The sequence below is a fragment of the Thunnus albacares genome, chromosome 11 (genome assembly GCF_914725855.1).
Source record: "Thunnus albacares chromosome 11, fThuAlb1.1, whole genome shotgun sequence".
Classification (NCBI taxonomy): domain Eukaryota; kingdom Metazoa; phylum Chordata; class Actinopteri; order Scombriformes; family Scombridae; genus Thunnus; species Thunnus albacares.
In genome coordinates, this window is record NC_058116.1 from 30,182,502 (window position 1) to 30,304,397 (window position 121,896).

General features: G+C 37.7%; 6 protein-coding genes and 1 long non-coding RNA gene across 18 annotated transcripts in view; 3 read left to right on the plus strand and 4 right to left on the minus strand.

The window, feature by feature from the left end:
* LOC122992161 (CD276 antigen homolog) overlaps positions 1-1,078 on the minus strand; it is a 7,893-nt gene extending 6,815 nt beyond the window's left edge. Inside the window, exons 1-2 of the mRNA XM_044365815.1 lie at positions 659-1,078; positions 67-432 (exon numbers count right to left, since the gene is read on the minus strand). Coding sequence (XP_044221750.1) covers positions 67-432; positions 659-731 — 439 coding nt within the window. The 5' untranslated portion in view covers positions 732-1,078. The remainder of the gene's footprint in view (positions 1-66; positions 433-658) is intronic.
* Positions 1,079-3,471: 2,393 nt separating this feature from the next.
* Positions 3,472-9,044, plus strand: LOC122992160 (butyrophilin subfamily 3 member A2-like). Of its 4 annotated transcripts, none has more exons than XM_044365813.1 (6): positions 3,472-3,545; positions 3,871-3,914; positions 5,210-5,560; positions 5,665-5,955; positions 6,460-6,549; positions 7,595-8,013. In XM_044365813.1, the coding sequence occupies exons 2-6, from the start codon at positions 3,878-3,880 to the stop codon at positions 7,651-7,653; spliced, it is 828 nt and encodes a 275-aa protein (XP_044221748.1). In that variant the 5' UTR covers positions 3,472-3,545; positions 3,871-3,877; the 3' UTR covers positions 7,654-8,013. The 4 variants fall into 4 exon arrangements, 3 of the variants coding, with proteins under 3 accessions (XP_044221748.1, XP_044221749.1, XP_044221747.1); XM_044365814.1 differs by having other exon boundaries at positions 3,507-3,545; positions 3,876-3,914; XR_006405992.1 differs by lacking the exons at positions 3,472-3,545; positions 3,871-3,914 and adding an exon at positions 8,989-9,044 and having other exon boundaries at positions 4,947-5,560; positions 7,595-7,808.
* Positions 9,045-24,964: 15,920 nt separating this feature from the next.
* On the plus strand, positions 24,965-31,147 carry LOC122992162 (butyrophilin-like protein 2). 3 transcript variants are annotated; one of them, XM_044365816.1, is made up of 6 exons: positions 24,965-24,999; positions 27,234-27,295; positions 27,590-27,633; positions 29,558-29,908; positions 30,013-30,303; positions 30,815-31,147. In XM_044365816.1, exons 3-6 carry the CDS (start codon positions 27,597-27,599, stop codon positions 30,907-30,909), a joined length of 774 nt encoding a protein of 257 aa, XP_044221751.1. In that variant the 5' UTR covers positions 24,965-24,999; positions 27,234-27,295; positions 27,590-27,596; the 3' UTR covers positions 30,910-31,147. The 3 variants fall into 3 exon arrangements, with proteins under 3 accessions (XP_044221751.1, XP_044221752.1, XP_044221753.1); XM_044365817.1 differs by lacking the exon at positions 27,234-27,295 and having other exon boundaries at positions 24,983-24,999; positions 27,595-27,633; XM_044365818.1 differs by lacking the exon at positions 27,234-27,295 and having other exon boundaries at positions 24,996-24,999.
* Positions 31,148-56,435: 25,288 nt separating this feature from the next.
* LOC122992157 (T-lymphocyte activation antigen CD80-like) lies at positions 56,436-93,762 on the minus strand. 3 transcript variants are annotated; one of them, XM_044365804.1, is made up of 8 exons: positions 92,759-93,762; positions 91,493-91,592; positions 85,324-85,368; positions 75,518-75,561; positions 70,685-71,035; positions 70,290-70,580; positions 69,657-69,761; positions 68,212-68,630 (listed from the first exon to the last, which is right to left on the minus strand). In XM_044365804.1, exons 2-8 carry the CDS (start codon positions 91,537-91,539, stop codon positions 68,572-68,574), a joined length of 942 nt encoding a protein of 313 aa, XP_044221739.1. In that variant the 5' UTR covers positions 91,540-91,592; positions 92,759-93,762; the 3' UTR covers positions 68,212-68,571. The 3 variants fall into 3 exon arrangements, with proteins under 3 accessions (XP_044221738.1, XP_044221736.1, XP_044221739.1); XM_044365803.1 differs by lacking the exons at positions 68,212-68,630; positions 69,657-69,761; positions 70,290-70,580; positions 92,759-93,762 and adding exons at positions 56,436-56,767; positions 57,280-57,570; positions 87,685-87,928 and having other exon boundaries at positions 91,493-92,247; XM_044365801.1 differs by lacking the exons at positions 68,212-68,630; positions 69,657-69,761; positions 92,759-93,762 and adding exons at positions 56,436-56,767; positions 87,685-87,928 and having other exon boundaries at positions 91,493-92,247.
* Positions 92,319-96,356, plus strand: LOC122992166. Its single transcript, XR_006405994.1, has 2 exons — positions 92,319-92,426; positions 95,369-96,356. It is a non-coding gene; the product is annotated as an uncharacterized LOC122992166 (long non-coding RNA).
* Positions 95,528-100,952, minus strand: LOC122992159 (CD276 antigen homolog). Of its 2 annotated transcripts, XM_044365810.1 has the most exons (5): positions 100,569-100,952; positions 97,923-98,309; positions 97,276-97,575; positions 97,015-97,104; positions 95,528-95,614 (listed from the first exon to the last, which is right to left on the minus strand). In XM_044365810.1, the coding sequence occupies exons 1-5, from the start codon at positions 100,624-100,626 to the stop codon at positions 95,589-95,591; spliced, it is 861 nt and encodes a 286-aa protein (XP_044221745.1). In that variant the 5' UTR covers positions 100,627-100,952; the 3' UTR covers positions 95,528-95,588. The 2 variants fall into 2 exon arrangements, with proteins under 2 accessions (XP_044221745.1, XP_044221744.1); XM_044365809.1 differs by lacking the exon at positions 95,528-95,614 and having other exon boundaries at positions 96,583-97,104.
* A 12,535-nt stretch (positions 100,953-113,487) lies between these two features.
* LOC122992158 (protein IWS1 homolog) lies at positions 113,488-120,590 on the minus strand. Of its 4 annotated transcripts, XM_044365805.1 has the most exons (6): positions 120,196-120,590; positions 119,574-119,675; positions 118,414-118,524; positions 117,727-117,810; positions 116,323-116,433; positions 113,488-114,988 (listed from the first exon to the last, which is right to left on the minus strand). In XM_044365805.1, exons 1-6 carry the CDS (start codon positions 120,506-120,508, stop codon positions 114,669-114,671), a joined length of 1,041 nt encoding a protein of 346 aa, XP_044221740.1. In that variant the 5' UTR covers positions 120,509-120,590; the 3' UTR covers positions 113,488-114,668. The 4 variants fall into 4 exon arrangements, with proteins under 4 accessions (XP_044221740.1, XP_044221743.1, XP_044221741.1 ...); XM_044365808.1 differs by lacking the exon at positions 118,414-118,524; XM_044365806.1 differs by lacking the exon at positions 117,727-117,810.
* Positions 120,591-121,896: the final 1,306 nt, after the last annotated feature.

The window sequence follows — 121,896 nt, forward strand, 5'->3', positions numbered from 1 at the left end:
GAGTGCTATTGACCTTCCCATCTGTCTGACTATACATTTAAAGAAAAGGTAAATCTCCATCCTTACCTGCAACATTTAAAGTGATCGGGCAGATATTTAGAGAGTGTTCCCATTTCCCTGCGCTATTTAAAACTGAAGCAAAAGCTCTGATAGTTCTTTTCCCATCTTCCAGTGTTAGGTTTTTAACTGTGACTGAAATATTCCCTCTTGTCATGTCCTCGGGGAAGGCTGTGACCCTGTCTCGATAAAGTTCCGTTACATACTCTGACATCTCCTTCCCTTTGTTAAAAGAGTACAAAACATCATTTCTGTCATCCTGCCAGTGAAAGCGCAGATCCTTTAAGTCAATGGAGGTGCTCATCAGGGTACATGGAAGGACAGTTGACTCGCCAGCAGTAGTGTTGACATTTAGCACCACTGTTGCATCACACACTTCATAAAAACACAGAAAATACAAATGTTAGAAGGACTCTCAAACAGTTCCTGTCTCAATCACACTCTGACACAACACTGGACACCATAACCGGTGCAAAATTAGTGTTTACTTTCACATTCTATGCTCATTTAATAAGAAATATTTCAGCTCAAAACCCAATTTCAAAATCTCTCAGAGATAAACAAGTACAAATGAAGAAATTCAAGAGTACAGAAAACTTACCAAACAGGTGACAGTATGCCACCAGTGTTATGAACATCCGTGAGAGGATGAGCTTATGTGCCTCACGCATCATAGAGGAGAACAGTTTGACTAATTTTAGAATCTAAACATCCAGCCTGATTCTTATCACATCTACTAACGATTTCAAAGTTGGATGTCTGTTTAAAATAGTCCATGCGCACAATCAGAGTGCTATTTCCTCTTCTGACAGAAACAACTGAGCAGCTCCAACCTTGTTGTTGTGGCATTCGTCTTGTAAAATCATTCATGTGACCCAAAGAGGAGAAGCAAGCGTGGCTCCAGCGTTCCTCACCGAAGTATAACAAGCAGTCAGATAGTAGTTGCCTTTTGGACCAGAGGCGCAGGGACAATGAAGAGCGATAGAAATCCTACATGTAAAATGATGAGCTTCAACTGTGCTGCTGAGGGTAGTTTGACGAGGAAGAAAAAAAGCACGTGGTCAACACACTGCAATGACGTCATGGTTTTTTTTTTCCGTTTTTTTTTAATTGTATCACTTCTCATTTGCAGAGGAGGCTGAAGGTTTCTGGGAACCCTCTGATGATACACTTGATTCCAGGAAGTGTTTGTTATGAATGCATGCGTGATACCAAAAATAGGCACAATGGTCACAAAGCCTAAAGAAGATGTCTGTGGTTACCTTTACAGGCAACTTCTCTGATCAATGTACTCTTAATAATCTAAATATTTCTTGTAATTTTCTGAAACGGCTGCAGTTTCAGAGAATCCTCCTTCTTCTTCATATTAGTCTGTGGGAGTTTTTAGGGTTTTTTTGTCTGATTTGTTTATTTGTTACATTGACATTGTGTTTGTCTTCTTGCCCAGCAATGTTCACAATCCAGTTTTGATTCATACAGCTGACTCATATCTGTAGTAGTGTGTATCGTAGTAGTAGTTTTTCATTTTGGTTGTAATAACAATGTCTTATCATGTTTCTTTCATGGCATAATTCATGTAATTCACTGCAACTGTCTGTTAATGTTAAATCATTTACTGAACCGAGCTAAAAGGACGACTGTGCAATAAATAACAATGATTAGAATAAAAATAGAAATGAAAATTAGAAAATTAAATATAAAGGATACAAATTTTCACCATAAAGTTTTCTGCTGGTTCAATCCTGCAACTGAAATTACAGTTATGACATCATATAAAAAGATTGGAAAGTAAACAAAATAGAAATAATAGAATCAATTGACAAGTGTGTCAATGTTTACAATGTGTTGATATAATGGAGTTTCACCACCATCTTGTGGTGATATCTCATATTTCCTCTTTTTAAGATTTAAGCAGTGGTGGAAGAAGTACTCAGATCCTTTACTTAAGTAAAAGTACTAATACAGCAATGTAAGAGTACTCCATTACAAGTATATGTCCTGCATGGTAAATCCTGCTTAAGTAAAAGTACATAAGTATTATGAGCTTGATGTAGTTAAAGTATTGCAGTAAAAGTACATAAGTATTATGAGCTTGATGTAGTTAAAGTATTGCAGTAAAAGTACATAAGTATTATGAGCTTGATGTAGTTAAAGTATTGCAGTAAAAGTAGTGGTTTGGTCCCTCTGACTGATATATTATTATATATGATATCATTAGATTATTAATAGTGAAGCATCAGTGTTAGAGCAGCATGTTACTGTTGTAGCTGCTGGAGGTGGAGCTAGTTTACACTACTTTATATACAGTTAGCTAGTTTAGTCCAGTGGTTCCCAACCTAGGGGTCGGGCCCCTCCAAAGGGTCAGTAGATAAATCTGAGGGGTCGTGAGATGATTAATGGGAGAGGAAAGAAGAAAAAACAAAGTTCTGACACACAAATCTGTTTTCAGTTTTTGGACTTTTTCTCTAATCTTTGATTTTTGTTGAAATATTGGATCAATTGAACATTTATTGAAATGAAAGCATGTGAGAAGTTTAGAGGGAAAAATCACTATTTGGTGGAGCTGTTAACAACTCATAGACATGTGAAATGCGACCCCGACTACACACTGCTTTTTGTAAGACGTCAAAAGACAAAAAGGTTGGAAACCACTGGTTTCATCTTTAACAATGTGTTGTATTTTAAAAGCTTGTTATATTATCCATTGTGTCAAATCTTCATCTGAAAAGTAACTAAAGCTGTCAAATAAATGTAGTGGAGTAGAAAGTACAATATTTCCCTCTGAAATGTAGAAAGTAGCATCACATGGAAAAACTCAAGTAAAAGTACCTCAAACTGTACTTAAGTACAGTACTTGAGTAAATGTATTAAGTTACTTTCCTCCATTGAAAATGACATAAGAAAAGTCACAAAAAACTGAGGAGGATCATGTTACTGAATCTAAATATTCATTACTTCTTTAATAACAATGGCAGATTACAGAGATTTATGAAAGTTATGTTTGTATGGTTATGACAGTTGGTTCAAGTATTTTACATGTGGGTATTTTACACATGCTTTCTAGAAGAGCAGTTTAACCCATTTAGACAAACAAGCCTAACTCAGTGAACTGACATTTGAATTCTGTGTGACAACCTGCAAGTGATTGGGAAAAATGTTATGAATGTAAAAGCAATGTTGCCAGACAGCGATAATTCATATCACATAGTATGATCTTCCTGTCTTGCCGCTGCTCCCTTTGTACATTTAGCTGAGGGAGACTTATCAGTCTCAACTGAGACAACTCTCTCTAGTCTGCTGCAGCACCTTCGGCCTTTATTTACCTTCAGAGTGAGTTTACTGCCTGTATCCCAGACTGGATCCTGCTGCCTGCTATACCTCACGTCACTGAGACAATAAAATTGACCTTGATCTCTCACTTTTTTTTAACAGCAGAGGTGAACTTGCCAAGTGGAGGAACAGCTGCTCGTGTGTGTGAAGTATTTCTAGTAAGTGTCGTCTCATTTCTTAACAGTTGCACTTACATAATGAACTTGATTGAATTGGGATTAATAAGTGACAACACTGAAGGAAACAGCTGGAATGAAGTATCTTAAATTCTTCACCCAGAAGAATTTTCATGTTTTGAAATAAGTATGATCTTGTCTCTTTTTGCATATTATGTGTCAAAAAACTTTTAGTCTGACTGATAATAAAACTTAATGAACATATGAAGTAATGAAACTGGTAATGTGTTTTTGTGACAATATAACATAACTATAATAAAGTATTCATCACAGATCACCAAAAGATCTTTTATCTTTGTTTTCCCAGTACAGACATGTCTTCTTCAAGCCTCTTGATTTTACTTCTGTGTGGTAAGTTCACTGAATCATTTGAAAGCACAGCATAAAAGAGAAGTAGTAGTTTTACCACTACTTATCTTATCAAATGATGTGTCAAAACAGTGATCATTTGTATAGAGCCAGAGGTCAGTGTCATGGAGACTCAGACAACACAGGTCATCCACAACAAGAATTCCTTCAATCAATTTAATTGCTTTTTCTTTAAATTCAGCATTTTTGAAACTCAAACCGGTGCCTGTAGGGAGAGAGGACAAAGAGCTGCAGCAGCAAGGCAGCTGAGAGTCTAAGAGAGACTACAGCCGTGGCTTAAGGAACAGCAGTGTATCGGGCCCAGGTGCATTGAGTGAAGGTAATTAGTCACCTGTAGGGGAGAGACACTGATCAGAGACCATATAAACTCCCAGATGACAACAGGGGTCATCACAGTGTATTTTCGGAGCAGTGGGCTTTTGTTTTCGGGATAACCGGCTGTCGGACTATGAGCTTTCAGTCCAATGGGACATTTTTAACTATTGGAGTTTCGAAATAGTGGGCTGTCGGACCAGTGGTATGACACCTTGCTGTAGGAATTTGTGCACACAAATAGTTTTATGATTTAATGGGGGAATTATGAATTATCATTGCATGCTTCAAATATGAAATTATTCGTCCAGCAACATACCTCACATAAGAGTAGGTATAATAATAGGGAAATAGTCCTTCTTGTTGGCCACACAAGAGATGTCAATTAGAATGATGGATGTTATTGATCTTAATTATGATTTTGCAAGGGTATAGGTCGTTTAAGGTTAAGTGACTGAGATGCAAACACAAGAAAAGACCAACAAGTTCATTTTTAGTTACATACTTTGTATTATTAATTATTCATTTGTCTTATTTATTGGGACCATGTAGAGTGTTAAACATAAATGTTACCATTTGACGTACTGTACCAGAGTTAGTTTATAGCTAATTTTCATCTGCAGTCCCTTCCGCAGGTCACAATTAACATATAACAGCACAATAACAACCTGGCACTAACATACTAAGAGAAAAATACAGAGAACTTTTTTTTCTTTCCAAATTAACACAGAAAACATCAAATCTAAAAAATTAAGGAGCTAAATGCCTGCACAAGTTTAATTAGCAGGACACCCTTCCTGTACAGTATGACATCTGAAGAAAGGATTCTCTTGAAATTCAGCCTCTTATGTGCATGTTTCAGTATATTTTTAGCTTTTAGTTTCTCACTGTTTTGATGAGTCAGGATGACATCATTTCTCCTCTTACTAACAACTCTTACTATATCTCAATCTTTTCTTTTCTAGCACCCATCATGGGTCAGATATCTGTCCCTCTCAATGCCACTGTTGGAGGGTCCATCCTGATTCCATGTTCACTACCAGTGAATTCAACAAGCATCAAATGGTTTTACTGGCAGGAGCATGGGTCTGAAAAACTTTTGTTCCACTGGCATATCAGTGAGAAAACACAACCAGTAGCTGATGAATACAGGAACAGGTGTCAAGTTTTCAATACTGAGTTTAGTTCTGGAAATATTTCTATTAGACTTAACAATGTTAGTGTTGGAGATGACCAGAAAACATTCTTGGCCTTTGTTGGTTTTGATTCTACTAAACGGCTTATACATCAGTGCAAATCCTCTTTGCAGGTCTCAGGTATGGAATAGTAGCTTCTTGCTTTCAAACCAAAATCTATACACATTAAAATACTATAAATATCTCTAGTGTGTAAACCATCATGCTTTCTGACACATCCACAGCTGCCTACCAAGATCTTAACCTGACCATTAACAACACATTAAACAGTGCAACCTGTACGGCACATGGAGGATACCCTAAACCTGAAGTGAAATGGACTGGTCAAAACAAATTCAGCGGTGAACAACTGAAACTGAAGGATGCTCAGACGTCGCATCAGCAGCATCCAACCAAGAAAACCTTCTCTGTCACAAGCACCGTCAGTGTCAAAGAGCTGCAGTCTGTAACCTGCCTCGTGTATAACCCTCACTCCAAACAGCAGATTGAGGACACTGCAGTGATTGATGCTCCTGGTGAGTGATACAGATACAGATAAATAAAGATAATAAGATGCTTCCCTGATGGTATTGCATTATGGATAAGAATCTAAACATCTAAAGTGCCTAAAACTTTTGCACAGTACTGTAATGCTAGTAAACACAATTCACCATTAATAAACTATAATGAAACTTACTTTAAATAAACTATAAGCAGTTTCAGTTTCTAGATTTCTATATTACATAAGTAACTGAAGATTTGGGCAGCTTGTGGAATATTCAGTTGTGGTAATACATAGCAAGCAATTAGTACATCGATCTATCTATCTATCTATCTAATTAACATCAACATGATGTAAATGAGTCAGATTTAGCCAAAAGGCAAATTTTCAGCTGCAGTCCCTGGACAGGTTGATGTTAAACATTAAAAGAAACAAACAATACAAACAAAAAGCAGATATTGACGTGTTCAAAGATGTGTTTATATTATTGCAACATGTTAAAATAATTTGTTACTCTGTTATCTCTCCTAATTTACAGGTGAGGAGCTGCTGAGTATAATATGTGTAGCAATTGGAGTCGTTGCTGCCATATTATTTCTATTTCTTGTGTATTTTGTCTACAGAAAATGTGAGTAACTTCAATTTATTCTCTATTGTGATTGTTATTTGCTATCTTTTTGTTGCTGGATATAAAGATATCATCAACTTGTGAAAAAGCATGAACTCAAATACCACACAGACACCTTGTGTACAAAACAGTTTATGTGCAGATGTACCCACCTTCTGATTCTATCCACAAGAATATCCTATATTCATACTGTCAGTGGTATTGAGCAAAAACATACAACAGTTCGATATAACAAAACAATCAAAGCTGAGTGGTCCACTAAATAGCTTCTTCTGAGCTTTCAACCGCATCTCACATCAGCTAACTGAGTTTGCTCAGGTGTCCTTCAGTGATTGGTCATCACATGTCAATCTTCGGTCATGTGACTATCTCCTAGAAATGACGTTTCTACACTACTAAACTTTTTCCAGTAATGCTGCCATGCTGAACATAATCTCTGCCTGGATTATGTTCACAGAACATCTGAAGATTGAAGTTACATTTAAATACTGCACAACAGGTGTAAACGTTCACATCCTGACTGCTGCGTGTGCTTCAGTTTAGGCAACAAAATCACTTTGTTTAAGATTAAGGAAAGATTTTAGTTTTGGTTAAATGTTATCTGGGGCATATTCTGCTTTTTGTGATTTGCTGACATTTATATTCTGTTATGATGTTGGATGTTGGTCAAAGTTCCAAAACTTGAGGTGAACATATGTAAAAGTGCTCCCTGTGAGACAAAACCCAGGTTTCAGCTGCCCTGGACGCTTCGTTTGCAAAGTTTTTTTTAACTTTCCAGGTGAGATGATGTCAGCTTATATGGTAGTGTACAAATAATGACCTAAATAGTGTAGGTAGCATCCATACGGTACACAAAAAAAGAAGTCTCTCTTCCTGTGAGTGGTTCACATTAACCTGATGGCAAATTCAAAACATACTCATCTCCTACATGAACTGTGACAAACCTTTACATCATGTGATATCATTTAGAGAGGTGTAAAACATCAATAGACCCACAGCTATTTTGTTGTGCCCTCATGACTGAAACATTTACCTTTAATTCCAGGTCAAGATTCAAACCAGAGGCTTCAGCCAGTAGAGAATGAAGAAGACTCAAGACTCTGACAGAAATGCTCCTGTTTCTGAGGACGTTTTACTAGACAATGTGAGGCGGGATCCTGCTTCAGGCAGTGCTTCCAATGAGGACACCACTGCTGCTGCTGTTACTGCTGATAGAGAAGAGAAAACAAACCTATTAAGCGACAGCAAAGAAGATTCAAGTGAGACAAAATCCACAGAAAGTGACAAAGACAAATGAATCAGATCTGGGATCAGAGCTGGTGCAGACAGGGAGGCAACAACAGAAGTTAAAGGGTTATGGCAGGAAACTGCTAACACCTACAGTATGTGCAAAGATTTTCCTTCATACATCAGAGTGGAGAGAAGTTTAAACAGATGTGTGTTGTGTTTGTGTCCCACTCTATGTCCCAAATTACAAAAAGAGTGAAACACATGAACTATCCCTCCCTGCTTAATAGACGGGTTTATGAGGAATGTCACGAGTGTTAAAGGGGGCATATTCTGCTTTTTGTGATTTTCTAACATTCATGTACTGTTATGATGTTGGATGTTAAAAATAGTTAAAGTTCCAAAACTTGAGGTGAACATATGTAAAAATGCTCCCTGTGAGACAAAACCCAGGTTTCAGCTGCCCTGGACGCTTCGTTTGCAAAGTTTTTTTTAACTTTCCAGGTGAGATAATGTCAGCTTGTTGAGCATGTCCATAAACAGCCGTCCGTTCTGTAATCTTTGTTGTTGAGGTCGTTGGTGTTGTTGAAAGTCATATTCTGGATCAGATTCAGGCTTGAATATGATGTTGATGTTGTCTGTCTCTATTATCATGTGACTGAAGTTCCACTCTTAGGACAGATGGTGAGATGCAGTTAAAAGCTCTAAATAGTCAGTGGACCTTTTGAGCTGAGATTATTTGTTACACATACTGTTCCTAAAGGTCAAGAATGAACTTGAATGCTCAAATTTAACAGGTCTGCTTACAATGGTAAGAATGTGTTTATTACTACTGTAGCTCTAAGAACATACCATCATGTTGAAGGCTTGACCACAAAAGGAAATTTAATGTCATCACTTCTCTGCTGTTGGTGTGACACCCCCCACACTGCAGTCATAACCAGAATCAGATTTACAGCTCTTATAAGAAACTATCTCATCCCTGTAAATGACATTATTCATAAAAGTATCAAAGTGGCTTAAAAATAAATTAAAACAGAAGTTAAATATGTATCGTATATGGTAGTGTAAAAAGAATGGACTAAATCCATACTGCACAAAAAAACATGTCTCATTGATCTCATGACATCATCTAGAGAGATGTAAAACATCAATAGACCCACAGCTATTTTGTTGTGCCCTCATGACTGAAATATTTACCTTTAATTCCAGGTCAAGATTCAAACCAGAGGCCTCAGCCAGAAGAGAACGATGAAGACTCAGCTGACGGCAATGCTCCTTACGAGGAGCGTCACATGTGAGATGTGTGCAGGCGGGGGGCAGAAAGTTAACCAGAATGACTGAGAGCTTATGAGAAGATCAACGTTTGATGTTGATTTTGTTCCTTAAACTGCACAAATCAGAGAAGTAATGGATGGAAAATGTTCATTATCTCAAGAAGGGAAAACCTCCCAGTTAGCTCACAGTTCAGGATTAGCTGTTAGCTTCAGAGATCAGGTCAGAGTCCAGGATTTTATGAAGGAGGTGGATGATTTTACACTGAAACTGCAGGAAGAAACATTAAGTTTAAGGTCAGACAGCTCACTCTGTTACTGAGTGTTTATGGATGTTTAGTGTAGTTTCAGTGTGTTTATGTATAAACTGATGGCTTTGGGTGGAAAATGCGTCCTGTTCTTATGTAAAAAATTTTCAGAGAGAAAAATCTGTGAAGAAAGTTGAACATGCTTTCTGGTCATAATCCTGTGTGCCTGATCAATAATACTGATTAAATCCTGTATTACCTGTATACACTGCAGGTCAGTGTTGAGTATAGTATGAGGAAACAGCAGGATTTTTGTTAATGTTATGACTGTGATCAGAATCAGTGCATGCTAATGGTACTGTAATGTCTGTAGATGTCTATCTTACAGACATAAATAATAAACTGAGCCGACAGGATCTTCTGGTCCTAACTTTCATTCATTACAGTTACTTTACTGACATTACTTTGTTTTTCATGCTAACGTTTATTATTTGTTTATGCTAACGTTACTTATCTTCTTGCTGATGTGACTTTCTTGTTTTTATGCTAGTATGACCTTATTGTTTCTATGCTAACATTACTTTTGTGAAGGCAGCTTCTGTGCTTTTAACCCATGTTGATGATTTTGGACACATTCAATGTATTTTGTCTGTGTAGTCTGTGTTAGTGTTATCACTGCTACTAGCTGCCATTTTTTTCCCCTTAGGTACAACATTTTCACTGTAAATAACAAATATTACATCAAAGACATTACATCAGTTGTTCAAGGTGCTGTTTCTAACTCGAGTGTGTGTCATATTTTAGCTAGCCGAAGCTGACAAAGGTCTATGGTATGATGAAAAAATGTCCAAGCTAGTGTTAAAGGTCTCACTTAGAATGCCCGAGACACACTTCACCCAAACCTACCTCTGAAATAATTTTCTGTAAAAACTCAATGAAAATGGACAATTAACTAAAAAAACATGATTGAAAATACTGTAAGTTCAACTGTTACTAAACTTTTGTGCAAGTTAACACTCCTTCTTAGATCAGCAGGAAGCCAGTGGCCTGCAAAGCAAGCTGTGGTTTCTTGACAGACAAATACATACATCTCTGATCTGTGTCTGTGAAGTTTGGGAAATAACTATATGTTCTGTACAGTGTAAACAAAAATAGTTTGCTGATGTTCTGGTTGGTTACCATATATGGAGTTTAAGATGTAGATGCTTGAAAACAAATGATATAAAAGTGGAGGCCAGAGAGGTCTCAGGGCTTTTTATGCCCTTTTTGCTTTTTGACTTCTTTAAATCCTAGAGAGAGTTTTCTTCTTTTTAACTTTTATATTCAAGTTTTTGTATTTTACTTTTTACATTTTGTAATACTAGTTTTTGTAAAGCACTAATGAAACTGGTTTGTATTTTCATACACTCCAACCAAAGTTCCTGGCTTGTGCTCATCTCTGAGGTCTTCTGGTTAGCCCTTTAAGGTAAGCAAGATGCCCCCTGAGATACGGCTGACATTAGATCTAAATTTATTTATAGTGAAAAATTATAATGGAAATTGTTAAGGATAAACATGTAATGTTTATTAATTAACAGTTTTGGACAAATTGAAATTGACCTGCTGCACCTGTAATAGAAGTATAATTTCAGTATAGAACCTGTAATAAGCATATCTGATTGAAAGGTGTATGTGTTGTCGGGGCACTGAAGCTGCACTATAAAACTGGACGAGTGCCCTCAGCCGACAGAGTGGACCTCCTCTAGAGATAGCCTGTTAAAGGGTCATCTTGGACTACTTTCAAACCTCCAACACCTGTTTACACCCTCATATTTTCATTGTAATCCAGCTGTCAGGCTTTCCTGACTAAATATGAAATAAGTCATTTAAAAAATGTTCTCTGCTGAATTTAACTAATATGCTTCCTTTTATAAATTTGTACAGAGGAATGAAAATATGGAACGATTTGTCATCAGACATTAACAAGTAAAACTTTTTAAAACAGAATATGTGACTATATGATCGTTAAGGGGGGATTTCTTTGTCATCTTATTCTTAGTCACTGCTGTTTTCAGTGGTGAAACTACCGTTTCTGAGCTGTATCAAATGTTTTTTACTGACTATGTAGATATAGTGTGGGTAGTGATGTTATTGCTGCAAGGAGGTGACCCTCTCGCTCTGCAGGGAGAACTCCAACATGACAGCGTTTAGCTGGGGTCTCGTGAGTAACTAACCCTAACCCTGCTCTTAAAAGAGAGTGTCTTTTACACCCTGGCTCTATACCAGAAATTAGATGACGTTCAGCTGATGACATTCATAAACTTGAGGCTTGTCTGATGTAGTTGTGTGATAAAAATAAGTGAGGTGCATGCCAACTGTCTGAACATTAAAAACAGGTCTGTATTAATCAGATGCTGTCTGAGTTTTATGACATAATATCTTCATTTTGATTTAACTCCCTTTTGAGTTTCACTTGAGGTAATAGCTCACTTCCACACATGTAAAATTAATACACAAACTCATAATGAATGTCAGACTTCACTGATGGGACTTGAGATTTCCCTCTTTGCTGACCCATGAGAATGTCTCCTGGAGCACCCAACAATGTCTTCTCAAACACAAACACACAAGCAGGTGAATGTAAAACAATCGGTCTGCAATGCCTCATCTGAAATGAAATGAGGGAGATCTGGCCATGACCTCTATCATGACATTGTTCTCTCCTGACTAAATCCCTAACGACAGGACAACAAACATGAGCAGCCAGACAAATTAGCCAGATTATCTAAACCACTTCATTTGATGTTAAAACTGAAAGCAAATACACCTGTAATGTTGCAAATAATTCCTAAATGCACAGGAAAAGTGTGAGTGTGAATGAGAGTTCTGGATTTCTCAATAAAACTAACAAAAACCTCTTAAATCGGATACGTATAAATAATGAAACTATCACCTCTACTTATTTCCCAAGCTTTCAACCGTCATTTCTCATCTATTCTGTGGTTCCCAACACTTTAATTCTTCTGATATGGCTGGCTCTTTAAACTGCACTACCTCTAACGGTTCTTTTTTCTTTAGAAAAATTCTTCCTATTGATGTCTTTTATGTTATGAATGAGTAAAAAGAGAGTAGTGCTGGTCCAGATGGTTTTAAAGCTAAATTTGTTAAACTTGCAGCTCATGTTCTAATGTATCCCCTTGCTGATTTATTTAATACGTCTTTATCTACTTGTTCAATTCCCCCCATATGGAAATGTGCTAGAGTTACCCCTCTTTTCAAAGGAGGAGATCCACTAGATGTGAATAACTACAGACCAATCTCTATTATCTGTACCATTGCCAAATTTTTTGAGAAACTTATCTTTAATCAATTATATCAGTACATCAATCTGTACAATTCTATCTCCAACCCAATCTGGCTTTAGACCTAATTTCTCCACCACAACAGCCCTGCTAAAATTCACCAATGATGTGTTCTCCTCCTTTGATAAAGGCCTACTTACAGGACCAATTTTTATTGATCTTTCCAAAGCTTTTGATTTGGTTGATCACTACCTCCTCCTTGATAAGCTCTATTCTATTGGTCTATCTTAAAATGCTCTCCTCTGGTTTAATGCCTATCTTGCAAAATTTAATGTCTCATTTAAGACAAAGTAAATAAACTGCTGTAAGTACAAGTCATGGGCAGACAGCATGTCGCTAACAGGGATTTTGAAGGGTAACAATCAAACCAGCATCTAACGAGTCCGAAGTTCCTGTATCACATCATAAGCTTTGTCGTACTTTATATATTTCTGTATACTTAGAAAATACATAGGAAACACGTGTAAATCATGTGATATCTTGTCTGTTTTTGATGAGAACATAAATCTGTTGTCACAATAGAACAATACTATAAATTTGAATTTCAATTTGTTGGTAAAATCACACATCTGAACCAGTCCATGGCATATGGGTATCAGCATCACAGAGAACCTGTCACAGACATCACACATCTCCACCCTAGTAAAAAATGTTCAAAACGACTATATTTCTTAAGGAAACTTAAGAAGGCAAAATTCCCATCTCAAGTTCTTGAAAGAATCCTGACTGGAAACATCACAAATTGGCATGAGATGTGCACGGCCCAAGACAGGAAGGTTCTGCAGCGGGTGATTAAAACCGCCCAGAACATCATCGGTACCCTTCTCCCATCTACCAAGCATCAGTGATATCGGTGAGGTGAGGCTCCTGCACAGAGCCCAAAGGATACTAAAAGACAATACCTAGCCAACCACAGCCTGTTCAACCTGCTGCTGTCTGACAAGAGATACAGAAGTATCCGCTCAATTCATCCTCTGCACTACAATATAACAAATAGTTTATTTATGACTTATTATTTATCAATCCATTTCTTTAATTTCTGTTTTTTGAGTGACTACAAACTACATTTCACTATACAACCTTGTGTTGTAAAATGATAATAAATTAATTTTGAATTTGGTGATAAAACTGAAAGCAAATACACCTGTAATGTTGCAAATAATTCCTAAATGCACAGGAAAACCGTGAGTGTGAATGAAAGTTCTGGATAGTAGAACCAGGATATCTGGAAAACAGTCAGCTTCATTTTCTGCTGCAAGTCAGTTCGGCAAAGGTGTCGTTCTTCAGAAACATGTTTTTTGGTTGTTTGTTTGTTTGGGGTTTTTTTCTCGGTCCTGTTTATTTTTTCAAAAACTTTTATTCATAATCAAGTTAACAGTACAATATAAGATGTCACATGGAGCAGACAGAAGAACATATATAGAAAGCAAAGGATACAAGATTAGTTAAATAAATAAACGTAATAAGAGCAACATTAAGTAAATTGAGTGAATGATGAGTAAATAAATAACCTAAAACAAACACAGAAATATAGTAAAATTACGAATTACACAAACAAATTGTATCTGTTGATTAGTCTGAAGGTTTTACAGCCTTTTTGTTGACAGAAGAGTGAGAAACCTGGTTCAACTATTACTCCAACACAACATGACATCATCTGACAGCGCTGGCCATCACATACATGCAAATGTGCGTTCCTGGCTTTGTAATGTGAACACCGTATTCAACTATTAACTTCATGATCGTAGCAACGTAAGAGAAAACATTTGTGATAATTTGAGTTGTAAAATCCTGTCCTGTCTCTCACCACACAGTGGTTTTAAATACTCATTTAAAACCACTGTGTGGTGTTTTGGCATCTGATAAGCCTTTAAATGCATAAATCTGTAACTCCAACTGGACTTCCTGGATTGATTTCATCACATCTCCACCAACACAGTCACTTGTGCTGTTTTAACATGGAGCAGTTTTCGGACTTATGCAGCCTAACATGGGGGTTTGTTTACAACCCATCTGATTGTCTGACTGCTCTCACATTGGTGAGTACAATGTTATCATAACTTAATTTCAGAGTGACCAAAAATGCAAAAGTCAATCTCACATAATATAACAGAGTGTCTAAAAACAAATGAACCCAGAAAGTCATCAGAATCAGTTTTATTAGCAAAGTTTGCAGCATACAAAGACTGTCTTGGCTTTTGTTTGCACAAGTGTAACAGAAGAATGAAAATAGAACAATAAGTAAGGTAATAATAATAAAAGCAAAGTAATATTAAAATTGAATTAAACATTTTAAACCTGGGGGTGAGACAGTAGAGAGGGGGAAGTACAACATTGATTGTAGTTACAGGAAGAAAGAGACCGACGAAATCATTGACGTCAAATCACTGACATCTGTAGTCAAAAAGGAAGTAAGGTCATATTTAAATTAGGCCAGCCCTCATCCTGTCTGCACTGCCAAGTGTCAAGTCAGGATGTCATTTGCAAGCAATGCTAGAATGATGAAGGTTTTGTCATCTGTCTACCTTCAAGGTAAGATATTATCACCTTGAAATTTGACTTTTAATTCATTTATGCAGATCATCAGAAACATCAATATGAGATTTTATATGTAGCATCATCAGTTAGTCTCACTGAGATCAAGGTGTCTTCAGGTCTTAAATAGAAATGGAACAGATACATAATACACATTTAAATACAGTTAAAAAGAGAGAAAAAAAGATAAAATTGAATAAAACAGCAGAATAAATGTTACAGTGCAGCATGAGATATGAATCAAACTCCAAATTTGAGTGAATAAAAGGCAGCAGCAAACAGAGAAGTGTCATGGATGAGGACAGGACAGACAAGTGGAGGACCAAAATGCAGACACTCAAGCCAGGCAGGTGAAACGAGAAGAAAATTTAATACAAAAAAGCAAAAAACACAGGTAGCAACGAGAGGCGGTCCACAACAGGTAACCAGGGGGGCAAAGCAGGCAGGAAATAAATAGGCAAACAGGATCAGGATGGCTGAACCATGAGAGTTTATAGAAGCAACATTGATAACAAAAGAAATGGACCAATATAAGTACAGAGGAGCTGATGAGGGAATGAGAAGCAGGGAATGAATTACTGAGTGGAAACAGGTGCATAAATGTGAAGAAGAGGGAGGGCATCTGGTGGACAAGTTGAGAACGGCAGGTCTGGGAAGTTGAAAGAGAGAACATGGCCAGGGAGAAGAAATGCAGAGAACTGGGGATGAGAGACTGGCTGCAGAGAGGGACTGAGGAGCAGACCGTGACAGAAAGTCTTTATCCTTGATTTAAAAGAACTGAGAGATGCAGCAGACCTGCAGTTTTCTGGGAGTTTGATCCACATATGTTGTGCACAGAAACTGAAAGCTGCTTCTCAATGTTTAGTTTTGACTCTGTGGACAGAAAGTGAGAAGAGAAAGAGCCTTAAATTAAAAGTTTAAATTAATCTATCGGGATGAGACTTTCATGTTTTAAAGTGATTTTGTAATTCCTTCCATTTATATGGTGCAAAGAACTGGAAGGCTAAATTATTGGTCGGGTATCAAGAACTAGCCGGTCCTCAGATCTTCTCTGATGAACACTTTAAAGCAAGCCTTTATGGGGCCCTAAGCAGAATTTGATTTGGGGGCCCCCCACTGCCTTGGTGCCGCCAATACTATTGACTATTGTCAATACTTGATCATTCTCACACCTACTGTAAATCTAACACACCCATTGTCAGTTCTATTAGTTGTAACTGTGTTGTTTACATCATACCATTGCCAGCCTGGCATGTTTTTACCCTGCTATGGTTTTTAATCGTAACAGGTAGCAAACTCACAAGAGTGGCCTGGTGTTAATTTGTACTTTAATATTCAAAGTGATACAGTACGAAGTGGTATACTTAACATGGTGTTCTGAAAATTAACACAATGAACCAGCAGAAAATGCATTTACTGTAAACAAGTTGACCACTTTAATTGCTTTTGGTTAAAAAAAAAAAAAAATCAACAACAACAACAATCAACTTTACAATTAAAATCAAATAACTTATATAAAAAGTACCTCACTCAGTAAAACTTCCTTCTTATATAAAAAAATAAATGCAAATGTGAAAAACAGACAATATGAAATAAATATTCAAATAATGACATAAAATGAAGAGAGGAACCTGTAACAAGATAACAATAATGGTTCAAGAATGAAATATAAAGCTGAATAATAGTTCAAGTTGCTTTAATTCAGTTTACTCTTCTTATTTCTTCCTCAGTATTCCACTTTCTCCTTAGAATCTGTGTTTTCTGACATTTAATACATCAAAAAACAAAGAAACAAAAACATTTCCAGCTCTCTTGTGGGACATTTTAAGCACTCTTGGGGGCCCTCTGGTGGCGATGGGGGCCCTAAGCAGGCACTTAGTTTGTTTATGCATCTGGTCGCCCTGGATGCAGCTCTACAGTGATGAGTTTGACATTTATCTCCTGTAATGTAACACAAGGCACCTCGGAAAATTGCATTATGTTTTTTTTTAAGGTGGAATGAGCTCAAGACGTGAATGTGCACCTGCTTGTTCATACGCATGAGAGCCTGACTGCAAAAAGTTGACTTTATTGATTATGTACTTGCTGATATAAATAGTTTGCAGGTTCACAGATATCAATCCTTGATTCACTACTTATGGGTCAGTATTAGAACATGAAAATAGAGGTGTAAAACATCAAAACTTCAAAAGAGAGTGTTTTTTACTCCCTGGCTCTGAATATTATTCAGCTTGTTTGTATTTTGGAATAATAAATAAACTTGAGACTTGTGTGATGTAGTTGTGTGATAAAAAAATAGGTACATGCCAACTGTCTGTGTTAATCAGCTGCTGTCTGAGTTTTATGACATCATGTCTTTAACTACCTTTGAGTTTCGCGAATATAAGAGAGTTGCGAAAAACAAATTAACCCAGAAAATCTTCAGAATCACATCTACTATTATTTAAATAGAATAATAGTTGTGAAATGGGATATTAAAACCTGAAATGAAATATTGACTGTACAAAGGAACTATGGACCGTGCTTTGCACAAAGAAATGAAGTGTATGAAATATATGATGGTGACAAGAAAAAAAATGTGATGTGCAATAAATAAATGAAGTAACAGTGGAAGCTGAATGAAAAATGCATTTACATTTACATTGTGCATTCTAAAAAAATTATATATATTTACACTGCACAATGTAGTCCGAAGTCAAAAGATTGTGACATGTAGCACAACAAGCTTTAACCACAGTCTCACATTTGTTTTTGTGCGGTTTAAAAAAAATGCACGTGATTGTTGTGCAGACAGCGGAAGTGCTTTGTGACACATTAAGTACAATATGTACGTCACTGCCTTTGCTCAGTAAAACAGGAGATTTACAGTAAAAAGCTTTGAGGGTAATTTCACAGTTGTAGAAAACAGATGAGAACAACTGAGATGCAACCTTTTAAATATAAAAGCAACAATAAATGCATTCTCAGGCATCTGTGCTTATTTGACTCAGTGTTTTTTCTATTTTCTGTGGTCAGCTGTGACACTGTTTAGCTGAAACAAGCAGCCTTTACAACAACTACAACAGAAACAAGGAAGAGATTAAATAAAGCCATTTTTACTTTTACCTTTCTTGTTTGTTTAGATGTTATTTGAGAACTGAAAGTTTATTCCACTAACTCAGAAATGAAATTGAAAGTGTTATGAGAGGAAACACGTCTGCGCTGCGGTTGAATCAGGATGTAGCAAGTCAATAGTGGTTTAAAACATGACTTTGTTCTTTCCTGACCTGCATATTTCACCCTGTTGTACTGATATAGACAGTAGAATATAACAATAGAAGTAAGATTTTAACTTTTAAATCATTTGATGAAAAAATATTAGACAGTTTATCTTAAAGTGCTTGTTGGTGCATTATTTTGTTGAGGTTCGAGTATTAAGTAAATGTGATGGATAAAAGATTTACACCGTAGTCACCTCAGATCACAGTGAAAGGGGATGTATCATGCACATTTCCAGGTCTGTATTTATTCATGTTTATGGGGCTCTACTGGAATATCTTTGCATGATTTCCAGTTAAAAGCTCCTTATTTATCTTCTACTGGCCCTTTATGCAGCCCCTCAGTTCAGCCTCTGTCTGAAACAGGCCGTTTTAGCTCCTGTCTCTTTAAGGCTCCCTTAACGGCTGACTTCTGGCCACCTGAGAGGCTGTTTCAATGATATAAAACAAACTATGATAGTGGGATTTCACCACCTTTTCTCATTCTTGACTCAATATGTCAAATTCTGAAATATAATCACACATGTTTGAGCCAAAATCTGATCCAAAATATGAGAGAGTGGACAATGTGAACAACACATGGAAAAACCTTAACAACCAAGGCTATGGAACAGGCAGCTGCTTATGGGTATGTGCAACAAGCATCAGCTTGCAGCGTACACACTGGAAGCGTGTCTGCTGCGGCGCTTCTGCCACAGACAGGGAACACGAGAAAGATAGGGCTGCCAGTGGCTGCAAGCGTGAGAGACGCAGCAGTTAAGCAACACACACGCACACGCACTGCTGAGGTTCACGCATCCAGTGTGTCCCAGGCGTAACTGGTGCTTTTACAGCAACGTTTATTAATATGCACAGTCCTTGTTAAAGGATAAGGCTGCGATTTTCTATATTTTTCTTATTGTCAATAAATCCCATGTGCAGATTCAAACCAACAACGAACTAATCTACTAACATGTATTGTGTGTGTATCAAAGCCTGATATCTTATCCCTCTGTGTTGTAGACCTCCGTTATTGTCCGACAGCTATTAAAAATATGTCAATGACCCACATGGTGTTCCTTCACCACAAAGATTACGGTCACCTTAGTTTGTTGTGCTACATATCACAACCCCCTGACTTTAAAATTATTTACATTGCACAATGTAGAACGAAGTCAAGAGGTTGTGATATGTAGCACAACAAGCTAGCAAAGCTCTGTAAACAGAACTACATTCCTGCACATGCTCAAACAAACTAACGTGACCAAACTCTTCATAATGAATGAACATGTCACTCAGTGCAGCGGTGTGACTCACTGATGTGTTTTTAATAGTTTTTGGAACAACAACGGAGGTCTACAGCACAGAGGAATAAGATATATCAGGCCTTGATACACACACAATACTTGTTAGTAGATGAATTTATTGTTGGTTTGGTTCTGCACATTAGATTTGTTAATAATAACAAAAATATAGAAAATTGCAGCCTTATCCTGGACAAAGGTTTCCTTTGTCCATTATTTCCTTGTTTCCTTCTACCTCCCAAGAGATGTTTGCATAGATGGCGGCATGTCGGTATCGGTATAATTATCTCGTCACGGTGTGTCTGTCACTCAGTATTTTTACTTTCATTTTAAAGTTTCTATCTGTGTGACGACATATTGTAAAAATATCTGAATGGAGTTAAACATGTTCTTACAAGCTTGAGTGAGACATGTGATAAACTGCAGGCTTGATGCAAAGTAGTGACGTCTCTGTGTGCAACAGGTAACACAACAAGATGATCTTTGTTTGCATGAATAGCACAACAGTTTTAATACCAAAGAGCAAACAGTGTTTCTGGTTAAGTTTTGCATCTTCACCAAATGAAACGTACAAAACAAAACATCCATGTCTGAGTCAAGAGTATAAACATGAGCTGAAATACAAAAATGTCTTCAAATTTACACCCTATTACACCACTGTTTTCAGGAATAAAAGGTTCACACATACAGTATTATATAGAGTACAGTGTGTATTGGTATGTACCACAGCTGCAACAACCCGTTTATTGATTAATTACCAGAAAATTAATCTGCAAAAGTTTTAAATGGATTAATCGTTTAAGCCATTTTTAATAAAAAATGCAGAATCTTCTCTTGTTCCATCTTCTCTAATGTGAGCATGTAGCTGCATGTGAGCGGCTTTACTGTCTTTTACATGGTAGTAAACAGAAAATCTTTGCTTTCTGAGCTGTTGGTCGAACAAAAACAGATATTTGAAGACGTCGTCTTGGACTCAAGGAAATTTTTTGTATTTTCTGACATTTTATAGACAAAGTGATTTATCGACTAATCAACAAATTTATATGCAGATTAACTGATGATGAAAATAATCATTAGTTGCAGCCCTAGTATGTACAACCCCGACTAGATGCTACATGTTCGTAGCAGGGAAAACTGGGGCCCATGCAGGGAAACAGCCAATATATGTGATAGACCCTTCATCTGGATAAGGGAAAAACTCCCCAAAAAACCCTTTAATGGGGGAAAAAACTGAAGAAACCTCAGGAAGAGCAACAGAGGAAGATCCCTCTTCCATGACAGACAGACATGCAAAAAGATGATGTGTGTACTTGATGTTGTATGACTTTTTGCCTTGGATTTTGCCTCTCAGGCCACATGCTCCATGCATCCTGACAGGAAGAGAGCTGAAGACTGTTTTGAGGGATTAAAAATTGCTCCTCTGCCCTGAAGTGGGTTGGACTGCCTGGGTGCAGGACTGGAAAATGGATGTAATAAAAGGAACTATTTTCATGTTATTTTCGTTGTAAAATGAGTTGAGCAAGACATGTAAAAGAGAACAGAGACTACATAGGCAACACCGATTCTGCCCTCTTGTCCTGACTGCACAACAAACACTTCCACATTTGTGTCGGTAATCTCCCAGCAAGGACGTCTGGCAGTTTATGTCCTATAGTTTCTTTTTCAAGGCCGCGCTCTGTGAAGAGCCCTGGTCTTCATGAGAGAGGGTGTATAAGTGTCATGGAGGCTTGTTTTGCTCCCAACACAACAACCAACCTGAAAATCCTCTCACACACCCAGTGTGACTATTTGTCTTTAACCTTTATTTGATTCTGGTGAAGATACAGTAGGCATGATAAACACTGGTCCAGTAGGTTTGTGTTTGTGTTTTTCATCCTCCATGAAAAACCAGTCAGTCAGAACAAAGTGGTGCCTTTATTTTGGTTTTCCTGTTCACTTGTAACACTCTCTTTTACATTTTGCTTGAGGCACTAGATTTTGATCATATCTACACATGCTGAATGAACATGTTATGCCAGCTGATGCTTTTGATAAGGTAATATTCACTCTGGGTGTGTGTGTGTGTGTGTGTGATTTGTGTGAGTTTGCATCCTGCTTACCATGAAGAACCTCTAAATTTGATGATGTTATGAGCTTAATCCCTAAATGGTCCAAGCTGGAAAAATCCAATGGAAATTATATGGTTGTTTTGCCTTTTTTTTTTTATTTTTATTTTTACACATAATCAGTCTTTTATTTAAGTATGCACTGACTGATTTTTTTTGTCAACTTGTTTGCAGCAGAAACAAGAAGTGAACAAACCACTGACACATTGTCAGCTTTTAATTTCATATGTTGAAATGGTTCATTTCCACATCCAGCAGTTACAGAGCAACATTATCATTCATGTGGAGTCGTGTTTCTGTCCACCTGGTGAATGTTAGTCCAATATTTACTCTCTTCTAGCTCTGTTTTTGCTCTCTACCAACTCCTGAGGGAAATATCTGGCTCTTTAGCTGCTAAATGCTCCACTATGTTCACCAGCTAGTCTACAGCTAACTGTGTCTGTTTGCTGTTTGGTGCTGAGCAGGTAGTGTACAGTGGCTTTTTAAAACTTTTTCTCCTGCATCATTTTTTTCGGCTATGTTTAAAAATGGGCATTTCCACATACATAAAGACCTGTCACATCTGCCAATTGACAGAAAAACCAAATCATGCTTTTACACCCGCGCTGTTGCAACCCATTCCAGCAGTAAATCAGCCATTTGAACACGTCATAATTGACTGTGTTGGTCCGCTGCCTCGTTCAAAGTCTGGCTGTAGCTACTTCCTGACGGTAATGTGTCACTCGACTAGATATCCAGCTGCATATCCTCTGTGTGCAATGTCTGCCAGATCAGCAGTAAGGCTCTCAGTCAGTTAATCTCTGTGTTTGGGGTCTTTAACAGCTCCAGATCAAACATAAGTCTTCAATTTATCATCCTCAGAGTCATGGTGCACTAGAGTCATTTCACCAGCATTTGAAATTTTTGATTTGCACTTATTGTACTGAGCTAAAAGCTGAGTGGGAGGAGGGGCTGCCTTGGCTTTTATTGTCAGCTAGAGAGGTTTTACAAGAAAGCACCAGGTTCAGACCCAATGATCTTGTGTTTGAGTACACAGTGCATAGCTTTTGGCCATTGTACAGGATTAAAAATCTGTCAAAATCTGTCATAGAGTTACTGAAACCATATCATGTTTAAGTTTCTCGCACGACTGAAGCATCATTAACAGTAACAACAGAATAATATGACTTCCTGTAAATAGGGAAGTAAAACTACTGCAAATTCCCTTCCAATGAGGACACAGTGTCTTTTGGACTTTTTCTCTAATCTTTGATTTTTGCTGAAATACTGGATCATTTGAACATTTATTGAAATGAAAGCATGTGAGAAGTTTAGAGGGAAAAATCACTATTTGGTGGAGCTGTTAACAACTCATAGACATGTGAAATGTGACCCCGACTACACACTGCTTTTTGTAAGACGTCAAAAGACAAAAAGGTTGGAAAACACTGGTTTCATCTTTAACAATGTGTTGTATTTTAAAAGCTTGTTATATTATCCATTGTGTCAAATCTTCATCTGAAAAGTAACTAAAGCTGTCAAATAAATGTAGTGGAGTAGAAAGTACAATATTTCCCTCTGAAATGTAGAAAGTAGCATCACATGGAAATACTCAAGTAAAAGTACTTCAAACTGTACTTAAGTACAGTACTTGAGTAAATGTACTAAGGTACTTTCCTCCATTGAAAATGACATGAGAAAAGTCACAAAAAACTGAGGAGGAACATGTTACTGAATCTAAATATTCATCAGTTCTTTAATAACAATGGCAGATTACAGAGATTTATGAAAGTTATGTTTGTATGGTTGTGACAGTTGGTTCAAGTATTTTACATGTGGGTATTTTAAACATGCTTTCTAGAAGAGCAGTTTAACCCATTTAGACAAACAAGCCTAACTCAGTGAACTGACATTTGAATTCTGTGTGACAACCTGCAAGTGATTGGGAAAAATGTTATGAATGTAAAAGCAATGTTGCCAGACAGCGATAATTCATATCACATAGTATGATCTTCCTGTCTTGCCGCTGCTCCCTTTGTACATTTAGCTGAGGGAGACTTATCAGTCTCAACTGAGACAACTCCCTCTAGTCTGCTGCAGCACCTTCGGCCTTTATTTACCTTCAGAATGAGTTTACTGCCTGTATCCCAGACTGGATCCTGCTGCCTGCTATACCTCACGTCACTGAGACAATAAAAGTGACCTTGACCTCGTGATACCTCGTCAACAAACACAAACCGAGAGAACAGATCAGTGTTTTGTTAAATTCACTATGAGAGAGCCAGAGGCAGCCGGCCACCTGGAGCAGCAGATGTGCATGTTTGTATGAATGACAGACAAAATCTTAGAGGATACATGACATCTCCTGTATCATCACTTTCAGCTCCTGCCTTCCACATACCATACATCAGTTAATGAACGGACATGACAATATTGCTTTGAATCTCATGTACCTGGTGCTTCTTAAATTGGTCTTGAGTTAATTTAAATTATATATATATATATATATATATATATATATATATATATATATATATATATATATATATATATATTTAATATTTCAAATCATTTTACACAGTTCAGAGTGTAAAATGTCTTTTACTAACATATGATTTGTATGATGTGATGTATCTGATGTTGACTGTCATGCAAGCTGAAGACAAAAACAACAAAAGTGGATAATAAAGTTGTTTTGATTTTGATTTTTGTACTGTAACTATTAATATCAGTTTACAGGACTGTCATGACTCAGAATGGCTGATATAGCAGCATTCAACTTCTTGTGCATGTTGTAATAACTCACAATTTTTACACATTGTGCAAGAACAAAAATTCTGATAAATTAATTCATTATATCGCCCAGATCTAGTACCCTATTGTAAAGTGTTACTATGTTTTAAAGTCACATTACATGACAGAATTGATCTGATAATGAAAGCTCTTATTCAGAGTAAATTGCAGAAAGCATTCAAGTGTGTGTGTGTGTGTGTGTGTGTGTGTGTGTGTGTGTGTGTGTGTGTGTGCGTGTGCCTCTGCATGACCTGATTTGTGAGTTACACCCAATCGGATGGCAAAAAGGAAGGAGGAGCCACTGGGCTGCTGCAAGTAGTTTCACTATCTCTCACTTTTTTTTAACAGTAGAGGTGAACTTGCCAAGTGGAGGAACAGCTGCTTGCTCGAGTGTGTGAAGTATTTCTGGTAAGTGTCGTCTCATTTCTTAAAAGTTGCACTTTCATAATGATGATGTTATGAGCTTAATCCCTAAATGGTCCAAGCTGGAAAAATCTAATGGAAATTATATGGTTGTTTTGCCTTTTTTTTTTTTTTTTTTTTTACACATAATCAGTCTTTTATTTAAGTATGCACTGACTGATTTTTTTTGTCAACTTGTTTGCAGCAGAAACAAGAAGTGAACAAACCACTGACACATTGTCAGCTTTTAATTTCATATGTTGAAATGGTTCATTTCCACATCCAGCAGTTACAGAGCAACATTATCATTCATGTGGAGTCGTGTTTCTGTCCACCTGGTGAATGTTAGTCCAATATTTACTCTCTTTTAGCTCTGTTTTTACTCTCTACCAACTCCTGAGGGAAATATCTGGCTCTTTAGCTGCTAAATGCTCCACTATGTTCACCAGCTAGTCTACAGCTAACTGTGTCTGTTTGCTGTTTGGTGCTGAGCAGGTAGTGTACAGTGGCTTTTTAAAACTTTTTCTCCTGCATCATTTTTTTCGGCTACGTTTAAAAATGGGCATTTCCACATACATAAAGACCTGTCACATCTGCCAATTGACAGAAAAACCAAATCATGCTTTTACACCCGCGCTGTTGCAACCCATTCCAGCAGTAAATCAGCCATTTGAACACGTCATAATTGACTGTGTTGGTCCGCTGCCTCGTTCAAAGTCTGGCTGTAGCTACTTCCTAACGGTAACGTGTCACTCGACTAGATATCCAGCTGCATATCCTCTGTGTGCAATGTCTGCCAGATCAGCAGTAAGGCTCTCAGTCAGTTAATCTCTGTGTTTGGGGTCTTTAACAGCTCCAGATCAAACATAAGTCTTCAATTTATCATCCTCAGAGTCATGGTGCACTAGAGTCATTTCACCAGCATTTGAAATTTTTGATTTGCACTTATTGTACTGAGCTAAAAGCTGAGTGGGAGGAGGGGCTGCCTTGGCTTTTATTGTCAGCTAGAGAGGTTTTACAAGAAAGCACCAGGTTCAGACCCAATGATCTTGTGTTTGAGTACACAGTGCATAGCTTTTGGCCATTGTACAGGATCAAAAATCTGTCAAAATCTGTCATAGAGTTACTGAAACCACATCATGTTCAAGTTTCTCACACGACTGAAGCATCATTAACAATAACAACAGAATAATATGACTTCCTGTAAATAGGGAAGTAAAACTACTGTAAATTCCCTTCAGGCCAATGAGGACACAGTGTCTTTTGGACTTTTTCTCTAATCTTTGATTTTTGCTGAAATATTGGATCATTTGAACATTTATTGAAATGAAAGCATGTGAGAAGTTTAGAGGGAAAAATCACTATTTGGTGGAGCTGTTAACAACTCATAGACATGTGAAATGTGACCCCGACTACACACTGCTTTTTGTAAGACGTCAAAAGCCAAAAAGGTTGGAAACCACTGGTTTCATCTTTAACAATGTGTTGTATTTTAAAAGCTTGTTATATTATCCATTGTGTCAAATCTTCATCTGAAAAGTAACTAAAGCTGTCAAATAAATGTAGTGGAGTAGAAAGTACAATATTTCCCGCTTCTTAAATTGGTCTTGAGTTAATTTAAATTATATATATATATATATATATATATATATATATATATATATATATATATATATATATATTTAATATTTCAAATCATTTTACACAGTTCAGAGTGTAAAATGTCTTTTACTAACATATGATTTGTATGATGTGATGTATCTGATGTTGACTGTCATGCAAGCTGAAGACAAAAACAACAAAAGTGGACAATAAAGTTGTTTTGATTTTGATTTTTGTACTGTAACTATTAATATCAATTTACAGGACTGTCAGGACTCAGAATGGCTGATATAGCAGTGTTCAACTTCTTGTGCATGTTGTAATAACTCACAATTTTTACACATTGTGCAAGAACAAAAATTCTGATAAATTAATTCATTATATCGCCCAGATCTAGTGCCCTATTGTAAAGTGTTACTATGTTTTAAAGTAACATTACATGACAGAATTGATCTGATAATGAAAGCTCTTATTCACAGTAAATTGCAGAAAGCATTCAAGTGTGTGTGTGTGTGTGTATGTATGTGTGCCTCTGCATGACCTGATTTGTGAGTTACACCCAATTGGTTGGCAAAAAGGAAGGAGGGGCCACTGGGCTGCTGCAAGTAGTTTCACTATCTCTCACTTTTTTTTAACAGCAGAGGTGAACTTGACAAGTGGAGGAACAGCTGCTCGTGTGTGCGTGTGTGAAGTATTTCTAGTAAGTGTCGTCTCATTTCTTGAAAGTTGCACTTTCATAATGAACTTGATTGAATTGGGATTAATAAGTGACAACACTGAAGGAAACAGCTGGAATGAAGTATCTTAAATTCTTCACTCAGAAGAATTTTCATGTTTTGAAATAAGTATGATCTTGTCTCTTTTTGCATATTATGTGTCAAAAAACATTTAGTCTGACTGATAATAAAACTTAATGAATATATGAAGTAATGAAACTGGTAATGTGTTTTTGTCACAATATGACACCAAAAGATCTTTTATCTTTGTTTTCCAGTACAGACATGTCTTCTTCAAGCCTCGTGATTTTACTTCTGTGTGGTAAGTTCACTGAATCATTTGAAAGCACAGCATAAAAGGGAAGTGGTAGTTTTACCACTACTTAACTTACCAAATGATGTGTCAAAACAGTGATCATTTGTATAGAGGCAGAGGTCAGTGTCATGGAGACTCAGACAACACAGGTCATCCACAACAAGAATTCCTTCAATCAATTCAATTGCTTTTTCTTTAAATTCAGCATTTTTGAAACTCTCAGCCTTCTCTTACTAAACGAACAATTTCTGGCGCTAGGGGTCTCTCAATCAAAACAATAACAAAAGACGGCGTTTGATGATGTCATTAAGTAGTACGGGATCATGGGAATTGTTGTCTTCACCATTGCTGTCATTGCAATCAGCTTCTCCTGGTTTGGATTCCTTCAGTGTGTACCGTTCAGGATGTAACATGTAACAGTCTCTATGGGAAAAATGATTAGGAGGGGAACCCAAAATAGCTCCTCCCACTTCGCAACTCTATAACAGCGATCATGTTTTTAGTCTCCAGAGAGTAGTTCAGTGTAAGGCAGACACCACTGAGCATGTGCAGGAACACAGTTCCATTTACAGAGATTCGCTAGCTTGCTGTGCTACATATTACAACCTCTTGACTTTACACTGAAGCTCTTTGAGAAATTAAAGTGTCTGGGTCTGATTGATATGACGAGTATGAATATATGTCTGACACAAAAAATGACGAGATGTGATGGATTCATAGAAGTACATTTGTATTCAGAAGAGGAAATACAACAGAGACGTTCTGAGAGCAGAGACTGAAGGCAACAGCCCACACTAACGTTAGCTTGGTCTTAATTGTAAGCACTGATGTAACTTTGAGCTTAAAACTTGGATTCTTTGCTGCCTCCAGTCATCAACAGCAGTACACAGGATCCAAAGGAAAAAAAGTGGAATTTCTGTTGCGTATGAAATCATGTGGTCTGGATATGTCCACAACCAAGTACAGAGGACTTTTTTTTCTAACACTAACTTACTAACATACAAGTTATAAAGACATGGAAAAGTATTAGTTGTTTACAATACGAACCACACATGCTCAGTCGCGTCTGCCTTACACAGAACTACTCTCCAGGACTGAAAACGTGATCAATTATCAGTCTTAGGAGCCATTTCTAAATGCTGTCTAGTGAAAACATTATTTATCCACATTTGGTGATTTTACATTTTTCAGATAAACATGATGGTCAAAGGATAGATTCACATTTTTTCAAGTATGTCTAAAAACAATAGTCAGGTGCTGTTATGCTCAGCTCAGCTGGAGACCGAAACATGTAAAAAGACACTGAGACCTCTGAGTTACCAAGAAAACAACAAGCTTTATTTTGAAAATAATAAACTGTACTCAAAAGTGCAAAATAAAGCAAACAAATGGGACGGAGATCCCAGACAAAAGGAACAAAAGATGGGGAAGCTACTGAGCTAGCCATGCCATGGGCCGTGGCACCCAGCGCATCCCCCTAAACCATCAAAAGGAAAATATCATCTAAACTTAACCAAAACAAAACTCGATAACTGGACTACTGATGATCTCCAACCCAAAGTAAAATAACAAAACTCAACTGCCAATGATAATACATAGAGCTCCAGCTGGTAGGAACCAAGTGTCCTGTCCAGAGGGAGGGGGGTGGGGTGGGGCTGTTTACCTGGCAGTAAAATACTAAGAGAGAAATACAGAGAATTTTTTTTTGTTTCCAAATTAACACAAAAAGCATCAAATCTAAAACAAATTTAAAAAATAAGGGATGCAAGTTTAATTATCAGGACACCCTTGCTGTACAGTATGACTTCTGGAGAAAGAATTCTCTTGAAATTTAGTCTCTTATGTGCATGTTTCCGTATGTTTTTAGCTCTCAGATTTTCATTGTTTTGATGAATCAGGATGACATCATTTCTCTTGTTTTCTTTTCTAGCACCCATCATGGGTCAGATACTTGTCCCTCTCAATGCCACTGTCGGAGGGTCCGTCCTGATTCCTTGTTCACTACCACTGAATTCAACAAGCATCAAATGGTTTTACTGGCAGCAGGAGCAATCTAACAACATTTTGTTCCACTGGCACATCAGTGAGAAAACACAGACAACAGCCTCTGAATACAGGAAGAGGTGTCAAGGCTTCAATACTGAGTTTAGTTCTGGAAATATTTCTATTAGACTAAACAATGTTAGTGTTGGAGATGACCAGAAAACATTCACGGCCTGTGTTGGTTTTGATTCTACTAAAGGGCTTAAACATCAGTGCAAATCCTCTTTGCAGGTCTCAGGTATGGAATAGTAGCTTCTTGCTTTCAAACCAAAATCTATACACATTAAAATACTATAAATATCTCTAGTGTGTAAACCATCATGCTTTCTGACACACCCACAGCTGCCTACCAAGATCTTGTCCTGACCATTAACAACACATTAAACAGTGCAACCTGTACGGCACATGGAGGATACCCTGAACCTGAAGTGAAATGGACTGGTCAAAACAAATTCAGCGGTGAACAACTGAAACTGAAGGATGCTCAGATGTCCCATCAGCAGCATCCAACCAAGAAAACCTTCTCTGTCACAAGCACCGTCAGTGTCAAAGAGCTGAAGTCTGTAACCTGCCTCGTGTATAACCCTCACTCCAAACAGCAGATTGAGAGCACCGCAGTGATTGATGCTCCTGGTGAGTGATACAGATACAGATAAATAAAGATAATAAGATGCTTCCCTGATGGTATTGCATTATGGATAAGAATCTAAACATCTAAAGTGCCTACAACTTTTGCACAGTACTAGTAAACTACTAGTAAATACAATTCACCATTAATAAACTATAATGAAACTTACTTTAAATAAACTATAAGCAGTTTCAGTTGTTTGATTTCTGTATTACATAAGTAACTGAAGATTTGGGCAGCTTGTGGAATATTCAGTTGTGGTAATACATAGCAAGCAATTAGTACATCCATCTATCCATCTATCTATCTATCTAATTAACATCAACATGATGTAAATGAGTCAGATTTAGCCAAAAGGCAAATTTTCAGCTGCAGTCCCTGGACAGGTTGATGTTAAACATTAAAAGAAACAAACAAGACAAACAAAAGCCAGATATTGACGTGTTCAAAGATGTGTTTATATTATTGCAACATGTTAAAATAATTTGTTACTCTGTTATGTCTCCTAATTTACAGGTGAGGAGCTGCTGAGTATAATAGGTGCAATAATTGGAGTCATTGCTGCTGTATCATTATTATTATTATTTGTGTTTTCTCTACAGAAGACGTGAGTAACTGTTTTTATTTATTCTCTATTATGATTGTTATTTGCTATCTTTTTGTTGCTGGATATAAAGATATCATCAACTTGTGAAAAACCATGAACTCAAATACCACACAGACACCTTGTGTACAAAACAGTTTATGTGCAGATGTACCCACCTTCTGATTCTATCCACAAGAATATCCTGTATTCATACTGTCAGTGGTATTGAGCAAAAACATACAACAGTTCGATATAACAAAACAATCAAAGCTGAGTGGTCCACTAAATAGCTTCTTCTGAGCTTTCAACCACATCTCACATCAGCTAACTGAGTTTGCTCAGGTGTCTTTAAGTGACTGGTCATACATGTGTACAGCCGAGGTGTTTTCTATCTGTGCAGCCGAGGGGCCACCGATGGACTTTTTCTCACTGACAGTCCCGGTGCTTCCTCTGCAGGCTCCACTTCACTCAAGCTGCCCGTCAGACCAGCTGCTTCTTCCCACTTTAACCTGAATAACAAACCGGGGCTCAGTGCTCCGGTTGGATCCACATGGAGAACTGGGGCTAGTGTTAGCTGGGAGGAGTGGAGCGTTAGCCGCAGCATGGCCGGAGGGAAGCACAGCCAGCTAGCCTCTGCTAGCCTCCCAGCTAACGTTAGCCTTGGCTCTCTATGTGGATCGAACCGGAGCACTGAGACCCAGTTTGTCATTCACGTTAAAGTGGGAGGAAGCACCGGGACCGTCAGGGTAAAACAGTCTGTGGAGGGAAGCACCATCAGGGGCGGAGGAGAAGGCAACAAATCCGCCTCTCATAATCGGCAGAAATGGCTGCTGCCAATATTTCATTTTAGAGTTTTTATCGGCCGATACCAATGATGTGCCGATAATATCGTGCATCCCTATTCATAAAAGTATCAAAGTGGTTTAAAAATCAATTAAAACAGAAATTAAATCTGTATCTTATGTGGTAGTGTACAAGGAATAGAATAAATAGTGTAGGTAACATCCATACGACACACACACACACACACACACAAAACGAAACAAGTCTCTCTTCCTGTGTGAGTGGTTCACATTAACATTGACATCATTTAGAGAGCTGTAAAACATCAATAGACCCTCAACTATTTTGTTGTGCCCTCATGACTGAAACATTTACCTTTAATTCCAGGTAAAACAATTGAACTGGAGGCCTTACCAAGTAGTAAACAAAGAAGACTCAGCAGCCGAGGAAGAGAGAATTGCTCCTGTTTCTTCTTCCAACTCATCAGAAGGTGATTTTTCTGAGGGCAACGTTTATTAGACAATCAAGCTTTGTCTTGCCATTTCTCTCTGAGGCGGGATGCTGCTGTAGACGATGCTTCCAATGAGGACACCACCACTGCTGCTGTTACTGCTGATACAGAAGAGAAAACAAACGTATTAAGTGACAGCAACGAAGATTCAGATGAAACAAAATCCACAGAAAGACAAATGGATCAGATCTGGGATCAGAGCTGGTGCAGACAGGGAGGCAACAACAGAAGTTAAAGGACTATGGCAGGAAACTGCTAACACCTACAGTATGTGCAAAGATTTTCCTTCATACATCAGAGTGGAGAGAAGTTTAAACAGAGGTGTGTTGTGCTTTTGTCACACTCCATGTAACACATGAACTATCCCTCCCTGCATAAAGTGGACCTATTATGCATTTCCTTATTTTCAGATATATATATATATGTATGATGTCACAGTGTTGGGTGTTGGATGTTGTTGATGTTCAAATAATGAGGTAAAAGTATGTATAAATTATCCCTGTGAGCAAAAAGCACTGACTGTAGACTGCTCTGAACGCTTATCTTAAATTTTTCTACTTTCAAGAAATGTTGATTTTAATTTAATTTCAAAGAGTATAGATGCACAAGAGACGAAACCATCACATTCATTCAAATTCATCACATCTTATGCCCCCAAAATCGATGAATTTCACATCCAAATCAGAAGTGCAGTAAAAAAAGAATTAAATATAAGTCATCAGTAAAATTACAGTTACAGTATACGAGTGATAACATCATAGTAGAATTACCACTGAAGTTCCACCACTTACAATACCTGATTTAATACCATGGTAAAACCAGGAGTCCCATTCAGGACACACTCCTTTATTTAAAAACTTTTCATAAACATGAACAATTGAACAGAAACTTTGTGTATTTCTTTATGTAAGTATACAGGCTGCATTAGAATAAAAGTTATAAATTAAATACTGGCCTGTGGCCTTCAACTAGAAAGCAAAACAGCCTAATAAACATTTCAAATCAGAGGAACTGTATGAAATGTGATGCTCTAACAACAAATACAGCTGTGTGATTATGTGCTCTCGTTTTGGTTTGCAATCTTGTAGGTATGACTGAAACTTTAAGTGTTTCAGCATTTAAACAGACACACTCTGGCTATATTAGAATAATAACTGAGTTATAGAATGGGATGTTGATACTACTGATAACTAAAAATGCTGGTATTGATTTGGTATCTATTTATCTCTGAGATCTATGTATTGATTTTTGTGACATCCCTAATTTTATCTACCTTGTAATATGGTTATCAAGTTCTTTAGAAGAATGGTTCCCAAACTGGGATCCAAAGACCACTAGAGTTCCTTGAGAGGGCTGCAGGGGTTCCCAGCAAAAGCACAAATAGATTAATTTCACCTTTATTACACTAACTTCCAGGTAATATGTCTTCTTAGTCCTGTAAGGCCTACAGTTGCAAAATTACAACAATCAATTCTAGCAAACCTAAAAAAAAATCTGTAAATGTTTTTTTTTTAAGACCACATTTACATAGTTAATGGGTCCTATTGTTTATCCTTGCAATGCTATTGGATAGTAAATGTGTTTATAGGTCCAATGTTACAATATCACATTTCCCTAAAAACTTACTAAAACGTAAAAAAAAAGAAAGAAAACCCTTTAATTTCTGGATCAGAGGCCTCCTACAACAACATCCAGAGGGTGAAAACACGGTTAGATGGGATTCTTTTGGACAAAATGCTCTCAAACACTGGTTGGTGGTCTATTGTGCATCTATTTTGGAGTCCTTGACATGAACAAGTTTGAGATTGCCTGGTTTCTCAAAATCTCAAGAATGCTGGATTTTTCTAGCTTCCATTTGTGTCCATTGCTCAGTTTTTGCTTCTCTGGGAAGTGGGGCAAAAAGTTATGTTATGTTATGTTATGTTATGTTATGTTATGTTATGTTATGTTATGTTATGTTATGTTTTTTATGTCTTTCTATTTAGGACACTCAGAATTTGTAAATCTGAACCCATGATTTGAAAGTTTTTGTTGTTAATAACTGAAATTCTGAATGAATGTTATATAAATCATTGCTTTGATTTTTTAATAAATAAATATTAGTATCCATATTTATAATATTTTTTCTTTTTTCAACACAGGCCATTTCAGCAGAGGCATTAAATATATGACCATAGAATAGAAAGAATTTTGTTTTACTTTTGTACGGCACATTGTAGGTGGGACGTTTTACTGACATAATGAATGAAGGTCTTGATAATAAGGTAGTCGCCTTTGGTCCAAAATGGCGGAGATGTAGCTTTCACTTCTCATCAATCAAGATTTCCCTCTTTGCCGACCCATGAGAATGTCTCCCAGAGCAACCAACAATGTCTTCTCAAACACAAACACACAAGCAAGTGCACATGAAGTGTAGTGAAGGAGATCTGGCCATGACCTCTATCATGAGTCCTAGTTTTTTGAAATTACTTTCTTCTAGTTTTCCTATTTTTGTATTTTGAAAAAAAAAATTGTTAAATTGAAATCAAGTTGTAAATAAATTACAATTTTTTTGCTTTATACACCTGGTGTTCTCGAGTCTCACTGCTTGGTCCCTGACAACATCACTGAAGAGGAAGACCAGTATGCAACCACATGTGCACATGTGTCCTTCACAATCCATTTGTTCCTGCTCACATCCTTATCCTTGCAGCAGTGTCATCTGTATGTACTTATTTATTTTCAGTGTATCTATATATCTACACTTTGTGAAATATCCTTATTTTGAATTTGTGTTGTATGACCAGTGATTGGCAAACAAAGCCTTGTGTAACTTTAAAGGTTTTTTCCCTCCTGTGGTGTGCAGAGAGAAAGATTTTAAGTTTCAGGGCATTTTAGTGCAAACAGTGACATCTGGTGTTTTGCTGAATGTACATCAACAACCTATACATGTATATACACTCCAGTCTGAGGTCAAAGTTTATATTTTCAATTCCATGTGTTCAGTTTTAGTCTGAAGGCTGCATATTGCTCATCTTGATCTATAGATGTTGTATAGATGTAAATGTATACATTATTGAGTCAATATGCGACAATAAAATAATGCATAATTTGTTGAAGGTCAAATTAAAATTCATTGAAGATCCCTTCCAGGCATGTTTTCACATATATATGGAATCTCAGTTTTATGTAACAATTCTGCTGTTTTTGTATTACCAGGGAGATCAACTGCATCAAAACAAACGCACCTAATGTCTCCCTGAGCTGTATCAGCTTTCCCAGCTTGCAATCATAAGTACTGATGATTAAGCCAACAGTTTAATTATTCTAAAACCAATATTTCTCCCACGCTAATATTCATCATAACATTATTTTATCATATAACCTTTGTTTCCTATTTGGAGTTTTGTTAATAAATTTGCATTTAAATGAGAATTGTTTCATTGCATGAAATTTTGTACAGATATCAAAGATGTCCAGAGACTTTGTTAATAATTTGACTTTCCTCCAGCGTAGAGGCGTCATGCCCCGCAAATATTTGAGATTGGATGACTTGAAAATTGTTAAATATCATTTTCACAATAAAGATTTCAAGGTTTTTATTGTCATTCCAACACATTGTTCATGTAAAGGAACAAAATTAACATTACTCGGATTCCAGTGCTATAAACAATACAGATAAAATCATACAAAGTAAGCAAATGAATGTGCAGAGTAAGCAAATATGTTTTTTTTATGTATATTAACTAAAGTTTCTTTCCTGTGTGTTTTTATTCGTATCGGAGCTCGTAGAGCCGCTCAGCTGTGGCTGGAAGTCATGTAGAATCATTACAGTAGTGTGAGGTTTGAATAACCAATCTCAGTTTACGACATAAAACTTGAATGAACTGGTAAATTACTTCAGAATTTCCCTATTTAAAATGACTTTAGCATCAGTTAATGTAATTAACATCAGTGTTAGCTTGTTGTCCTTTCCTATTAGCAGCTAAATTTGTCAAAACAAATCCGCAGCACTGAAATGTGCCCAACAAAACAGGAGATTTTTTACAAAGAGTCAAGAGCTGTATAGTTGTCAGTAAAAACAGCAGCTACATGTTTGTGAGCTTTCTTTATGTAACGTTAAAGTCCCTTTCACTCAAAAATGTGTTTCTTCTTCATCCTACAGCTGGACGTTTGAGCTTCACTGTGCAGAATGATGTATGTGCAGAGTTTGACACTAAAAGACTGTTTTCAGTCTTCTGGGCTCATTGAAAATCTACTTTTAAGGGGTGGGTCTATGGGCATGATATGTGACATCACAACTAGTTTGGAGCAAACATCAACATTGGCACAGAAAGAAGTAGAACAAGAAAAACATAGAAAACATTCAAGAATACATACAAACAGAGAAAGCATACAGCAACCACCCAGAGCACACACTTGAAGTTATCGAATGTTATGGAAAAAACATTCTAAAAAAGTGGGTTTTTAAATTTTGTTTAAAACAGTCAACAGACTCAGCTGGTCTAATGGGAGAAGGGAGATGATTCCAGTTTGGGTGCCAGGGCAGCAAAAGCACAGTCGCCTTTGGTTTTTAGTTTGGCATGTGATATGGTCAACAGTTTTTGGTTGGCTGACCTAAGTGACCACTCGGTAGAGTGGAAGGGCTTAGTAGCTCAGAAGTGTAGACCAGCGCTAAAACGTGTAGGGCCTTTATAAGTGATTAAAAGAATCTTAAAATGGACCCTGAACTTCACTGGCAGCCAATGCAGTGAAGCTGAAAGGACGGCCAGTCCTAGTTAATAGCTTAGCTGCTGCATTTAGTACGAGCTGAAGACGTGCCAGAACAACAGTCTCCAGTCTTTAGCCATGTCTGTCAGAATCAGAAAGTCCAATGGGATGTGATCAGATCACTCAGGATAAAGGTAAAAGACCTAGCATTGAATAGAGCAGATCAAGCTGGAGTGATGAATTGCACAGACTGTTTATGATTGTAGGTAATATGGATCAAGTTACTACCGTTGGCTGTAGTGAGCAGGGAGGCATTTCTTGGGCCTAAAGTTTGTGATGAGAGGAATCAGTGAGACCGGGGTAATAGATGGGCTACTGTCAGGAGTCTGAACCGCAGGCAAGTATTTAACATTCCTCCTTGGTATAGCTTTAAGATTTACACAGTATGTGGCATTTACAATGACGGGAATATCACCAGTCCAGTTTGGGTAAAGACCATCAAAAGCGTATTTCACTACTATGCTTTTCAGCGTAGTAGTGAAATTGTCAACGATAGGGATTCCCAGTGATCTGCAGTAGCCTTTTACCCAGATGTGAAGATTGAGTACACAGCTGAACTTTACGTCTCCCCAGCAAGGAGAAGACATAGCACCGGAGATGACACATTGAGCCCTTGAGTCCAAGAGAGTGTCGATGAAGCTCATAAAGTCCTTTTTCAGTTTTTCTGACTGTTGTGTTTTGATGTCTTTGGAGCCAACATGAAGAATGACAGTTGAGGCTGAAGGGTATTGTTCTAAAAGTGAAGGGAGCTTCACTTTAATGTCCAGATGTTGTAGATAGTTATACCATATAGTTGGGTTGTTAGATCATAAACATATTATAATAATGTAAAAAACAATGTCTAAGTGAAAATGTCTCAAATGTCTCAACAACTATGGGATGGATTAGCACCTTATTATATCATCTTGGTCCAGTTGTTTAATCTGTACTTGATTTCCACTGACAGCCGAAACAAACTGAACCAGTGAAATGTACCAAAGTTTGTTTGAACTGCACTAAACAGGTTAAAGTACAAAAAATCTGCTCCGTTCATACTGCTTATTTGTCTTTGTCACTTTCTGTGGTTTTTGTTTCATCTGCCTCTTTCTTGTGGTCGTCTGTTTCCTCAGAAGCACAAGAGTCTTCATTGGTCACATTTGCTGTGGCACCATCCCTCCTCACTGACGGACGGTAAAGTGCAGACTGATGCCCTGGTAGCAAACCGACCGTCTCAGGTTCACTTTCATCAGGACTTTCAACACTTCTACTCTGCATGTTGGAAGCATTTCCTCCAGCTGAGCCTCTACTTGCTGATGAGCCGGGTGGTTTTGCTGTTGGAAAATAGTTTGATGTTCTTCCTGGAATTAAAGGCAACTATTTTAGTCATGACAATACAAAAAAGGGTGACAGGGCAGTGGTGGTGCTGGACATTTTGTCTTATATTTAGCCATGTTAGGAGCATGGCTTTACGAAGCATAATGTCTGTCAGTGGGTTGGTGTGTCGGTTCACCACTTTCATCCTGACTGAAATATATCAAAAACTATTTTGTACAGACATCAACGGTGTCCAGAGGATGAATCCTTCTGACTTTGGTAATACTTTAACTTTCCCTCTAGTGCCACCATAAAGTTGACATTTGTGGTTTTAAGTAAAATATCTCAACAAATGTTGGAAGGACTGCCATGACATTTGGTACAGACATTAATGTTCTGCTCTGGTTGAATTGTAATAACTTCCTGTGACTTTCAGGGCAAAGTATTCATTTGTCTCATACTTTTGTTTATGATCAAATATCTGCAAAACTAATGACATTCGCATCTCAGCTGTTTTTTCTATTTAGTGCATGTATGTATAATAAGAACTGGATATGGTGCCGCCACTCAGGATTGCTGGCATTTTTGCCCAGTGGCCACTCACAGTACTGTAGCAAAAAAAAAACCCTTGGGGCCCAAAAAGCATTTTCTCCATAGACCGCCATTATAAAAGAGACATCAGTAAAACTATTGACAGGACACGTCGAACTGTAAAGAAGGTCAATTATGACTCTTTCTATTATAAATTTTTGATCCATGAAGGTTTTATATTTGTAAAACTTTCCTCGAACCTAAAAGAGAAACTCGCTTAAAAAAAAAAAAAAACTTTAACCGGGAAAAAATGGAAGAAACCACCAACGTTTTAAACAAATGGCATCCTGTCACATCTCAAGTGCAACAGAGCACATCCTCAAAAATAACTGAGATGAATCAACACTGAAAGCTCAGAGTAAGATAGTGGACCTCTGAGCTCCAATTGTTATATAGGACTGGTATAATTTGTTATATATAATTTTCCTCAATTCCACTGCCCGCATTTGCCACTATGGATAAAGGATATCCTTCTATAGGCTCAGAAAGTGGGTATAACTACTTTATGCTGGTAGCTTGCTCAATTCCTGTCTTGATAGGTAACAGGAAAAGAATGGTGAATCTGCCAAGAAACAGGAAGCACTCAACCAGTTTTGCAAAAATATCAAATTTAGCATCCTTTTCTCATCAGCTACAACTTGTCCCAAAAAACTGGTTAGATAATATTTTTAACACATCAAATTTAGCTTTATTAAATGTTAGGTGTTTGTCAGGAAAAATATTTTTAATCAATGATTTTATCATCGAGCAAAACCTTGACTTTATGTTTTTAACTGAAACTTGGTTAGACCAAGATAACACTGCAGCTGTTCTTATAGAGTCAACCTCTCCCAACTTCAGTTTTACGAGTGAAGCTAGAGTGCATAAGAAAGGAGGTGGAGTTGCCATTTTGTTTAATGATTCCCTCCAATGCAAACAGATGTCTTATGGAAACTTTGATTCTTTTGAATATGTGGCTCTTCAGCTGAATTCCTCTTCTTGAGCTGTATTTCTAAATATCTACAGGCCACCTAAATACTGTGCTACCTTTTTTGATGACTTTGCTGAACTGCTGTCTATAATCTCTATTGACTCTGTGTAGTTATTGTTGGTGATTTTAACATCCATGTTGACAACCCCCAGAACAGCAGCACTAAACAACCGTGTTATGTTCTTGATAACCATGAAGTGACTCAGCATGTGACGGAGCCCAGGCACAACAAGGGCCACACTCTGAACTTAACCATCTCTAAGGGTCTGAACATTTCTAAGGTTATCGTGACTGACGTTGCTCTCTCTGATCATTCCTGTGTTTTTTTTTTGAGAGTGCTATCTCTCAAATGTTCAAACAGAGGTAATAAAAAAAAACAGTATATCACTGAAAACATTCATTCAGGCCTTCTCTTCCGCACCTGCCCTCTCTTGGGTCTCAGTCAACGAGCTTGTCGATAATTTCAGTTCTAAAATTACAAATGGTATTGATGCCATTGCACCCACTTAGGTGAGGGTTGTCTCTGGTAAGCAAAGATCTCTATGGAGAAATGGCACACTGGTCAGAGTGGAAAAAAGAGTGTCAAAAAGCTGAATGCAGGTGGAAAAGCTGAATCTCCAGGTTCATTATGACATCTATAAAGAAAGACTTCACATTTATAATTTGGAACTGAGAAATGCAAGGCGGTCCCTCTTCTCTGACATCATTGCCAAAAACAATAATAATGCACGTGCCTTATTTGCTGCTGTCGACGGGCTAATAAACCCACCTGTGTCAGTAGCCCCTGAACTTCTATCCACCAGGGCTTGCAGTGAATTTGCCCCCTTCTTCACTGACAAAATTCAGAAAATTAGACAAGCAGTCAGTGCCTCCATATCAGGTGCAGGATAAGTGTTGTCCCTGTGTCCACTTAAAATCAATTTGAGTAGTATGACACAGTTCCATCCGATCAACCACAAAAACCTGGAGGACATTATACAACATCTGAAATCCTCCTCTTGCTGCCTTGATATTCTGCCTACAGGCTTTTTCCAAACTGTTTCAAACTGCATGGCCTCAGATCTTCTACAGATTATCAACACATCTCTTCTCTCAGGTGTCTTCCCACAGGCCCTGAAAACTGCCGTCATCAAGCCCCTCTTAAGAAAGAATAATCTAGACACATCACTAATGAGCAACTATGGGCCCATATCAAACCTCCCATATTCAAGTACAATCATTGAAAAAGCTGTTTTTCAACAGCTGAACAACTTCGTGGCACTAAACAATGCCACGTCTTCCAGTCAGGATTTTAACCACAACACAGCACTAAGACTGCTCTTATTAAGGTCTTCAGTGACATACAAAACTGGGTGGGACTTTCTGGCACAGAACTGAACTGGTTTGAATCCTACTTAAAGGACAGGGAGTACTTTGTGTCTCTAGGTAATTACACATCTGAGCAGACAAAAATGACATGCGGAGTTCCCCAAGGCTCCATTCTGGGGCCTCTTCTGTTCAACATCTACTTGCTCTCACTAGCTCAGATTATGGAAAGCAACAAAATATGTTAACACAGTTATGCAGACGACACACAAATGCACAAAACCATATCACCAGGGGACTATGGTCCAATACAAGCACTGAGTAAGTGCATTGAACAAATCAATGATTGGATGTGCCAGTATTCTCTTCAATTAAACAAAGACAAAACTGAAGTAATTGTTTTTGGAGCCTGGGAAGAACAATTAAAACTCAGCGCTCAGCTTCGATCGATAATGTTAAAAACTACAAACCAAGCCAGAAATCTCAGTGTAGTCATGGACTCAGACCCGAATTTCAACAGCCAAATTAAGACAATTACAAAGTCAGCCTACTATCACCTAAAGAATATATCAAGAATTAAAGGACTTATGTCTCAGCAGGATTTGGGAAAACTGGTCCATGTATTTATCTTCAGCAGACTTGACTACTGTAGTGCTGTCTTCACAGGTCTCCCTAAAAAAAAATCGATCAGACAGCCGCAGCTGATTCAGACGCTGCTGCTTGAGTCCTCACTAAGACCAAGAAAGAGGATCATATAACTCCAGTTCTCAGATCTTTACACTGGCTTCCTGTCTGTCAAAGAATTGATTTTAAAATACTGCAGTTGGTTTATAAAGTACTGAATGGTTTAGGGCCAAAATACATTTCTAATCTGCTGCTACATTATGGACCATCCAGACCTCTCAGGTCGTCTGGGACAGGTCTGCTTTCTGTCCCCACAGTAACAACTAAACATAGAGAAGCAGTGTTCAGTTTTTATACTCCACATATCTGGAACAAACTCCCAGAAAACTGCAGGCCTGATGCAACTCTCGTTTAAATAGTTGAATACTTTTCTGTTTGCCTTTTATTAAACCAAATTTGAGGGTTAATTTCGTACACTGCACTGTAACTTTTATTCTCTTGTTTTATCTGTCTTATTCTTTTTTAGCGTCTTTTTATTTCCAAATGTAACACTTTTTAATTGTGTTTAAATGTCTTTTTACTTGTGTTGCTTTTATATTCTGTCTTGATGCCTTTTATGTTCTATGTAAAGCACTTTGAATTGTCTTGTTGTTGAAATATGCTATACAAATAAACTTGCCTTGCCTTATGGTTTCAGCCTAATTGTGTCTTTCCATATAAGGTCACAAGGTGTGTGATATTTGAGTTCATGCATTTTCACTAGTTGATGATATCTGTCCAGCAACAAAAAATTAGCAAATAACAATCGCAATAGAGAATAAATAAAAACAGTTACTCACGTCTTCTGTAGAGAAAAAAACACACAAATAATAATAATAATAATATGGCAGCACCGACTCCAATTGGTACACCTTTTTTAGAACAATTCATCAGCAGCTCCTCACCTGTAAATTAGGAGACAAAACAGAGTAAGAAATTATTTTAGCATGTTGCAATAATATAAACACATCTTTGAACACGTCAATATCTGCTTTTTGTTTGTCTTCCTTGTTTCTTTTAATGTTTAACATCAACCTGTCCAGGGACTGCAGTTATAAATTTGCCCTTTGGCTAAATCTGACTCATTTACATCATGTTGATGTTAATTAATGTGTGATGCCCCTGATAAATAAATTAATTAATAAAAAATTAAATGTACTATGTAGTACCAAACTAAATATTCCACAAGCTGCCCAAATCTTCAGTCACTTATGTAATACAGAAATCTACAAACTGCTTATAGTTTATTTAAAGTAAGTTTCATTAATGATGATGATGAATTGTGTTTACTAGAATTACAGTACTGAGCAAAAGTTTTAGGAACTTTAGATTCTTATCCATAATGCAATACCATCAGGGAAGCATCTTATTATCTTTATTTATCTGTATCTGTATCACTCACCAGGAGCATCAATCACTGCAGTGTTCGCAATGCTCTGGTTGGAGTGAGGGTTATACACGCAGCAGGTTACAGACTGCAGCTCTTTGACACTGACGGTGCTTGTGACAGAGAAGGTTTTCTTGGTTGGATGCTGCTGATGGGACGTCTGAGCATCCTGCAGGTCCAGTTGTTCACCGCTAGATTTATTTTGACCAATCCATTTCACTTCAGGTTCAGGGTATCCTCCATGTGCCGTACAGGTTGCACTGTTTAATGTGCTGTTAATGGTCAGGTTAAGATCTTGGTAGGCAGCTGTGGGTGTGTCAGAAAGCATGATGGTTTACACACTAGAGATATTTATAGTATTTTAATGTGTATAGATTTTGGTTTGAAAGCAAGAAACTACTATTCCATACCTGAGACCCGCAAACAGGATTTGCACTGATGTATAAGCCTTTTAGTAGAATCAAAACCAACAAAGGCCGAGAATGTTTTCTGGTCATCTCCAACACTAACATTGTTAAGTCTAATAGAAATATTTCCAGAACTAAAGTCATTATTGAAGACTTGACACCTGTTCCTGTATTCATAAGCTACTGGCTGTGTTTCCCCACTTTTGTCCCAGTGGAACAAAAGTTTTTCAGACCCATGCTCCTGCCAGTAAAACCATTTGATGCTTGTTGAATTCACTGGTAGTGAACAGGGAATCAGGATGGACTCTCCAACAGTGGCATTGAGAGGGACAGATATCTGACCCATGATGGGTGCTAGAAAAGAAAAGATTGAGATATAGTAAGAGTTGTTAGTAAGAGGAGAAATGATGTCATCCTGACTCATCAAAACAGTGAAAAACTAAAAGCTAAAAATATATTGAAACATGCACATAAGAGGCTGAATTTCAAGAGAATCCTTTCTTCAGATGTCATACTGTACAGGAAGGGTGTCCTTCTAATTAAACTTGTGCAGGCATTTAGCTCCTTAATTTTTTTAGATTTGATGCATTCTGTATTAATTTGGAAAGGAAAAACTGTTCTCTGTATTTTTCTCTTAGTATGTCTGGACAGGATACTTGGTTCCTGCTAGCTGGAGCACTATGTACTATCATTGTTAGTTGTACACATTGTAGGGTTCAATTTGGAAGGCTAGATATAAATTAACAACTTATAATCGCTGTGTGAAAACAGTCACTCAGCTTCAGAATACAGTAACTCCCCATATAGAAACCCTGTCTCCTAGAAATTACATTTATATATCTGTTTTCTCAATTACGTTGGCAAATGTTATTGCTGCCTGGATTATGTTCACACTGTAGGAGGAAGTCCCTGCATGTTTCAAATGCAGACAGTACAACCCTCAAACAACAGGCCAGCTCTTTCATCACATAAGTGAGATTTCCAAACTTTTCACTGACCAGACCATCTAAACAACATCCTGCAAACAGAAAGGGTCAGATGAGGAACCCTTCATCTCCTGCATGGTCACTAAACCAGACCACTGACCCAAACTACCTTTGATCCTTCAAGCTACCAGAGCCAGCAAGATGATAAGACCAATTCACACACCAGTGTGCGCTGACAGTACCACTTATAACCAACCCCACCACTTGCTTGCATAACTCACCTCTAAGAACACACACACACACACACACACACACGCACACACAAATGTAGCACATAGCCTGGTCCCCTGCAGTTTTCAGTCAGATCAAGGACTGTAAAACACATCAACTTACAGATGTAGTTTTAGATTTTGTCTAAGAACAATTAATATTGTATGTTTATATGTGTGTGTATATCGCCCAATATGTCTGCTTTAATTATACTTTTATTCTACTGCCTTTAAACCAAGAAATGTACAACTTACATAATTCCATATTCTATCAATCAATCAATCAATCAATTTTTATATATATAGCGCCATATCACAACAAAAGTCATCTCAAGGCACTTTTCACATAGAGCAGGTCAAGACCATACTCTTTAATTTACAGAGACCCAACAATTCCCCCATGAACTAACATAATTTCGTAGTTTAGTACCATTCTGCTTCTTTTCTCTCAAAATGCTAAAGCTACTATCAAAAATGCAAAATTATGAATCATGCAATTGTTAAATTTCAGTTTTGATTAAAACAGTAACAGCATTTAAGAGTTGAATCTGCCTGTCAGTGGACAGGCCGACTTATTCATCATTACAAGATCCAGAATCCAGCTTCTCACCCCAGCACATCGAACTCTTCTCTATAGAAGCCACCCCAGACAGCAAGTACTCCTACAAAACCTTCAACTTGCTTAAACCCTGGTGCTTTTATACTTTGTGACTTCAACTGGCAGAACTAAGCTGTTGTGCTGTTGATTTGACTTTCTGTTTCTCAGGTAACAGTCATCTCATCTGTCTCTAATACCAACTACAAATTAAAGCTGCAAGCAGTGTTGAACGGGCCTTCGCGCCCTTGCGCACATGGGGCCGCGGTGCAGTCACCTAAGCTTCTGGGAACCAAGAAAACTTTTGGAGATGATCAGTGTGAGAGTCTTTTGACACACAATACTAACCAGTTTCTCTCTGTGAGCCCACCCCTCTGTTTATCACAGATAATTATGAATTATGAAATCAAAATATTGTTAACCTTAATCAATAATTCGGGCACCAACTGTAGGATCTGTGAGGAATACAGTTGATTATTTGCAATAATTATCAATTATCAAAGATAATCAACTAATTATAACAATTAATAGAATTATTAATATGAACTAACAAATACGGAGCACCACCCGGAAACCGGGACCAATAACCAAACAAGGTAGTCTCATAAATGGGAGTTCACCTAGAATGTTAATATCTGAGAGATATCAACATTCAAGGATGAACAAAGAAGGGTGAATTCGAGCTCTGACTCCTTCAATCAGCCACTTTTCACAATATGTTACACACAATAATGACAAAAGAACTTCTCTTTAAAGATATAACATTGTTTATTAAACTTAGCAAAATCAACAAAGTTAACAAATGAATTCTAGAGGGATTGAAAGTTGAAACGACAGATACAGGAAGTGGCGACGCATGTAAGGGCAGCGGAGCGTTAACTGCAGCATGACCGAAAGAAGCACAACCAGTTAGCCTCTGCTAGCCTCTCAGCTAACCCCGGCTCTCTGTTTAGATCCAAACGGAGCACCGAGTCCTGATTTGTTATTTAGGTTAAAGCGGGGAGAATCAGCGGGTCTGTCGGCCAGCTGAGTGAAGTGAAACCTGCAGAAAAAACACCATGACCATCACGGTGAAACAGTCCGTAGAGAACTACTGTGTTCAGCTGCACAGATAGGAAATCCCTCGGCTGACAGGATGTACCACTCTGTGAGGAAAAATATTTTACCCTCCCCTTTTTGGTTTATAACAATGGTTGGCAACCAGCATATTAGGTGCATTACTGCCGTCCTGAGTTTTTCCCTCATATAAGCTATAGTCTTTCTTGATCATTAGTACAATATATGATTACATGTGTAATAGTCTCCTCAGCCAAGTGGGAAAAAATATGTGCATATATGAACAACAGCAATTGGAGAGGATGACAGTCAAAAAGTAATCATGTTAAATAATCATGATCTCAATATTGAACAAAAATGATCGTGATTATAATTTTTGCCACAATCAAGCACCCCTAAAAACAACAAATTGTGATTTACATACACACACACAGAGTTTAAATATGTATGTGATAAATTGTAAATATGTATGTAATGAATTGTTTTCTTTTAAGAAACTGTTACTTGAACATTTTTCAGTGTGCTCCTAAAGTTATATGTATGCTCCTACTTTCTTTCATTTAAGAGCACATGTACTCCTTGAAAAAAAGTAAGGATTGAACACTGCTGTCAGATATGTAAGTAAGTGGAGTGTGGTGCAGTCCAAGGGCTTCTGTCACAGGCAGTAGATGTTTACTTTACCCCCCCCCCCCCCCTCCCATTCTCTCTCTCCCTCTCAGTTGGAAGGAAGGACTTCAAAGTGATCTTCTTGTGAAATATCCTCATAAATCCCATAACTTTGGCCAAATCCTACATAAAAATCACATTTTTTTGTAGGAATTTTCGTCGCGAATCCATTGATACAGGTTTGAAAGTGGTCGGACTTATAGTTAAGACGCCAGATGCCCCAGTTTGGCACAAAGTCCATGCCCAGAGATTGCCTCCCCATTGGTTTACATTGTAAGGTGTAATGTCGCACTCCAACTTTCAGGGCTTACTAAATCTAAACCATTCGAGTTATTACAAAGTTTTTCATAACTTTTGCTCAACACAGTGTGATAAGTCATGTATCAAAGTTTGAAGCCGATACCATTAACGCCCTAGGAGGAGATAGCGTTTATTCAAGGTCCAAAATTGGCAAAAAATTGTATTTTGAAATTGACATTGCGGACTTCCTGTTGGATTTAGGTCAGGGGTGTCAGCATATGATTTGTAGGTCTTGATGAGACGAATAATTGAGTTTTGGTTCGATCTCTCTACGACATTCCTACGGGCCGTGGCGGCCGTTTTAGATACATAGGTGGCACTCTCAAGCACATTTTGGCACTTTGGGGGTTAATTTTTACATTTTATCAAATTTTTCACCAGACCTGATGTGCGTGCCAAATTTGGTGAGTTTTTGAGCATGTTTAGGGGGTCAAATTTAGAGTTAAAGTGGTGTAACAAGAAAGAAGAAAGAAACAAACACACGAAAAACAATAGGGTCTTCGCCCTTTGGGCTCAGGCCCTAAATAGTTAACTCTGCATCATGCATGCAAATCATTCACTAGCCATAGCCTTGTGTACCAGTTTCCCCTTTCCCTCATGTCTTGTTTGTAAAATGTTGTAATGTTTAGTACTTGTTGTACTGTTTGTTATTGTGCTGTTATATGTTAATTGTGTTAATGATAACATTTATGTTTAACACTGTACATGGTCCCAATAAATAAGACAAATTAATAATCAATAATACAAAGTATGTAACTAAAAATGAACTTGTTGGTCTTTTCTTGTGTTTGCATCTCAGTCACTTAACCTTAAACGACCTATACCCCTGCAAAATCATAATTAAGATCAATAACATCCATCATTCTAATTGACATCTCTTGTATGACCAACAAGAAAGACTATTTCCCTATTATTATACCTACTCTTATGTGAGGTATGTTGCTGGACAAATAATTTCATATTTGAAGCATGCAATGATAATTCATAATTCCCCCATAAAATCATAAAACTATTTGTGTGCACAAATTCTACAGCAAGGTGTCATACCACTGGTCTGACAGCCCACTATTTCGAAACTCCAATAGTTAAAAATGTCAGGACAGTGTGCAGTATTAAGCACAAATGATGCACTGCACCAGAGTTAGCTTGAAGCTAATTTGCATCTGTGGTCCATTACAATCAAAACATACAACAGCACAACAAACAGTACAAAGCAAAAAACAAAACAAAACAAAACAAAAAAAACACAGAGAACACACCATACAAAATACAAAATACAAAATACAAAGCTACACATACACCCACAATGTCAATTAAAAATTAACAATGTAAACTAGGCTCAGTGGTCACACAGCTCTATTCATTAGACTGAAAGCTCATAGTCCAACAGCCCGTTATCCCGAAAACAAAAGCCCACTGCTCCAAAAATAAACTGTGATGACCCCTGTTGTCATCTGGGAGTGTGTATGAACTCTGATTGGTGTCTCTTTCCTGAAGGTGACTAATTACCTTGACTCAGTGCACCTGAGCCTGGTACACTGACGTTCCTTAAGCCACGGCTACAGTCTCTCTTAGACTCTCGGACTCTCGGCTGCCTTGTTGCTGCAGCTCTTTGTCCTCTCTCCCTACAGGCACCGGTTTGTTTTGCTTTCATGCACTTTACAGCATTCACACACCTGCATTCTTCACTTATGCATCATATACTCTAATGATACCACTGATTTCCACACCTGATACTCTAAATATTTAGTGAATTTGTTTAGTTCGATTTAATAAATTATCTTTTGTTGAACACTGACATGGTGTGTTAACCTTTTGTTGTAGCCACTTGAGCCAGGTCATAACAACAAAACAATTTAACAATTTCATAAAATCACATTATAAAAATTGCACAGATGTGCTGAGTTGACTGGAGGTGCTTCAGAATGTCTAACAGTAACGTTACACATCTTACTTTAGTTTATTTAACTTAGTTCACAGAAGAGCTGTTAAAGTTAAATATCAACCGAAATGAGAAATCTTTCTTTGGGAGTCATACAAAGTCATACCTTATGATTTACATGTTGTGTTATATTAAATTGAACAATATGTTAATAGTCTGGAAAGCAGTTAAGCCGGGAGTCACTGAACTCCAACCCCAGATTGTGTATTTTAAGAGCAATGGGTCGTCAGACTAATGGGCTTTCAGTCCGATGCAACGTTTTTCGGACTATTGGGGTTTCAGAATAATGGGCCTTCATCCCGATTGGCAGTCCCCTATTTGCAGTCCCCATTTATATATCTCATTGGCTGCAGAGGTCGGGGTGGATGGAAGATATCCACTAGATTCAGCAAACTCAATTATATTATATCATATTAGTGTTTCAGTGTTCATTTGGGCACCTGACTTTTGGTTTAAGACAGACGTGAAAAACTGTGAATCTATCCTTTGACCACCATGTTTATCAGAAAAATGTAAAATCACCAAATATGGAGAAATATTGTTTTCACTAGATAGCAACAATATGCAGAGTTTTTTTTTTCATTGTATTTCATGTTAATATGAGCATCCAGGTATCAGTAGGAGGCAGGTGGAGATCAATTGGAAATGTTTGGTTTTATGGTGGAAATATTTTTGGTTTTTCATCATCATCAAAACAATCATATCTCAATTTTTAAAAATTAATTAAAAAATTTTTTTGCAGCTGTATACCTTTCCATCCTATTGACACAAACATGTTTTCTCCACAAACATAAACCAATATATTCTGTATGACCTCCACCACTCAGATCAATATTATGTTTTATCTTGCATTGATCATCTTCATGATGAGGTAGAACTGTTCACGTTGGCATAACACTTTAATGTAAAGCAATGCTCTCTTTAAAGAATAAGGCTGGTGGTAAAAACACATCAATGAGCCAAATCGCTGCACTTCCTTCATCAGGAAGAGTTTGGTTACATTGGTTTATTTAGAAATGGCTCCAAAGACTAACAGGGATCACGTTTTCAGTCCCGCAGGGGAAGTTCTGTGAAAGGCAGACGCCACTGAGTATGTACGGTTCGTATTGTAAATAACTGATATATTTATCACTTGTATGTTACAGGGCTCTACAGTTGTTTCATTTAATTAGAGGAGGCTGAGGGTCTGAAAAACGCTAAATTTAAAGAAAAAGCAATTGAATTGATTGAAGGAATTCTTCTTGTTCTGGATCACCTACTTGTGTTAGTAATGAGTCTCTGCCACTCTGAACTCTGTCTGTCTGTAAACAAATTATCCCCAGAATGACGTTTCATTTCAGATGCATATTTGTTGCTACCATCTGAACCAGTAAAACCATCACTTCCCTTTTATAGTGCTGTCAGTGAATCGATGAGTGAACAAATTCCTTACCACAAAGAAGTACAATCACGAGGCTTGAAGACGACATGTCTGTACTGGAAAACAGATAAAAGATCCTTTGGTGATCTATGATTAATACTTTCTTATAGTTATGTCATACTGTGAAAACACATTACCAGTTTCATTACTTCATTATGAGGCAGACTGTTTTTTGACACATAATATGCAGAGTGCCAAGATCATACTTATTTCAAAACATGAATATTTTTCTTTTTGCAGCTGTTTCCTTCAGTGTTGTCACTTATTAATCCCAATTCATTCAAGTTCATTATGTAACTGTTAAGAAATGAGACGACACTTACCAATCAAAATACTTCACACACACGAGCAGCTGTTCATCCACTTGGCAAGTTCACCTCTGCTGTTAAAAAAAGTGAGTGAGTGTGAAACTATCTGCAGCAGCCCAGTGGCCCCTCCCCTCTTTGCTATCTGATTGGCTATAACTCACAATTCAGGTCACGCAAAGGCACACGCGCACACACACACACACACACACACACACACACACGAACAATTAACTTAATAAGAGCTTGCATTATCAGATCAATAATATTATGTAATGTGAATTTAAAACGTAACACTTTACAATAGGGTACTAGATCTGGGCGATATAATGAATTACTTTGATTTATCAGTATTTTTGTTCTTGCACAATGTGTAAAAATGTGAGTTATTACAACATGCAGAAAAAGTTGAACACTGCTATATCAGCCATTCTGAGTCATGACAGTCCTGTAAACTGATATTAATAGTTACAGTACAAAAATCATATTCAAAACATCTTTATTGTCCATCTTTGTTGTTTTTGTCTTCAGCTTGCATGACAGTCAACATCAGATACATCACATCATACAAATCATATGTTAGTAAAAGACATTTGACACTCTGAACTGCTTAAAATGATTTGAAATAATTTAAATTAACTCAAGACCAATTTAAGAAGCGCCAGGTACATGAGATTCAAAGCAATATCGTCATGTCTGTTCATTAACTGATGTATGGTATGTGGAAGGCAGGAGCTGAAAGTGATGATACAGGAGATGTCATGTATCCTCTAAGATTTTGTCCGTCATTCATACATACATGCACATCTGCTGCTCCAGGTGGCCGGCTGCCTCTGGCTCTCTCATAGTTTATTTAACAAAACACTGATCTGTTCTCTTGTGTTTGTTGACGAGGTATCACGAGGTCAAGGTCACTTTTATTGTCTCAGTGACATGAGGTATGGCAGGCAGCAGGATCCAGTCTGGGATACAGGCAGTAAACTCACTCTGAAGGTAAATAAAGGCCGAAGGTGCTGCAGCAGACTAGAGAGAGTTGTCTCAGTTGAGACTGATAAGTCTCCCTCAGCTAAATGTACAAAGGGAGCAGCGGCAAGACAGGAAGATCATACTATGTGATATGAATTATCGCTGTCTGGCAACATCGCTTTTACATTCATAACATTTTTCCCAATCACTTGCAGGTTTTCTCAGTTGTTTTGACACAATTGTCTAAAAACACAATACATTTTGCTTTGTTTTCACACAGAATTGAAATGTGAGTTAGGCTTGTTTGTCTAAATGGGTTAAACTGCTCCTCTAGAAAGCATGTGTAAAATACCCACATGTAAAATATTTGAACCAACTGTCACAACCATACAAACATAACTTGTCATCAAAGAATTGATGAATATTTAGATTCAGTAACTTGATCCTCTTTTTTTTGTACAACCATATATTTTCCATTTTTCCAGCAGGGATCATTTATGGATTAAGCTCACAACATCGTCACATTTAGAGGTTCTTCATGGCAAGCAGGATGCAAACTCACACACACACACACCCAGAGTGAATATTACCTTATCAAAAGCATCAGCTGGGATAATGTGTTCATTCAGCATGTGTAGATATGATCAAAATCTAGTGCCTCAAGCAAAATGTAAAAGAGAGTGTTACAAGTGAACAGGAAAACCAAAATAAAGACCCAGCGGCTGCCTGCACCACATTCAGACTGATGTGTTTTTCATGGAGGATAAAGAAAGTTGGCACACAAACCTACTGGACCAGTGTTTATCATGCCTACTGTATCTCCACCAGAATCAAATAAAGGTCAAAGACAAATGGTCACACTGGGTGTGTGAGAGGATTTGCAGGTTGGTTGTTGTGTTGGGAGCAAAACAAGCCTCCAGGACACTTATACACCCTCTCTCATGAAGACCAGGGCTCTTCACAAACAAACAAAGATCATCTTGTTGTGTTACCTGTTGCACACAGAGACGTCACTACTTTGCATCAAGCCTGCAGTTTATCACATGTCTCACTCAAGCTTGTAAGAACATGTTTAACTCCATTCAGATATTTTTACAATATGTAGTCACACAGATAGAAACTTTAAAATGAAAGTAAAAATACTGAGTGACAGACACACCGTGACGAGATAATTATATTGTCCATATTTGTGACACTTTTCTGTTTGCTGCTGACTTTTATTAACTCAAACTTGGAGTTTCTGATTCATATCTCATGCTGCACTGTAACTTTTATTCTGCTGTTTTATTCAATTTTATCATATTTTTCTCTTTTTAACTGTATTTAAATGTGTATAAGGTCAGGTCTCTTGCTGTACGTGTTTAGACAATGTTTCACTTCCTCCTCTCCTCTCTACTGTCCTCCTCCTTATTCCTCTGAACCTGCCTGTGATCTCTTCACTCTCGTACCAATGTGGCAACAGGAAAAAGTATAATAGCATAACATCAGCTGCACAACGCCCACCAGTCACTCTAATGCATAACATGTCACTTTCATATATGTCATCAAACTGGACTTTACATTGTGCATTGCATTCAGCCTCCACTGTTGCATCATTTATTTATTGTATGTCACATTTTTTCTCTCACATTTCCTTTGTACAGTCAATATTTCATTTCAAGTTTTATATCCCATTTCTCAATTATTATTCTATTTAAATAATAGTAGATAATAGATAACAGATTAAATTTTTAATTCAATTTTAATACTTGATTTCATTATTTATATTACTTCACTTTTGTTCTGTTTTTATTTTTCTATGTTGCATTTATGGGAACAAACACCAAGACACAGTCTTTGTATGCTGCATACTTGGCTTATTAAACTGACCACTAGGAGGAGCCACATGCTCCTTCTAGTGGGAACTAGAAGGAGCATGTGGCTAGATATAGTTGGGCTCGCCTCTACACACAGCACCGGCTCTGGAACCAAACTCCCGAAGAGAGGCTGGACTCTCTACTTTTCCTGAGTTGCCCAGGGTGAGAGGCAGTCCTCACAAGTATCCCCACACCCACCTTTACAAAATAGTGATAGTGGCCAGACTCCAAATGGAGATGTTGTGAGTTATGGCTCACCCAGAGCAACTGAAATCTTACAGCCTGGCCAGGTGAGCCAGGTACACAAGTGACTACTGTAGTATCTGTAAATAATTAATATACACCCTGAAAAACTCTATATTTCAGCAGGGCCAACCTTGGCAAGGACAACCAAGGTGGTAATTAGATTTGTGATCAGAGAAGCAAGTAAAGGTACATTTATAAGATGAAATGGCCCAGTGTAAATTATTAAATCACTGTCTGGGGAGAGCAGAGTGTATGAATGCTTTCTGTGTTTTATTTATAGTATATGGGTCATGCTGTATATTTAGTGGTATTCATCACAATTACAAAACCTGAGGTTTGGTATATGGGTATATATATTCTACCAATGTGGGGGGTGTGACACCAACAGCAGAGAGGTGATGACATTAAATTTCCTTTTGTGGTCAAGCCTTCAACATGATGGTATGTTCTTAGTGCTGCAGTAGTAATAAACACATTCTAACCATTGTAAGCAGACCTGTTAAATTTGAGCATTCAAGTTCATTCTTGACCTTTAGGAACAGTATGTGTAACAAATAATCTCAGCTCAAAAGGTCCACTGACTATTTAGAGCTTTTAACTGCATCTCACCATCTGTCCTAAGAGTGGAACTTCAGTCACATGATAATAGAAACAGACAACATCAACATCATATTCGAGCCTGAATCTGATCCAGAATATGACTTTCAACAACACCAACGACCTCAACAACAAAGATTACAGAACGGACGGCTGTTTATGGACATGCTCAACAAGCTGACATCATCTCACCTGGAAAGTTAAAAAAAAAACTTTGCAAACGAAGCGTCCAGGGCAGCTGAAACCTGGGTTTTGTCTCACAGGGAGCATTTTTACATATGTTCAACTCAAGTTTTGGAACTTTGACCATTTTTAACATCTAACATCATAACAGTACATGAATGTTAGAAAATCACAAAAAGCAGAATATGCCCCCTTTAACACTCATGACATTTCTCATAAACCCGTCTATTAAGCAGGGAGGGATAGTTCATGTGTTTCACTCTTTTTGTAATTAGGGACATAGAGTGGGACACAAACACAACACACATCTGTTTAAACTTCTCTCCACTCTGATGTATGAAGGAAAATCTTTGCACATACTGTAGGTGTTAGCAGTTTCCTGCCATAACCCTTTAACTTCTGTTGTTGCCTCCCTGCCTGCACCAGCTCTGATCCCAGATCTGATTCATTTGTCTTTGTCACTTTCTGTGGATTTTGTTTCATCTGAATCTTCTTTGCTGTCACTTAATAGCTTTGTTTTCTCTTCTGTATCAGCAGTAACAGCAGCAGCAGTGGTGTCCTCATTGGAAGCATCGTCTGCATCCCGCTTCACAGAGAAATGGCTAGACACAGTTTGATGGTTTAGTAAAACTCTGCCCTCAGAAACATCACCTTCTGATGAGTTGGAAGAAGCAACAGGAGCATTTTTGCCAGCTAGAATCCACCGGCTGCTGAGTCTTCTTGTTTTACTGCTTGCTGAGGCCACTTGGATTCTTGACCTGGAATTAAAGGGAAATGTTTCAGTCATGAGGGCACAACAAAATAGCTGTGGGTCTATTGATGTTTTACACCTCTCTAGATGATATCACATGATGTAAAGGTTTGACACAGTTCATGTAGGAGATGAGTATGTTTTGAATTTGCCATCAGGTTAATGTGAACCACTCACAGGAAGAGAGACTTCTTTTTTTGTGTGCCGTATGGATGCTACCTACACTATTTAGGTCATTATTTGTACACTACCATATAAGCTGACATCATCTCACCTGGAAAGTTAAAAAAAACTTTGCAAATGAAGCGTACAGGGCAGCTGAAACCTGGGTTTTGTCTCACAGGGAGCATTTTTACATGTGTTCACCTCAAGTTTTGGAACTTTGATCAACATCCAACATCATAACAGAATATAAATGTCAGCACATCACAAAAAGCAGAATATGCCCCTGATAACATTTAACCAAAACTAAAATCTTTCCTTAATCTTAAACAAAGTGATTTTGTTGCCTAAACTGAAGCACACGCAGCAGTCAGGATGTGAACGTTTACACCTGTTGTGCAGTATTTAAATGTAACTTCAATCTTTAAATGTTCTGTGAACATAATCCAGGCAGAGATTATGTTCAGCATGGCAGCATTACTGGAAAAAAGTTTAGTAGTGTAGAAACATCATTTCTAGGAGATAGTCACATGACCGAAGATTGACATGTGATGACCAATCACTGGAGGACACCTGAGCAAACTCAGTTAGCTGATGTGAGATGTGGTTGAAAGCTCAGAAGAAGCTATTTAGTGGACCACTCAGCTTTGATTGTTTTGTTATATCGAACTGTTGTATGTTTTTGCTCAATACCACTGACAGTATGAATACAGGATATTCTTGTGGATAGAATCAGAAGGTGGGTACATCTGCACATAAACTGTTTTGTACACAAGGTGTCTGTGTGGTATTTGAGTTCATGGTTTTTCACAAGTTGATGATATCTTTATATCCAGCAACAAAAAGATAGCAAATAACAATCACAATAGAGAATAAATTGAAGTTACTCACATTTTCTGTAGAGAAAACACACAAATGATAATAATAATGATACAGCAGCAATGACTCCAATTATTGCACCTATTATACTCAGCAGCTCCTCACCTGTAAATTAGGAAACATAACAGAGTAACAAGTTATTTTAACATGTTGCAATAATATAAACACATCTTTGAACATGTCAATATCTGCTTTTTGTTTGTCTTGTTTGTTTCTTTTAATGTTTAACATCAACCTGTCCAGGGACTGCAGCTGAAAATTTGCCTTTTGGCTAAATCTGACTCATTTACATCATGTTGATGTTAATTAGATAGATAGATAGATAGATAGATAGATAGATGTACTAATTGCTTGCTATGTATTACTACAACTAAATATTCCACAAGCTGCCCAAATCTTCAGTTACTTATGTAATACAGAAATCAAACAACTGAAATTGCTTATAGTTTAATTCAAGTAAGTTTCATTATAGTTTATTAATGGTGAATTGTGTTTACTAGAATTACAGTACTGTGCAAAAGTTTTAGGCACTTTAGATGTTTAGATTCTTATCCATAATGCAATACCATCAGGGAAGCATCTTATTATCTTTATTTATCTGTATCTGTATTACTCACCAGAAGCATCAATCACTGCAGTGTCCTCAATCTGCTGGTTGGAGCGAGGGTTATACACGTGGCAGGTTACAGACTGCAGCTCTTTGACACTGACGGTGCTTGTGACAGAGAAGGTTTTCTTGGTTGGATGCTGCTGATGGGACATCTGAGCATCCTTCAGTTTCAGTTGTTCACCGCTGAATTTGTTTTGACCAGTCCATTTCACTTCAGGTTCAGGGTATCCTCCATGTGCCGTACAGGTTGCACTGTTTAATGTGCTGTTAATGGTCAGGACAAGATCTTGGTAGGCAGCTGTGGGTGTGTCAGAAAGCATGATGGTTTACACACTAGAGATATTTATAGTATTTTGATGTGTATAGATTTTGGTTTGAAAGCAAGAAACTACTATTCCATACCTGAGACCTGCAAAGAGGATTTGTACTGACATTCAAGTGGTTTAGTAGAATCAAAACCAACAAAGGCCCAGAATGTTTTCTGGTCATCTCCAACACTAACATTGTTAAGTTTAATAGAAATATTTCCAGAACTAAACTCAGTATTGAAGCCTTGACACCTGTTCCTGTATTCATCAGCTGCTGGCTCTGTTTTCTCACTGATGTGCCAGTGGAACAAAAGTTTGTCAGACCCATACTCCGCCCAGTAAAACCATGTGATGCTTGTTGAATTCACTGGTAGTGAACAAGGAATCAGGACGGACCCTCCAACAGTGGCACTGAGAGGGACAGGTCTCTGATCCGCGATGGGTGCTAGAAAAGAAAAGATTGAGATACAGTAAGAGTTGTTAGTAAGAGGAGAAATGATGTCATCCTGACTCATCAAAACAGTGAATCCTTTCTTCAGATGTCATACTATACAGGAAGAGTGTCCTGCTAAACTTCTGCAGGCATGTAGCCCCTTAAAATTATTTTTTAGATTTGATGCTTTCTGTGTTAATTTGGAAAGAAAAAATCGTTCTCTTTATCACTGAGTATCTTACTGCCATATAAACAAGCTCACCCCCCTCCCTCTGGACAGGACACTTGGTTCCTACCAGCTGGAGCTCTATGTATTATCATTGGCAGTTGCACACAGTGTAGGGTGCAATTCAGAGGGCTAGGTATGAATGAACAACTTACAGTCACAGTGTGAAAACAATATGACTTTACTGCACTAAATCTGACAGTTACTCGGAGCTTCAGAATACAGTAACTCCCCACATAGAAACCATGTCTCCTAGAGATTACGTTTATATACTTGTTTTCCCAATTATATTGCATTAGCAAATGTAATCGCTGCCCGGATTATGTTCACACACAAACATTTATATTTCCTATTGGCCGCAGAGGGAGGCGGTTGGGGTGGATGGAAGATATCCACTTAATTCTGCAAACTCAACTACTGATGCATCATATTAGTGTTTCAATGTTTTTGGGCACCTGACTGTTGTTTTAAGGCAGACTTGAAAAGTTGTGAATCTATCCTTCGACAATCATGTTTATCTGAAAAATGTAAAATCAATAAATGTGAAGAAACATTGTTTTCACTAGACAACGTTTAGAAACGTCCCCTAAGACTAATAACAACGATCATGTTTTCAGTCCCAGAGAGTAGTTCTGTGTAAGGAAGACGCCACAGAGCATGTGCAGTTTGTAGTGTAAACAACTAATACTTCTACATGTCTTTATCACTTTACTGGTTATAAAGACTAACTAACTGGTTGTGGATATATCCAGACCACATGATTTCAAATGCAACAGAAATTCCACTTTTTTCCTTTGGATCCTGTGTACTGCTGTTGATGACTGGAGGCAGCAAAGAATCCAAGTTTTAAGCTCAAAGTTACATCAGTGCTTACAATTAAGACCAAGCTAACGTTAGTGTGGGCTGTTGCCTTCAGTCTCTGCTCTCAGAACGTCTCTGTTGTATTTCCTCTTCTGAATACAAATGTACTTCTATGAATCCATCACATCTCGTCATTTCTTTGTGTCAGACATATATTCATACTCGTCATATCAATCAGACCCAGACACTTTAATTTCTCAAAGAGCTTCGGTGTAAAGTCAAGAGGTTGTAATATGTAGCACAGCAAGCTAGCGAATCTCTGTAAATGGAACTGTGTTCCTGCACATGCTCAGTGGTGTCTGCCTTACACTGAACTGCTCTCTGGAGACTAAAAACATGATCGCTGTTATAGAGTTGCGAAGTGGGAGGAGCTATTTCGGTTTCCCCTCCTAATCATTTTTCCCATAGAGAATGTTACATGAGCACTTCTACGGCTTGGATCAGCATGAAACTCTTCCAGTCCAGTTAAATAATCAGTACACTAGATGAACAACTGAGTTAGAAAATATCTGGTTCTTTGGTAAACTTGTGCTCTAAACTCTTGGTAAACTCTTGTGGCAAACAAGGGAGGAGCAATTCAATTCGCTTTCATTATCATTATCAGTTCTCTCATGTAAGTGAATTTAAATGTAGTAACACTTTACAATAGGGTACTATTATAGAGTACAGAGAGAGCCAAGGTCATACTTATTTCAAAGCATGAATATTTTTCTGGGTGAAGAATTTAAGATACTTCATTTCAGCTGTTTCTTTCAGTGCTGTCACCTATTAATCCCAATTAATTCAAGTTCATTTTGCAAGTGGGGTCTGAAAAATGCTAAATTTAAAGAAAAAACAATTAAATGGATTGAAGGAATTGTTGTTGTGGATGACCTTCTTGTGTTAAGTCTGTGTCTCTGTGACACTGACCTCTGCCTGTATACAAATGATCACTGTTTTGACACATCATTTGGTAAGTTAAGTAGTGGTAAAACTACTACTTCTCTTTTATGCTGTGCTTTCAAATGATTCAGTGAACTTACCACACAGAAGTAAAATCACGAGGCTTGAAGAAGACATGTTTGAACTGGAAAACAAAGATAAAAGATTTTTTAGTGATCTGTGATGAATACTTTATTATAGTTATGTTATAGTGTGACAAAAACACATTACCAGTTTAATTACTTCATATATTCATTAAGTTTTATTATCAGTCAGACTAAATGTTTTTTGTATGTAATATGCAGAGAGAGCCAAGATCATACTTTCAAAACATGACATTTTTATAATTTATAATTCAAGTTCATTATGCAGGTACAATTGTTAAGAAATGAGATGACACTTACCAGATAAACTACACACATTGGTGGCGGCTGCTCCACCAGGCGCGTTCGACTCTGCACTGGAAAAGAAACAGGAAGAAGAAAAAAGCCCAGTGCCCCCCCCCTCCTTTTGCCAACTGATTGGCTATAACTCAATTCAAGTCATGCAGAGTCTCTCACACACACACACACACACACACACACACAGAGAGACACTTGAATGCTTATTGCAATTTACTCTGAATAAGAGCTTTCATTAAAAGATCAATTCTATCATGTAATGTGAATTTAAAACATTGTAACACTTTACAATAGGGTGTCATTATAAGGTACAGAGAGAGCCAAAGAAATACTTATTTCAAAACATGAATATTTTTCTGGGTGAAGAATTTACTTCATTTCAGCTGTTTCCTTCAGTGCTGTCACTTATTAATCCCAACTCATTCAAGCTCATTATGTTAGTGCAAGAAATGAGATGACATTCACCAGATTAAAAATATGTCACTCAAGAGCAGGTGTTTACTGCACTTGGAAAATTCACCTCTGGCTACTGTTAAAACAAAAGAGTGAGTGACAAACTACTTGCAGCACCTCAGTGGCCCCTCCTCTGCCATCTGATGGGCTGGCCTAACCTTAACATTTTCCTACTTCCTGAACACATTAACTTCCTGAACATGAAGCAATACATATGTAGGCTGCGGTCGAAAAATCCCTCCTATTGTCTTTTCCTAACCACTTTTCCTTCACCTCGATGGAAAACGGCACGAGGTCAAGGAAAGATGTGAAGAAGTCATGAGGATTTAGGAAAAGACAACTGCGGTGCTGAGAGAATCCGACTGCACTTATTCTGGGCTACGTCATTATGCGACGGCGGATGTCATTGACGTGAGTCTGCTGTGGTGAAACTACAATGTTCTGAAGATGGACTACAAAAAGCGCATCTTACATACTTCGCCCTGGACGTTCTTACCGTGTTGTTTCATGCAGGATATATATACGTGGACAACACGATGAAACATAACTTCATTACACTGGTCAGAATTGAATTTAAAAACGGAATATAGGCTACCAGTCACATAACTGAAACGAAATTGTCACATTGAGAATGTTTGCTCACGCCCACAGTCCTGAATCTATAATTATTGTATGAAAATAAATGTTTAATATATGAAGGATTGACATCACATGTTAGGCCTACAAATCATCTGCTGTAAAAACGTCTCATATCCCTTTTTTCTTGAAAGACAGACTTCTGTGTTATGGTTAATATGCCGATTATGATCTGTTATTAGCCTATGATGCATTTAATAGTTTAAGAACCGCCACATACAAACCCAAACACCTTGAAATGTTGACTTGTTTGTGCTTTAAAGTTGTTCTGGTTGATACAGGCTGTGGGTCCGTGTTCCTCCGTCCAAAGCTCCGTTCAACTCGTTTGATAAAAGGATAAACAAATATACACAAAGCATTATTTTGTTGCCGCTTTTCGTGTGAAGAAACGGCGTATCCGGTGATTTAAATAATCAAGTTATGCTGCTGTGCCTGGCGCGTAAACGCACACGGAGTCTCTTTTAATGGGGGTGTACACTGCGAGTATTTAATAAATATATAATAAATAATAAATTGTTAAATACCTGCACTGATCATCAGAAACGGTAAGCGCATTTCCCCATCAAGACAGACGCTGTGCGCATTTGCGCACGAGGCACAGCAGCCTAACTTTGTTGATTATCTATCTATCTATCTATCTATCTATCTATCTATCTATCTATCTATCTATCTATCTATCTATCTATCTTGTAGCAGTTTTTGTAGAGAGACTTGAATGCTGGGGTGCCATTATAAGGTACAGAGAGAGCCAAAGAAATACTTATTTCAAAACATGAATATTTTTCTGGGTGAAGAATTTACTTCATTTCAGCTGTTTCCTTCAGTGCTGTCACTTATTAATCCCAACTCATTCAAGCTCATTATGTTAGTGCAAGAAATGAGATGACACTCTCCAGATTAAAAATATGTCACTCAAGAGCAGGTGTTTACTCCACTTGGCAAATTCACCTCTGGCTACTGTTAAAACAAAAGAGTGAGTGACAAACTACTTGCAGCACCTCAGTGGCCCCTCCTCTGCCATCTGATGGGCTGGCCCAACCTTAACATTTTCCTACTTCCTGAACACATTAACTTCCTGAACATGAAGCAATACATATGTAGGCTGCGGTCGAAAAATCCCTCCTATTGTCTTTTCCTAACCACTTTTCCTTCACCTCGATGGAAAACGGCACGAGGTCAAGGAAAGATGTGAAGAAGTCATGAGGATTTAGGAAAAGACAACTGCGGTGCTGAGAGAATCCGACTGCACTAATACTGGGCTACGTCATTATGCGACGGCAGATGTCATTGACGTGGGTCTGCTGTGGTGAAACTACAATGTTCTGAAGATGGACTACAAAAAGCGCATTTTACATACTTCGCCCTGGACGTTTTTACCGTGTTGTTTCATGCAGGATATATATACGTGGACAACACGATGAAACATAACTTCATTACACTGGTCAGAATTGAATTTAAAAACGGAATATAGGCTACTAGTCACATAACTGAAACGAAATTGTCACATTGAGAATGTTTGCTCATGCTCACAGTCCTGAATCTACAATTATTGTATGAAAATAAATGTTAAATATATGAAGGATTGACATCACATGTTAGGCCTACAAATCATCCCTTTTTCTTGAAAGACAGACTTCTGTGTTATGGTTAATATGCCGATTATGATCTGTTATTAGCCTATGATGCATATAATAGTTTAAGAACCGCCACATACAAACCCAAACACCTTGAAATGTTGACTTGTTTGTGCTTTAAAGTTGTTCTGGTTGATACAGGCTGTGGGTCCGTGTTCCTCCGTCCAAAGCTCCGTTCAACTCGTTTGATAAAAGGATAAACAAATATACACAAAGCATTATTTTGTTGCCGCTTTTCGTGTGAAGAAACGGCGTATCTGGTGATTTAAATAATCAAGTTATGCTGCTGTGCCTGGCGCGTAAACGCACACGGAGTCTCTTTTAATGGGGGTGTACACTGCGAGTATTTAATAAATATATAATGAATAATAAATTGTTAAATACCTGCACTGATCATCAGAAACGGTAAGCGCATTTCCCCATCAGGACAGACGCTGTGCGTATTTGCGCACGAGGCACAGCAGCCTAACTTCATTGATTATCTATCTATCTATCTATCTATCTATCTATCTATCTATCTATCTATCTATCTATCGATCTATCTATCTTATCTTATAGCAGTTTTTGTAGAGATGCAGTAGGGGCGGATAATATAGATATAGCAATAACAGTGAAAAACAAGTTGTTTTCTGGTTTTGGTTTAATTTATATTCCAACGGCGATTTGAAGAAGAAAACGGGAAAAGCACTTGAATTTCTGTTTTTTGAATCCATATGAAAAACGTATAATCCATCATATATATGTTTATCCTGTTTTCAAACAGGCTGAACACAGCTTTGGATACACGGGCCACTGTGGATGTGTAATGTGGGTTTAATCATTTGAGTTTGTGAATGGTGCATCGCTTGTTGCCGCGAGGAATTGTGAGACGAAATGATCTCCTTTCCTTCCGTAAAGGATGGTTAAATGTACCCAATGCTAAAGGAGATTAGAAAGGAAGCATTGAAGCACCTTTCCTTAGCATTTAGAGAATTCGACCAGCTCCTATCACGGCTGCCACTTAGATACTTCCGAGTCATTTCACTCAGTTAGGAACCTTCCTAAGCAATAAAGACTATTCGACCGCAGCCGTACTCTGTCTTACTGAAACTACAATGTTGCACTCCCCCCCAGGAAACCTGGTACCTGTTTCATGTGTAACTGCAGAATACCAGCTGCATCATAACACTCATATATGTCATCAAACTGGATTTTTCACGTTTTTTTTTTTTTTTTTTTACATAATGTCAAATTTAATTTTCCTTTGTACAGTCAATATTTTTTTTTCAAGTTTTATACCCCATTTCACAACTACACAACATTTAAATAATAATAATAATAAAAAACTGAAAAAAAAAAATGGATTTACTCAATTCAATAGTGGACATTGGTTCCACACAGATTGTTTGCTTTGGCAGCAACTTACAGAATTGTGTTATATCAACACAAACTGTTTATGTTCAATCAACACAAGTACTTTGTGTTGATACAAAGTTATTGAAATTTGATTGAATAAAGTAAATTAAACACTGTGATCATTTTACTCCTACACAATTTGATCACTTAACATTTATTTTAATATTAATTATTATCATTATCTTAAATATTCAAGATTAAATTACATTTACAAATTTTAATATAATTTAATGTAAATAAAAAACACTAAATAAGCAATAAATTACAATTAAAATTTCAGCGATCAATTATTTTCTTGGTGTATAATACTTGTCAATGAACTTTTTCTTTCATTGTTAATATTACCCACTTTTTCCTCCGAATGACAATGACGAAAGTTTTGTTTCAAAACCTTTATTCCTAGAAGAACAGCAGGTGTCCCGACTTTAAATGTGCCAGGTTAAAATGTCACATATAAAATGTCATATTTTCAGCAAGAGAAGGCACTTCACTGCAGATCAACCTGGTGACACCAATTTCTACATTACCAAACTGCCTTGTGTATCTATCAGAGTTCAAACAGTATGAAAGCAGTGTGATTACATTAACAGTGTGAAAGCAGCAAAAATGGTGTGACAAGGGATCAAATAAGTGAAACCAAAATGAACAGTGACTGTATTATTGCAGCCATCTTAGTTACAAATAAAATAAGGACAACTGTTGTCTGTCGTACCTCTCCTCCTCCTTTTCCCTGATTTATAGGAGTCTGTGTACAGTTCACACACATCCCTGAAAACAGTCAGCTTCATTTTCTTTTCCAAGTAAGTTTGGCTAAGTAGTCGTTCTTCGGAAACCTGTTTTGTTTTTTTTGGTTTTTTTCTAAAAACTTTTTTCATAATCAAGATTTTAATAGTACAATATGAGATGATACATGGAGCAGACAGAAGAACATATAGAAAACAAAAGATATGAGATTAGTTAACCCTCCTCTTGTCCTCGGGTTAAATTTGACCCGTTCTCAAATATTTAATATCAGAAATATGGATTTCTTTCATCTAATTGCCTGAAAATCACATGGATGGTTCCATACCACACTCTTTGCAAGTAAAAGTAATGATCACTACTTTCATTGAATTTTGGGTGTTTTATTAAAATTTATAGCATCTGTGGACTTCCTGAGTCAAATTTAACCCGGCCACCAATAGTTGGTGCAATGGGGAAATGGGTTACATTATTGTGGTTTCCAGCAGATGAACACGAACACACACACACACACACACACACACACACACACACAAACACACGCACACATACACACACGCACAGCTTCAAAGCTACCGTTCTGTGAACCTGATTTCATCACAACTGAGTCATTTCATGTAAATGACTTCTATTGACCATAAATTCCAAAAAGTAGTGTAAAATAGTAATGGTAATAGTAATGGACAAGACATTGTTGGGTGCTCCAGGAGACATTCTCATGGGTCAGCAAAGAGGGAAATCTCAAGTCCCATCAGTGAAGTCTGACATTCATCATGAGTTTGTGTATTAATTTTACACTTTTCCTGTGCATTTAGGAATTATTTGCAACATTACAGGTGTATTTGCTTTCAGTTTTAACATCAAATTAAGTGGTTTAGATAATCTGGCTAATTTGTCTGGCTGCTCATGTTTGTTGTCCTGTTGTTAGGGATTTAGTCAGGTGAGAACAATGTCATGATAGAGGTCATGGCCAGATCTCCCTCATTTCATTTCAGATGAGGCATTGCAGACCGATTGTTTTACATTCACCTGCTTGTGTGTTTGTGTTTGAGAAGACATTGTTGGGTGCTCCAGGAGACATTCTCATGGGTCAGCAAAGAGGGAAATCTCAAGTCCCATCAGTGAAGTCTGACATTCATCATGAGTTTGTGTATTAATTTTACATGTGTGGAAGTGAGCTATTACCTCAAGTGAAACTCAAAAGGGAGTTAAATCAAAATGAAGACATTATGTCATAAATCTCAGACAGGATCTGATTAATACAGACCTGTTTTTAATGTTCAGACAGTTGGCATGCACCTCACTTATTTTTATCACACAACTACATCAGACAAGCCTCAAGTTTATGAATGTCATCAGCTGAATGTCATCTAATTTCCGGTATAGAGCCAGGGTGTAAAAGACACTCTCTTTTAAGAGCAGGGTTAGGGTTAGTTACTCACGAGACCCCAGCTAAACGCTGTCATGTTGGAGTTCTCCCTGCAGAGCGCGAGGGTCACCTCCTTGCAGCAATAACATCACTACCCACGCTGGATTACAATGAAAATATGAGGGTGTAAACATGTGCTGAAGGTTTGAAAGTAGTCCAAGATGACCCTTTAACAGGCTATCTCTAGAGGAGGTCCACTCTGTCGGCTGAGGGCACTCGTCCAGTGTTATAGGGCGGCTTCAATGCCCCGACCCAAACATTTTTTGCCAATTCAACACATAGAGTAAACATTTCAATCAGATATGCCTATTACAGATTCAGTACTGAAATTGTGCTTCTATTACAGGTGCAACAGGTCAATTTCAATTTGTCCAAAACTGTTAATTAAGAAACATTGCATGTTTATCCTTAGCAATTTCCATTATAAATTTTCACTATAAATAAATTTAGATCTAATGTCAGTCGTAACTCAGAGGGCATCTTGCTTACCTTAAAGGGCTAACCAGAAGACCTCAGAGATGAGCACAAGCCAGGAACTTTGGTTGGAGTGTATGAAAATACAAACCAGTTTCATTAGTGCTTTACAAAAACTAGTATTACAAAATGTAAAAAGTAAAATACAAAAACTTGAATGTAAAAGTTAAAAAGAAGAAAACTCTCTCTAGGATTTAAAGAAGTCAAAAAGCAAAAAGGGCATAAAAAGCCCTGAGACCTCTCTGGCCTCCACTTTTATATCATTTGTTTTCAAGCATCTACATCTTAAACTCCATATATGGTCACCAACCAGAACATCAGCAAACTATTTTTGTTTACATTGTACAGAACATATAGTTATTTCCCAAACTTCACAGACACAGATCAGAGATGTATGTATTTGTCTGTGTCAGGTGCAGAAACCACAGCTTGCTTTGCAGGCCACTGGCTTCCTGCTGATCTAAGAAGGAGTGTTAACTTGCACAAAAGTTTAGTAACAGTTGAACTTACAGTATTTTCAATCATGTTTTTTTAGTTAATTGTCAATTTTCATTGAGTTTTTACAGAAAATTATTTTAGAGGTAGGTTTGGGTGAAGTGTGTCTCGGGCATTCTAAGTGAGACCTTTAACACTAGCTTGGACATTTTTTCATCATACCATAGACCTTTGTCAGCTTCGGCTAGCTAACATATGACACACACTCAAGTTAGAAACAGCACCTTGAACAACTGATGTAATGTCTTTGATGTAATATTTGTTATTTACAGTGAAAATGTTGTACCCAAGGGGAAAAAACTCACAGTTCACTTCTTGAGATAATGAACATTTTCCATCCATTACTTCTCTGATTTGTGCAGTTTAAGGAACAAAATCAACATCAAACGTTGATCTTCTCATAAGCTCTCAGTCATTCTGGTTAACTTTCTGCCCCCCGCCTGCACACATCTCACATGTGACGCTCCTCGTAAACCCGTCTATTAAGCAGGGAGGGATAGTAAATGTGTTTCACTCTTTTTGTAATTAGGGACATAGAGTGGGACACAAACACAACACACCTCTGTTGAAACTTCTCTCCACTCTGATGTATGAAGGAAAATCTTTGCACATACTGTAGGTGTTAGCAGTTTCCTGCCATAGTCCTTTAACTTCTGTTGTTGCCTCCCTGCCTGCACCAGCTCTGATCCCAGATCTGATTCATTTGTCTTTGTCACTTTCTGTGGATTTTGTTTCATCTGAATCTTCTTTGCTGTCACTTAATAGCTTTGTTTTCTCTTCTGTATCAGTAGTAACAGCAGCAGCAGTGGTGTCCTCATTGGAAGCACTGCCTGCAGCAGGATCCCGCCTCACATTGTCTAGTAAAATGTCTTCAGAAACAGGAGCATTTCTGTCAGAGTCTTGAGTCTTCTTCATTCTCTACTGGCTGAAGCCTCTGGTTTGAATCTTGACCTGGAAGTAAAGGTAAATGTTTCAGTCATGAGGGCACAACAAAATAGCTGTGGGTCTATTGATGTTTTACACCTCTCTAGATGATATCACATGATGTAAAGGTTTGACACAGTTCATGTGGGAGATGAGTATGTTTTGAATTTGCCATCAGGTCAATGTGAACCACTCACAGGAAGAGAGACTTCTTTTTTGTGTGCCGTATGGATGTTACCTACACTATTTAGGTCATTATTTGTACACTACCATATAAGCTGACATCATCTCACCTGGAAAGTTAAAAAAAACTTTGCAAATGAAGCGTCCAGGGCAGCTGAAACCTGGGCTTTGTCTCACAGGGAACATTTTTACATATGTTCAACTCAAGTTTTGGAACTTTGATCAACATCCAACATCATAACAGAATATAAATGTCAGCACATCACAAAAAGCAGAATATGCCCCTGATAACATCTTTCCTTAATCTTAAACAAAGTGATTTTGTTGCCTAAAGTGAAGCACACGCAGCAGTCAGGATGTGAACGTTTACACCTGTTGTGCAGTATTTAAATGTAACTTCAATCTTCAGATGTTCTGTGAACATAATCCAGGCAGAGATTATGTTCAGCATGGCAGCATTACTGGAAAAAAGTTGAGTAGTGTAGAAACGTCATTTCTAGGAGATAGAGTCACATGACCGAAGATTGACATGTGATGACCAATCACTGAAGGACACCTGAGCAAACTCAGTTAGCTGATGTGAGATGTGGTTGAAAGCTCAGAAGAAGCTATTTAGTGGACCACTCAGCTTTGATTGTTTTGTTATATCGAACTGTTGTATGTTTTTGCTCAATACCACTGACAGTATGAATACAGGATATTCTTGTGGATAGAATCAGAAGGTGGGTACATCTGCACATAAACTGTTTTGTACACAAGGTGTCTGTGTGGTATTTGAGTTCTTTTTCACAAGTTGATGATATCTTTATAACCAGCAACAAAAAGATAGCAAATAACAATCATAATAGAGAATAAATTGAAGTTACTCACATTTTCTGTAGAGAAAATACACAAGAAATGACAATACGGCAAAGACTCCAATTGTAGAAATTGTAGAAACAACTATTGTAGAATGATCCGTCAGATGGGCCTCACCTGTAAATTAGGAGACATAACAGAGTAACAAATTATTTTAACATGTTGCAATAATATAAACACATCTTTGAACACGTCAATATCTGCTTTTTGTTTGTCTTGTTTGTTTCTTTTAATGTTTAACATCAACCTGTCCAGGGACTGCAGCTGAAAATTTGCCTTTTGGCTAAATCTGACTCATTTACATCATGTTGATGTTAATTAATGTTTGTTGCCCCTGATAAATAAATAAATTGATAAAAAAAATAAATGCACTAATTGCTTGCTATGTATTATCACAGCTGAATATTCCACAAGCTGCCCAAATCTTCAGTTACTTATGTAATACAGAAATCAAACAACTGAAACTGCTTATAGTTTATTTAAAGTAAGTTTCATTATAGTTTATTAATGGTGAATTGTGTTTACTAGAATTACAGTACTGTTCAAAAGTTTTAGGCACTTTAGATGTTTAGATTCTTATCCATAATGCAATACCATCAGGGAAGCATCTTATTATCTTTATTTATCTGTATCTGTATCACTCACCAGGAGCATCAATCACTGCAGTGTCCTCAATCTGCTGTTTGGAGCGAGGGTTATACACGTGGCAGGTTACAGACTGCAGCTCTTTGACACTGACGGTGCTTGTGACAGAGAAGGTTTTCTTGGTTGGATGCTGCTGATGGGACGTCTGAGCATCCTTCAGTTTCAGTTGTTCACCGCTGGATTTATTTTGACCAGTCCATTTCACTTCAGGTTTAGGGTATCCTCCATGTGCCGTACAGGTTGCACTGTTTAATGTGCTGTTAATGGTCAGGTTAAGATCTTGGTAGGCAGCTGTGGGTGTGTCAGAAAGCATGATGGTTTACACACTAGAGATATTTATAGTATTTTGATGTGTATAGATTTTGGTTTGAAAGCAAGAAACTACTATTCCATACCTGAGACCTGCAAAGAGGATTCGCACTGATGGTCAAGCCGTTTAGTAGAATCAAAACCAACAAAGGCCAAGAATGTTTTCTGGTCATCTCCAACACTAACATTGTTAAGTTTAATAGAAATATTTCCAGAACTAAACTCAGTATTGAAAACTTGACACCTGTTGCTGTATTCATCAGCTACTGGTTGTGTTTCCCCACTTTTGTCCCAGTGGAACAAAAGTTTTTCAGACCCATGCTCCTGCCAGTAAAACCATTTGATGCTTGTTGAATTCACTGGTAGTGAACATGGAATCAGGACGGACCCTCCAACAGTGGCATTGAGAAGTGCAGATATCTGACCCACGATGGGTGCTAGAAAAGAAAAGATTGAGATACAGTAAGAGTTGTTAGTAAGAGGAGAAATGATGTCATCCTGACTCATCAAAACAGTGAAAAACTAAAAGCTAAAAATATACTGAAACATGCACATAAGAGGCTGAATTTCAAGAGAATCCTTTCTTCAGATGTCATACTGTACAGGAAGGGTGTCCTGCTAATTAAACGTGTGCAGGCATTTAGCTCCTTAATTTTTTTAGATTTGATGCATTCTGTGTTAATTTGGAAAGGAAAAACTGTTCTCTGTATTTTTCTCTTAGTATCTTAGTGCTAGGTAAATACCCCCCCGCCACCTGCCTCCCTCTGGACAGGATACTTGGTTCCTGCTAGCTGGAGCACTATGTACTATCATTGTTAGTTGTACACATTGTAGAGTTCAATTCTGAAGGCTAGATATAAATTAACAACTTATAATCGCTGTGTGAAAACAGTTACTCAGCTTCAGAATACAGTAACTCCCCATATAGAAACCCTGTCTCCTAGAAATTACATTTATATACCTGTTTTCTCAATTACGTTGCATTGGCAAACATAATTGCTGCCTGGATTATGTTCACACTGTAGGAGGAAGTCCCTGCATGTTTTGAATGCAGACAGTACAACCCTCAAACAACAGGCCAGCTCTTTCATCACATAAGTGAGATTTCCAAACTTTTCACTGACCAGACCATCTAAACAACATCCTGCAAACAGAAAGGATCAGATGAGGAACCCTTCATCTCCTGCATGGTCACTAAACCAGACCACTGACCCAAACTACCTTTGATCCTTCAAGCTACCAGAGCCAGCAAGATGATAAGACCAATTCACACACCAGTGTGCGCTGACAGTACCACTTATAACCAACCCCACCACTTGCTTGCATAACTCACCTCTAAGAACACACACACACACACACAAATGTAGCACATAGCCTGGACCCCTACAGTTTTCAGTCAGATCAAGGACTGTAAAACACATCAACTTACAAATGTAGTTTTAGATTTTGTCTAAGAACAATTAATATTGTATGTTTGTATGTGTGTGTATATCACCCAATGTGTCTACTTTAATTCACTTGCATTCACTAGCCATAGCCTTGTGTACCAGTTTCCCCTTTCCCTTGTGTCTTGTTTGTAAAATGTTGTAATGTTTAGTACTTGTTGTACTGTTTGTTATTGTGCTGTTATATGTTAATTGTGACCGGCGACTGCAGATGAAAATTAGCTATAAGCTAACTGGTACAGTACGTCAAATGGTAACATTTATGTTTAACACTCTACATGGTCCCAATAAATAAGACAAATAAATAATTAATAATACAAAGTATGTAACTAAAAATGAACTTGTTGGTCTTTTCTTGTGTTTGCATCTCAGTCACTTAACCTTAAACGACCTATACCCTTGCAAAATCATAATTAAGATCAATAACAACCATCATTCTAATTGACATCTCTTGTGTGGCCAACAAGAAGGACTATTTCCCTATTATTATACCTACTCTTATGTGAGGTATGTTGCTGGACGAATAATTTCATATTTGAAGCATGCAATGATAATTCATAATTCCCCCATTAAATCATAAAACTATTTGTGTGCACAAATTCCTACAGCAAGGTGTCATACCACTGGTCCGACAGCCCACTATTTTGAAACTCCAATAGTTAAAAATGTCCCATTGGACTGAAAGCTCATAGTCCGACAGCCCGATATCCCGAAAACAAAAGCCCACTGCTCCGAAAATACACTGTGATGACCCCTGTTGTCATCTGGGAGTTTATATGGTCTCTGATCAGTGTCTCTCCCCTACAGTCTCTCTTAGACTCTCGGCTGCCTTGTTGCTGCAGCTCTTTGTCCTCTCTCCCTACAGGCACCGGTTTGTTTTGCTTTCATGCACTTTACAACACTCACACACCCATATTCTTCACTCATGCATCACATACTCTACTGATACCACTGATTTCCACTCCCTATACTCTAAATATTTAGTTAATTTGATTTAATAAATTATCTTTTGTTAAACATTGACATGGTGTGTTTCCCTTTTGTTGTGGCCACTTGAGCCAGGTTATAACAACACACTCTCCCTTGAAGTGCGAGTGATCATTTTAACCCAAACCATGATATTTCCTTAACCCTAACCAAGTGCTGTTTGTGCCTTAATCACAGTATTGTCACTCCATAAAACATACTTCTTTTTTTAACAAGCACATGAAAATACACAAAGATATTAACTTTTGCAATATGTTAATGAAGGTTTTCCTTCGACAGTAGGAAACAGATGAAGACTTTATTTGCCTCGTCATCAGTAACTTAAGCTGTAAATGAACTTTGTGTGTGTATCCAAAGCCTGATATATCTTATTCCTCTGTGCCGTAGACCTCAGTTGTTGTCCAAAAACTATTATTTAATAGTCAGATAATGTATATTGTTTATTAACATTAAGGAAAAAAAGAAATGCTGCCAAGTGTAAATATCAGCACGCTAACTGTAGCCTCACATAGAGCTGCTGGTAGTGTTGAAAAGCCTAATAAGAGACAACAGAGAGGTGATGTCATGCTAATAAACAAAAAAGTAGTCCTTCTTTGTGGCAGTAAACACAACACACAACCTGCTGATAACTAACTGTGACATATTCACAGTGTAACAAGATATTCAGGGCTGATGACGGTAAGGTTAACATGATAAACAGCAGGGCTGTGGCTTCATACTCAAACACACACACACATTGGGAAACCTCTCGTAGAATCGCTAGCTCAGCTACAACACAGATACCATCACACAGAAACATCTACAAAGGGCCATGAACGTGCTTCTAGTGACAGTCAAAGCTCCAGCGGACTCTCTGTGTTTCCAGCATGAACACGGAGAGTCTGACAGCTCATGGTTGGGTGATTTTGTTTGCGTTTCTTCTTTGTTGTCACCTACAATTGCGTCTATCTGACCGTAACCAGTCTGTTCAGCTCCTCCATAAGGAGGCACTCTGGTAGTGGCGAGTGGAAATATTGTGATATGTTGCAATATGGATTTTTTTTTTTTGTCCCACCCCTAATAACTAGCAAATGTTTGGAATTTTTACTTTAAAAAAATTGCTAAAACAATTATTTGATTGTCAAAATAGTTGCTATTTAGTTTTCTGTCAATCATCTAATCGATTAATTGTTGCAGCTCTACTTTAAAACACAATGAAGACTGTTCCTGATTAATGAATGACTGTGGTCTATCATAAAAAGGTGAATGATAGTTCAGTTCCTGTTCTTTCACTCCCCTTGGATAAATGGTGTTCTGCATCAGGCGAGATCTGTATTCTGATCTTGCCTGATGTATTTAAATTTGAATAGAGACCAAAGACCTGAGCACACACACACACACACACACACACACACACACACACACACACACACACACAGCAGAAACAGCAGCAGGTGATAGCCGGCAGTAAGACACAGTAATGACTTGGTGTGAAAGATAAACTGCAGCCCATCTCTGAGTTAAACTCTGTGTTACTTGAAGATTTTTCATTGTGCTCATTGTGGGAGGAGCTATTTCAGGTCCCCCTCCTATTCATTTTTCCCATAGAGACTGTTACACGACTCACACTTTGAGCACTTCTACGGCTTGGATCGGCATTAAACTCTTCCAGTTAGGTCATCATAATGTTTACAACTTCAGCGATAAAGCATTTTGAATTCAATATACTCTGATTCATGTTCACAGCTTCTTCTCCATAGCAACAGCAGCTGAAGCTCATGGGTATTGTAGTATTCTTGTATCTAGTATTCTAGTATTCTAGCTATCATGCCATGCCAAAAATCACGGACAAAATGTTATTTCTCAGAAACAAAGTTGAAATAGTTGAAGCTAGTGGTTGTAATATAAACCTGTAGGATCATTACATTATCTGGGAGAGTCCTGTGTTTCTATGTTTAGTAATATTGACAATGTCTTTTAAAGAAAATGGGAATACAGGATGGGGGAAACACTGCTGGAACCAACAATCCCTCCAACTTTGCAACTCTATTATTCTTTTGAGATGTTTCTAAACAAATTAACGTGACCGTAATCTTTAGAGTGAATGTCAACCACTGTGACATGTGACTCACTGACCACACAGAGGAATAAGATATATTAGGCTTTGGATATGCACACAATACTTTTAAGTACGGTGAGTTTGACTCTGCATGTGAGATTTGTTGACAATAAGAAAAATATAGAAAATCTCAAGACTTATCCCTTTAGGTGTTTCATTTAATTAGAGGAGGCTGAGAGTCTGAAAAATGCTAAATTTAAAGAAAAAGCAATTAAATTGATTGAAGGAATTCTTGTTGTGGATGACCTGTGTTGTCTGAGTCTCCATGACACTGACCTCTGCCTCTATACAAATGATCACTGTTTTGACACATCATTTGGTAAGATAAGTAGTGGTAAAACTACCACTTCCCTTTTATGCTGTGCTTTCAAATGATTCAGTGAACTTACCACACAGAAGTAAAATCAAGAGGCTTGAAGAAGACATGTCTGAACTGGAAAACAAAGATAAAAGATCTTTTGGTGTCATATTGTGACAAAAACACATTACCAGTTTCATTACTTCATATATTCATTAAGTTTTATTATCAGTCAGACTAAATGTTTTTTGACACATAATATGCAAAAAGAGACAAGATCATACTTATTTCAAAACATGAAAATTCTTCTGAGTGAAGAATTTAAGATACTTCATTCCAGCTGTTTCCTTCAGTGTTGTCACTTATTAATCCCAATTCAATCAAGTTCATTATGTAAGTGCAACTGTTAAGAAATGAGACGACACTTACCAGAAATACTTCACACACACACACACACGAGCAGCTGTTCCTCCACTTGTCAAGTTCACCTCTGCTATTAAAAAAAAGTGAGAGATAGTGAAACTACTTGCAGCAGCCCAGTGGCTCCTCCTTCCTTTTTGCCATCCGATTGGGTGTAACTCACAAATCAGGTCATGCAGAGGCACAAACACCCACCCGCACACACACACACACACACACACACACTTGAATGCTTTCTGCAATTTACTCTGAATAAGAGCTTTCATTATCAGATCAATTCTGTCATGTAATGTGAATTTAAAACATAGTAACACTTTACAATAGGGTACTAGATCTGGGCGATATAATGAATTAATTTATCAGTATTTTTGTTCTTGCACAATGTGTAAAAATTGTGAGTTATTACAACATGCACAAGAAGTTGAACACTGCTATATCAGCCATTCTGAGTCATGACAGTCCTGTAAACTGATATTAATAGTTACAGTACAAAAATCCAAATCAAAACAACTTTATTGTCCACTTTTGTTGTTTTTGTCTTCAGCTTGCATGACAGTCAACATAAGATATGTTAGTAAAATACATTTTACACTCTGAACTGCTTAAAATGATTTGAAATAATTTAAATTAACTCAAGACAAATTTAAGAAGCGCCAGGTACATGAGATTCAAAGCAATATCGTCATGTCTGTTCATTAACTGATGTATGGTATGTGGAAGGCAGGAGCTGAAAGTGATGATACAGGAGATGTCATGTATCCTCTAAGATTTTGTCTGTCATTCATACAAACATGCACATCTGCTGCTCCAGGTGGCCGGCTGCCTCTGGCTCTCTCATAGTGAATTTAACAAAACACTGATCTGTTCTCTCGGTTTGTGTTTGTTGACGAGGTATCACGAGGTCAAGGTCACTTTTATTGTCTCAGTGAAGTGAGGTATAGCAGGCAGCAGGATCCAGTCTGGGATACAGGCAGTAAACTCACTCTGAAGGTAAATAAAGGCCGAAGGTGCTGCAGCAGACTAGAGAGAGTTGTCTCAGTTGAGACTGATAAGTCTCCCTCAGCTTAATGTACAAAGGGAGCAGCAGCAAGACAGGAAGATCATACTATGTGATATGAATTATCGCTGTCTGGCAACATTGCTTTTACATTCATAACATTTTTCCCAATCACTTGAAGGTTGTCACACAGAATTCAAATGTCAGTTCACTGATTTAGGCTTGTTTGTCTAATTGGGTTAAACTGCTCTTCTAGAAAGCATGTGTAAAATACCCACATGTAAAATACTTGAACCAACTGTCACAACCATACAAACATAACTTTCATAAATCTCTGTAATCTGCCATTGTTATTAAAGAAGTAATGAATATTTAGATTCAGTAACATGATCCTCCTCAGTTTTTTGTGACTTTTGTCATGTCATTTTCAATGGAGGAAAGTAACTTAATACATTTACTCAAGTACTGTACTTAAGTACAGTTTGAAGTACTTTTACTTGAGTATTTCCATGTGATGCTACTTTCTACATTTCAGAGGGAAATATTGTACTTTCTACTCCACTACATTTATTTGACAGCTTTAGTTACTTTTCAGATGAAGATTTGACACAATGGATAATATAACAAGCTTTTAAAATACAACACATTGTTAAAGATGAAACCAGTGGTTTCCAACCTTTTTGTCTTTTGACGTCTTACAAAAAGCAGTGTGTAGTCGGGGTCACATTTCACATGTCTATGAGTTGTTAACAGCTCCACCAAATAGTGATTTTTCCCTCTAAACTTCTCACATGCTTTCATTTCAATAAATGTTCAAATGATCCAATATCCAGAAACTGAAAACAGATTTGTGTATCAGAACTTTGTTTTTTCTTCTTTCCTCTCCCATTAATCATCTCACCACCCCTCAGATTTATCTGCTGACCCTTTGGAGGGGCCCGACCCCTAGGTTGGGAACCACTAGACTAAACTAGCTAACTGTATATAAAGTAGTGTAAACTAGCTCCACCTCCAGCAGCTACAACAGTAACATGCTGCTCTAACACTGATGCTTCACTATTAATAATCTAATGATGTCATATATAATAATATATCAGTCAGAGGGACCAAACCACTACTTTTACTGCAATACTTTAACTACATCAAGCTCATAATACTTATGTACTTGTACTGCAATACTTTAACTACATCAAGCTCATAATACTTATGTACTTTTACTGCAATACTTTAACTACATCAAGCTCATAATACTTATGTACTTGTACTGCAATACTTTAACTACATCAAGCTCATAATACTTATGTACTTTTACTGCAATACTTTAACTACATCAAGCTCATAATACTTATGTACTTTTACTGCAGTACTTTAACTACATCAAGCTCATAATACTTATGTACTTTTACTGTTACTTTAACTATATTTTGCTGTTAATACTTGTGTAGCTTTGCTGAAGTAAGATTTATCATGTAGGACTTTTACTTGTAATGGAGTATTTTTACATCGCTGTATTGGTACTTTTACTTAAGTAAAGGATCTGAATACTTCATCCACTGGTCATTTTCAGGTTACAGGTGCAGCTCCTCAGCTATCACTTCTGAAACACATTTACATGCAAGGAGTGAAAATAAAAGTTCATATATAGATGCCTGCACCACTTTGTTGTGACTGACTGGTTTTTCATGGAGGATAAAAAACACAAACACAAACCTACTGGACCAGTGTTTATCATGCCTACTGTATCTTCACCAGAATCAAATAAAGGTCAAAGACAAATAGTCACACTGGGTATGTGAGAGAATTTGCAGGTTGGTTGTTGTGTTGGGAGCAAAACAAGCCTCCAGGACACTTATACACCCTCTCTCATGAAGACCAGGGCTCTTCACAGAGCGCGGCCTTGAAAAAGAAACTATAGGACGTAAACTGCCAGACGTCCTTGCTGGGAGATTACCGACACAAATGTGGAAGTGTTTGTTGTGCGGTCAGGACAAGAGGGCAGAATCGGTGTTGCCTATGCAGTCTCTGTTCTCTTTTACATGCCTTGCTCAACTCATTTTACAACGAAAATAACATGAAAATAGTTCCTTTTATTACATCCATTTTCCAGTCCTGCACCCAGGCAGTCCAACCCACCTCAGGGCAGAGGAGCAATTTTTAATCCCTCAAAATAGTCTTCAGCTCTCTTCCTGTCAGGATGCATGGAGCATGTGGCCTGAGAGGCAAAATCCAAGGCAAAAAGTCATACAACATCAAGTACACACATCATCTTTTTGCATGTCTGTCTGTCATGGAAGAGGGATCTTCCTCTGTTGCTCTTCCTGAGGTTTCTTCAATTTTTTCCCCCATTAAAGGGTTTTTTGGGGAGTTTTTCCCTTATCCAGATGAAGGGTCTATCACATATATTGGCTGTTTCCCTGCATGGGCCCCAGTTTTCCCTGCTACGAACATGTAGCATCTAGTCAGGGTTGTACATACTAGGGCTGCAACTAATGATTATTTTCATCATCAGTTAATCTGCATATAAATTTGTTGATTAGTCGATAAATCACTTTGTCTATAAAATGTCAGAAAATATAAAAAAATGAAGCTCAAAAAGCAAAGATTTTCTATTTACTACCATGTAAAAGACAGTAAAGCCGCTCACATGCAGCTACATGCTCACATTAGAGAAGATGGAACAAGAGAAGATTCTGCATTTTTTATTAAAAATGGTTTAAACGATTAATCCATTTAAAACTTTTGCAGATTATTTTTCTAGTAATTAATCAATAAACGGGTTGTTGCAGCTGTAGTACATACCAATACACACTGTACTCTATATAATTCTGTATGTGTGAACCTTTTATTCCTGAAAACAGTGGTGTAATAGGGTGTAAATTTTTGTATTTCAGCTCATGTTTATACTCTTGACTCAGACATGGATGTTTTGTTTTGTACATTTCATTTGGTGAAGATGCAAAACTTAACCAGGAACACTGTTTGCTCTTTGGTATTAAAACTGTTGTGCTATTCATGCAAACAAAGATCATCTTGTTGTGTTACCTGTTGCACACAGAGACGTCACTACTTTGCATCAAGCCTGCAGTTTATCACATGTCTCACTCAAGCTTGTAAGAACATGTTTAACTCCATTCAGATATTTTTACAATATGTCGTCACACAGATAGAAACTTTAAAATGAAAGCAAAAATACTGAGTGACAGACACACCGTGACGAGATAATTATATTGTCCATATTCGTGACACTTTTCTGTTTGCTGCTGACTTTTATTAACTCAAACTTGGAGTTTCTGATTCATATCTCATGCTGCACTGTAACTTTTATTCTGCTGTTTTATTCAATTTTATCATATTTTTCTCTTTTTAACTGTATTTAAATGTGTATAAGGTCAGGTCTCTTGCTGTACATGTTTAGACAACAATGTTTCACTTCCTCCTCTCCTCTCTACTGTCCTCCTCCTTATTCCTCTGAACCCGCCTGTGATCTCTTCACTCTCGTACCAATGTGGCAACAGGAAAAAGTATAATAGCATAACATCAGCTGCACAACGCCCACCAGTCACTCTAATGCATAACATGTCACTTTCATATATGTCATCAAACTGGACTTTACATTGTGCATTGCATTCAGCCTCCACTGTTACATCATTTATTTATTGTATGTCACATTTTATTTTATAAATTTTACCCATTTATATCCCATTTCTCAATTATTATTCTATTTAAATAATAGTAGATAATAGATAACAGATTAAATTTTTAATTCAATTTTAATACTTGATTTCATTATTTATATTACTTCACTTTTGTTCTGTTTTTATTTTTCTATGTTGCATTTATGGGAACAAACACCAAGACACAGTCTTTGTATGCTGCATACTTGGCTTATTAAACTGACCACTAGGAGGAGCCACATGCTCCTTCTAGTGGGAACTAGAAGGAGCATGTGGCTAGATATAGTTGGGCTCGCCTCTACACACAGCACCGGCTCTGGAACCAAACTCCTGAAGAGAGGCTGGACTCTCTACTTTTTCTGAGTTGCCCAGGGTGAGAGGTAGTCCTCACAACTATCCCCACACCCACCTTTACAAAATAGTGATAGTGGCCAGACTCCAAATGGAGATGTTGTGAGTTATGGCTCACCCAGAGCAACTGAAATCTTACAGCCTGGCCAGGTGAGCCAGGTACACAAGTGACTACTGTAGTATCTGTAAATAATTAATATACACCCTGAAAAACTCTATATTTCAGCAGGGCCAACCTTGGCAAGGACAACCAAGGTGGTAATTAGATTTGTGATCAGAGAAGCAAGTAAAGGTACATTTACAAGGTGAAATGGCCCAGTGTAAATTATTAAATCACTGTCTGGGGAGAGCAGAGTGTGAGAATGCTTTCTGCGTTTTATTTATAGTATATGGGTCATGCTGTCTATTTAGTAGTATTCATCACAATTACAAAACCTGAGGTTTGGTATATGGGTATATATATTCTACCCATGTGGGGGGTGTGACACCAACAGCAGAGAAGTGATGACATTAAATTTCCTTTTGAGGTCAAGCCTTCAACATGATGGTATGTTCTTAGAGATACAGTAGTAATAAACACATTCTAACCATTGGAAGCAGACCTGTTAAATTTGAGCATTCAAGTTCATTCTTGACCTTTAGGAACAGTATGTGTAACAAATAATCTCAGCTCAAAAGGTCCACTGACTATTTAGAGCTTTTAACTGCATCTCACCATCTGTCCTAAGAGTGGAACTTCAGTCACATGATAACAGAAACAGACAACATCAACATCATATTCAAGCCTGAATCTGATCCAGAATATGACTTTCAACAACACCAACGACCTCAACAACAAAGATTACAGAACGGACGGCTGTTTATGGACATGCTCAACAAGCTGACATCATCTCACCTGGAAAGTTAAAAAAAACTTTGCAAACGAAGCGTCCAGGGCAGCTGAAACCTGGGCTTTGTCTCACAGGGAGCATTTTTACATGTGTTCAACTCAAGTTTTGGAACTTTGACCATTTTTAACATCCAACATCATAACAGAATATAAATGTATATAAATGTGCTTTTGTTGCCTCAACTGAACCACACACAGCAGTCAGGATGTGAACTTACGTTTACACCTGTTGTGTAGTATTTAAATGTAACTTCAATCTTTAAATGTTCTGTGAACATAATCCAGGCAGAGATTATGTTCAGCAAGGCAGCATTACTGGAAACAGAATTTAGTAGAAACGTCATTTCTAGGAGATAGAGTCACATGACCGAAGTATGACGGAGGTCACCTGAGCAAACTCAATTAGCTGATATGAGATGTGGTTGAACGTTCAGAATAAGATAGTTGGTGGACCACTGAGCTTTGATTGTTTTGTAATATAGGACTGTTTGACAGTATGAATACAGGATATTCTTGTGGATAGGCTCAGAAGGTGGGTACATCTGTACATAAACTGTTTTGTACACAAGGTGTCTGTGTGGTTGATGATATCTTTATATCCAGCAACAAAAAGGTAGCGAATAACAATCGCAATAGAGAATACATTGAAGTTACTCATGTTGGGCCTTGGCTACAAGTTTGGCTATCAGCAATAACTAATGATTACCAAAGTTAATTATTAATTATTAAAATCAATAAAAAATATCAATAAGAATTAATAATAACAGGGCACCACCCTGGAGTTAGGGAAAAAGACAGCCAATTCAGTCTCAAAATGTACTAATCTATCAATTTGGAACTTTGATTAATAATTAACTTAATAACTATAATCAAATAATCACCATATCAATAACTAGTAAAGGTTGAAGGATTTTGGAGTTCTTTGCAGAACAGAGGTTGGCAAAACTCATTCTTGTGCAACATTAAAACAGACAGCATGTATATATGTATAAAAGGTAAAAGAGCAAAACACACAATATTAATCTAGCTATTAGTGTACCTATATACAACTGTATGTGTGTAAGTGGGAGTCCGTGTGTGTGTGTGTGCATGTGTGCATGCATGTGTGGCAAGATGACGTACGTGATCTGGTGTGATGACATTGTGCAAGAGTTTAGATAGCGGACGTGACTATGGGAGGGAAGTCAATTCAATTCAATGTATGAAAAACACGTGGGAGAGCTGCAAGCTAGTAGCTGCTGCTGCTCCAGCAGTGATTTTTTAAAATCTTATAGCGCCACCTACAGGTGAAATTGTATCAAATGCTACAGACTTGTTCAGCATCCCCAACTGTACAACTTTGCTGGATTTGTTATCATGGGATATTATATTTAAGTGATACGCAACCTAATAAGTAGTATAGTGGTGTTTCACTAATGGCCACAAGGTGGTGCTATTGGTGCCATGTTTCAATATGTCATGCACATTCTCATGAAGAACTTGTGTACCAAGTTTCCTTTCATTAAAGACAACAAAATTGTAAAAATATAATGTTATAATATTACAGCAGCACTCCTTGTGGGTAGAATTGTATCAAATGTTACACACTATTCCCAAATTTGATGTCAATCCAATTTAAAACTGAAGAGTTTGGTAAACAATTATAGACAAACAGTGATATCCGAAAACAAACTGCTTTTTGGGAGGTCATCTAAATATGGAATGTACCAAGTTTGGTTAAGATTAGATGAAATATGTGTCAAAAGTAAAAAGTAGAAGTATGCGATTCAAAACGCAGTGTTTCTTTGGAGCCGTTTCTAAACAAACTAACATGACCGTAATCTTCAGGGTGAATGTCACCCAGTGCAACGTGTGTCTCACTGATGTGTTTTAAACAGAGGAATAAGATATATCAGGCTTTGGATACACACACAATACTTTTAAGTGCGATGAGTAAATTGTTGGTTTGACTCTGCACGAGATTTGCTGACAATAAGTAAAATATAGAAAATGCCCAGACTTATCCTTTTAGTTGTTTCATTTAATTAGAGGAGGCTGAGTGTCTGAAAAACGTTGACCTACTTGTGTTAGGTCTGAATCTCTGTGACCCATGAAGTCTGTCTGTATACAAATTTCCCCTGAAATGAGGCATCATTTCAGATGCATTTTTTATTACTACAGCTCAAATCGGTGTTGGGTTTCACAAGCTGACCACATGTGGCCTACTCACAGCACACACACACACAGAGCTCTTTTCTTTACGGCAGAAGACACGAGAGCCTGCCTAAGACTCAGTAACTAAGTTATCTAGTGCTAGAAGCTACCACACAAGTCTGCTGGCTGATTTAACAAGAACAGGAGCCAAAAAGCAGAGTTAGCTTGCCAGTAACTCTAAAAGGACTGCACAAAGGAGTGACCTGGGCCCTCTGACCTGCATGACTGGAGCACCATCTACCCAGCAAAGCCTGCATCCTTCAGCCTTGGAGCCAAACTCATCTCTGCCTGACTCATCCATGGATTCACCAGCTAAAAAGCAGCACAACACAAAGCATCTCTCTCCATCCATGGACTCGGTAACAACTGGGCATAGCCTAGCAACATATAGTGTAGCATAGCACGGCTAAGCAAGACTGTTTAACTTAATCAATGTACTATACTAATGTTATTCAGTGAACTATTGCTGTGATGTCTTGTTCATGGTTAGGTTATTGCATAACCACACCACTAAGAGAACCACACAGTTAAGAGGTTTGAAGGCTAGCTCTCCACACTTTGTTTCAGGCAGCACGTGTAGTTCAAGAAGCCACATGGTTTGTTCTATCGGCCATATTGACTGCATGCCATGTGCTCGATCACCTTGCTGTTGTCTTCTCCCCTACACACATACACTTGTATATAGGTACATTTAGCTAGATTAATATTGTGTGTTTTGCTCTTTTACCTTTTTGTTAAATAAATGCTCTTGGATATACATGTTGTCTGTTTTAACGTTGCACAGTAATGAGTTTTGTGAAACTCTGCTCTGTAAAGAACTCCAAAATCCTTCAACCTTAACTAGCTATTATTATGGTAATTTTAGTTATAGTTATTAAGATAATTATTTATTTGAGTTCAAAATTGATAGCTTAGTAAATTTTATGAGACTGAATTGGCTGTCTTTTTCCCTGGTGCCCCGTTATTATTAATTCTTATTAATAGTTTCTATTGATTTTAGTAATCAATAATTATCTTTGATAATCATTTATTATTGCTGATAGCCAAACTTATAGCCAAGGCCAAACACCAGTAAAACCACTACTTCACACTAAATCACAAAGCTTGAAGAAGACATTTCTTCACTGGAAAACAAAGATGAAAGCTCCTTTGTTGATCTATGATTAATACTTTCTTATAGTTATGTCATATTGTGAAAACAGATCACCAGTTTCATTCATTATTGATATATTCATTAAGTTCAATTATGAGGCAGACTAATTTTTTTTTGATACTTCATTTCAGCTGTTTCTTTCAGTGCTGTTACGTATTAATCCCAATTAATTAAAGTTCATTATGTAAGTGCAACTGTTAAGAAATGAGATGACACTTACCAGAAATACTTCACACACAAGCAGCAGTTTTCTCCACTCTGGCTTCTGTTAAAAAGGAAAAAAAAATGTGTGAATGTGAAACCACTTGTTTGAGCCAAGTGGTACCACCTTTGCTATTTGATTGGCTATAACTCACAATTGAGGTGCAGAGCTCTGATATGCAATGTGAATTTAAAACATAGTATCACTTTACAGTAGAGTACTAGATCTGGACGATATAATGAAAAAATTTGATTTATCAGAATTTTTGCTCTTGCACACTGTGTAAAGATTATGAGTTATTACAACATGCACAAAAAGTTAAATGCTGCTATTTTAGCCATTCTGAGTCACAACAGTCCTGTAAACTGTGATGTTTATAGTTACAGTACAAAAATCACACTATTATTATATCATATATTTGATGAGTGTAGACGCACTCCTGTCTCACAAGAATACACGTAGTTCACAGTGAGAGTTGAGATACATGCTGCTCGCAACAGGACCAAGAAGACAGAAAAAGTGCAGAAATAACATAATAAAAAATAAAATAATAAAAGCAAACTGTTTGGTAAGTTTGCTTTTATGTCAGCATGTATTTTCTATAACAGTCATGTTGAGTGTCATAGAACATTCAGTGATTTAGAGCCTCTGTTTTCCTCTGATGAGTTCTGACGACAACTGACTACAGCTGTTTACATCCTGGCATTAGCATTAGCCTGCTTCAGCACCTCTATGGAAACTAATGGAAACTGGAGAAAAGTGCATCAGGTGGAATTAAAAGAGTTAAAAATTCAAATTCTTAGATTAAATACAAGAAGCTGTACTTTTGATGATCATCCTTTTCTGTGTTGTTTATCCATATAAAATACTGATGCACCTCAATGTTGACTTAGTGTTTTTGTAAAAATGAATGTCTTAACTAAGATAACTTCTGTGTTTGCTGTGTGTTTGGTTATATATCATTTATTATCGGGATTATCTTTAAAGTGACACATTAAGATGTAACGTTTTATGTTAACAGACGTCCAGGTCAGACAGGACGTTGGTTGGACCATTGAACAACATAAAGCAGATATGTGATTTCAATTTAGTTTACAGTACAGTTCTGTTGCAATGTGCCAGAGATTACCCTCTAAGAAAGTCAAATTAGGGTCTAACAGTGGGAAATTTAGATGCAATGACCAGGCAGCTTCCATAGCTAATGTTACTAGGGTTGGATAGTGACATCTAGTGCAAATATGTACAAATATGACTTGGTTAAGGTAAACTGTAGTTAATAACAGCGACAGATATGCAGGCCTATCAGTGCATTTTGCAGAGCAAACAGTGGCAGATCTAGAAAACTTTACTTGGGGTGGTAGAGGTTTAGGCATTGTAAACTGTTTGTATTGGCTGAGCGCCATGGTGAAACTATTCATGAACTCCAGTGGTGTAAAACATCTGTCATATCCGATAGAAGAACCAGGTTTAAATCCTAGCTTTTCAAAAACAAGCAACAGCCATTAACCACATCAATAGCTCCAGCCATAACTACAGCAACATGACATCCAGGGACTACAGATGCAAATTAGCTTCGAGCTATCTCTGGTGCAGTGCATCTTTAATGTTTAAAACTGCACACTGTCCTAGTCAATACATAAATCAATCAATACACCGCTATAGCCACAGCAAAAGGCACAGCTACTTAAGCAGTCTAGATAGATTTTAGTGAGTAAAACAAGCTGAAACTGTAAATAGGACTCTGAAAACTGATGGGCACACCCAGCACCAGCAGGCCACTTGTAATTTTAAAGCACAAACTCAGTGGGTACTGTACAGAAATGAAAGCAGACATAACCTACCTGATGCACGAGCCAACAAATGACCTCAACTGTAAGGATTCTCTGCATTTCCTCCTGGTACCGCTCTTATGTTTTGGAAGTATGACGTGTTTAACAAACACACTCCTAAAGGCCGATAGTGCCTCAGCAGACTAGAAGTATTTTACACATGCCGTTTATAGCAACAGATTATGATGTACACACGCACAGACACACACACACACACACACACACACACACACACAGAGTCGTGTATCCATTACTTCAGAGGACAATACACTGATTTAATTTCCCGGAGACTCATCATAACCTTAACCATAACCACCACATGCCAAACCCTAACCTTAACATAACCCTAAACTAACCTAAACTTTAAACCAAGTCTTCACCCTAAAATTTACGTTAAGGGTACTTACGTTATTTGCTTTTTGTCCTCATAAGTGAGGCGAGTCCCCACAACATGTGGAATACCTGGACCACACACACACACACAGTGGCTGGGAACTATACACCAAAATTCAAACTAAATTCAAGAAATTCAAGAGTACAGAAAACTTACCTAACGGGTGACGGACTGCCAAGAGGAACATCCCTGAGAGAATGAACATACATGTCCCATGCATCATAGAGGAAAACATCCAGCCTCATTCTTATCATGAGTGTCATCACCAACAGTTTCAAAGTTGGATGTCCATGTAAAATAGTCCATGTACTCAGACCATCAGAATGCTTTTTCCTCTTCTGACAGAAATAGTTGAGTACTTTTTGTTGTCGCATCCCTCTTGGAAAATCATTTATGTGACCTGAAGAGGAAAAGGAAATGTGGCTCCAGTATTCTTTGCCGAAGAACAACACATACATTTTCAAGGAGTAGCTTCCTTTTTAGATTAGAGGGAAATCCAGCATGTAAAACGACAAGTTATTAGTGTTACAAGTGTTCAAAAAGCTAGGATGACTTCACTTTCTTCCTTCCAGAAAGTGTATTTCATCTATGCATGTGTGATACCCACAGCAGGTCCAATGGTCACGAAGCCTAAAGAAAATGTTTGTGGTTATCTTTACAGGCAGTGACTTGCAGCTCATCTGTTTAATACGCTATTATAATCTGTGGAATTTCCTGTTATTCTCTGAAACGGATGCACTTCAGTTTCTCTCACACTCTCACCAGCATGTAAGATTGCTTTGACACTATGAATACATTGCATTGTTTAATTTAATTATGCTTTAAACTGCATAGTAGTAGGTTTTCATTTTGGTTGTAATAACTATGCCTTATCATGTTTCTTTCATGGCATAATTCATGTAATTCAGTGCAACTTTCTGTTTTTTTCTGTTTCATGTGTTGTGAAACATGTGTTTTAACATGTGATGCATTCAGGGGCACATGTGGTTTTCAGACGTTTCAATGTGAAACTTCAGGGGCACATATTATTTTCGGATGTTTCACATGTGAAACTTCAGGGGCACATGTGGTTTTCGGACGTTTCACGTGTGATACATTCATGGCACGTGGTTTTCGGACGTTTCACGTGTGATACATTCATGGCACATGTGGTTTTCGGACGTTTCACGTGTGATACATTCAGGGCACATGTGGTTTTCAGACGTTTCACATGTGATACATTCAGGGCACATGTGGTTTTCGGACGTTTCACATGTGATACATTCAGGGCACATGTGGCTTTCGGACATTTCACATGTGATACATTCAGGGGCACATGTGGTTTTCTGACATTTCACATGTGAAGCTTTCAAGGGCACACATGGCAACATTCACAATGGATTTGTAAATGTTTATCCAGACTTCATCACATGTGATATAGTCTGGATAAACATAAAACACAAATCAACTCAGAAATTACATGACAAAAACATCTAAATTTATGAACACTTTTCTTCAGTATCAAATCCAGTTACCGTGAGAACAGGAACTGCTCATAGCTAAGATATAACATTTCAACAGGTATAACATTAAGTAAACAATAGGTATAACATTTCAAGGATACAACATTGCCAGAGGAAACTGACTCACTGACTCAGTCGCAACATTATACTTCCTGTTTGCATTCCCCAAAGCATTTTGAAGGACTGTATTTGCTAAACTCAGAGAATGAAAGAATAACAAGGAGCGACATAATCCATTAATACTGCTTCAACATTTATTTGATATCCCTTGAACAATGACACTTTCCTCTCTCTTCATTCATATACAGATATTTAGTGTTCTGAACATGTGTGAACATACAGGCAAAAACCACCCCAAAAACCATTTAAATATTTAAATAATGGCATTCTAGTAAAAGTAAAACAATATCCTTAGATTAAAACTGTAAAACATAAAACTGTAACTCCCTCCGGCACTAATTAGGTTTTAAAGGATTAATCTATATTTTTTATTGTCAACAAATCCCATGAAAAGAACATAACCAAAAATATAAAAATGTATTAGTCCATCTTTTAATACTTTTCCACTGCAGTTTTTAGCAAACGTTGAGTATTGAGTGTGTGTGTGTGTGTGTTTGAGCCACACCGCTGCACTTTGTGACATGTTCCTTCATTATGAAGAGTTTGGAGCCGTTTCTAAACAAACTAACATGACCAAACTCTTCATGATGAAGGATCATGTCACCCAGTGCAGCGGTGTGGCTCACTGACGTGTTTTTAATAGTTTTTGGAACAACAACGGAGTTCTACAGCACAGATGAATAAGATATATCAGGCTTTGACACACACATTATTTTTTAGTAGATCAGTTCATCATTGGTTTTAGGATTTGCTTCTCATTTGGCAATAAGAAAAACAATTAATAAAACGGCCAACAATAAAATGTATCTCATTTCCCAAGATTATGTTCTTATTATATTTTATTATAATATTATTAATGTCAGCTGAAGAGTCAGTCACACTGGATCTGGTTCAAAAGTAGTTCAGTCGACTTCAGTAACAATCAGTAACTATAAACGAGTCGCTCTGCTGTCCATTTCCATTAACATTCTCTATTTTAATTACAGTTGAGTTTTGTAGCTAGGTAATTTTTATACAAAAGTAGGTTTGTAAAGGTTTACAGCCTGCCAAGGTATTCATCACAACTGCTCCTCAGTCCCTCTCTTCAACCGTTCTCTCATCCTCAGTCCTCTGCAGTGTCTCTGTCCCTATCTCCAGCCCCCACTCACTTCTCCCAGGTCATTTACTTTTCTTGCCAGCCTCTGGCTGTCCACCACATGCCCTCGGACTTTCCCTCCTTTTCTCAACACCTGACTGCCCCATCCATCCTCACACCTGTTCCCACTTCTCATCAGTCCATCATTCACCTGAGCTTTCCTGCCCATTTCCCTACCTGCACCTCATTCCCTAATCAACCTTAATCAATCCCTAATCAATCAGTACATCCCAAGTCTCTTATTTGATCTTTCCTCGCTCCTCAATCCTTGCTTGAACCAGAAATTGTTCTGGTCTGCCATCTTGAAGGCCGTCCCAAGTCTCCTATTTCTACTCTGAGATGCGAGGAGCGAGGAGTTATAAGTGAGGAAACACGAGAGCAGCCTTCACGGAAGTCTTTTACCAGCTGACACGCCCCCTTATTGGATATCAGTTATTGATTGGATTCTGCAGCTGATTGGACTGATCTGATACATCAGTTTCATACCGGAGGGAAAACAGATAACAGAGTAAACTCAAATGTATCACTCCCAAGTTTTATATTTTATTTATCTAGTTAAAAATCTGTGTTAATTGTCGGTCTGATCAACAAAAGAACCATAAACAACTTTCTTCATTCATTAGAGAGATTTTTCTTTTCATGATCTGTTATTTCCCCCATTAACTGTTATTATAGATAAAATTAAAGTCAGGGAGAGTCTGCTGTTTGTCAGCAAGAAAGAGTTTAAACACATTTATATTTGACATAATTTGTCATCATTTCCATTCAGTCACATTTGAGGCTGAAAATTCCTGAGCGTCTGCTTTGATATGAGTTACATCATTTCATTTTTCCCTGAAACATTTAGCCCAATAAACCATTTCCACTGTTAGAAAGACACCCTGATCATATTCTGGGTTATTAAATAATGAATTCACTATCAGGATATCAATAAACAATGAATAAATAATATAAACGCAGTCTGCTAGTAAAAATGGTTCATGTGCCTCTGAGCAGGACACAGTATAAACACAGAATGCTTCCAGAGTGTTTCCTCTGATAAGTTCAGTATTTAATCAAACCCCACTGTATGTTAGGTAATACCTCATGTTGATCTACAGCATCTCACATTATTTTGGAATGAAAGAAATCAGTGACAAGTGGAACCAATGATGACACTGTGATTAAAGCATCTGTAGCAAGGCAACTATTGGTGAATTAAGCTTACCTCTGACTCCGGCCTTTAACCCTCAGGTCTTTAAGTTTCTGATTCATGCAGGCCTTTATGTCTGCCTCTGCAGTGCCTGGAAAGTGCCCTTACACTTGAGCTGTCAAAACAGAAAGACAAATATTGCAAGAAAGAAAATAAGATTCATATCACAAGAGGAAAGCACTGTAAATGGATTCAGGATAATGTTGATGCAGAGGTTTTGTAAAAATACAAGGACTATTTCAATTTCAACCCCTGCATGAGACATGCCAGATTGGAGGAAAAAAAATCAAAATTTGGAAATACAATGAACAAAGATTACATACATGGAGTAACAAATAATTAGAAAAACTTTTCAATTTTGCACCATTACATGGAAATGGAATATAGATCAAAGTGTGTGCTGATGAATCTTTGTCCTTCCAACAAGTAACATTGCTTATATCATCGCTCTGAAAAGGCTGAAATCTCAACAAACGGACAAAAAGCTTCTCAGTGAGATTATATTATTGTTAGGATGGACACACATCACCACAAATCTGCAGCCATAGGCAGACACTGTGAGTCTTAGTTATTTAGTACAATGACAATAGAAAAAAAGAAAACAAAAATACTTTGTTAAAACCATGTATATGATTTTTATCAATCCGACCCTATTTCAATCATAACTCAACTGTATCTCACGACGTAACTTAAAAACTATAACTACATACAGCAGCAAGGAAAAACTCCCCTTTAACGGGAAGAAACCTCAAGCAGAACCGGACTCTAGGTGGACGCCATCTGCCTCCACCGGTTGGGTTGAGACGTTATTATATTTATATACTCAAAAGAAAGAAGAGAGAGAGAGAGAGAGAGAGAGAGAGAGAGAGAGAGAGAGAGAGAGAGAGAGAGAGAGAGAGAGAGAGAATATGCTGAAGTGGAAGAAATAATTTCTACTGCTGGATAACAGGTAGGTTAAGTTAAAAAGTGCCTTTTGATTTTCCTTCTGAGGTTCTTCAATTGTACTTAGAATCTGTACGTTAATGATAACGTGCGAATCATTGGAGTAACGTTCAGTTAACGTCGACGTAACGTTACACCGTGCTAAATTCACAGATGAAGCTATGCAACGAATGATTTCACCGAACAAGTAATTAAATGTGGCAAAAAAAACTAATTTATGTACTTATAAAAGCATACGACTTAACGTTACAACTATTAGCATCTAACTAGCTAGCTGGCACGGTGTCAAAGTAACATTAGCGTTAAGCTAGTTTTAAATTAACAGTTAACGTTACTCACCACTCACTGCCAGTAATTTACCGTTGCTGAGTATTTTCGCCATCCTCCCCTTGTCAGCTTACCCGCGCAGCTGTGCTCCATCAGTCCGATCATGTCAGGGTCATTCACCATTTTCTCCTTTGATACACATTTTTCTTTAAATATACTAATTTGGTCGTCGTCGATCCCGATCCGTTTCTCTGTCTCCGTCTGTGACGTTAATCTGCTTCCAACGGTCAAAGATGACGATGCTTTCAAGTGCACCATCCAAGATTCGTCTTCATCAAAAGCTTGTCTCACGTTTACTTACAGAAGTAAGCGTTATGTAAAGTAATTTTATGTAAAGTAATTTTTTGGTGCAGATTTTACTAACTTTATACGGATTAAATGAAATGAATTAATGAAATGAAAAAATAGGTCAGACATGTAATTGATCAAATAATAAATTACGGAGGTCCCGAAGGCAGCATGGGGAACCCAGAGTGTATGGGCGGGAAGCGCGAGCTCAATACTTTTATTAATACACTCAATACACTTAAATGACGGTGGCAAAATGTCCAGGAAGAGAACATTTTACAAAGAGCACATTTTCAATCCAAAAATGTAAATTCCTCTTGAGACTTGAAACATGTCATTTATAACATGCTAAATCATGTCACATGTGAAATGTCTCAGTTTACATGGAAGGAAAAGCTCTTGAGTTTACATGTGGAATCAATCTGTGAGATGTATCAGTTCACATAGGAAATGTTGATTTTATAAAAGTTTGCATTCAAAACATGTCTTTTATCACATGTGAATGTTTCATTTCACGTGTGACTTTATCCCTCTCATATGTTAAGTTTGCATTCACATATAAAATTAAAAACTTTTTTTTTCACATGTGAATTTAAGATACACATGTGATTTCTAAATGTGAAACTTAGGTTCACGTGTGAAACCACAACATCATATGAAATGTTTCACTTCACATGTGACATTATCTTTTTCACATGTAAAGTTTGCAATCACATGTAAAGCTGAAAACATGTTGTCTTTTTCACATATGAATTTTAAGATACATGTGATTTTTCCAAATGTGAAACTTAAGTTCACATGTGAAATATTTCACTTAACATGTGACACTATCCTTTTCACATGTAAAGTTTGCATTCACATGCAAAGCTAAAAACATGTTCTTTTTTCACATGTGAATTTTAAGATACACATGTGATTTCCAAATGTGAATTAAGTTCACATGTGAAATCACATGTGAAAGACTGAATTTCAAATGTACTTTTTTCGTAAGGGTGATCAGATCACAAGTGGACAGTGCTAAATACAAGTGCGATCCGATCACTCAAACAACTTGCCAAGGTGGTCTGGGACACATTTGACCACATACCTTTTGTACGCTAATGTGTCCTGATGTGTCCCCGATAAGGACGTAACAGGAAGTTACGTTATCAGTTCAGGATGTGGTGGTTATTTTGGTGACAGCGCACCAGCACCGAAAAACTTTGTCCTGCCAGTCTCAAAAGTAGGAATAGCCGGTACATGTATATTAGTTCTTGAAATATATTTGTTTTCTTAGCTAGCTCATGCCAAACAAATCTGGCACTTGTCTGGTGACAGACTGATGTAATAACTGTGTGCATGGCCCTTTGACTTTCTAGCAAAAGTGACATAGGCAGTAACAATATCTGAACACAAGTGGAGACGCATGACAGACACAGATGGGAACAGCGATGTGTCTCGGCTGTCCACTTGTGTTTGGATCACCAAAACACATTTTAAAACCAAGTGTAAGATGCTATGTAAAGGATTTTAAAGAGGTTATTATACTTTTTGTGGACAAACCATGTCAGACACACGTTATTGTTCCAAGCAGAGTATTTTACAGTTGTTAAATCTTTAATCAACGGTGCTGGCTAGCTAACCAGCTAACATTAGCCCAGAGTTTTAAGCCTTTTTGTCAACATTTTCTTGTTCAATATTGCTATTAAATGCAATATAGTGTTAATTTTAAATTCAGTTCAATTTTATTTATATAACACTATGACACTTTAATAATTGTCATTCAGTCATAGTTGTAGATAGTTATACCACATAGAGGGGTAGTTACATTCTAAACATAGAAGACAAAGCAGATAATTACTGGTAAATTGTGAAACTGTAACCCCTCAAAAAAATTGCCTGCATGACGCCCCTGCTCTAGCGCCACCAGCAGATTAATGTATGGGTTTAATCTATTAATCAAAGTAATTCAAAGTCATTCACAGATGACTGACAAGCCAATAATAAGTCAGAATAAACGTAGACAGTAGACAGTAAAAACAATGAAACTAATGCACACGGGAAATAAAAATTATGAAAATGAAATAAAATAAAATAGATTTAAAGATATTTTGCATTGATTAATGCAAGAAAAGATTTGTGAGCCTGAAAAGTTGTCCAGGAGGAAACATGTTCAATGTATTTAATAAGTATTATATGAACCAGAGAAATGTACCAGAGTTTGATTGAGCTGCACAAAACAGGTTAAAGTACAAAACATCGGCTCCATTCATACCGCTGACTCTTATTTGTCTTTGTCACTCTCTGTGGTTTTTGTTTCGTCTGCATCTTTCTTGCGGTCATTTGTTTCCTCAGAAGCAGAAGAGTCTTCATTGGTCGCACTTGCTGTGGCACCATCCCTCCTCACTGGCAAACAGTAAAGTGCAGACTGATGCCCTGGTAGCAAATTGACTGTCTCAGGTTCACTTTCATCAGCACTTTCAACATTTCTATTCTGCATGTTGGAAGGAGCTTCACCGGCATTTCCTCCAGCTGAGCCTCCACTTGCTGATGAGCCGGATGGGTTTGCTGTTGGCTAAGGACTCCAGTTTGATGTTCTTCCTGGAATTAAAGGCAACTATTTTAGTCTTGACAATACAAAAAGGGTGACAGGGCAGTGGTAGTGCTGGATGTTTTGTCTTATATTTAGCCATGTTAGGAGCATGGCTTTACGAAGCATAATGTTTGTCAGTGGGTTGGTGTGTCGGTTCACCACTTTCATCCTGACTGAAATATATCAAAAACTATTTTCTACAGACATCAACGGTGTCCAGAGGATGAATCCTTCTGACTTTGGTAATACTTTAACTTTCCCTCTAGTGCCACCATAAAGTTGACATTTGTGCTTTTAAGTAAAATATCTCAACAAATGTTGGAAGGACTGCCATGACATTTGGTACAGACATTAATGTTCTGCTCTGGTTGAATTGTAATAACTTCCTGTGACTTTCAGGGCAAAGTATTCATTTGTCCAATATTTTGGTTTATGACTAAATATCTGCAAAACTAACGACATTTGCATCTCAGCTTTTTATTTGTTTAGTGCATGTATGTATAATAAGAACTGGATATGGAAATGACGCTCAGATTTGCGACCAGTTTAGCCCAGTGGTCACTCACAGTATTGTAGCAAAAAGCATTTTCCCCATAGACCGCCATTATAAAAGTCGACGTCTGTAAAACTATTGACAGGACACGTCGAACTGCAACGAAGGTCAATTATGACTCTTTCTGTTATGAATTTTTGATCCATGAAGGTTTTATATTTATAAAACGTTCCTCGAGCCTAAAAGAGAAACTCCCTCAGGGGGTCAGTCTCAGTCAGAAATTGTTGCCAACTAAACCTTCACTTTTCCAGCAGTTGGGGAAACAACAGACATGACTTACCTTGGTTTTGACAAGCTGCAGCACTACACACTGTAGTCTGTACTGTACATTTACTGCCAGATTGACAATTTACTATTAACCTTTTCCTCTGCTCCGTTCGCATTCATCAACACTTTTCTGCCGCTCGCTCTCTCACTCAACTACTCACTCACCCACTACACACACACATTACACACTGTCCAATTCCTTAACGGAGCTACGCTACCCAGAGTTTCCTAGGAAATGACAAAGAGGTTGACTCACGTTTTAGAACAGCGCTGCACAGAGGCTCCCAAACACTACTGATTTCCTAATAAATGGATATTTGACCTTATTTCTGGTGTTAAAAAAAATATTTTCTTGGCCTGGCCAGGGTTCTCGTTGGCCCGGTGGCCCGCCAAGCCTGTACAGTTATAAGGGAAACACTGGAGAGAGTTGTTTCAGGTCACATGGACAAACAAACGATTACAATGGGCAAACACTGTAAACATCTGCCAGACCTGCACCTGTCCTCCCCATTAACAACCATGTGACCGAATACTTATAACATATTAAACACATCAAACTTTAAAAGGAAAGTAAAAGGAAACACTTACTACGGTGCAGATACAGGATGACAATCAGCGCCACAACACAAACAAGGGCAACAACAAATCCAATTCCAATTCCAAGATCATGTCTTTTATCTGAAAAAAAGACAAATACAACACAAGAGTTGTCACAGTGTTTTAACATGAAGAAATAATAAATTCAGATGATTGATATAGTCTGTCAGAAATTATTATTTGATTATAAATTAAGGGAAAAGTAAGATTTTGGTCACAAATTAAAGAAATCAAATGTAATCCTCTCATCACCTGGAGTCTCGAGTGTCGTATCTTTAGTTACACTCAGTGTCTGGTTTGAAGTGGGGTTGTGAACTCTGCAGGTCACTCTCTGTGACCCTGTGATGTTGGCTGTGCTGCTGGTACTGTAAGTGCCGTCTTCTTCAGAGGTCATAGTCGTCTGTACTTCATGTTGTTCCAGTGTACGTTCTGATTGATTCTGTCCGCCCTGGGAAGTCCATTTGATTTCAGGTTTAGGGTAACCCCCCTTTGTGCTGCAGGTTGCTGTCTTATTTGATTGATTTATCTCAAGATTTGGTTCCTGGAAAGGAGCTGGAAATAGATCAGGATTAGTTTAGCAGGATTTTTCATGTGTATATGTGAGCATTCATACAAAGTTTTGGTTATCAAGGAACTTATAATAAATATGCAAATAAAGAATGACAAATCTGAAATGTCTGGTAATTTAATAGCTACAAAATGATGTGATTTCCTGTAAACTTCCCTTAATATTTAGTGGTTTACCAGACCCCCATTATTCATTATTTATTTATACCACTACATATTCATATGCTCAACTGAGATATCTTCAAATGAGACAAAAAAACCCCAAGACCTTTCATCAGTGATTCATTTGACATAATACAGAATATGAATATAAAAAGTACAGATGATCATACCTGCTACACACACAGTGGTCTGGCAGAGCTTCTTTGTTGATTCGGGTGGTGAGTTGAAAATGACTTCAAGGGAGGTTTGATCATCTTTCAGTATCAATTCCTCAATAACAAGTGATAAATTTCCATCACGCAATTGATCAGGGAAGATTTTGGTTCTATTTTTAAATGACTGGCTTTGGTGCTTTAAGTCTGGCTTTCCTTTATTGTACATATATACAACAAGGCCAGAATTATCTTGACCTTGCCAGTATATAAAACTTTTCTCTGGTTGGAACGGTTTACTGAAGGTGTGATGGCATCTCCAGAGCCACGGAGCTCCTCTGGTTCCATTGGCTTGACATGAGTTATTTTCAGATGAAAATGGCAGCAGCAGAACCAAATGGAAAACTACAAAGAAACAAACAAACAAAAAAAAGATTCAGTAAATCCAAACAATAGTAAACCATCTTGGTTAGAATGAGATAACAGGCTGAAAAATCAGAGTTCATCTGCTCTATTTTCATGTTCTAATAAGTAGTCAGTGAATCAAGGATTGATATCTGTGAACCTGCAAACTATTTATATCAACAAGTACATAATCAATAAAGTCAACTTTTTGCAGTCAGGCTCTCATGCGTATGAACAAGCAGGTGCACATTCACGTCTTGAGCTCATTCCACCTTAAAAAAACATAATGCAATTTTCCGAGGTGCCTTGTGTTACATTACAGGAGATCAATGTCAAACTCATCACTGTAGAGCTGCATCCAGGGCGACCAGATGCATTAACAAACTAAGTGCCTGCTTAGGGCCCCCATCGCCACCAGAGGGCCCCCAAGAGTGCTTAAAATGTCCCACAAGAGAACTGGAAATGTTTTTTTTTCTTTGTTTTTTGATGTATTAAATGTCAGAAAACACAAGAAGAGTAAACTGAACTGAAGCAACTTGAACATTTTTCACATCTATACATAGTTTTCAAAGATAATTATTCAGCTTTATATTTCATTCTTGAACCATTATTGTTATCTTGTTACAGGTTCCTCTCTTCATTTTATGTCATTATTTGAATATTTATTTCATATTGTCTGTTTTTCACATTTGCATTTATTTTTTTATATAAGAAGGAAGTTTTACTGAGTGAGGTACTTTTTATATAAGTTATTTGATTTTAATTGTAAAGTTGATTGTTGTTGTTGTTGATTTTTTTTTTTTTAACCAAAAGCAATTAAAGTGGTCAACTTGTTTACAGTAAATGCATTTTCTGCTGGTTCATTGTGTTAATTTTCAGAACACCATGTTAAGTATACCACTTCGTACTGTATCACTTTGAATATTAAAGTACAAATTAACACCAGGCCACTCTTGTGAGTTTGCTACCTGTTACGATTAAAAACCATAGCAGGGTAAAAACATGCCAGGCTGGCAATGGTATGATGTAAACAACACAGTTACAACTAATAGAACTGACAATGGGTGTGTTAGATTTACAGCAGGTGTGAGAATGATCAAGTATTGACAATAGTCAATAGTATTGGCGGCACCAAGGCAGTGGGGGGCCCCCAAATCAAATTCTGCTTAGGGCCCCATAAAGGCTTGCTTTAAAGTGTTCATCAGAGAAGATCTGAGGACCGGCTAGTTCTTGATACCCGACCAATAATTTAGCCTTCCAGTTCTTTGCACCATATAAATGGAAGGAATTACAAATTCACTTTAAAACATGAAAGTCTCATCCCGATAGATTAATTTAAACTTTTAATTTAAGGCTCTTTCTCTTCTCACTTTCTGTCCACAGAGTCAAAACTAAACATTGAGAAGCAGCTTTCAGTTTCTGTGCACAACATATGTGGATCAAACTCCCAGAAAACTGCAGGTCTGCTGCATCTCTCAGTTCTTTTAAATCAAGGATAAAGACTTTCTGTCACGGTCTGCTCCTCAGTCCCTCTCTGCAGCCAGTCTCTCATCCCCAGTTCTCTGCATTTCTTCTCCCTGGCCATGTTCTCTCTTTCAACTTCCCAGACCTGCCGTTCTCAACTTGTCCACCAGATGCCCTCCCTCTTCTTCACATTTATGCACCTGTTTCCACTCAGTAATTCATTCCCTGCTTCTCATTCCCTCATCAGCTCCTCTGTACTTATATCGGTCCATTTCTTTTGTTATCAATGTTGCTTCTATAAACTCTCATGGTTCAGCCATCCTGATCCTGTTTGCCTATTTATTTCCTGCCTGCTTTGCCCCCCTGGTTACCTGTTGTGGACCGCCTCTCGTTGCTACCTGTGTTTTTTGCTTTTTTGTATTAAATTTTCTTCTCATTTCACCTGCCTGGCTTGAGTGTCTGCGTTTTGGTCCTCTACTTGTCTGTCCTGTCCTCATCCATGACACTTCTCTGTTTGCTGCTGCCTTTTATTCACTCAAATTTGGAGTTTGATTCATATCTCATGCTGCACTGTAACATTTATTCTGCTGTTTTATTCAATTTTATCTTTTTTTCTCTCTTTTTAACTGTATTTAAATGTGTATTATGTATCTGTTCCATTTCTATTTAAGACCTGAAGACACCTTGATCTCAGTGAGACTAACTGATGATGCTACATATAAAATCTCATATTGATGTTTCTGATGATCTGCATAAATGAATTAAAAGTCAAATTTCAAGGTGATAATATCTTACCTTGAAGGTAGACAGATGACAAAACCTTCATCATTCTAGCATTGTTTGCAAATGACATCCTGACTTGACACTTGACAGTGCAGACAGGATGAGGGCTGGCCTAATTTAAATATGACCTTACTTCCTTTTTGACTACAGATATCAGTGATTTGACGTCAGTGATTTCGTCGGTCGGGGAGGGGATACCTGACAATAAAGTCTCTTTCTTCCTGTAACTACAATCAATGTTGTACTTCCCCCTCTCTACTGTCTCACCCCCAGGTTTAAAATGTTTAATTCAATTTTAATATTACTTTGCTTTTATTATTATTACCTTACTTTTGTTCTATTTTCATTCTTCTGTTACACTTGTGCAAACGAAAGCCAAGACAGTCTTTGTATGCTGCAAACTTTGCTAAGAAAACTGATTCTGATGACTTTCTGGGTTCATTTGTTTTTAGACACTCTGTTATATTATGTGAGATTGACTTTTGCATTTTTGGTCACTCTGAAATTAAGTTATGATAACATTGTACTCACCAATGTGAGAGCAGTCAGACAATCAGATGGGTTGTAAACAAACCCCCATGTTAGGCTGCATAAGTCCGAAAACTGCTCCATGTTAAAACAGCACAAGTGACTGTGTTGGTGGAGATGTGATGAAATCAATCCAGGAAGTCCAGTTGGAGTTACAGATTTATGCATTTAAAGGCTTATCAGATGCCAAAACACCACACAGTGGTTTTAAATGAGTATTTAAAACCACTGTGTGGTGAGAGACAGGACAGGATTTTACAACTCAAATTATCACAAATGTTTTCTCTTACATTGCTACGATCATGAAGTTAATAGTTGAATACGGCGTTCACATTACAAAGTAATCCACCAGGAACGTACACTTGCATGTATGTGATGGCCAGCGCAGATCATTGCCAGATGATGTCATGTTGTGTTGGAGTAATAGTTGAACCAGGTTTCTCACTCTTCTGTCAACAAAAAGGCTGTAAAACCTTCAGACTAATCAACAGATACAATTTGTTTGTGTAATTCGTAATTTTACTATATTTCTGTGTTTGTTTTAGGTTATTTATTTACTCATCATTCACTCAATTTACTTAACGTTGCTCTTATTACGTTTATTTATTTAACTAATCTTGTATCCTTTGCTTTCTATATATGTTCTTCTGTCTGCTCCATGTGGCATCTTATATTGTACTGTTAACTTGATTATGAATAAAAGTTTTTGAAAAAATAAACAGGACCGAGAAAAAAACCCCAAACAAACAAACAACCAAAAAACATGTTTCTGAAGAACGACACCTTTGCCAAACTTACTTGCAGCAGAAAATGAAGCTGACTGTTTTCCAGATATCCTGGTTCTACTATCCAGAACTTTCATTCACACTCACGGTTTTCCTGTGTATTTAGGAATTATTTGCAACATTACAAGTGTATTTGCTTTCAGTTTTATCACCAAATTCGAAATTAATTTATTATCATTTTACAACACAAGGTTGTATAGTGAAATGTAGTTTGTAGTCACTCAAAAAACAGAAATTAAAGAAATGGATTGATAAATAATAAGTCATAAATAAACTATTTGTTATATTGTAGTGCAGAGGATGAATTGAGCGGATACTTCTGTATCTCTTGTCAGACAGCAGCAGGTTGAACAGGCTGTGGTTGGCTAGGTATTGTCTTTTAGTATCCTTTGGGCTCTGTGCAGGAGCCTCACCTCACCGATATCACTGATGCTTGGTAGATGGGAGAAGGGTACCAATGATGTTCTGGGCGGTTTTAATCACCCGCTGCAGAACCTTCCTGTCTTGGGCCGTGCACATCTCATGCCAATTTGTGATGTTTCCAGTCAGGATGCTTTCAAGAACTTGGGACGGGAATTTTGCCTTCTTAAGTTTCCTTAAGAAATATAGTCGTTTTGAACATTTTTTACTAGGGTGGAGATGTGTGATGTCCGTGACAGGTTCTCTGTGATGCTGATACCCAGAAACTTAAAACTGTTCACCTGCTCCACCTCTGCTCCACTGATGTAGACAGGGGTGTGTGTCTTCTAAAATCAACAATCGGCTCCTTGGTTTTGTTGACATTGAACAGTAGCTTGTTCTCTGTGCACCATTCTGCAAGATTGTTGATTTCCTCCCGATATGAACTCTTATTGTTGTTTGAAATCCAGCCAACAGAGTTCTCTCCACATCGGGGTTGCAGTCATGAGTGTACAGCGTGAATAGTAGGGGGCTGAGCCCACAACCCTGGGGGGCTCTGGTGTACTAGAGTGTCTGGGGTCTGTTTGTGAGGAAGTCCAATATCCAGTTGCAGAGTGTGGTACTCAAGCCCAGAGTGCTACGTTTTCCAATCAGTTTCATGGGGGAGATTTTATTAAATGCTGAGCTGAAATAAACAAACAGCATTCTGATGTAGATGCTCTTATTTTCAAGGTGTGAATGGTAATTTGTCTGGCTGCTGATATTTGTTGTCCTGTTGTTAGGGATTTAGCCAGGTGAGAACAATGTCATGATAGAGGTCATGGCCAGATCTCCTTCACTTCACTTCAGATTAGGGGTAGCAGACAGATTGTTTTACATTCATCGTCCATGGGCATGCTTGTGTGTTTGTGTTTGAGAAGACATTGTTGAGTGCTCCAGGAGACATTCTCATGGGTCAGCAAAGAGGGCAAACAACTACATCAGACAAGTCTCAAGATTATTTATTGTACCAAATACATCCAATTTCTTGTATAGGGCCAGGGTGTAGAGCCCTGCGCAGGACTGTCTCCTTAATCCCGTTCCTGCTGGATTTCTGACCATTACCGACCGCTCCTGCAATACTTGGATTACCCACACCCGCAAACACTCTGACCATTCCAACACGTTCTCACTCCCAACTCGTCACATACCGAAGCTTGGTCAGGACCCTGTGGCGTCACTTTTTATCACACTGGGTACCCCTTTAGCGTCAGTTTTCAATGTCCATCCATCTTGATTGTTTATTAAAACTTTGCCCTCAAAAACATCACCTTCTGATGAGTTGGAAGAAGCAACAGGAGCATTTCTGCTAGGGGAGTCTACAGTGGCTGCTGAGTCTTCTTGGTCTTCTGCTTGCTGAGGCCCCTCTTGTGATTCTTGACCTGGAATTAAAGGGAAATGTTTCAGTCATGAGGGCACAACAAAACAGTGGTGAGTCTACTGATGTTTTACACCTCTCTAAATGATATCACATGATGTAAAGGTTTGTCACAGTTCATGTAGGAGATGAGTATGTTTTGAATTTGACATCAGGTTAATGAGAACCACTCACAGGAATTGAGACTTGTTTCACTTCTTATTTTTTCTTGCAGTATGGATGCTACCTACACCGTTTAGTCTATTCTTTGTACAGTACCTTATAATATACAGTTTCCTGCCATAGTCCTTTAACTTCTGTTTCTGCCTCCCTGCCTGCACCAGCTCTGATCCCAGATTTGATTTATTTGTCTTTGTCACTTTCTAAGGATGTTGTGTCATCTGAATCTTCTTTGCTGTCGCTTTATAGCTTTGTTTTCCCTTCTGTATCAGCAGTAACAGCAGCAGTGGTGTCCTCATTAGAAGTATCATCTGCAGCAGCAACCTGCCTCCTATAGAAACGGCAAGACAGCATGATGGTTTAGTAAAACTCTGCCTTCAGAAACATCACCTTCTGATGAGTTGGAAGAAGCAACAGGAGCATTTCTGTCAGCTGGAACTCCATCAGCAGCTGAGTCTTCTTGGTTTTCTCCAAGCTGAGACCTCTGGTTCAGATCTTTACCTGGAATTAAAGGTATATGTTTCACTCATGAGGGCACAACAGAATGGCTGTGGGTCTATTGATGTTTTACACCTCTCTAAGTGATATTACATGATGTAAAGGTTTGGCACAGTTCATGTAGGAGATGAGTATGTTTTGAAGTTGACATCAAGTTAATGTGAACCACACACAGGAAGAGAGACGTGTTTCACTTCTTTCTTTTCTTGCAGTATGGATGCTACCTACACTGTTTAGTCTATTCTTTATACAGTACCTTATAATATACAGATTTTCTAACTTCAGTTTAAATTCATTTTTAAGCCTCTTTGATACTTTTATGAGTAATATCATTTACAGGAGCGAGACTATTTCTTATGAGAGCTGTAAATCTGATTCTGGTTATGACCAGTGTTGGGGGTGTGGGAAGGTCAAATTATTTTATGTGACAACAATTCTGCTGTTTTTGTATTACCAAGGAGATCAACTGCATCAAAACAAACACACCTAATTTCTCCATGAGCTGTATCAACTCTCCCAGCTTGCAATCATAAGTATTGATTATTATTATTGAGTATTATTCTAAAACCAATATTTCTCCCACACTAATATTCATCATGACATTATTTTATCATATAACCTTTGTTTCCTATTTGGAGTCGTGTTAATAAATTTGTGTTTAAATGAGAATTGTTTCATTGCATGTGTCCAACACATTGTTCATGTAAAGGAACAAAATTAACATTACTTGGGTCCCAGTGCAATAAACAATACACAATAAATTGCACACATAAGCAAATGAATGCACAGAGTAAGCAAACAAGTGTTTTAATGAGCTTTATGTATCTAAAGTTTCTTTTCTGTATATCAAACTGGACTTCACATTGTGCATTGCATTCAACCTCCACTGTTACATCATTTAATCATTTATCGCACACGTCACATTTAATTTTTTCTCTTGTCACCTTCATATATTTCATACACTTCATTTCTTTCTCCATAGCACAATCCATATTTCCTTTGTACAGTCAATTATACAGTTTTATTTTAAGTTTTATATCCCTTTTCACAACTATTAATATTTCATCTGAATAACAGATTTAAAATGTTTAATTCAACTTTAATATTGCTTTATTTTGATTGTTATTAGCTTACTTTTGTTATCTTTTTAGACTTCTATGTTGTGTTTGTGTGAGCAAACACCAAGACACAGTCTTTGTATGCTGCATACTTGGCTAATAAAACTGATTCTGGTGACTTTCTGGGTTCATTTCCTCTTAACAACTCTGTTATATTATGTGGGAGTGACTTTTGCATTTTTGATCACTCTGAACATTAGTTATGATAACATCGTACTCACTCACTGGACACAGAAAAATACTCATATATTTGAATGGAGAGTGTGAGTGAACCGGCCCTAATAAAAGAAAAACTGCAGTACAGAGCTACAAATTTTAGTTTTGATGGTATTTTTCTACAGCACTTTATCACTAAACTGTCACCCTCACTCCATTTTTTCCCTTCCCCTCATAGGTCATCCCCACTACTGAATTATAAATATAAGACCTATAATTATTGTAAAATAAATGATAATAACACCAAACTTCATACAAAGTTTGTATATAATGTACTGTATGTATATAGGCATTTCTGCTGTATCCTACAAAAATGAGCTGCACTCAACCCCCACACCAGTGGCGGCTGGTGACTCATAAAATTGGGGAGGACAAGAGGAAAACCAACATGGAATCTTACAACAAACCGCATCAAACTATATCATTGTCCCCCACCTGCTGAAATCGGAGGGGTGGGGGGCAATTTTATATGCCAATAAAACAATTTGCTTTTAAAAACAAAAACCCCTGAGTGGTGTAAAGGCTGCTTCTTTAAAGACATTTAGCATATACATATTGTTTCTAAACAAAGAGCAGCTCATTTTAGCCATGGACTGGTTCAGATGTGTGATTTTACCAACAAAGTGAAATTCAAATGTATAGTATTGTTCTATTGTGACAACAGATCTATGTTCTCATCAAAAACAGACAAAATATCACATGATTTACACGTGTTTCCTATGTATTTTCTTAGTATACAGAAATATATAAAGTACCACAGAGCTTAAAATGTGATACAGGTTCAGATCAGTGCTGAATACTAGAAAGACTGAACACTAAAAACATTCACAGATCTAAAAGTGTAGGTTCACATCAGAAAGTATTAATGCATGTATCAAATACATGACTTACACACTCTTATCTATGTGCACGACATACAAAATATAGTCTACAAAGCTGACATGTTAACACTAGGGGTGCAACGGATCACAAAACTCACGGTTCGGATCGTATCACGGATTTGAGTCATGGATGGGATAATTTTTAGGATCAGCAAAAAAAAGGGGGGAGACAAATAAAACTTTGTTTTCTATTTATTCTGTAACACACTTACAGCACGAAACAGTAATGATCTTCTGCCCATGGTCTTAAATGAAAACATTCAAGACAAACAACATTTGAGATGTCTAATGGTTAAATAAAATAAAATAAAATATATGAAATATTCAATGCTCAATTATTGCAATATGAGGCATGATACCTTCCTCTTTTAAACACGGTAGTGAATGAAACAGCCTCTGTCCACATCATCAAAACTTGATGATAACTTAGAAACATGAACACCTGTCTTGTCCTGCAGCTTGTTGAATGAGCCACCCAACAAACATTCACCGCTAACGTCAGTTAGCAGCTAGATGCTAATTAGCTTCTCAGCTGCAGCACATCAAACAGCATGTAAGCATACCTACAGATGTCACTTCAGACCCGTTAGATGCTGGTTTGATTGTTACCCTTCAAAATCCCTGTTAGCGACATGCTGTCTGCCCATGACTTGTACTTACAGCAGTTTATTTACTTTGTCTTAAATGACACATTAAATTTTGCAAGATAGGCATTAAACCAGAGGAGAGCATTTTAAGATGGACCAATAGAATAGAGCTTATCAAGGAGGAGGTAGTGATCAACCAAATCAAAAGCTTTGGAAAGATCAATAAAAATTGGACCTGTAAGTAGGCCTTTATCAAAGGAGGAGAACACATCATTGGTGAATTTTAGCAGGGCTGTTGTGGTGGAGAAATTAGTTCTAAAGCCAGATTGGGTTGGAGATAGAATATTGCACAGATTGATGTACTGATATGATTGATTAAAGATAAGTTTCTCAAAAATTTTGGCAATGGTACAGATAATAGAGATTGGTCTGTAGTTATTCACATCTAGTGGATCTCCTCCTTTGAAAAGAGGGGTAACTCTAGCACATTTCCATATGGGGGGAATTGAACAAGTAGATAAAGACGTATTAAATAAATCAGCAAGGGGATACATTAGAACATGAGCTGCAAGTTTAACAAATTTAGCTTTAAAACCATCTGGACCAGCACTACTCTCTTTTTACTTATTCATAACATAAAAGACATCAATAGGAAGAATTTTTCTAAAGAAAAAAGAACCGTTAGAGGTAGTGCAGTTTAAAGAGCCAGCCATATCAGAAGAATTAAAGTGTTGGGAACCACAGAATAGATGAGAAATGACGGTTGAAAGCTTGGGAAATAAGTAGAGGATCAGTGATAGTTTCATTATTTATATGTATCCGATTTAAAAGGTTTTTGTTAGTTTTATTGAGAAATCCAGAACTCTCATTCATACTCACACTTTTCCTGTGCATTTAGGAATTATTTGCAACATTACAGGTGTATTTGCTTTCAGTTTTAACATCAAATTAAGTGGTTTAGATAATCTGGCTAATTTGTCTGGCTGCTCATGTTTGTTGTCCTGTTGGTAGGGATTTAGTCAGGTGAGAACAATGTCATGATAGAGGTCATGGCCAGATCTCCCTCATTTCATTTCAGATGAGGCATTGCAGACCGATTGTTTTACATTCACCTGCTTGTGTGTTTGTGTTTGAGAAGACATTGTTGGGTGCTCCAGGAGACATTCTCATGGGTCAGCAAAGAGGGAAATCTCAAGTCCCATCAGTGAAGTCTGACATTCATTATGAGTTTGTGTATTAATTTTACATGTGTGGAAGTGAGCTATTACCTCAAGTGAAACTCAAAAGGGAGTTAAATCAATCATCATCATTATGTCATAAAACTCAGACAGCATCTGATTAATACAGACCTGTTTTTAATGTTCAGACAGTTGGCATGCACCTCACTTATTTTTATCACACAACTACATCAGACAAGCCTCAAGTTTATGAATGTCATCAGCTGAATGTCATCTAATTTCTGGTATAGAGCCAGGGTGTAAAAGACACTCTCTGTTAAGAGCAGGGTTAGGGTTAGTTACTCACGAGACCTCAGCTAAACGCTGTCATGTTGGAGTTCTCCCTGCAGAGCGCGAGGGTCACCTCCTTGCAGCAATAACATCACTACCCACACTATATCTACATAGTCAGTAAAAAACATTTGATACAGCTCAGAAACGGTAGTTTCACCACTGAAAACAGCATATACAGTGACTAAGAATAAAATGATACAGAAATCCCCCCTTAACGATCATATTGTCACATATTCTGTTTTAAAAAGTTTTACTTGTTAATGTCTGATGACAAATCGTTCCATATTTTCATTTCTCTGTACAAATTCATAAAAGGGAGCATATTAGTTAAATTCAGCAGAGAACATTTTTTAAATGACTTATTTCATATTTAGTCAGGAAAGCCTGACAGCTGGATTACAATGAAAATATGAGGGTGTTAACAGGTGCTGGAGGTTTGAAAGTAGTCCAAGATGACCCTTTAACAGGCTATCTCTAGAGGAGGTCCACTCTGTCGGCTGAGGGCACTCGTCCAGTTTTATAGTGCGGCTTCAGTGCTCCGACAACACATACACCTTTCAATCAGATATGCTTATTACAGGTTCTATACTGAAATTATACTTCTATTACAGGTGCAGCAGGTCAATTTCAATTTGTCCAAAACTGTTTTAATAAACATTGCATGTTTATCCTTAGCAATTTCCATTATAAATTTTCAGTATAAATACATTTAGATCTCATGTCGGCCCTTAAAGGGCTAATCAGAAGTTACAATTCAGCTCAACTGACAATCATCATTATGTGTTTTAGTTAATTGTCATTTTTCATTGAGTCTTTACAGAAAATTATTTTAGAGGTAGGTTTGGGTGGAGTGTGTCTCGGGCATACTAGGTGAGACCTTTAACACCGTCTCTTGGCTGAGGCACACTTGAAGGCTACTGCTGGGTTTGTGCAACTGATATCAGTCTGCCTGCAAAACACCCAAAAATTAAGAAAATTTAAAAAGTGAAAAATATAAAAAAAATAATCACACAGTTTCCATCAACAATTTAACAATAAATACCATAAGTAACTGTAATCAGAGTATTCAAATCAAAACTTTGCCTTTGGTTAAACACTCACAAGAATTAAATTTCCCTCATTGTGAAGTTAACTCCTTTTCATTGATCGCTCCAAAAATCAAACATGAATCTAAGGAGCAAGGATACAATGAGTATAAACACAGGATCTGTCAGGAGAGATAAATGCTCGTGGGCGATAAGATGATGTAAAAACATAACACATGAAATAACAATAGCATGAAATCACTAAATATCAGGTCAACTTCAATACAAAAGGTCCAAAATGAGTAATCACCAAGTTTCATATACAACAAGGTCAGCATTGATTCATCTGCGAAAGGTGAAGGTTGGTTTCCTGGTTGTCCGAAGAGTTTGGTGTGGTGGGGGAGGCAGTCTAGAGATGAAGGAGTCCCAGTTCCTGAATCTTAAGAATTAATCAAACTCGAGTCTTGTAGTCAGCGCTCAATGGGTAATTGTGTCTAAAAAATTTGTAACCAAGTCACACTCACTTCTCTGGGCTGTACCACCCTGTGGTTGTGTAACAGAAAGGATGTTGCACCTAACCACAAATTCGCTAAGCAACGGAATAACAAGATATGTTTGTAAAGTCAGAGAGACATTCAGCAGTGTGGAGAGGCTCAGATTACTCAAATATCTTTCTTTTTTTTCTTTAATGTTTGTCATTGAGATTGAGATCAGCCAGAAGATTTTCCAAACATTTTCTTGACTTTGTTTTGTTTTGTTTTTCTTTTTGTGGAGGCAGCAGCAATTTTACTATATAAAAAGTGCCAAATAAGAAGCATGAGGGAGGATTGCATATTGCAATGTGCAGGAAAAACATACCCAGACTGGTTTAAATTATTCTCTGTATGTCCTGCAAGTCAATATGATGCTCTATGTGATGTTATCTTGAGGTTAATTCATAGTGGCTGCATCAGGGGGCCATGCAGGTTTGTCATGATTTGGGCCATGCCATCTCACTATGGCACATTCAACTTTACAAATAATGCACTCACCAGTTGACCAGTCTAATGGTTACCGTTGCTCTTCTCTGAGACATCCCTGTTCTGCCATGGCCTCTCCTTAGAGGGCTTTTCCTACCGTATGAGACGCCTTACTTATCCCCTGAGCCAGGACTAACAAACCTCTGAAAGAATGTGCTTGTGGTGTCTGTGGCAGGGTCATGATGTCTCAGTCTGTCTTTCCAATCTGTGAAAAATGAACTGGGCCGAATTTTTTTTAGCATAGCGGTATAGTTTGGATTTATCTCCACTACGGTGTCTTCCCCTTCAGTTAACTTTCCTTCTGCTCATCAAGACTCTATCACTGACCTTAAAAGCAAGAGGCCTTGGATTAGGTTGGTTTTCAGCTTTAACTTCTTTTAGCTTTGGAGCCTGAATATGTTCATGCAACAGAACCAATCTTTCAGGCATGTCCCAATCATTAGGTGCATTTTTTATCAACCAATCTTTTGCAGCTCTAACTGCTCTCTCTGCAACACCATTTGTTTCAGGTTTGTAAGGAATAGATTAAATTTGTTGTACACCATGAGACTCTAAGAGCTGCATTACATTAGAGTTTTTAAAATGCTTCCTATTATCTATTCTCAAGGATTTGATTGTAAGATATTGAATCAACAGCTCTGCTGATCTGGCAGAAACTGTATTTCCTGTTGCTGCTCTCAGGGGGAAGGATGCGCTTTGCATTAGAGCTATTGTCTGCATAGATGAGGAAATACTTGTTACCTAAAATAGATGTGCGTAAGAAAGGCCCTGCAACATCTGCACTGCAGTGTGTGTAAAGTGTCTATAGCACCAGGTAAATCCAGACCTGTGCTCTTAAACCATTTTATCACTCTGTCTCCTCTGATATGTTCTAACCCTTTGTGTATTTGCTTTAACACGTTCATTTGGTCAGGCTGCAGTACTTTGGTTGGACCAGTTTTTCCATCTTTCCACTCGTTAGGCACAATCAACCACAAAGGCCCCATTATTACCATATCTCTATGGGCTGGTTAACATTAAGCCTTCCTTTCCCTTAGGATGCACTAGTTACTTTAGGATTTTATCCTTTTTTTAGCTTGGGCCTACTTCTTTATCCTTCTCTTCCTTGACCATTTAACTTATCACAGAATGCTTTGTGACCTGCCTCTTGAGTGCTATAGGATGCCCTAACAGATTCAGCTATAGAGGATTAAGAGTTGTTCCACACCAGGTGCCTTTCAGGTTTACATTGCTCGGTAAACTTTTGCTCTAAGTCACTCTAAGTACCTGTGGGTGCTTCACTCCTGTGGTTAATTGTTGAATGCCGTCCCCTATATTAGTGCGGCTTCTTTCGTAATTAAACGTTCGAGTGACATGTCTAGCAAGGTTGAGTATCAATTATAAAATCTGCAGGCCTCTGGATTCTCTTAACTCTTCAGAGGGCCCTGTTGGGCCGCCATGTAATGGTTTCTGCTTGTTACAACCGATACCCCCTGCCAGTGTGTATAAGGCACCAGCAGGTGGCTGTCTACCTCTGACCTAGGTATCGGACAGGTTCCCAAAATCTACATGCAAGACCGTCTTCGCCTGCTTAAGGAACCAGTATTCAGCTTGGTTTCTATAATCACCAGCTGTCGTTGAATCATTAATTTCAGCCTGTTTAGTAAAGAAAGCCTGACAGCCGGATTAAAACGAAAGTGTGTGGGTGTAAACAGGTGTTGGAGGTTTGAAAGTAGTCCAAGATGACCCTTTAACAGGCTATCTCTGGAGGAGGTCCACTCTGTCGGCTGAGGGCACTCGCCCAGTGTTATAGGGCGGCTTCAATGCCCCGACCCGAACATTTTTTGCCAATTCAACACATAGAGTAAACATTTCAATCAGATATGCCTATTACAGATTCAGTACTGAAATTGTACTTCTATTACAGGTGTATCAGGTTAATTTCAATCAACAGATCTAAACCTGTCCAAAACTGTTAATTAATAAACATTGCATGTTTATCCTTAACAATTTCCATTATAATTTTTCACTATAAATAAATTTAGATCTAATGTCAGCCGTAACTCAGAGGGCATCTTGCTTACCTTAAAGGGCTAACCAGAAGACCTCAGAGATGAGCACAAGCCAGGAACTTTGGTTGGAGTGCATGAAAATACAAACCAGTTTTATTTATTTTTTACAAAAACTAGTATTACAAAATGTAAAAAGTAAAATACAAAAACTTGAATATAAAAGTTAAAAAGAAGAAAACTCTCTCTAGGATTTAAAGAAGTCAAAAAGCAAAAAGGGCATAAAAAGCCCTGAGACCTCTCTGGCCTCCACTTTTATATCATTTGTTTTCAAGCATCTACATCTTAAACTCCATATATGGTCACCAACCAGAACATCAGCAAACTATTGGATGATTTTTTTTTACATTGTACAGAACATATAGTTATTTCCCAAACTTCACAGACACAGATCAGAGATGTATGTATTTGTCTGTGTCAGGTGCAGAAACCACAGCTTGCTTTGCAGGCCACTGGCTTCCTGCTGATCTAAGAAGGAGTGTTAACTTGCACAAAAGTTTAGTAACAGTTGAACTTAGAGTACTTTCAATCATGTTTTTTTAGTTAATTGTCCATCTTCATTGAGTTTTTACAGAAAATTATTTTAGAGGTAGGTTTGGGTGAAGTGTGTCTCGGGCATTCTAAGTGAGACCTTTAACACTAGCTTGGACATTTTTTCATCATACCATAGACCTTTGTCAGCTTCGGCTAGCTAAAATATGACACACACTCAAGTTAGAAACAGCACCTTGAACAACTGATGTAATGTCTTTGATGTAATATTTGTTATTTACAGTCAAAATGTTGTACCCAAGGGGAAAAAAATGGCAGCTAGTAGCAGTGATAACACTAACACAGACTACACAGACAAAATACATTGAATGTGTCCAAAATCATCAACATGGGTTAAAAGCACAGAAGCTGCCTTCACAAAAGTAATGTTAGCATAGAAACAATAAGGTCATACTAGCATAAAAAAAAATAAATAAACGTTAGCATGAAAAACAAAGTAATGTCAGTAAAGTAACTGTCATGAATGAAAGTTAGGACCAGAAGATCCTGTCGGCTCAGTTTATTATTTATGTCTGTAAGATAGACATCTACAGACATTACAGTACCATTAGCATGCACTGATTCTGATCACAGTCATAACATTAACAAAAATCCTGCTGTTTCCTCATACTATACTCAACACTGACCTGCAGTGTATACAGGCAATACAGGATTTAATCAGTATTATTGATCAGGCACACAGGATTATGACCAGAAAGCATGTTCACCTTTCTTCACAGATTTTTCTCTCTGAAAATTTTTTACGTAAGAACAGGACGCATTTTCCACCCAAAGCCATCAGTTTATACATAAACACACTGAAACTACACTAAACATCCATAAACACTCAGTAACAGAGTGAGCTGTCTGACCTTAAACTTAACGTTTCTTCCTGCAGTTTCAGTGTAAAATCATCCACCTCCTTCATAAAATCCTGGACTCTGACCCGATCTCTGAAGCTAACAGCTAATTCTGAACTGTGAGCTAACTGGGAGGTTTTCCCTTCTTGAGATAATGAACATTTTCCATCCATTACTTCTCTGATTTGTGCAGTTTAAGGAACAAAATCAACATCAAACGTTGATCTTCTCATAAGCTCTCAGTCATTCTGGTTAACTTTCTGCCCCCCCCCTGCACACATCTCACATGTGACGCTCCTCGTAAACCCGTCTATTAAGCAGGGAGGGATAGTTCATGTGTTTCACTCTTTTTGTAATTAGGGACATAGAGTGGGACACAAACACAACACACCTCTGTTGAAACTTCTCTCCACTCTGATGTATGAAGGAAAATCTTTGCACATACTGTAGGTGTTAGCAGTTTCCTGCCATAACCCTTTAACTTCTGTTGTTGCCTCCCTGCCTGCACCAGCTCTGATCCCAGATCTGATTCATTTGTCTTTGACACTTTTTGTGGATTTTGTTTCATCTGAATCTTCTTTGCTGTCACTTAATAGCTTTGTTTTCTCTTCTGTATCAGCAGTAGCAGCAGCAGCAGCAGTGGTGTCCTCATTGGAAGCATCGTCTGCATCCTGCTTCACAGAGAAATGGCTAGACCCAGTTTGATAGGTTAGTAAAACTTTGCCCTCAGAAACATCACCTTCTGATGAGTTGGAAGAAGCAACAGGAGCATTTTTGCCAGCTGGAACTCCACCGGCTGCTGAGTCTTCTTGGTTTACTGCTTGCTGAGGCCCCTCTTGTGATTCTTGACCTGGAATTAAAGGTAAATGTTTCAGTCATGAGGGCACAACAAAATAGCTGTGGGTCTATTGATGTTTTACATCTCTCTAGATGATATCATGAGATCAATGAGACATGTTTTTTTTGTGCAGTATGGATTTAGTCCATTCTTTGTACACTACCATATACGATACATATTTAACTTCTGTTTTAATTTATTTTTAAGCCACTTCGATACTTTTATAAATAATGTCATTTACAGGGATGAGATAGTTTCTTATAAGAGCTGTAAATCTGATTCTGGTTATGACTGCAGTGTGGGGGGTGTCACACCAACAGCAGAGAGGTGATGACATTAAATTTCCTTTTGTGGTCAAGCCTTCAACATGATGGTATGTTCTTAGAGCTACAGTAGTAATAAACACATTCTTACCACTGTAAGCAGACCTGTTAAAGCATTAAAGTTCATTCTTGACCTTTAGGAACAGTATGTGTAACAAATAATCTCAGCTCAAAAGGTCCACTGACTATTTAGAGCTTTTAACTGCATCTCACCATCTGTCCTAAGAGTGGAACTTCAGTCACATGATAACAGAAACAGACAACATCAACATCATATTCGAGCCTGAATCTGATCCAGAATATGACTTTCAACAACACCAACGACCTAAACAACAAAGATTACAGAACGGACGGCTGTTTATGGACATGCTCAACAAGATGACATCATCTCACCTGGAAAGTTAAAAAAAACTTTGCAAACGAAGCGTCCAGGGCAGCTGAAACCTGGGTTTTGTCTCACAGGGAGCATTTTTACATATGTTCACCTCAAGTTTTGGAACTTTGACCATTTTTAACATCCAACATCATAACAGTACATGAATGTTAGAAAATCACAAAAAGCAGAATATGCCCCTTTAACACTCATGACATTCCTCATAAACCCGTCTATTAAGCAGGGAGGGATAGTTCATGTGTTTCACTCTTTTTGTAATTAGGGACATAGAGTGGGACACAAACACAACACACATCTGTTTAAACTTCTCTCCACTCTGATGTATGAAGGAAAATCTTTGCACATACTGTAGGTGTTAGCAGTTTCCTGCCATAACCCTTTAACTTCTGTTGTTGCCTCCCTGCCTGCACCAGCTCTGATCCCAGATCTGATTCATTTGTCTTTGTCACTTTCTGTGGATTTTGTTTCATCTTCTTTGCTGTCACTTAATAGGTTTGTTTTCTTTTCTCTATCAGCAGTAACAGCAGCAGCAGTGGTGTCCTTATTGAAAGCACTGCCTGAAGCAGGATCCCGCCTCACATGGCAAGATCCAGCTTGATTTTCTAGTAAAATGTCCTCAGAAACATCACCTTCTGGTAAGTTGGAAGGAGCATCAGGAGCATTGCCGTCAGCTGGAACTTCATTGGCTGCTGAGTCTTCTTGGTTTACTGCTTGCTGAGGCCCCTCTTGTGATTCTTGACCTGGAATTAAAGGTAAATGTTTCAGTCATGAGGGCACAACAAAATAGCTGTGGGTCTATTGATGTTTTACATCTCTCTAGATGATATCATGAGATCAATGAGACATGTTTTTTTTGTGCAGTATGGATTTAGTCCATTCTTTTTACACTACCATATACGGTACATATTTAACTTCTGTTTTAATTTATTTTTAAGCCACTTCGATACTTTTATGAATAATACCGTTTACGGGGATGAGATAGTTTCTTATAAGAGCTGTAAATCTGATTCTGGTTATGACTGCAGTGTGGGGGGTGTCACACCAACAGCAGAGAGGTGATGACATTAAATTTCCTTTTGTGGTCAAGCCTTCAACATGATGGTATGTTCTTAGAGCTGCAGTAGTAATAAACACATTCTTACCATTGTAAGCAGACCTGTTAAATTTGAGCATTCAAGTTCATTCTTGACCTTTAGGAACAGTATGTGTAACAAATAATCTCAGCTCAAAAGGTCCACTGACTATTTAGAGCTTTTAACTGCATCTCACCATCTGTCCTAAGAGTGGAACTTCAGTCACATGATAATAGAAACAGACAACATCAACATCATATTCGAGCCTGAATCTGATCCAGAATATGACTTTCAACAACACCAACGACCTCAACAACAAAGATTACAGAACGGACGGCTGTTTATGGACATGCTCAACAAGCTGACATCATCTCACCTGGAAAGTTAAAAAAAACTTTGCAAACGAAGCGTCCAGGGCAGCTGAAACCTGGGTTTTGTCTCACAGGGAGCATTTTTACATATGTTCAACTCAAGTTTTGGAACTTTGACCATTTTTAACATCCAACATCATAACAGAATATAAATGTCAGCAAATCACAAAAAGCAGAATATGCCCCCTTTAACACTCCTGACATTCCTCATAAACCCGTCTATTAAGCAGGGAGGGATAGTTCATGTGTTTCACTCTTTTTGTAATTAGGGACATAGAGTGGGACACAAGTACAACACACATCTGTTTAAACTTCTTTCCACTCTGATGTATGAAGGAAAATCTTTGCACATACTGTAGGTGTTAGCAGTTTCCTGCCATAACCCTTTAACTTCTGTTGTTGCCTCCCTGTCTGCACCAGCTCTGATCCCAGATCTGATTCATTTGTCTTTGTCACTTTCTGTGGATTTTGTTTCATCTGAATCTTCTTTGCTGTGGCTTAATAGGTTTGTTTTCTCTTCTCTATCAGTAGCAGCTCACACAGCTAGATCCAGCTTGATTATCTAGTAAAACGTCCTCAGAAACATCACCTTCTGGTGAGGCAACAGGAGCATTTCTGTCAGCTGAGTCTTCATCGTTCTCTTCTGGCTGAGGCCTCTGGTTTGAATCTTGACCTGGAATTAAAGGGAAATGTTTCAGTCATGAGGGCACAACAAAATAGCTGTGGGTCTATTGATGTTTTACACCTCTCTAGATGATATCACATGATGTAAAGGTTTGACACAGTTCATGTAGGAGATGAGTATGTTTTGAATTTGCCATCAGGTTAATGTGAACCACTGACAGGAGGAGAGACTTGTTTCACTTCTTTTTTTTTTCTTGCAGTATGGATGCTACCTGCACTGTTTAGTCTATTCTTTGCGCAGTACCTTATAATATACAGCTTTTCTAACTTCAGTTTAAATTCATTTTCAAGCCACTTTGATACTTTTGTGAATAAACAGTTTCCTGGCATAGTCCTTTAACTTCTGTTGTTGCCTCCCTGCCTGCACCAGCTCTGATCCCAGATCTGATTCATTTGTCTTTGTCACTTTCTGTGGATTTTGTTTCATCTGAATCTTCTTTGCTGTCACTTAATAGGTTTGTTTTCTCTTCTCTATCAGCAGTAACAGCAGCAGCAGTGGTGTCCTTATTGAAAGCACTGCCTGAAGCAGGATCCCGCCTCACATGGCAAGATCCAGCTTGATTTTCTAGTAAAATGTCCTCAGAAACATCACCTTCTGGTAAGTTGGAAGGAGCATCAGGAGCATTGCCGTCAGCTGGAACTTCATTGGCTGCTAAGTCTTCTTGGTTTACTGCTTGCTGACGCCCCTCCTCTGATTTTTTACCTGGAATTAAAGGTATGTTTCAGTCATGAGGGCACAACAAAATAGCTGTGGGTCTATTGATGTTTTACACTTCTCTAAATGATATCACATGATGTAAAGGTTTGACACAGTTCATGTAGGAGATGAGTATGTTCTGAATTTGCCATCAGGTTAATGTGAACCACTCACAGGAAGAGAGACTTCTTTTTTTGTGTGCCGTATGGATGTTACCTACACTATTTAGGTCATTATTTGTACACTACCATATAAGCTGACATCATCTCACCTGGAAAGTTAAAAAAAAACTTTGCAAACGAAGCGTCCAGGGCAGCTGAAACCTGGGTTTTGTCTCACAGGGAACATTTTTACATATGTTCACCTCAAGTTTTGGAACTTTGACCAACATCCAACATCATAACAGATTATAAATGTCAGCAAATCACAAAAAGCAGAATATGCCCCTGATAACATTTAACCAACACTAAGATCTTTCCTTAATCTTAAGCAAAGTGATTTTGTTGCCTAAACTGAACCACACGCAGCAGTCAGGATGTGAACGTTTACACCTGTTGTGCAGTATTTAAATGTAACTTCAATCTTCAGATGTTCTGTGAACATAATCCAGGCAGAGATTATGTTCAGCATGGCAGCATTACTGGAAAAAGTTTAGTAGTGTAGAAACGTCATTTCTAGGAGATAGAGTCACATGACCGAAGATTGACATGTGATGACCAATCACTGGAGGACACCTGAGCAAACTCAGTTAGCTGATGTGAGATGTGGTTGAAAGCTCAGAAGAAGCTATTTAGTGGACCACTCAGCTTTGATTGTTTTGTTATATCGAACTGTTGTATGTTTTTGCTCAATACCACTGACAGTATGAATATAGGATATTCTTGTGGATAGAATCAGAAGGTGGGTACATCTGCACATAAACTGTTTTGTACACAAGGTGTCTGTGTGGTATTTGAGTTCATGGTTTTTCACAAGTTGATGATATCTTTATATCCAGCAACAAAAAGATAGCAAATAACAATCACAATAGAGAATAAATAAAAACAGTTACTCACATCTTCTGCAGAGAAAACACACAAATAATAATAATAATAATATGGCAGCAACAACTCCAATTGATACAACTATTGTAGAACGATCCCTCAGATGGGCCTCACCTGTAAATTAGGAGACATAACAGAGTAACAAATTATTTTAACATGTTGCAATAATAAAAACACATCTTTGAACACGTCAATATCTGCTTTTTGTTTGTCTTCTTTGTTTCTTTTAATGTTTAACATCAACCTGTCCAGGGACTGCAGCTGAAAATTTGCCTTTTGGCTAAATCTGACTCATTTACATCATGTTGATGTTAATTAGATAGATAGACAGATGGATAGATGGATAGATAAATAGATGTACTAATTGCTTGCTATGTATTATCACAACTAAATATTCCACAAGCTGCCCAAATCTTCAGTTACTTATGTAATACAGAAATCAAACAACTGAAACTGCTTATAGTTTAATTCAAGTAAGTTTCATTATAGTTTATTAATGGTGAATTGTGTTTACTAGAATTACAGTACTGTGCAAAAGTTTTAGGCACTTTAGATGTTTAGATTTTTATCCATAATGCAATACCATCAGGGAAGCATCTTATTATCTTTATTTATCTGTATCTGTATCACTCACCAGGAGCATCAATCACTGCAGTGTTCTTAATCTGCTGGTTGGAGCGACGGTTATACACGTGGCAGGTTACAGACTTCAGCTCTTTGACACTGACGGTGCTTGTGACAGAGAAGGTTTTCTTGGTTGGATGCTGCTGATGGGACGTCTGAGCATCCTTCAGTTTCAGTTGTTCACCGCTGGATTTGTTTTGACCAGTCCATTTCACTTCAGGTTCAGGGTATCCTCCATGTGCAGTACAGGTTGCACTGTTTAATGTGCTGTTAATGGTCAGGTTAAGATCTTGGTAGGCAGCTGTGGGTGTGTCAGAAAGCATGATGGTTTACACACTAGAGATATTTATAGTATTTTGATGTGTATAGATTTTGGTTTGAAAGCAAGAAGCTACTATTCCATACCTGAGACCCACAAACAGGATTTGCACTGACGTTTAAGCCGTTCAGTAGAATCAAAACCAACAAAGGCCGAGAATGTTTTCTGGTCATCTCCAACACTAACATTGTTAAGTCTAATAGAAATATTTCCAGAACTAAAGTCATTATTGAAGACTTGACACCTGTTCCTGTATTCATCAGCTACTGGCACTGTTTTCTCACTGATGTGCCAGTGGAACAAAAGTTTTTCAGACCGATCCTCCTGCCAGTAAAACCATTTGATGCTTGTTGAATTCACTGGTAGTGAACAAGGAATCAGGATGGACCCTCCGACAGTGGCATTGAGAGGGACAGGTATCTGACCCACGATAGGTGCTAGAAAAGAAAAGATTGAGATATAGTAAGAGTTGTTAGTAAGAGGAGAAATGATGTCATCCTGACTCATCAAAACAGTGAGAAACTAAAAGGTAAAAACACATTGAAACATGCACATAAGAGGCTGAATTTCAAGAGAATCCTTTCTTCAGATGTCATACTGTACAGGAAGGGTGTCCTGCTAATTAAACTTGTGCAGGCGTTTAGCTCCTTAATTTTTTTAGATTTGATGTTTTCTGTGTTAATTTGGAAAGAAAAAAATGTTCTCTGTATTTTTCCTCTTAGTATCTTACTGCCAGGTAAACAGCCCCACCTCACCCCCCTCCCTCTGCACAGGATATGTGGTTCCTGCTAGCTGGAGTACTATGTACTATCATTGTTAGTTGTACACATTGTAGGGTTCAATTCGGAAGGCTAGATATAAATTAACAACTTATAATTGCAGTGTGAAAACAGTTACTCAGCTTCAGAATACAGTAACTCCCCATATAGAAACCCTTGTGACCTGTGACTGCAGATGAAAATTAGCTATAAACTAACTCTGGTACAGTACAAGTCAAATGGTAACATTTATGTTTAACACTCTACATGGTCCCAATAAATAAGACAAATGAGTATGTTTATATATTTTATAACTAAAAATGAACTTGTTGGTCTTTTCTTGTGTTTGCATCTCAGTCACTTAACCTTAAACGACCTATACCCCTGCAAAATCATAATTAAGATCAATAACAACCATCATTCTAATTGACATCTCTTGTGTGGCCAACAAGAAGGACTATTTCCCTATTATTATACCTACTCTTATGTGAGGTATGTTGCTGGACGAATAATTTCATATTTGAAGCATGCAATGATAATTCATAATTAACCCATTAAATCATAAAACTATTTGTGTGCACAAATTCCTACAGCAAGGTGTCATACCACTGGTCCGACAGCCCACTATTTCGAA

Coding starts and splice junctions, on each gene's coding strand:
- LOC122992157 (XM_044365803.1), bottom strand. CDS start 87,902: ATGCGACAACAAAAAGTACTCAACTATTTCTGTCAGAAGAGGAAAAAG. Junction 75,562..85,323: donor TTGTGTGTGAAGTATTTCTG/GTAAGTGTCATC, acceptor TTTGTTTTCCAG/TTCAGACATGTCTTCTTCAA. Junction 56,768..57,279: donor TGCAGTGATTGATGCTTCTG/GTGAGTAATACA, acceptor CCTAATTTACAG/GTGAGGAGCTGCTGAGTATA.
- LOC122992162 (XM_044365816.1), top strand. CDS start 27,597: ATGTCTTCTTCAAGCCTCGTGATTTTACTTCTGTGTG. Junction 27,634..29,557: donor CGTGATTTTACTTCTGTGTG/GTAAGTTCACTG, acceptor TTTCTTTTCTAG/CACCCATCATGGGTCAGATA. Junction 29,909..30,012: donor ATCCTCTTTGCAGGTCTCAG/GTATGGAATAGT, acceptor ACACACCCACAG/CTGCCTACCAAGATCTTGTC.
- LOC122992159 (XM_044365809.1), bottom strand. CDS start 100,626: ATGTCATTTGCAAACAATGCTAGAATGATGAAGGTTTTGTCATCTGTC. Junction 98,310..100,568: donor GTCATCTGTCTACCTTCAAG/GTAAGATATTAT, acceptor GTTTCTTTGTAG/TTTTCCATTTGGTTCTGCTG. Junction 97,105..97,275: donor TACGACACTCGAGACTCCAG/GTGATGAGAGGA, acceptor TCTTTTTTTCAG/ATAAAAGACATGATCTTGGA.
- LOC122992158 (XM_044365805.1), bottom strand. CDS start 120,508: ATGCTTTCTGACACACCCACAGCTGCCTACCAAGATCTTAACCTGACC. Junction 118,525..119,573: donor GTGTTTTCTCTGCAGAAGAT/GTGAGTAACTGT, acceptor CTTTAATTCCAG/GTAAAAAATCAGAGGAGGGG. Junction 114,989..116,322: donor TCCTTCCAACTTACCAGAAG/GTGATGTTTCTG, acceptor CTTTAATTCCAG/GTCAAGAATCACAAGAGGGG.
- LOC122992160 (XM_044365812.1), top strand. CDS start 5,140: ATGAGTCAGGATGACATCATTTCTCCTCTTACTAACAACTCTTACTAT. Junction 5,561..5,664: donor ATCCTCTTTGCAGGTCTCAG/GTATGGAATAGT, acceptor ACACATCCACAG/CTGCCTACCAAGATCTTAAC. Junction 5,956..6,459: donor TGCAGTGATTGATGCTCCTG/GTGAGTGATACA, acceptor CCTAATTTACAG/GTGAGGAGCTGCTGAGTATA.